Source organism: Delphinus delphis, chromosome 9 (genome assembly GCF_949987515.2).
Source record: "Delphinus delphis chromosome 9, mDelDel1.2, whole genome shotgun sequence".
NCBI lineage: Eukaryota > Metazoa > Chordata > Mammalia > Artiodactyla > Delphinidae > Delphinus > Delphinus delphis.
This window is the reverse complement of record NC_082691.1, coordinates 44,114,915-44,259,093: the sequence shown is the minus strand read 5'-3', so window position 1 is coordinate 44,259,093 and position 144,179 is coordinate 44,114,915.

Below are 144,179 nucleotides of genomic sequence, written 5' to 3'. Positions count from 1 at the left end.
TATCTAAGCTATAATCACATATGTATTTTATGGCTCAACTTTTGTTTGGGGATTTTTGATTTGTTTGTATGAATGTATGTCTCTCAAGAGGACCATACACCAATTTATTTTTTATTTCTTTAAGGTTTTTTTACAAGACACATATAAAACAGGATTTCTCCTGTATATATTCCCAGGTCACCATGTCAGACAGCATTCATCACATCTAATTTTCATCATTTAATTCCCTCATCCTCAGTTTCAAAGGAAATTTTTGTTCTTTCCAGATTATTATGATCAAAAAATTACGGCTCATTGAACCATCTTAAATATCTACTGGTATGGAATCTAGTCTGTTAGAAACCATCACCTTATAACCAAATTTTACTCTTCAATCTAAGTAGTATTCATCATCCTATCTTGGCTATTTTTTCTCCAAGCTCAATCTCTTTCACTAAATACAGAGGGCAGATTAATCTTAACAGAAAGCTTTCAACTGTAAACTTAATAGCACTTTAAAGACTTTCAAAATGGAATTTCTTCTTTAATTAAGAAGATGTTACTTTGTACATCATAATTGAAATACATCAAAAAGTTCCTTGTTAAAGCTCAAGATATATTACAAAGCGATTCTACAGCACGGCTTCAGGGCTCTGCTAATTGGAAGAATGACAGATCAAATTCCTGAGAAAGTAATGTCAGTTGGAATGCTAGAGATGGAGCAGTTTCTTTAAATTATATACTCAAAACAATTAGGAAAACACGTCAAACCACATTGTTTTATTTTGTTAAAATGCAACACAAACTAAAATCAAACATCAACAATGTGCCGTCTGTCTTTATGAGTATTGTGTATACGAGGACATGCATATATGGAGAGAAATCTAATATTTCAAACTTAATATCACAAGTTTATGTACCTTCAAACTCACCAGTCTGGAAATTCTCTTGGAAGAAAGAATAAACTTTTAGAATCAAATCAAATCTTATCACTGAAATTCGACATGAGGGACTTATTGTAAATAACCAACGTGTTTTAGAAACTACCATTTTCATTAACGTTCTAAATTATCAGTTGTCTGATTTTTGGAGATTTCCCAATTACGAGCTGCCTTTATTTGTTGATTAAAAAGTGTTTACCAAAAGCAAAATATTTATTTCTACCTATATTTAGTAAAAGTTGTTTGTGCATATTACACACTGTTCAGGGCAAAGCTAACATATTTCTCTATTCAACTCTCTCTACCATATTCTGAAGCTACTATTTTCAATCTTCTTTTCAAATGTTTCACTGAAAACGTACCACTAGCCCCAGGTGCTCTTGGAGAACTACCTTACAGAGACCTTACCTAACTTCGCCTAAACCCTTCCACATCCTTGTATCCTCCACCTCCTACAAAACAGAAGAAACAAAGGCATGCTCCTCCTCCAAAGACAACTCCCTCTGTGGACCTTCTCCAAAATCTGCCTCTATTAATCATCACTCCCTGTCTGTTTTCAGCCATCTTTACTGTATTCAACTGCTCCCTCTCAACTGCATCTGTCTAATGGCATCTAAAACATGCTCAGTATTTTGTCCATTTAAAAAAAAAAAGGGCAGGGGCTTCCCTGGCGGCACAGTGGTTGAGGGTCCGCCTGCCGATGCAGGGGACATGGGTTCGTGCCCCGGTCCGGGAAGATCCCACATGCCGGGGAGCGGCTGGGCCCGTGAGCCATGGCCGCTGGGCCTGCGCGTCCAGGGCCTCTGCTCCGCAATAGAAGAGGCCACAACAGTGAGAGGCCCGCGTACCGCAAAAAAAAAAAAAAAAAAAAAAAAAAAAGGGCGGAGAAGAAAAAAAAAGTCTCCTTCTACCCAATGTTCCCATCCTATACATTACTACCATATTTATTTTTCTACTTCTTTATAGCTATACTTCTAAAAAGAGTTGCCTTTTTAGACAACTATTCGCTATCTTCATTTGCTTCTGTATCACTCACTCTCCAACTCATCCCAGTTTGGCTACTGCTCCCACCACAGCAAATCCAGTTGACACACATCAATCCTCGCCTTATGCTCTTGCCCTCTCAGTGGTATTTGTTACTGTTCATTTACCAACTCAATCACTCACTGCTAGTTATTAATTCCTGGAGGGCACACTATATGCCAGGCCTTAAACTAGGTATAGGGGATACTAGAGTGAATGAAAGGTACACCCACCATAGCCCATAGAGAAGAGATCCATAACAAAAAACGAAATAAGTAATACATTAGATGAAAATAAAGCAAAGGAGAGAATAAAGAGTAGCCTGGGGTGAGTCTGGGTGGGAAATGCAAATTTAAACTAAGTGGTAAGAAAAGATTTAATGTTAATGTGACAGGGAAGTGATGGAATGAAGCTGAGGGTGAACGGGAGAAGGGCTTTCCACGACAGAGAGCAGAAATTTTAATGCCTAAAGTCAGAACATGTTGAACATTCTCTCCTGCTGTCCCCCTGGCTGCACATTCCTGGTTCTTTTTTCTAACTCTCATTATTTGTCTTTTTGCTTGCAGGCTTCTTCTCCTCTACCCAGCCTTTAAATGTTGGAATGCCTTAAAAATATGCTTGGCAGGGCTTTCCTGGTGGCGCAGTGGTTGAGAGTCCGCCTGCCGATTCAGGGGATATGGGATCATGCCCTGGTCCGGGAAGATCCCACATGCCGCGGAGCGGCTGGGCCCGTGAGCCATGGCCACTGAGCCTGCACGTCCGGAGCCTGTGCTCCGCAATGGGAGAGGCCACAACAGTGAGAGCCCCGCGTATCACACACAAAAAATATATATATGCTTGGCATTCTTCTCTTTTCTTTTTCAAATTCCCCTTTTGATATTTCATATAAAATGATGATGTCAATAATCATCAACATGGATATCTCTAGCTAAAACCTATCCTTTGAGATTATAACTTTCACATCAAACTGCCAACTTGGCCTTGTGCTTTGGATGTCTCCAAGGTAACTTACAATCGATTTTCTGCAAGAAATATGGTCTTCCTTCCACTGTTCTCTAGCTTAGTGAACGACACTATCTTCCTTTAAGTTTCTCAAGCCAAAAACTTGACAGTCATCATCAATAACTGATTCCTTTATCATACCACAGCCCCATCATTCACCAAGTTCTTTCATTTGAACACACTTAACATGTCTCTATTCAATTAAATTCTCTCCATCTACATTTTCTCCTTTCTAGTCCAAGAAACCATCATCTTTTACCTGGAATACTGAAACATTCTTCAGATAATTCCCATCTTTAAAATGATCTTCATATTGCTGCAAGATTAATCATGTATTTCATCCTATTGCTTAAAACTTTCAGTAGTTCCCCATGCTCTTATGACAAAATCCAAAGTACTTAATATGGGATACAAAGCCACACAATCTGATCTCAATAACCTCTCTGACCTCATCAGTCACAATTTCCTTCTCCTTGTTCTGAATTCTTGACAAACTGACCTACTTTTAGTTCCTCAAATAGGATGTGCTCCTACACTAGGATCTTTGTACATGTGCTGCTGTTCCTCATATTGGAATTTTATTCTCAACCCCTTTGCCAACCTAATCCATTTTTATCCTTTTCACTCCATTTCAAAGCTGAATTCTTCACATTAATCATGACCCACCCATCAGAATACTTTGAAGTCTATGTTATATACTTCTGCAGACCACGTACTTTTCTTATCAAATGTCAGCACACGTTATTTTTCATGTATGTGTGCTATTGTTTGCTGAATGTCTACCTGCTTAATGTAACTGCAAATTCAATAAGGACTGGGACTGTTTTGATCTTGTTTTTTACTGCTGTGCACCTAAAACTTAACATATTGCCTATCACTGAGTACACATTCATATATTTGTTGGATAAATAAATGGATAAAAGAGTAAATGAGTAAACACATGTAAAATGTCATTTACCTTTGCCACGAGACTGTCTTTTAGCAGTGGTTGGTGGTAGCTTTTGTTTTGCCACTGTTCCTTTAGGCAAGTTATAATAACCTCATTAAATCTTAGTTCTGTCATCTATAATTTGAGGAGAATTATAGTACCTACTGCACAGGTTAAAATTAAAGTAAGTTTACCCTTGTAAAGGACATAGAGTAGCACCCTGCACATAGTAAGTGCTCAATAAATAATAGCTTTTGTTATTTTTTTATCATGCCTAAATCGCTTAAAGCAAATCTGTAACTCCAAAATTCCACTTTGATTCTTAATTAATTCAGTAGTTCATTTTTTTTAATGAAAAGCATAATTCCCCAGAGATTAGGATAATTTTTTTTTAACTGCAATCATTATACTGAACTGCCATAAGGTATAAGTTTTCCTTATAAGGTTTTAATTTCTTCATATGCATGTGGAGTGGAGAGGTCGCTCCAGTTCTTACAGTTTATCATCTCCAACAGGTTTTTTCCTTTTCTATTTTTTTTTTTTTTTTGCTGTCGGAGAAGAGATCAATTAATTAATGACTCTCCGGCAATGCAATTAGCCCTCAGTAAATGCCTGATTGAAAAATAAATGAGAGAGAGAAAAACAGGGAATATGGCACCAGTAAAGTTAACGCTGTCCCCTTGACCAGTCAAAAATCACCCTAGAAGAGCAAAGCATATAAAACAGAAATGAAAACTCTACCTTCTACAGAACTAAAATACACATGTAGTCCCAAATAACAATAGAAAAGTAAAGGATGTTAAATAAAATAAAAGCGATGTTGCATGCAGACAGATGTTCAGAAAGAAAACTGGTGGAACACTGTTCTTCAAATGTAGATGTCATATTCAGGAGCAGAAGCCAAATATTTATTTTTGAATAATAAGAAGAGAGTACTTGGAATATTGGCAGGACGTTTCCTGGATCAAGTTTGTCACAAAGAATAAGCAAAGATGAAGGCACAAAAAACCACAAGCAGCTAAATACTTCTGTATGGTTTCCAGGAAGTAGCCTCTTAGTAAGAAGAGAGAAGGATAAATATTGTGAACTATGAATGATAGCTGACAATTTCTGTTGGTAGAGGCAGCTAAATGTTAGATAGTACACCCAGAGAAATTTAAGAACTTTATTGTAAACCAGGAAGAACTGCCACCAGCATGGAAATCATCTGTGTCCACAATTTTACAATACTCTCCTTCAAAGAGCTCATCTAGTAAGAACTTGCCTTATTTCACTTAAGGCTTAAGGAAACAAGAGTTAGCATGGACTTTATACAAAAGTACTATAAGGAAAAAGAGGAGGAGGGAAGGAAGAAATTGGGCAAAAAATAGTGGCAGATTAAAAACACTCACTAGAAAAATTTGCCATGAATCAGATAAAATTGTTACAAAAATTATTCAAATGAGATCACAGACCTAAATGTAGGATGCAAAATTATAAAACTCTTAGAGTATAACTTAGGAGAAAATCTAGGTGACCTTGGGTTTGCCAGCAATTTTTTAGGTATAACATCAAAAACACAATCCATGAAAGAAAAAACTGGGAAGTTAGAGATCACTAAATTTTTTCCAGGTTTATTAAGGTGTAATTGACAAAAACAGTAAATGTTTAAGTTATACAATGTGACGATGTGATATGGGCATACGTTGTGAAATAATTGCCATAATCAAGCTAATTAACATACACATCACCTCACATAGCTACTTTTGTGTGTGTGTGGTGAGAATACTTAAGGTTGAGTCTCTTGGCAAATTTCACGCATACAATATAGTATTAGTAACTATAGTCACCATGCTACACATTAGATCCCCAGAGTTATTCATGTTTTTTACTGAAAATTTACCTTTTGACCAACAAATATCTCCTCTTTTCTCCCCCACCTTCCAGCCCCTCCCTGGAAACCACCATTTTACTCTCCGCTTCAGTGAGTTTGACTTTTTTAGAGTCCACATATAAGTGAGAGCATACAGTATTTATCTTTCTGTGTCTGGCTTATTTCACTTAGCATAATGCCAACAAGGTCCATCCACGTTGTCAAAGATGGCAGTATTGCCTTCTTTTTTATGGCTGAATAATATTCCATTGTATGTACATATACATACATAATATATATCTCACATTTCCTTTATCCACTTATTCACTGACAACCACAGTGTTAATGTGTAAGACTTTAACCAAATTACTCTTTTCCCATGAGTACAGAGATTGCCTCCTCTTCCTCAAAAATGAATTGTGCAACAAAAATTAATTATAATTAAGTATAAAAAGTGAAATTATACGGATCATATAGTTTGATAATACACAGTATTATAAATAATTTTTAAAGCCTACACCTAACCAAAATTGTATTTTCCTTGATAATTAAGACAAAACAGCATCAAATCTGAGTATTCATAAATTATTTAAAATGAAAACTCTTACTCATGAAATTTTATGTGGTAGTGGCACTGGAGAAGGAGAGACTGAGAAAGACAGAAAGAAAGACAGAGACACAGAGGAGAGCGAGAGAGACAGAGCAAAACACAAAGAGGGAGAAAAATAAACCAGGTAAATAAGCTCACAATATTAGCAAGCAATGAGCTCAAAATGTTAGCAACTGAAGAAACAAGCAATCAGAACAAGCAAATAAACAACAAGCAAAACCAGATGATGAAATGATAAAGGTAAAGAGAAAATTCACATTTAAATTTATTAATATTAAAAAATACTCTTAAAATATACGAAAGGTCAACAAATATAATTGATAAATGATTAAAGATTTCAGTGAAACATCTAAAATAAGAAAATTAGAATGGATTTTTAAAAGTAATGAGAATTTTTTAAATTATAGGACAATATAGCCCATCCTAATAACTATTATATTCTTTAAAAGAATCAAGCAATAAAAAAACTGCATATTACAGAAAGAATAAAGTGACCCACTAGACAGTTTCAAATCAATTTTCCTAAAGTAATTTCATTAATAAAAAACGATTTATAGTTTTAAGTGTGTTCTCTTATTGCAAGCAAAAATGATAAGCTGGTTCACCAAAAGTGAGAAAACATAAGTAGCACTGCCCTTTGATGTAAAACAAAGCAAGTCTCAATAAATAGCATAAAACCATTACCATTTATGCAGATTAATTCTATGTCTAAAATGAAATTATATTTGGATCATCAATAAAAATTAATAAAGAAATCACAATTATTTATAATTGTAAGGCACACATCTAAATAATTATGGGTCAAAGGAGAAATGCATTTTTCACAGAACTAGTACAAAATATTTTAAAATTTATATGGAAACAGAAAATACCCTGAATAGCCAAAGCAATCTTGAGAAAGAAAAACGGAGCTGGAGGAATGAGGCTCCCTGACTTCAGACTATGCTACAAAGCTACAGTCAGCAAAACAGCATGGTGCTGGCACAAAAACAGAAATATAGATCAATGGAACAGGACAGAAAGCCCAGGAATAAACCCATGCACCTATGCTCTATTAATCCATGACAAAGGAGGCAAGAATACAGAATGGAGAGAAGATAGTCTCTCCAATAAATGGTGCTGGGAAAACTGGGTAGCTGCATGTAAAAAAATGAAATTAGAACCTTCTCTAACATCATGCATGAAAATAAACTCAAAATAGAATAAAGATTTAAATGTAAGACCAGATACTCAAAAACTCCTAGAGGAAAACAAAGGTAGGACACTCTGACATAAATTGCAGCAATATCTTTTTGGATCCATCTCCTAGAGTAAGGGCAATAAGAAGAAAAATAAACAAATGGGACCTAATTAAACTGAAAAGCTTCTGCACACCAAAGGAAACCATCAACAAAATGAAAAGAAACCTACAGAATGGGAGAGAATATGTGCAAATGATGCAACCGAAAAGAGCTTAATCTCCAAAATATACAAACAACTCATATAACTCAATATCAAAAAAACGAACAGCCCAATTAAAATATGGACAGAACATGTAAAACGACACTTCTCCAAAGAAGACATACAGATGGCCAAAAGGCACATGAAAAGATGTTCAACATCGCTAATTATTATAGAAATGCAAACTAAAACTAAAACGAGATGTCACCTCACACCAGTCAGAATGGTCATCATCAAAAAATCTGAAAACAATAAATGCTGGAGAGGGTGTGGAGAAAAGGGAACCCTCTTACACTGTTGGTGGGAATGTAAATTGGCACAGCCACTATGGAGAACAGTAGAGAGGTTACTTAAAAAAACTAAAAATAGATTTATCATATGACCCAGCAATCCCACTCCTAGTCATATATCCAGAGAAAACTCTACTTTGAAAAAATACTTGCACTCCAATGTTCATAGCAGCAATATTTACAATAGCCAAGACATGAAAGCAAATTAAATGTCCATCGACAGATGAATGGATAAAGAAGATATATAAGAAATATTACTCAGCCATAAAAAGAAGGAAATTATGCCATTTGTAGCAACATGGATGGACCTAGAGTTTATCATACGAAGTGAAATAAGCTAGACAGAGAAAGACAAATATCACATGATACTGCTTATATGTGGAATACAAAAAAATAATTCAATTGAACTTATTTACATAACAGAAAAAGACTGAAAGACATAGAAAACAAACTTATAGTTACTAAAGGGAAAGGGGGGTGGGGGGAGGAATAAATTAGAAGGTTGGGATTAACATATACACACTACTATATATAAAATAGGTAACCAACAGGGAACTACTGTATAGCACAGGGAACTCTACTCAATATTTTAAAATAACCTGTAAGGGAAGAGAATCTGAAAAGGAATATATATATATATATATATATATATATAAAAACACTGAATATATATATCACCGAATATATATGTATCACTGAATATATATATAACTGAATGACTGTGCTATACACCTGAAACTCACATGATACTATAAATCAACCTATTCTTCAATTAAATTTTTTAATTAAAAAATATTTTAAAGTTAAAAAATATATATATATGCTTTATAAAAAAAGAAAACTTCTTTAATATTTAAACATAAATAAACACTACATATCAAAATTTGCCAAAGTAGCAGTAAGAGTTAAATTTTGAGCCTTAAAATGTGCTTACTGAAAAAAGAGGAAAAAACCTTGAAAATTAAGTTCCTTATTCAACAATTAGAAAACTAAAAATAGAATAAGAACATACCTGAAGAATACGAAATAAAGGGGTATTAGTTTATTAATGTTGAAGAATGTAATGAAGAAAAAAGAGTCAATATAAATAGCCAACAAACTAAGGGTTGAATTCTGAATGTACTGTAAAATCAGTAAGAAATGAAAGACCCAAATATTACTTGCACCAACTTGAAATTAACTGACATTTATATATCACTTCTCCCAACAATATCATATTACAGAAAGAGCCACCTAAAGGCTGGTTGGGGTGGTGAGGCCTGAGGTATCTGTGTGGCTGACAGGGTCTTGGTGCTCCGCCAGGTGTCAAGCGTGTGCCTCTGAGGTGGGAGAGGCAAGTTCAGGATATTGGTCCACCAGACACCTCCCAGCTCCACAATATGAAATGGAGAAAGCTCTCCCAGATATCTCCATCTCAACATTAAGACCCAGCTCCCCTCAACGACCAGCAAGCTACAGTGCTGGACACCCCATGTCACACAACAAGCAAGACAGGAACACAACCCTACCCATTAGCAGAGAGGCTGCTAAATTCATAATAATGTCAAAGACACCCCAAAGGACACCACTGGACGTGGTACTGCCCACCAGAAAAACAAGATCCAGACTCATCCAGCAGAACACAGGCACTAGTCCCCTCCACCCAGAAGCCTACACAACCCACTGAACCAACCATACCCACTGGGGGCAGACACCAAAAACAATGGGAACTACGAACCTGCAGCCTGTGAAAAGGAGACCCCAAACACAGTAAGTTAAGCAAAATTACAAGACAGAGAAACACACAGCAGATGAAGGAGCAAGGTAAAACTGACCAGACCAAACAAATAGAGAGGAAATAGGCAGTCTACCTGAAAAAGAATTCAGAATAATGATAGTAAAGATGATCCCAAACCTTGGAAATAGAATGGAGAAAATACAGAAAGCATTTAACAAGGACCTAGAAGAACTAAAGAGCAAACAAACAATGATGAACAACACAATAAATGAAATTTAAAATTCCCCACAGGGAATCAATACCAGAATAACAGAGGCAGGAGAATGGCTAAGTGACCTGTAAGTTAAAGTAGTGGAAATAACTATTGCAGAGCAGGATAAAGAAAAAAGAATGAAAAGAATTAAGGACAGTCTCAGAGACCTCTGGGACAACATTAAATGCACCAACATTCAAATTATAGGGGTCCCAGAAGAAAAAGAGAAAAAGGGTCTGAGAAAATATTTGAAGAGATTTTAGGTGAAAAATTCCCTAATATCGGAAATGAAATAGTTAATCAAGTCCAGGAAATGCAGAGAGTCCCATACAGGATAAATCCAAGGAGAAACACAACAATACACATATTAGTCAAACTATCAAAAATTAAATACAAAGAAAAAATACTAAAAGCAGCAAGGGAAAAACAACAAATAACATACAAGGGAATCCTCATAAGGTTAACAGCTGATCTTTCAGCAGAAACTCTGAAAGCCAAAAGTGGGTGGCAGGACATATATAAAGTGATGAAAGGGGAAACCCTAAAACCAAGATTACTCTACCCAGCAAGGATCTCATTCAGATTCAACGGAGAAATTAAAATCTTTACAGACAAACAAAAACTAAGAGAATTCAGCACCACCAAACCAGCTTTATAACAAACGCTAAAGGAAATTCTCTAGGTAAGAAACACAAGAGAAGAAAAAGACCTACAATAAAAAACCCCAAACAATTAAGTAAATGGCAATAGGAACATATATATCAATAATTACCTTGAATGTAAATGGATTAAAAACTCCAACCAAAAGACACAGACCGGCTGAATGAATACAAAAACAAGACCCATATATATGCTGTATACAAGAGAACCATGTCAGACCTAGGGAAACATACAGACTGAAAGTGACAGGATTGAAAAAGATATTCCATGTTAATGGAAATCAAAAGAAAGCTGGAGTAGTAATGCTTATATCAGACAAAATAGACTTTAAAGTAAAGCCTGTGACAAGAGACAAAAAGGACACTACATAATGATAAAGGGATCGATCCAAGAAGAAGATATAACAATTATAAATATTTATGCACCCAAAAGAGGAGCAGCGCAATACATAAGGCAAATGCTAGCAGCCATAAAAGGGGAAATCGACAGTAACACAATCATCGTAGGGGACTTCAACACCCCACTTTCACCAATGAACAGATCATGCAAAATGAAAATAAATAAGGAAACACAACCTTTAAAGGATACATTAAACAAGATGGACTTAACTGATATTTATAGGACATTCCATCCAAAAACAACAGAAAACACTTTCTTCTCAAGTGCGCATGGAATATTCTCCAGGATAGATCATATCTTGGGTCACAAATCAAGCCTTGGTAAATTTAAGAAAATTGAAATCATATCAAGTATCCTTTCTGACCACAATGCTAGATATCAATTACAAGAAAACAATCTGTAAAAATAGAAACACATGGAGGCTAAACATTACACTACTTAATAACCAAGAGATCACTGACGAAATCAAAGAGGAAATCCAAAAATACCTAGAAACAAATGACAATGAAAACACAATGACCCAAAACCTATGGGATGCAACAAAAGCAGTTCTACGGGGGAAGTTTATAGCAATACAATCCTACCTCAAGAAACAAGAAACATCTCAAATAAACCACCTAACCTTACACTGAAAGCAAGTAGAGAAAGAAGAACAAAAAAACCCCAAAGTTAGCAGAAGGAAAGAAATCATAAAGATCATATCAGAAATAAATGAAAAAGAAATGAAGGAAATGATAGCAAAGATCAATAAAACTAAAGAAGGTTTTTTGAGAAGATAAACAAACTTGATAAACCATTAGCCAGACTCATCAAGCAAAAAAGTGAGAAGACTCAAATCAATAGAATTAGAAGTGAAAAAGGAGAAGTAACAACTAACACTGGAGAATTACAAAGGATCATGAGAGATTAATACAAGCAACTATATGCCAATAAAATGGACAACCTGGCAGATATGGTCAAATTCTTAGAAATGCACAACCTTCAGAGACTTAACCAGGAAGAAACAGAAAATATAAAGAGAAGAATCACAAGCACTGAAATTGAGACTGTGATTAAAAATCTTCCAACAAACAAAAGCCCAGGACCAGATGGCTTCACAGGCAAATTCTATCAAACTTTTACAAAAGAGCTAACACCTATCCTTCTCAAACTCTTCCAAAATATAGCAGAGGGAGAGAAACCCCCAAACTCATTCTATGAGACCACCATCACCCTGATACCAAAACCAGACAGATGTCACAAAGAAAGAAAACTACAGGCCACTATCACTGATGAACACAGAGGCAAAATTCCTGAACAAAACACTAGCAAACAGAATCCAACAGCACACTAAAAGGATCATGCAACATGATCAAGTGGGGTATAACCCAGGAATGCAAGAATTCTTTAGTATATGCATATCAATCAATGTGATACACCATATTGACAAATTGAAGGATAAAAACCATGTGATTATCTCAAAAGATGCAGAAAAACTTTCAACAAAATTAAACACCCATTTATGATAAAAACCCTCCAGAAAGTGGGTAGAAAGGGAACTTATCTCAACATAATAAAGGCCATATATGACAAACCCACAGCCAACATTGTTCTCAAAGGTGAAAAACTGAAACCATTTCACTAAGATCAGGAACAAGACAAGGTGGCCCACTCTCACCATTATTACTCAACATAGTTTTGGAAGTTTTAGCCACAGCAATCAGAGAAGAAAACGAAATAAAAGGAATCCAAATTGGAAAAGAAGTAAAGCTGTCACTGTTGCAGATGACATGACACTATACATAGAGAATCCTAAAGACTCTACCAGAAAACTACTAGAGGTAATCAATGAATTTGGTAAAGTAGGAGGATAAAAATTAATGCACAGAAATCTCTTGCATTCCTATACACTAATGAATGAAAATGTGAAATAGAAATTAAGGAAACACTCCCATTTACCACTGCAACAAAAAGAATAAAATACCTAGGAATAATCCTACCTAAGGAGACAAAAGACCTATATGCAAAAAATTGTAAAGCATGGATGAAAGAAATTAAAGATGATGCAAACAGATGGAGAGATATGCCATGTTCTTGGATTGGAAGAATCAACATTGTGAAAATGACCGTACTGCCCCAAGCAATCTACAGATTCAGTGAAATCCCTATAAAACTATCAATGCCATTTTTCACAGAACTAGAACAAAAACTTTCACAATTTGTATGGAAACACAAAAGACGCCAAATAGCCAAAGCAATGTTGTGAAAGAAAAATGGAGCTGTGGCAATCAGCCTCCTTAATTTCAGCCTATAAAACAAAGTTACAGTAATCAAGACAGTATGGTACTGGCCCAAAAACAGAAATATAGATCAATGGAACAGGATAGAAAGCCCAGAGAGAAACCCACGCACATATGGTCACCTTATTTTAGATAAAGGAGGCAAGAGTATACAATGGAGAAAAGACAGCCTCTTCAATAAGTGGTGCTGGGAAAACTGGACAGCTACATGTAAAAGAATGAAATTAGAACATGCCCTAACACCATATACAAAAATAAACTCAAAATGTTTTAAAAACCTAAATGTAAGGCCAGACACTATAAAACTCTTAGAGGAAATATAGGCAGAACACTCTATAACATAAATCACAGCGAGATCCTTTTTGACCCATCTCCTAGAGAAATGGAAATAAAAACAAAAATAAACAAATGGGACCTAATGAAACTTAAAAGCTTTTGCACAGCAAAGGAAACTATAAACAAGACCAAAAGACAACCCTCAGAATGGGAGAAAATATTTGCAAATGAAGCAACTGACAAAGGATTAATCTCCAAAATATACAAGCAGTTCATGCAGCTCAATATCAAAAAAGCAAACAACCCAATCCAAAAATGGGCAGAATATCTAAACAGACATTTCTCCAAAGAAGATATACAGACTGCCAACAAACACATGAAAGAATGTTCAACATCATTAACCATTAGAGAAATGCAAATCAAAACTACAATGAGATATCATCTCACACCGGTCAGAATGGCCATCATCAAAAAATCTACAAACAATAAATGCTGGAGAGGGTGTGGAGAAAAAGGAACTCTCTTGCACTGTTGGTGGGAATGCAAATTGATACAGCCACACTGGAGAACAGTATGGAGGTTCCTTACAAAACTAAAAACAGAAATACCATATGACCCAGCAATCCCAATACTGGGCATATACCCTGAGAAAACCATAATTCAAAAAGAGTCATGTACCAAAATGTTCATTGCAGCTCTATTTACAATAGCCCAGAGATGGAAACAACCTAAGTGCCCATCATCGGATAAATGGATAAAGAAGATGTGGCACATATATACAATGGAATATTACTCAGCCATAAAAAGAAACGAAATTGAGCTATTTGTAATGAGGTGGATAGATCTAGAGTCTGTCATACAGAGTGAAGTAAGTCACAAAGAGAAAGACAAATACCATATGCTAACACATATATATGGAATTTAAGAAAAAAAAATGTCATGAAGAAACCAGGGGTAAGACAGGAATAAAGACACAGACCTACTGGAGAACGGACTTGAGTATATGGGGCGCGGGAAGGGTGAGCTGTGACAAAGTGAGAAAGAGGCATGGATATATATACACTATCAAACGTAAGGTAGATAGCTAGTGGGAAGCAGCCACATAGCACAGGGATATCAGCTTGGTGCTTTGTGACCGCCTGGAGGGGTGGGATATGGAGGGTGGGAGGGTGGGAGATGCAAGAGGGAAGAGATATGGGAACATATGTATATGTATAACTGATTCACTTTGTTATAAAGCAGAAACTAACACACCATTGTAAAGCAATTATACCCCAATAAAGATGTTAAAAAAAATCTACAAACAATAAATGCTGGTAAGGGTGTTGAGAAAAAGAAACTCTCTTGCACTGTTGGTGGGAATGCAAATTGATACAGCCACACTGGAGAACAGTATGGAGGTTCCTTAAAAAACTAAAATTAGAACTACCATATGACCCAGCAATCCCACTACTGGGCATATACCCTGAGGAAACCATAATTCAAAAAGCATCATGTACCACAATGCTCATTGCAGCTCTATTTACAATAGCCAGGACATGGAAGCAACCTAAGTGTCCATCAACAGATGAATGGATAAAGAAGATGTGGCACATATATCCAATAGGATATTACTCAGCCATAAAAAAGAAACTAAATTGAGTTATTCGGAGTGAGTTGGATGGACCAAGAGTCTGTCATACAGAGTGAAGTAAGTCAGAAAGAGAAAAACAAATACCATATGCTAACACATACATATATAGAATCTAAAAAAAAAAAAAAGTTCTGAAGAACTTAGGGGCAGGACAGGAATAAAGACGCAGATGTCGAGAATGGACTAGAGGATACACGGAGTGGGAAGTGTAAGCTGGGACGAAGTGGGAGAGTGGCATGGACATACATATACTACCAAATGTAAAACTGATAGCTAGTGGGAAGCAGCCACATTCCACAGGGAGTACAGCTCAGTGCTTTTTGTCCACCTAGAGGGGTGGGATATGGAGGGTGGGAGGGGGATGCAAGAGGGAGGAGATATTGGGATAAATGTATACATATAGCTGATTCATTTTGTTATACAGCAGCAAGTAACACACCACTGTAAAGTTATTATACTCCAATAAAGATGTTAAAATTGTTTTTAAAAAAATCATATTATAATTTGTTTCCAAGTATATGTAGAGTTTTCATAAATTAAATCATATGCTTAGCTATAGTAAAAGCTTAAAAAGATAAACTAATTGAAATTATATAAAGTATATGCTAAAATCATAATTTAATCAAACTACCAATGAATAATAATCCCCATTCAGGAAAATTCCCAAGTACTTTTAATATATTTTGAAGTAAGTCATTCATCAAATAAGAAATCCCAATGAAACTGGAACATAGTTTGAATTGAATGAGAATGAAAAGACAACATCAATATTTGTGGAATGTAACTAAGGAAATTTGGAAAGAAATTTATTACATATATGTTAAAAAGAAGACAGATCCTAAATGAATAATTCAACTTCCTGATTAATCAACTAGAAAAAGATGGGAAAATAAACCCAAAGAGCAGAAGAGAAAATAAATATAATAGTAGAAATCAGTGATATTAGCAACACTAACAATATAAAAAATAATTAAAAGCAAATACTCGTTCTTTGAAAGTATCTCTAAAATGGATAAAACACTAGTCAGAATTACCAAGACAAAACTGCAAATATCAAAAGTGAAAAGAAGATATCACTAAGGATTCCATAGATTTTGAAAGGCTATTAAGTGAAGTAAGAAATCTGTGCCCATAAATATAACTTAAAAGAATGCAAAATTCCTTGCAAGACACAACAGATTAAAACTGAAAAAAAATTTTATACCCTAATATTCCTAAATCTATAGAAATCATTGAATTAAAGGTTATAACCTTCCCAGAAAGAAAATTTCTGACTCAGATGGCTTTCTTAGTAAACTCTACCAAAATTTAAGAAATTCTAGAGTCAACCAGAATATATAAGAGGAGGAAACAGTTCACATTTTTTAAAAAAAATTACTTTTTAAATTTACTTTTTTATTTATAGACTATGAATTACAACATGTTATACATCTGTGTTACTACCACTACAATTAGGATACAAAAAAGTTCCATCACCCCACTCCCAAAGCATTTTGTGCTGTCCCTTTGTAATCACACTCTTCCCCAACCCTGACCTCTCTGAAACAATTGCTCTGTTCATCGTTATAGTTCTGCCTTTCAGTGAATGTTTTATAAATGGAATCATAATCTATGTAACCTTTGAGAGAGACTGAGTATTTCACTCAACGTAATGGTTTTGCGATTCGTCCATGCCGTGTGCTTCAATAGTTTGTTCATTTTTATTGCTGAATAATATTCGTTTGTATGGATTTAGTAGTATTTCTTTACATGGATTTGCTATAGTGTTTTTTTTTTTTTTTTCGCGGTACACGGGCCTCTCAGTGCTGTGGCCTCTCCCGTTGAGGAGCACAGGCTCCAGACGCACAGGCTCAGCGGCCATGGCTCAGGGGCCCAGCCGCTCCGCGGCATGTGGGATCTTCCCAGACCGGGACACGAACCCGTGTCCCCTGCATCGGCAGGCAGACTCTCAACCACTGCGCCACCAGGGAAGCCCTACTATAGTTTTTTTTATCCATTAGTCCACTGAAGACACTCTGGAATTTGGGATGATTATTAAAAAAAGCTGATATAAACCTTTTTTTTTTTTTTTTTACAGGTTTTCCTGTGTATATAAGTTGTCAATTCTCAAAGGCAGGATTTCTCAAGCTTGGTGCTATTGACATTTTGGCCACATAATTCTTTGTTGGGGTTGTCCTGTGCATTGTGAGATATTTAGGAACTTCCTTGTCTTTACCCACTAGATGGCCATAGTGACCTCCTCCTTCTGCACTGGAGCAGCCAAAAATGGCTCCAGACATTAAGATGTGTTCCCTAGGTTCTGATGCTTTTTCAAGAACAGAAATTCTAAGATAAATACCCAAGAGCGAGATTGCTAGGTCATATGGTAAGTGTATTATTAACTTTATGAGAAACTGACAACTGTTTTTCATAATGACTGCCCAATTTTATATTCCCATCAGCAATGTACGAGTGATCCAGCTTCTGTGCACCCTTGCCAGCACTTGTGTTTTCACTATTTTTTATTATAGTAATTTTTAATAGTATTCAGTGTCATTTGATTGTGATTTTAATTTGCTTTTACCCAAAGCCTAATGATATTGAGCATCTTATAATGTGCTTATTTTCCATCTGTATGTCCTCTTTGGTAAAATGTCTATTCAGAGTTTTTGTTCATTTTTAAGAGGTCTTCTTTACTTTCTTGCTGTTGAATTTTGCAGGTTCTTATATTCTGGATACAAGTCATCAGATAGGTGATATATGATTTTCAGGAATTTTCTTCCATTCTGTAACTTGTCTTTTCATTTTCTTGACAGTGTCTTTTACAGAGCAAAACACTTTTTTGTCTGTGGATATATAGTCTCAAAAATTGAGAAAAATACCTTACTGAGTAACAAGCAAGTGAACAAGCAATTATGACATAGTCATTTAATTGACATCATACAGAATATTAAAGTTTTTAAAGAAATGGAAATGTCCTAGAAAAATCATGATATAATAGTAAATTTAAAGAGCTCAAGATTCAAAACTGTTTGTGTGTTTATATTAAAATATATTCAAGAAACTGAACTTAATATACTAATAATTATTGTTAATTATTTGGGTGATTTACATTTTTATTTTATTTGAGTGTTTACATTTTTTTTTGCAATAACATCCTTACTTTATTTATTTTAACATCTTTATTGGAGTATAATTGTTTTACAATGGTGTGTTTGTTTCTGCTTTATAACAAAGTGAATCAGCTATACATATACATATATCTCCATATGTCCTCCCTCTTGTGTCTCCCTCCCACCCTCACTATCCCAGCCCTTTATGTGGTCACAAAGCACCGAGCTGATCTCCCTGTGCTATGCAGCTTCTTCCCACTAGCTATCTATTTTACATTTGGTAGTATATATAAATCCATGCCACTCTCTCACTTCTTCCCAGCTCATAGTAAGTTTATTTTTAAAATTCTATATTGTGTCTGACTTTTATAGTCAGCCCAAACTTTAAACAAAAAAATTCCATGAGAATTCCACAAATTTAATTGCTATAGAGAAACTCAAGTTCACTGAATATAGGAATTCAGTCAGACTCATATTTTATTTTATTTTTAATTAATTAATTAATTAATTTTCTTGAAGTATACTTGAATTACAATGCTGTATTAGTTTCTGGTGCATAGCAAAGAGATTCAGTTATATGAATACAGCTTTTTCATATTTTTTTCCACTATAGGTTATTATAAGATAGTGAATATAGTTCTGTGAGCTATACAGTAAGACCTTGTTGTTTATCTATTTTTATGTATAGTAGTTTGTATCTGCTAATCCCACACTCCTAATTTGTTCCTCCCCCACTTTCCCCTTTGGTAACCATAACTTTGTTTTCAATGTCTGTGAGTCTATTTCTGTTTGGTAAATAAGTTCATTTGTATCATATTTTAGATTCTGTATATAAGTCATGATATTTGTCTTTCTCTGACTTACTTCACTTAGTATAATAATTTCTAGGGCCATCCATTTTGCTGCAAATGGCATTATTTCATTCTTTTTTATGGCTAAGTAATATTCCACTGTATATATATACCATATCTTCTTTATCCATTCATCTGTTGATGGACATTTCAGTTGCTTCCATGTCTGGCTATTGTAAATAGTGCTGCCATGAACATTGGGGTGCACGTTTCTTTCAGATTTAGAGTTTTCTCTGGATATATGCCCAGGAGTGGGATTGCTGGATCATATGGTAATTCTATTTTTAGTTTTTTAAGGACCCTCATACTGTTCTCCATAGCTAAACCAATTTACATTCCCACCAACAGTTTAGGAGAAACGTTTTCTCTCGCTGGATGTAGCTCATCTCCTACTACATAAAAAGACTACTTTATAACCTGTGCAACATAGAATAAACCTTTGGAATCACCTATTCTAATGACCGTGTGATGTACAGTCTAATGACTCTTTGCCTCCTTTGATGGAAAACTCTCTCACTGTCCTCTCAAAGTCAGAACAAATTAAAAGAAAACATAAGAAGATTGGAGGGAATAATTGGTGAATATGCAATGTTGCTATTGCCCTCTATAACAAAAGGGAAGCTACTTAATTCAAATTTGTCATAGTGCTATTAAACTATGGTGCATGCATTATTCTTCAAAACAACAAAAGCTCCTTGTAATCAGGATAGAGTTGAGAGAATATGGATAAATTATAAACATGAGAATTTTTTTTAATATGGTAGACTTGGCAAGGTTTTCCATGCATTCCATCACTAGATATTGTCATGCATATCAAAAAAGTTTTTTCCTTTTTTTAGGTATCTGTTTATTCTTTTCTAATTAATTCATACTTAGAGCATCTGATTGATTACAGGAGACAAATTTCTAATTAATTCAGCCTGCTCATAGAGACAAGTATTTTCAATTTCTAAAAAAGAAAAGAAACATTACTGATAGTTTTCTCAGCAATCAAGGTGGACCCAGTGCCATCATTTTACCACTACATGAAATTGCCCTCTTCAGGATCATTGATGACCTCAGTGTTGCTAAATCCAATGTAAGTTTCATCAGCCACAATCTTATTTGACTTTTCAATGGTGTTTTATACCATATCTTCCTTTTTGAATATTCTTTCTCCTTGGTTTTAATGGACACTATCTTGCTATATTTTCCTCTTACCTTGCTGCATGTTCTTTCCCTGGATATTTTAGAGCTCCTTTTTTTTTTTTTTTTTTAATCACAAGTGGACTTTCTCATGTGTCAGCAGTTACTGGCCAGTCATATGGGATCTGGCTGGTCTCAGATGACCTCAGGTGAAGTAGGTCAAGTTGATTCTACTTGTCTCTTACACCCTTCCACCAGGCTAGTTCAGACTTATTGTAGTAGTGCCAGCAAGAATCCAAGAGAAGAAGTACAAACATGTTTTTAAGCATCTGCTTTTGTCAGGTCTTCCATTATTCCAAAGCCAAGTCACTTTGCCAAACCCAATGTGAGAGGGTACTCTATAAGTCATTAACTAGACTCTAATGCAATCTATTGACCCAATTCAACATGTCAAACTCACAGTTTATTGTCTACTGCCTACCTTCCCCTCCAATCTTAGCCTCCTCTATTATTCTCCACTTGGCTCACTTTCACCTAGTTGGTCATGCCATTTCTGACTTTTCTGTCTGTCCCAACTACCTGCATTCAATATATCACACATTTCTATTGATTCTACCTTATAATCATCTATTGAATTTGTCAAGTTTCTTCCATCTACACTGCCACTAATGTAAGTGAAATATGCCACTACCATATTTTACTTCAATTACTGTAGCAGTTTTCTAACTGGCCACTTTATCCTCAGACTAACCCCTGAAATCCAGAAACCATTAGAAAACACAGATCTTTCTGAAATGTAAATATGATCAGGAGACAAAACAGCTTTAAATAAGCAGTTTCTCATTGCCCTTAGCATAAACTTAACTTCTTAATTTGACCTATAAGAACTTTCATGATCTGGTGCTTACATTTCCAGTTTTGTTTCTAGTGACTCTTATTCTCAAGTTCTTTGATCCAGTTATAATGAATTACTTCTAGTTGCCTGGATATAACACACACTTATTTGCATTTTGGCTAAAATGCACTTTTACATGACTGTTGAGAAAAAAGAACTTTAGTTGTATTCTGCATGTAGAGCCAAGAAGTTAACCTAGGATTTGAAATTTTCTCAACACACACAAGAAAGAAAATAATTTTACATACAGATAACTAATGATGTTCCAGTATTAACTGCCACACAAAACTTAACCCCAAATTAGTGGCATAATGGGGGGAGGGACAGATTGGGAGTTCGGGATTGACATGTACACACTGCTATATTTAAAACAGATAACCAACAAGGACCTACTGTATAGCACAGGGGACTCTGCTCAATACTCTGTAATAACCTAAATGGGAAAAGAATATGAAAAAGAATAGATACATGTATACGTATAACTGAATCTCTTTGCTGTACACCGGAAACTAACACAACATTGTTAATCAACTCTACTCCAATATGCTTAAAATAAAATTTAAAAAAGACAAAAAAATTAGTGGCATAAAATAATTATAATTTATTATGCTAAAAAATTCCTTGGGTCAGGTATTTGGACAGGGTACAGCAGAGATGGCGTATTTCTGCTCTGATACTTCAGATAAGAAGATTCAAATGCATGGGGGTCATGCAAATGGCTGGAAACTAGAACAACTTAGAGGCTTCTTCATGTATCTCATCTGGGACTTGAGCTCAAATGGCATGAGGGCTGGATTTAGCCGGTTCTGTCGATAAGGGCACTTCCTTATGGATTCTCAATATGGTGTAGGCTTCTCACCCCATGGTAACTGAGTTTTAAGAGGGAGCATCCTAAAGAGAGTTTCCAGAGAGCAAGTATTCCAAAAGAACCCAGCAGAAGCACATGGCCTTTTCTGACCAAACCCCAGAAGTTCTGAAGTATCGTTTCCACGGTATTACATTGTTCTAAGAAATCACAAGCCCACACAGATTCAAAGGGAGGAGTATAGACTCCAAGTCTTATTGAGAGGGAGGTCTAAAAATGTGTCATAGTTAAACAAACTGCAACAGTTTGTTTATTAAAGTTCATAAAATAAAAACTGGATTTCTTGCCATACACCACCAAAAAATAAAAGAAAGGAAAAAAAGAAAAAGAAAAATGCCCGTTAAAATTTTATTTATTTGCTGAGTTCTTGCTTACTATAGGTCAAGGACCTTATATGCCAGTTATTCCTCCTCTGTCAAAGTCTCAGCTTTGTATTACTTTTCAGGAAGCCAACCATCATCATCACCCTTTAAGTCTAGGGAAGGTATCCTTTCTCTGTGTTCCCTTTACCATCCTGTTCTGTCCTCATTATTTAAAATTAATAGTACTTCCCTGTTCCTCTCTAGGCCCTAAGTTCTGCAGTGACAGTTCAATTCCTTTAACTAGTAGTTATACAGATCCTTCTATCTGTAGAAGAACCAGGATTAAAAATCAGGTCTTGGTGGTGTTTCTGTCTTAATTTATGGCTTTCTATAGCTAAAGATCAATAAACATGTTGAGTCTTGACTTTATAGTCTCTTATATCACTTATAAAAATATTTGTTTTGCAAACTAGTATACCAAATGTAACACAGTGTTTTGTTTTGTTTAATTGTGCTGTCTTGACTAAGTTTTGAAGTCCTGGCTAGAGACTGTTCAGTCTCTCTTCTTGACATGGAATATTATTCAGCCTTAAAAAGGAAAGAAACTCTGCCATTTACAACTACATGGATGAATCTGTGGGACATTATGCTAAGTGAAATAAGCCAGACACAGAAAAACAAATCCTGTAGGATCTCAAATATATGTGAAATCTAAAAAAGGCAGACTCATAGAATCAGAGAGTAGAAGTAGTGGTAGCCAGAGTTTGGGAGGTAGGAAAAATAGAGGAGATGTTGGTCAAAGGGTACTAACTCAGTTACACAACGAATAAGTTTTCAGGGTCTAGTGGATAGCATGGTGATTATAGTTAATAATACTATATTGTATATTTGAAATTTGCTAAGAGAATAGGTCTTAAGTGTTCTTACCATACACACCCATACAAACTAACTAAAAAAAGTATCTGTTTTTACTTGGGAGCTAACTAACAGATAGATACATATAAGCAGAAAAACATATTATTGTTCCAAAATAAAACATTTATTGGGTACCATTTATGTAACAGTTATAATCAGAGGTACTAGAGAGCATGGCCCTGACACCTACAGTTTACAGATGATCTGAAATCCCTGCTTAAATATATTTGATCCAAGCTTTGGTCACCTTATAAGTACTCTCCTCATCCACAAGCAAAGAAACTATCATGAGAACCATAAAAATGTTACTACCACTGGATGACCAAGAGAAACTGTTAGGAAAAGAAAGGTGAAACTCCAGTGACCAAAACAACATGTTCATGATGCAGGACATCTATAATTCCACTTTCTAATCTCCAGTATACTAAACTGTACTTATTTCTCCAGCTTGAAAATATTGTTTGTTCTCACTTGTACTTTAAAAAAATGGTCCATTTAAATCTATTCCTTCTTCCTAAAGCAGTGAAATATTAAATCTGGAGAGGTGATTTTAAAAAGGCTGAAAACCATTGTTTTAGAAAATTAGCAGGGAGTGTCTGTTCCTCTCAAGCATATGTAGGATCCAGAGTGAGCCTCCCCCAAATGTGCCACTTTTGCCTGAGGATTGTTTTGAACTAAAGGCAATTAAGACCTTGAGAATCCAAGAGAAACTACTGCTCCTCCCTTAAATATCAAGAAGAATTTAAATTGGAGATTTTTCCCAGAAAAGAGTTATTGCCGGAGATAAATTTTATCTAAGAGGCCCCATCTATACTGCTGGGCAAACACCTAATTACTAAACATCTCCTCTTCTTCCTATTGTCCTATGAATGATCCTCCTGTCTTCAGAATTCCCAGGGCCCCATTCCATGCCTTAGCTCAGGATGGCATATATACCTTATTTTGCCTTTTTATCTCGGTATAAAAAGGCAAAATGCATGTGGGCTTCCCATACACATGAAATTAAATTTGATTTTCTCCTGTTACTCTGTCTCAAGTCAATTTAATTCTTAGACCAGCCAGAAGAACCTAGAATGATAGAGGAAAGGTTTCTTCCTCACTGACACATACATGTTAAATATAATTTGTATTTTAAAAATGACTTTTGCTCCATCATTATGTATTATCAATTTTTCTATGATTAGCATTTGATTCACTCAATCTAGTATGAATTTATAGTATTTTCTCATAAATGATATATAAATCAATATATAACAAGGTAGTCACAAAACAAAAGGAAGAAAGAAAGGAAGAAAGGAAGAAGGAAGAAAGGAAGAAAGGAAGAAAGAAAGAAAGGAAGGAAGGAAGGAAGAAAGAAAGAAAGAAGAAAGAAAGAAAAGGAAAAGAATATGGGAGTGCTCATCTTTCCTGTTGATAAACAGAATATTTAAAATACTCCAGATGGTATTCAGTTGCAGTCATCCATTATGTCATAGCACATTACGTTAAAAGATTATGACAATTTTTTTAAGTAAGCAGAGAAACATACATAGAAATGAAGAACTTGGAGAAAAAAATGGATTTAAATCTTTTGGGGGGGAAGTCATACAGAAAGGAGAAAAAAGCACACTGCTTTCACCATTGATTTTAAGCAGCTGCTGCCTGAGTGATTAGAGCACAGCCATTCCTTGAGCTGCAGATGAAAATTTCCATATGCAAACTGAGTGGTTGCAAATACTTTCATTACTTTTACGGCTATTTTGTAACCTCAAGCTCATATTTTCTGATTGTCTGCACTATGGCTTTAGCCAAATGTCTGGGTTTTACTGGAGGTAAAGTTCAGAAACAAAGAGGTCAAGGATTTACTGAGTGACTTAATAAAAACAAGCACAGCTCCAGAGCGCCCTTCCTTACACAGGGCTCAAGACTACTTCAAAGAAACAGGAAGGTGGGTGAAGGTCTGCACCCACATGCCAATTAGGTCTCACTTAAAATAACTCTACCTATTAATATCTTGAAAATGTCCCAAATTGTGATGCTAATAAATTCCTAATTTGGTTTAATAATGTCCTCAGAAATACAAAGATGCTTTATTTGAAAGACAGAGTCCTATAAACTTGATGAAAGAATGGAAATCAACTCAAGAAGACATAAGAAAAACTGAGTCTTTCTCTACACTCACTTTCATCCACTATTTCTTGCACTCATTCATTCATTCATTTATTCAGCAAACATTATTTGGGGGGAAACTTGAAGCATGGTGGGCACTCATTATTAGCTATTGAACCGATAAATTAGTGAAAGGTAAATGCTTCAATGACATATATTTACCTCTAGGTTGTTATTTCTTAGGCTTCATGGAAGCCGTTTCTTAAACAAAAATTATCCTGTTAAATAAATCTACATAAAAATCTAGGTTTTGATAAGGATAAATTAATGATGACTATTTGCCTTAGGAAAACAATTAATTGTACAAAATGATTCACTACAGGAATCATTTAAGTGGTGGGCTGCTATTCTATGCAAAATAATAATTCATATAAAATGAAAAATAATTTTTCTTTGTGGCAGAATTTCCCTAGCCTTTTCCTCAGAAGGCCTATTCCATTAATATTTAACTTCAGGTGAGCAAGAAATTTTACTTAAGACAACTGTTTGAATAACTGATCTTAAAAGGGTCTATCTTCTGAGGTCTTTGCTTTGCATGATGAGATGTATATAATTGCAGGCAGAGCAGGATTACTTAAACCAATAGAAGAGATTAAAGAGGCTTTGGGAGATAATATAGAGGATGAAGACAGTAAAGTGGGGAGAAAATAATGAAAGAGAACTAAATGCCTACAATGGGGATTTAATGCAATGAATTATGAGGCAAGTTGTTACTTCTCAGTCTTGTTTGTGAGAGGTTGGAAATTCTGGGAGATACAACTAAGATCTTAGCGTGCCCTCATAGTGTATACAGATGAGAGCAGACTGCTCCCAAAAGAACTCAATGTAAAATGCACACATAAACCATAGTTTATGCTCTGATCAGTTCATCAAATGTTATTAAACACCTACTAATGGCAGACATAGGGAGGTTCTACAAATACACAAATAGAAGAATCTCTGCCTTTGTAGAAACGACAAGCATAAACAAAATCATGAACTAACCAAGTTTTGACAGTACGCAAATGTACATACAAAGTTCTAGAAAAGTGTCTTTTTTAGAAGCAGCTCAGACTTTCTGAGGAGATAAGTAAAAAATCATAGAAGAGGTAACAAGTTCAGCCTCAGGAAAAGAATTGTAGAACTGACAAATTAAGGAAACAAAAAATAGAGAAATGGATAAGGTTCATGTAGGAAGGTTCTAAGAAGTGAAAGAGACAAACAGGAAAGAATGAAGGGATGAAAGGCTCCACAGAGTTGGAGAATGACAAGTGGTTATGCAAGCGTGAAGCACAGGATGCAAGCATCCAAATGTGACATGAGATCAAGTCAAACAGAAATAGAGTAATGAAGGTTTTATGTAGTGTGTGCTACAAAATTTTAACTTCAATTCTTCATGAAAAAGCATGATCATAGAATAAAATGAGGTCTGGGTAATGGGCTAAAACCTATGACCACATGAAGGGGAGAGTCTTGACAAATGTTCCCGCTCCAATGAATGAGGGAGAAAAGAAGTGTCTGATTCTCCCGCATTCACAACTCAGAGATTCCTATTAAAATTAAGCTGCTTTCTTGTAATTAGAAGAGTTGCTTCCTATTCATCACACATGTACCTGCTCAGAACTTCGCATATATGTATCGTCATACACATCCATAGCACGATAGCCTGTAAAGGAACAAAGTATGGCAGTTCACAGTATAGAGGACTGTGTACTGCTGGATAGGAAGTGACTCTAAGGTACCTGAATGAAGCTTTGGAAAATTATTTAGTTTGCTTATTTTTATCTTCACGGACCTAATTTAGGATGTTTATTTTTAGATGCTTTTTACTGTCATCTTAATGATCAGGCACTGTAGAAAGAAAAAATTACTCTGACACTTGTTAAAACAGTAATGACAACATTACTCAAGACTATCGCAATAGAGGAGAGAGATCAGGCTCAACTTTGAATACAAAGATATGTGGAAATTTATAGCCAAGGAGCAGAGTAAAATTACTAAGAATAGACATCAAAGGTGGGGGATTCTTACTAAGTGAACTGTCAGAATTCTGGCTAAAGAGAGGCCAGGACTTCTATATCACAGGTGGGGCATGAGGAATTTAATCAAATATTAGAGTGATCAGACCTCAGTGGTGGGGGAATTCTCTATAAACTGACCTAGCCAGATTCTTGCTAAAATGGGGCCATATATGTCTGACAAAGACAGGATGACACAGAAAGTCAAGGTCAAGGTCTATTCAAAAAGAGGCCTCAGAAGAGCCTAACTAAAGTTTGGTCAAGGTCAAGCTGGATTGGGGTGAGCTATAGCAAGCTTTGCTCTGTCTGTTATGCAGATCTGGATAAGACACTCCAGATAAAATGAGATGAAATTCAAAACTCTGCTAAATTGCACACAGCCACTAGGGAGTGAAAAGCTTCTGTACATAACACATCTTTGATCTCATGTGTGTACTATTTGTGATCAAGCAAAGAAGACATCAGACATTTCAACCTTTATGCCAAAACTATATAAATATTTTTTATCCTTTTCTTCTATATAAGGTTTTTTTCCTGCTTCTTTTTGTTTCTAAAGCATATTTTCTAGCTAATATTAAACAATGCTTTATACAAAAAGATAAAAATTCTTCTTAGGTAGCTGTAATTGCCTGTTAAGTTTCTGGAGGAAAGCTCACCTTTAGTTTCCACTCAAATTCAACTTATTAATACTTTCATGCTACACGGAATATACTTTTTTGCTTGGGTCCATAGACCACTTTTAAAGAATAAAAATTAATAAATTCTAAAAGTAGAAAATTATCAGAGTGTATTCATTTATAACACAGTTTTAAACAAAACCCACCAAAAAAGCACAGAGCAGTGACAAAGTCCATATGCATGTTTTTAGATATGCTTTGTACATTCCTCCATTCTCTGCAAAAATTTTAATTTTTTAACTTTATCTGGGTATCTTTTCCAAATTAGCACTTTAGATGTCTTTAAAAGCAATCCCACCAAGGGGAAGAAAGTGGGGGGGGGGATGAATTGGGAGACTAGGATTGACATATATACACTAATATGTGTAAGATGGATAACTAATAAGAACCTGCTGTATTAAAAATAAAATAAAAGGGCTTCCCTGGTGGCACAGTGGTTGAGAGTCTGCCTGCCGGTGCGGGGGGCGCGGGTTCGAGCCCTGGTCTGGGAGGATCCCGCGTGCCGCGGAGCAACTGGGCCCGTGAGTCACAGTTGCTGGGCCTGCGCGTCTGGAGCCTGTGCTCCGCAACAAGAGAGGCCGCGATAGTGAGTGCCCTGTGCATCGCGATGAAGACTGGCCCCTGCTTGCCGCAACTGGAGAGAGCCCTCGCGCAGAGACGAGGACCCAACACAGCCATAAATAAATAAATAAATAAATAAATAAATAAATAAATACTAACCACTCACCACCTTAAAGTATACAATTCAGTGTTTTTTGAAAAAATTTAAAAAATAATAAAATAAAATAATTTTTTTTAAAAAAGCAATCCCAAATAATTAACAGAAAACACAATCAGAGGCATAGGGACTTTGTGGTCACTCTCACAAACATAAAAACAGTCTTTTAAGTAAATACTATTTAAGTATTTTTTAGTATTTAAGTAAATACTAACTTGCAAAAAAATTTTTTAATGCAATGAAAGATGATTTTAATATACTGGAACAAAAATCTTAAATAATCAATAAACATCAAACATGGCCAAGTTGTTTTATATTTTGCATGCTAGAGTTAAGGGAAAATGAATAATAAACTAAGCAGCCAGCTAAATAATTTAAATAACTATAATAATCCAAAGGAAGCGATGAGGAAGTATATAATGAACATAAAAGCACACAGACTTGTCAGACTTCCCTGCAATGTCTTCACATTACATCAAACAGAAGGTGTCACCTTCTTGGCATTATATATCAAAGTAACCAAATTCTGGACAAAATCCTGACAAAGTGCTTATAACATTCATTGAAAAGATGAAACACCTGTTTTTTGAAATACATTCTCTTTCCTTAGCTCCAATGATATAATGTTCTCCTCATTTTTCTCCACATCTTATCATATTTTCTTTGGTTTTAAACATTGGAGTTCCGCATGTACATGTACTAGGCCATTTCCAGACTCAGTATTCAGTTCATAGAAAATATCCTTTAAGTCATGCTTTAATATATTTCTAAAATCCTATGAATTGCTAATGCATTCTTCAGTGAGACCTCTTGTATGTGCCAACACCATATTCCAGTCTGCTCAATGACTCCACAAGCACATCATGAAAGCTTGTTAAACCAATGAGTCCAAAATTGAATTCATCTATTTCCCAATAGCTGCTTGAATATGGTTCCTTATCTCAATTAGCGGACAGTTGTTCCTATTCAAAATATTCATTGGACCAAATGTCCTGCAAGGCCTTATCTCTGTAGAGTTCACCATAATGCCATCCAGTTTCACAAAGGATCCCACACCACGCTGGCCACCTTCCTCTCATTCAACCTCATTGGAAAATTCAACATCAAAGCATTTGGTTTCACCTCCTGAATGTATTTTAAATTTATCCAATTCTCTTCATTTCTTCCACCAATTTAGACCAAGTCACTATTATCTTTCACCTGAACTCTTCCATACCTTTCTGACTGACCTGTCTCTTTCAGTTTTCTTCTTCTTCCAAATAATTCTTCATGCCACATACCAGAGTGAGATCAGCCTCCTCTAAGACTCTCACGTTACTTTAAGGGAAATACCAAAATTCTTAACTTGGCCTGTATGGCTCTGTGTGGTCCATTTACTGCCACTCTCTACTATTTTGTCTTAAACTGTGTGCCCATACTATCTGTTGTAGCTACATTAGCCTTTAATCAGTGCTTAAACAACCCACATAGCTTCCATTGCACGGCCATTGACTCAGTTAGGTTTTCTCCAAATTCTTGTCTAGGAGTTTTACAGTTTTGGGTTTACATTTAGGTCTATGATCCATTTTGAGTTAGTTTTTGTAAAATGCTAATTTTACCAAAGGAATAGAGAAAAAGAACTTCACAATAAATGATGTGGCAAAAAAATGAACTGAATATTAATAAAGAGAAAATAGACCTATTAAACACACAGAAAGATATTCAATATAATAAATAAAAACTTTACAAAAAAACATATAACATTTTTTACCTATGAAATTATTATAATGTCAGAAAAATCAGAAAACCCCATGTTGATGGACGTATGATGAAAGGAGCACTCTGTTACTACTATTTGGAAAGTCAGTTTTCAGTACAATGGAGAAAAGAGAACCTCTTCAATAAGTGGTGCTGGGAAAACTGGACAGCTACCTGTAAAAGAATGAAATTAGAACACTCCCTAACACCATATACAAAAATAAACTCAAAATGGATTAAAGACCTAAATGTAAGGCCAGACACTATGAAACTCTTAGAGGAAAACATAGGCAGAACACTCTATGACATAAATCACAGCAAGATCCTTTTTGACCCACCTCCTAGAGAAACAGAAATAAAACAAAAAAAAAACAAATGGGACCTAATGAAACTTCAAAGCTTTGGCACAGCAAAGGAAACCATAAACAAGACGAAAAGACAACCCTCAGAATGGGAGAAAAAATTTGCACATGAGGCAACTGCCAAACGATTAATCTCCAAAATTCACAAGCAGCTCATGTAGCTCAATATCAAAAAAACAAACAACCCAATGCAAAAATGGGCAGAAGATCTAAATGGAAATTTCTCCAAAGAAGATATACAGATTGCCAACAAACACATGAAAGGATGCTCAACATCACTAATCATTAGAGAAATACGCATCAAAACTACAATGAGGTATCACCTCACATCAGTCAGAATGGCCATCATCAAAAAATCTACAAACAATAAATGCTGGAGAGGGTGTGGAGAAAAGGGAACTCTCTTGCACTGTTGGTGGGAATGCAAATTGATACAACCACTATGGAGAACAGTATGGAGGTTCCTTATAAAACTAAAATCAGAACTACCATACGACCCAGCAATCCCACTACTGGGCATATACCCTGAGAAAACCATAATTCAAAAAGAGTCATGTGCCGCAATGTTCATTGCAGCTCTATTTAAAATAGCCAGGAGATGGAAGCAACCTAAGTGTCCATCGACAGATGAATGGATAAAGAAGACGTGGCACATATATACAAAGGAATATTACTCAGCCATAAAAAGAAACGAAATTGAGTTACTTGTAGTGAGGTGGATGGACCTAGAGTCTGTCATACAGAGTGAAGTTAAGTCAGAAAGAGAAAAACAAATATCGTATGCTAACACATATATATGGAATCTAAAAAAAAAAAAAAAAAAAAAAAAATGGTTCCGAAGAACCTAGGGGCAGGACAGGAATAAAGATGCAGACGTAGAGAATGAACTTGAGGACACGGGGAGTGGGAAGGGTAAGCTGGGACGAAGTGAGAGAGTGGAATGGACATATATACCCTACCAAATGTAAAATAGATATCTAATGGGAAGCAGCCGCATGGCACAGGGAGATCAGCTCAGTGCTTTGTGTCCACCTAGAGGGGTGGGATAGGGAGGGTTGGAGGGAAGAGTTATGGGGATATATGTATATGTATAGCTAATTCACTTTGTTATAAAGCAGAAACTAACACACCATTGTAAAGCAATTATACTCCAATAAAGATGTTAAAAAAAAAATCTTAAAATATACACTCCCATTCATTCAACAATTCCAGTTCTGGAAATCCCTCCTGAATGATTCTATATACTGAAATAGATAAATGCTTGAATTTATTTTTCAAAGCGGTATTTAAAATACAGAATTTGGAAACAACTTAGATACTCAATAATAGGGAACTGACTTATTAAATTATCACATATTCTAACAGGGAAGTGACAAGTTATGACATAGTCATATAATAAATACATATTTTAAAATAAATAAAAATTTAGTCCTTATTTTCAAGTAATAAATAGGAGAAATTCCTACATTTAATCTAAATGCAAAAGCAGAATGAAAAATTATTAAATCATATGATTGCTTCTATTTAAGCCATCATCACTAAATCCACCACCCATATGAACATCTTTATGCCATACATTCTTTTTTTTTTTTTTCTTTTTGCCGTACACGGGCCTCTCACTGCTGTGGCCTCTCCCGTTGCGGAGCACAGGCTCCGGACGCGCAGGATCAGCGGCCACAGCTCACGGGCCCAGCCGCTCCGCGGCATGTGGGATCTTCCCGGACCGGGGCACGAACCCGTGTCCCCTGCATTGGCAGGCGGACTCTCAACCACTGCGCCACCAGGGAAGCCCCATACATTCTTTAAGTATAACAAAACTGCTAGTGTTTGCATTGGATTCAATAATTAGATGTGGTTTTATTTTTATTTATACAAATTCCAGAAAAGGGAGAGGCATTTCCTCTCTTTCTCATGGAAAACAGTATATTCTGGATCATCATGTACTTGAATTTAGTAAGTGGCAAGTATTTCTAAGATTCTATCCAAAAAAGTCTTTCAGTTTGTAAAAATATAAAAGGACATCACTTTAGTTTGTATCAGTTAGAAAGTGGTCTCACATGAGAAAATAATTTTAATTTCAACTTAGTAATGAAAGATCTAGGACCATTTATCATAATTTATAGATAATAATATTAACAGCTAAAATGTGTTGAGACAATTGTGTTACGTTCCTTACATGCATTTCTTCATTGAATCTGCATACAACCACAAGAGATAAAATACTATTATAATCCCCCTATTATTAGTGAGGTCACTGAGTCACAGAGAAATTAGGTAATGTATACAGGTCACAAAAATGGCTATTGAAATAAACACCCATGACACATTGAAAGCTTCAGTTTTCAGAACTAATATGTCTCTAAACATTTTAGTTTATATTTCTTCATAAATGATGTACTAACAATTATCAACATCCCCTTTGAACAGATGAATATTCTTCGATGTATTTCTGCACTGAGTGCCAAAACTGGGACTGCAAACAGATTTCCTGACTCCTGGTCCTGTAGTTTACTCACTAGGCTCTGATGAGCTGGATAAGCTCTCTTGCAAACTAAGATGAATCCTGCTACGTTGCACAGCTGGTACTCAAAAATGTCACTGTTGATTAGATATTTTTAGTCATTTAATTTTTGCTCTATAAGCTAGATTTCACTTCTTCTTCATGACTGACACATATTGTTTCTTTTTCTTCTGTCCATATTTTTCTTTAGGGGATTCATTATAAGAAACACGACATGTTATTTTTAATAATACATCATCTGCAGAAGGAAAGCAGTGAGAATAAAGGCAGAGTCTTACCCACTAAAAATATTGCTTTAGTTAACTTATCCCAAATTGAGTTAATTTTGTAAAATTTTTGCTCCAAGCTTAAAAAAAAGAAAAGCCCTAAATCTGAAGTCTAAGTAGCAATGTAGAATAAAAGCATTATAACTTAATAGATTCATATAGGAAAATGTGAAGAAAACTCTAAAACCTTACAAGGGAATATTCTGTTTTTTCAACAAATATCTGGACACTTATTATGTGCCAAAAGTCATAGCTGAGAGTTTCACTTGTGGGAATATATGATGCTTTGTGTAAGAAGCGGGCACAATTTGGATTCATATATCAATTTTATTAAAACGGAAGAAAATAGTCATTTCAATTCCATAATGCTAAACTCAATATGCATCATACTATGAAACAGGATACGTTTTATAAGTAAATATGACTAAAGAAGTTGAAATAAATTGAATAAAATTTAAATTCTCTTGATTTGAATCTCACTTTTTCATACAATGTACATTTTCAATGTACATTGTTTGGTAGGAAATAATTAATAATAACCAGTAAATTTTCAGAAAATATTTGTAACTGTCAGAAACACTACTCTCAGCTAATCATTTTCATTTTTATATATAACCTTAGTCACTTTTACGATTTAAAAGAATGCTCACTGTAAACAAGTCAAATAATATATAAACCTTTAATATGAAAACCATATCTTGATACCAGAGTAAAATCACTTTATATACTATCACATGCATATGTATGTTTATTTCCATGAATAACATATATATATGCACATAAACATTTATAGTATATGACACTGAACTAAGGATTTACATTTATTATCTAATTTAATCTTCACAATATTACAAAAACCCTGTGAGCTAGGAAACTTTGACAATATCCACAGAGTTCTCCACAATCTTTAAAAATTTAACAGAAAAAAAGGGATAACTGAGGCAATGTAACCTCATAATTTTATAATTTATTTAACAAAGTAGTGTATTCAATTTATATATATATGTGTGTATATATATATATATATATATATATATATACATATGAAGGTTTTGATAACTAAAATCTCAATTTAAAAAGGCTAGGGACTCTATAGATGAGGGTCATCCCTCAACACCCTTTAGTTCAACTCACAAATTATATGAAACACTTCAATGAACTTTATTATACTGCTGTACTGAGCAGGTAAAAATGGAAAAATGCTTATGCTTTATGAGATAAAAAGAAACTTTTGTTGCATCTTCCTAACTCTTTCAATATGATTTGTAATCCTTGATATTCATCTGATACTTCTGTCCTCAGGATAATCATAAGCAAAAAGTAAATGACAGTGCTTGTTTTAGCTGCTGAAATTTCAGTGTGAAGCAGCGGAATGATGTGGAACTAGATATCCTAACATTCCTCAATGAAACACCTGAATTTGTGTTTCCATTTATATCAGGTAAGTACCTTTTCACGGAGAGCACTGGCTCTTCCAGCTCCACCCCTACCAAGTCACCTACACCAAATTAAATATGTGTGAAGTCTTCCCTTTTAAATCGAAATGAAACCAAGCTAGATCCCATGGCTATTACTCTTTTTTTTTTTTTTAACATCTTTATTGGGGTATAATTGCTTTACAATGGTGTGTTAGTTTCTGCTTTATAACAAAGTGAATCAGTCATACATAAACATATGTTCCCATATGTCTTCCCTGTTGCGTCTCCCTCCCTCCCACCCTCCCCATCCCACCCCTCCAGGCTGTCACAAAGCACCGAGCCAATATCCCTGTGCCATGCGGCTGCTTCCCACTAGCTATCTACCTTACTGCGTTTGTTACTATGTATATGCCCATGACTCTCTCTCGCCCTGTCACAGCTCACCCTTCCCCCTCCCCATAACCTCAAGTCCGTTCTCTAAGAGGTCTGCGTCTTTATTCCTGCTTTACCCCTAGGTTCTTCATGACATTTTTTTCTTAAACTCCATATATATGTGTTAACATACAGTATTTGTCTTTCTCTTTCTGACTTACTTCACTCTGTATGACAGACTCTAGGTCTATCCACCTCATTACAAATAGCTCAATTTCGTTTCTTTTTATGGCTGAGTAATATTCCATTGTATATATGTGCCACATCTTCTTTATCCATTCATCCGATGACGGGCACTTAGGTTGTTTCCATCTCCGGGCTATTGTAAATAGAGCTGCAATGAACATTTTGGTACATGACTCTTTTTGAATTTTGGTTTTCTCAGGGTATATGCCCAGTAGTGGGATTGCTGGGTCATATGGTAGTTCTATTTGTAGTTTTTTAAGGAACCTCCATACTGTTCTCCATAGTGGCTGAACCAATTCACATTCCCACCAGCAGTGCAAGAGTGTTCCCTTTTCTCCACACCCTCTCCAGCATTTATTGTTTCTAGATTTTTTGATGATGGCCATTCTGACTGGTGTGAGATGATATCTCATTGTAGTTTTGATTTGCATTTCTCTAATGATTAATGATGTTGAGCATTCTTTCATGTGTTTGTTGGCAGTCTGTATATCTTCTTTGGAGAAATGTCTATTTAGGTCTTCTGCCCATTTTTGGATTGGGTTGTTTGTTTTCTTGTTATTGAGCTGCATGAGCTGCTTGTAAATTTTGGAGATTAATCCTTTGTCGGTTGCTTCATTTGCAAATATTTTCTCCCATTCTGAGGGTTGTCTTTTGGTCTTGTTTATGGTTTCCTTTGCTGTGCAAAAGCTTTGAAGATTCATTAGGTCCCATTTGTTTATTTTTGTTTTTATTTCCATTACTCTAGGAGGTGGGTCAGAAAGGATCTTGCTTTGATTTATGTCATAGAGTGTTCTGCCTATGTTTTCCTCTAAGAGTTTGATAGTTTCTGGCCTTACATTTAGGTCTTTAATCCATTTTGAGCTTATTTTTGTGTATGGTGTTAGGGAGTGATCTAATCTCATACTTTTACATGTACCTGTCCAGTTTTCCCAGCACCACTTATTGAAGAGGCTGTCCTTTCTCCATTGTACATTACTGCCACCTTTATCAAAGATAAGGTGTCCATATGTGCATGGGTTTATCTCTGGGCTTTCTATCCTGTTCCATTGATCTATCTTTCTGTTTTTGTGCCAGTACCATACTGTCTTGATGACTGTAGCTTTGTAGTATAGTCTGAAGTCAGGGAGCCTGATTCCTCCAGTTCCTTCTTTCGTTCTCAAGATTGCTTTGGCTATTCGGGGTCTTTTGTGTTTCCATACAAATTGTGAAATTTTTTGTTCTAGTTCTGTGAAAAATGCCAGTGGTAGTTTGATAGGGATTGCATTGAATCTATAGATTGCTTTGGGTAGTAGAGTCATTTTCACAATGTTGATTCTTCCAATCCAAGAACATGGTATATCTCTCCATCGATTTATATCATCTTTAATTTCTTTCATCAGTGTCTTATAATTTTCTGCATACAGGTCTTTTGTCTCCTTAGGTAGGTTTATTCCTAGATATTTTATTCTTTTTGTTGCAATGGTAAATGGGAGTGTTTTCTTGATTTCACTTTCAGATTTTTCATCATTAGTATATAGGAATGCCAGAGATTTCTGTGCATTAATTTTGTATCCTGCCACTTTACCAAATTCATTGATTAGCTCTAGTAGTTTTCTGGTAGCATCTTTAGAGTTCTCTATGTATAGGATCATGTCATCTGCAAACAGTGACAGCTTTACTTCTTCTTTTCCAATTTGGATTCCTTTTATTTCCTTTTCTTCTCTGATTGCTGTGGCTAAAACTTCCAAAACAATGTTGAATAATAGTGGTGAGAGTGGGCAACCTTGTCTTGTTCCTGATCTTAGTGGAAATGCTTTCAGTTTTTCACCATTGAGGATGATGTTTGCTGTGGGCTTGTCATATATGGCCTTTATTATGTTGAGGAAAGTTCCCTCTATGCCTACTTTCTGCAGGGTTTTTATCATAAATGGGTGTTGAATTTTGTCAAAAGCTTTCTCTGCATCTATTGAGATGATCATATGGTTTTTCTCCTTCAATTTGTTAATATGGTTTATCACATTGATAGATTTGCGTATATTGAAGAATCCTTGCATTCCTGGAATAAACCCCACTTGATCATGGTGTATGATCCTTTTAATGTGCTGTTGGATTCTGTTTGCTAGTATTTTGTTGAGGATTTTTGCATCTATGTTCATCAGTGATATTGGCCTGTAGTTTTCTTTCTTTGTGACATCCTTGTCTGGTTTTGCTATCAAGGTGATGGTGGCCTCGTAGAAGGAGTTAGGGAGTGGTCCTCCCTCTGCTATATTTTGGAAGAGTTTGAGAAGGATAGGTGTTAGCTCTTCTCTAAATGTTTGATAGAATTCGCCTGTGAAGCCATCTGGTCCTGGGCTTTTCTTTGTTGGAAGATTTTTAATCACAGTTTCAATTTCAGTGCTTGTGATTGGTCTGTTCATATTTTCTATTTCTTCCTGATTCAGTCTTGGCAGGTTGTGCATTTCTAAGAATTTGTCCATTTCTTCCAGATTGTCCATTTTATTGGCATAGAGTTGTTTGTAGTAATCTCTCATGATCTCTTTTATCTCTGCAGTGTCAGTTGTTACCTCTCCTTTTTCATTTCTAATTCTATTGATTTGAGTCTTCTCCCTTTTTTTCTTGATGAGTCTGGCTAGTGGTTTATCTATTTTGTTTATCTTCTCAAAGAACCAGCTTTTAGTTTTATTGATCTTTGCTATTGTTTCCTTCATTTCTTTTTCATTTATTTCTGATCTGATTTTTATGATTTATTTCCTTCTGCTAGCTTTGGGGTTTTTTTGTTCTTCTTTCTCTAATTGCTTAAGGTGCAAGGTTAGGTTGTTTATTCGAGATGTTTCCTGCTTCTTAAGGTGGGCTTGTATTGCTATAAACTTCCCCCTTAGAACTGCTTTTGCTGCATCCCACAGGTTTTGGGTCGTTGTGTCTCCATTGTCATTTGTTTCTAGGTATTTTTTGATTTCCTCTTTGATTTCTTCAGTGATCTCTTCATTATTAAGTAGTGTATTGTTTAGCCTCCATGTGTTTGTATTTTTTACAGATCTTTTCCTGTAATTGATATCTAGTCTCATGGCGTTGTGGTCAGAAAAGATACTTGATACAATTTCAATTTTCTTAAATTTACCAAGGCTTGATTTGTGACCTAAGATATGATCTATCCTGGAGAATGTTCCATGAGCACTTGAGAAAAATGTGTATTCTGTTGTTTTTGGATGGAGTGTCCTATAGATATCAATTAAGTCCATCTTGTTTAATGTATCATTTAAAGCTTGTGTTTCCTTATTTATTTTCATTTTGGATGATCTGTCCATGGGTGAAAGTGGGGTGTTAAAGTCCCCTACTATGAATGTGTTACTGTCGATTTCCCCTTTTATGGCTGTTAGTATTTGCCTTATGTATTGAGGTGCTCCTATGTTGGGTGCATAAATATTTACAATTGTTACATCTTCTTCTTGGATCGATCCCTTGATCATTATGTAGTGTCCTTCTTTGTCTCTTATAATAGTCCTTATTTTAAAGTCTATTTTGTCTGATATGAGAATTGCTACTCCAGCTTTCTTTTGGCTTCCATTTGCATGGAATATCTTTTTCCATCCCCTTACTTTCAGTCTGTATGTGTCTCTAGGTCTGAAGTGGGTCTCTTGTAGACAGCATATATAAGGGTCTTGTTTTTGTATCCATTCAGCTAATCTGTGTCTTTTGGTGGGAGCATTTAGTCCATTTACCTTTAAGGTAATTATCGATATGTATGTTCCTATTCCCATTTTCTAAATTGTTTTGGGTTCGTTATTATAGGTCTTTTCCTTCTCTTGTGTTTCTTGCCTAGAGAAGATCCTTTAGCATTTGTTGTAAAGCTGGTTTGGTGGTGCTGAACTCTCTCAGCTTTTGCTTGTCTGTAAAGGTTTTAATTTCTCCATCAAATCTGAATGAGATCCTTGCTGGGTAGAGTAGTCTTGGCTGCATGTTTTTCTCCTTCATCACTTTCAGTATGTCCTGCCACTCCCTTCTGGCTTGTAGGGTTTCTGCTGAGAGATCAGCTGTTAACCTTATGGGGATTCCCTTATGTGTTATTTGTTGTTTTTCCCTTGCTGCTTTTAATATGCTTTCTTTGTATTTAATTTTTGACAGTTTGATTAATATGTGTCTTGGCGTATTTCTCCTTGTATTTATCCTGTATGGGACTCTCTGTGCTTCCTGGACTTGATTAACTATTTCCTTTCCCATATTAGGGAAGTTTTCAACTATAATCTCTTCAAATATTTTCTCAGTCCCTTTCTTTTTCTCTTCTTCTTCTGGAACCCCTATAATTCGAATGTTGGTGCGTTTAATGTTGTCCCAGAGGTCTCTGAGACTGTCCTCAGTTCTTTTCATTCTTTTTTCTTTATTCTGCTCTGCAGTAGTTATTTCCACTATTTTATCTTCCAGGTCACTTATCCGTTCTTCTGCCTCAGTTATTCTGCTATTGATCCCATCTAGAGTACTTTTAATTTCATTTATTGTGTTGTTCATCGTTGCTTGTTTCGTCTTTAGTTCTTCTAGGTCCTTGTTAACTGATTCTTGCATTTTGTCCAATCTATTGTCCATTCTATCTCCAAGATTTCGGATCAACCTTACTATCATTACTCTGAATTCTCTTTCAGGTAGACTGCCTATTTCCTCTTCATTTGTTAGGTCTGGTGGGTTTTTATCTTGCTCCTTCATCTGCTGTGTGTTTTTCTGTCTTCTCATTTTGCTTATCTTACTGTGTTTGGGGTCTCGTTTTTGAGGGCTGCAGGTTTGTAGTTCCCGCTGTTTTTGATGTCTGTCTCCAGTGGCTAAGGTTGGTTCAGTGGGTTGTGTAGGCTTCCTGGTGGAGGGGACTAGTGCCTGTGTTGTGGTGGATGAGGCTGGATCTTGTCTCTCTAGTAGGCAGGTTCACGTCTGGTGGTGTGTTTGGGGGTGTCTGTGGCCTTATTATGATTTTAGGCAGCCTCTCTGCTAATGGGTGGGGTTGTGTTCCTGTTTTGCTAGTTGTTTGGCATAGGTTTTCCAGCACTGTGGCTTGCTGGTCGTTGAGTGAAGCTGGGTGCTGATGTTAAGATGGAGGTCTCTGGGAGATTTTCGCCGTTTGATATTATGTGGAGCTGGGAGGTCTCTTGTTGATCAGTGTCCTGAAGTTGGCTGTCCTACCTCAGAGGCAGAGCCCTGCCTCCTGGCTGGAGCACCAAAAGCTTTTCATCCACAGGCTCAGGATAAAAGGGAGAAAAAGTAGAGGGAATTAGTAGAAGTATGAGGAAAGAAAGAAGGAAAGGAGGGTAGGAAGGAAGGAAGAAAGAAAGAAAGAAGCAAAGAAGGAAAGAAGGCAAGAAGGAAAGAAAGGAGGGAGGGAGGGAGGGAGGAAGGAAGGAAGGAGGGAAAGAAGGAAAAAAGACAGAAAGAAAGAAGATACAGTAAAAATAAAATAAAGTATAATAAAGTTATTGAATTAAAAACTTCTTATTTAGAAAAAAAAAAAAAAAAGGGACGGAAAGAACCTTAGGACAAATGTTGGAAGCAAAGCTATACAGACAAAATCTTACACAGAAGCATACACATACACCCTCACTAAAAGAGGTAAATGGGGAAAAATCCTAAATCTTGCTGTCAGAGACCACCTCCTCAATTTGGGATGATTCGTTGTCTAAAGGAGGGAAGGAAGGACGGAAAGAAAGAAAGAAAGAACGAAGGTACAGTGTAATAAGGTTATTAAAATTAATTATTAAGAAAAAAAATTAAAAAAAAAACATGGACGGATAGAACCCTAGGACAAATGGTGGAAGCAAGACTATACAGACAAGATCTCACACAGAAGCATACACATACACATTCACAAAAAGAGGAAAGGGGGAAAAATCATAGATCTTGCTCCTAAAGTCCACTTCCTTAATTTGGGATGATTGGTTGTCTATTCAGGTATTCCACAGATGCAGGGTACATCAAGTTGATTGTGGAGCTTTAATCCGCTGCTTCTGAGGCTGCTGGGAGAGATTTCCCTTTCTCTTCTTTGTTCTCACAGCTCCCAGGGCTAAGCTTTGGATTTGGCCCTGCCACTGCGTGTAGATCGCTGGAGGGCGTCTGTTTTTTGCTCAGACAGGATGGGGTTAAAAGAGCAGCTGATTGGGGGCTCTGGCGCACTCAGGCCGGCGGGGACGAAGGGGCACAGAGTGCGGGGCGGGCCTGCGGTGGCAAAGGCCGGCGTGACTTTGCACCAGCCTGAGGCGCGCTGTGCGCTCTCCCGGGGATGTTGTCCCTGGGTCCCGGGAACCCGGCAGTGGCGGGCTGCACAGGCTCCGCGGAGGAGGGGTGTGGAGAGTGACCTGTGCTCGCACACAGGCCCCTCGGTGGCGGCAGCAGCAGCCTTAACGTCTCCCGCCCGCCTCTGGGGTCCGCGCTTTTAGCCGCGGCTTGCGCCCGTCTCTGGATTCCGCGCTTTCCGCCGCGGCTCGCGCCTGCCTCTGGATTCCGCGCTTTCAGCCGCGGCTCGCGCCCGTCTCTGGATTCCGCGCTTTCAGCCGCGGCTCGCGCCCGTCTCTGGGGTCCGCGCTTTCAGCCGCGGCTCGCGCCCGTCTCTGGGGTTCGCGCTTTTAGCCGCGGCTCGCGCCCGTCTCTGGAGTTCCTTTAAGCAGCGTTCTTAAACCCCTCTCCTCACGTCCCAGAAAACAAAGAGGGAAGGAAAAGTCTCCTGCCTCTTCTGCAGGTGCAGGCTTTTCCCCGGACTCCCTCCCGGCTAGCTGTGGTGCACTAACCCCTTCAGGCTATGTTCAAGCCGCCAACCCCAGTCCTCTCCCTGCGCTCCGGCCTCAGCTCGCAGCCCCGCCCGCCCCGGCGGGTGAGCAGACAAGCCTCTCGGGCTGGTGAGTCGGCACCGATCCTCTGTGCGGGAATCTCCCCGCTTTGCCCTCCGCACCCGTTGCTGTGCACTCCTCCGCAGCTTCGAAGCTCCCCCCTCCGCCTCGCGCAGTCTCCGCCCGCGAAGGGGCTTCCTAGAGTGTGGAAACTTTTCCTCCTTCACAGCTCCCTCCCACTGGTGCAGGTGCCGTCCCTATTCTTTTGTCTCTGTTTTTTCTTTTGCCCTACCCAGGTACGTGGGGAGTTTCTTGCCTTTTGGGAGGTCTGAGGTCTTCTGCCAGCCTTCAGTAGGTGTTCTGTAGGAGTTGTTCCACGTGTAGTTGTATTTCTGGTGTATCTGTGGGGAGGAAGGTGATCTCCGCGTCTTACTCTTCCGCCATCTTCCCGGAAGCCCGGCTATTACTCTTTAACTCAAGTAATTATATACTTTCATTGGCCTCTGACTAGTGCTGGACCCAGGGCAGTTCAGAGTGGAAATTAGTCTCATTAATTCCCATTTCTATGGTTTGCTCCAAAAACTGTGGGATGGCAACATTTTTCCCCCCGCTATTAACTAAAACAAATCATACAGAGACTCCAATCTATTTTGCCATTTAAATGATCTACTATTGCCAGAATAAATGGATTAGAGAAACATTAATCAATTATATTCAGCACCACCACCTAATCTTGCTACACACCCCAGACAAATGGATTCTTATTCCCTCTGGCTGGGTAGCAGAACAATCCTCAACAATTGGGACCATTGCTACTCAGTCCTGCTTTTAGTCTCATTTCACTTTGCATTGAACATTTAGTACTTAAGAATTAGGTCCTCTGAGCTACTGTTGCCAGAGAAATGTTTCATGATGTTACATAGGAAGTGTTAAGTTTGATTCATTTTATCTCACTGCATGTTATATATCGCATTGACCAGTAGAAGTATATGAACTACGTATGTAATTTTCCATTTCCTAGTAGCCGCATTAAAGAAAATAAAAGGGAAGAGGTGAAATTAATTTTAATAATTTTTATTTAACCCAGTGTATCCAAAATATTAACATTTCAACATGTAATCAATATAAAAACTGTTAATGAGATATTTATATTCATTTTTATACTGTCTTTGAAATCTGATACTTATTTTTGACTTACAGCACATCTCAATTCAGACCAGTCACATTTCAAATATTCAAAAGCCACATATGGCTAGTGGCTGTCATGTTAGACAATGTGTCTGTCTGTCTATCTATCTATCTACCTATCATCTATATCACCTTAAGTCCTCTCTAGAACAGGATAAAACAACTATTTAAAGTATAAAAAAAAAAGAAACAATAGCTAATATTTGTGTGGCAGGTAATAGTTTGCTAAATATTCTAATACATACAAATATATTTGATTTGCAAATCAGCACCATTGTTTTTTGGCTATATCATAGCAATTCCTAAGGTAGAAAGTGTGATATATGTATACAAGAGAAAATTAAAATTTATTTAGACCTAAAATTGACAGTAGTTATTTCTCCATTGAAAGATGAATTACATTATACATAATTTATATAATTAGAAGGTAAATAAGTCTTTATCCCAGCTTCACCCCTTAGAAAGACATAAAAATATAATTCCAAAAAACTACTAGAGCTCAACAATGAATTTGGTGAAGTTGCAGGACACAAAATTAATATACAGAAATTTGTTGCATTCTATACATGAACAACAAACTATCAGAGAAACTAAGGAAACAATCCCATTTAAAATCACACCAAAAAGGATAAAATATCTAGGAATAAACCTACCGAAGAAGGTAAAAGACCTGTACTTAGAAAACTATAAGATGCTGATGAAAGAAATCAAAGATGACACAAACAGATGGAAAGATATACTATGTTCTTGGATTGGAAGAATCAATATTGTCAAAAGGACTATACTATCCAATGCAAGCTACAGAGTCAATACAATCTCTATCAAAATACCAAGCAGATTTTTCACAGAACTAGAACAAATAATTTTAAAATTTGTATGGAAACACAAAATACTCTGAATAGCCAAAACAATCTTGAGAAAGAAGAACAGAAGTGGAGAAATCATGCTGCCTAACTTCAGACTATACTACAAAGCTACAGTCATCAAAGCAATATGGTACTGGCATAAAATCAGACACATAGATCAATGGAACAGAACACAGAGCACAGAAATAAACACGTGCACTTATGGTCAATTAATCTACAACAAAGGATGCAAATGTATAAAATGGGGGAAAGACAGTATCTTCAATAAGTGGTGCTGGGAAAACTGAACAGCTACATGTAAAAAAATGGAATTAGAACATTCTCTAACAACATATACAAAAATAAACTCAAAATTGATTAAAGAATTAAATGTAAGACTAGTAATCATAAACCTAACCATAAAACTCCTAGAAGAAAACAGAGAGAGTTATCCTAGAAGAACACCCTCTGACATAAATTGTAGCAGTATTTTTTTGTATCTCTCTCTTAAGCAAAGGAAATAAAGCAAAGATAAACAAATGGGACCTAACTAAACTTAAAAGCTTTTGCACAGCAAAGGAAACCATCAACAAACAAAACGACAACTTGATGAATAGGAGAAAATATCTGCAAATGATATGACCGATAAGGGGTTAATATCCAAAACATATAAACAGTTCATACAACTCAACATCAAAAAAAAAAAAAATTTAAAAATGGCAGAAGACCTGAATAGACATTTTTCCAAGGAAGACATACAGATGGCCAACTGGCACATGAGCAGATGCTCAACATCATTAATCATCAAAGAAATGCAAATTAAAACCACAGTGAGATATATCACCTCACACCTGTCAGAATGGCTAAAAAGGGAACACTCATGAACTGTTGCTGGGAATGTAAATTGGTGCAGCCACTGTGGAAAACAGTATGGAGGTTTCTCAAAAAACTAAAAATAGAATTATCATATAACCCAGCAATTCCACTCCTGGGTATATATCTGAGAAAAATGATAACACTAAATTGAGAAGATACACAAACCCTGATGTTCCTAACAGCATTATTTACAATTGCCAAGATATGGAAGCAACTAAGTGTCCATCAACAGATGAATGGAGAAAAAGGTGGTATGTATGTGTGTGTGTGTGTGTGTGTGTGTGTGTGTGTGTGTGTATAAAATAGAATACTATTCAGCCATAAAAAAGAATGAAATTTTGCCATTTGCAAAACATGAATGGAATGGACTTGGAGGGTATTATGCCAAGTGAAATAAGTTAGCAAAAGACAAATACTGCATGATAGCACTTATATGTGGAACCTAAAAAAGTAAAACCAACTAATGAAATATAACAAAAAAGAAACAAGACTCACAGATATAGAAAACAAACTAGTGGTTACCAGTAGGGGGAGGGGGAGGGGAGTAAGAGGTACAAAATACTATATATAAGATAAATAAGCTACAAGGATATAATGTAAAACACAGGAAATATAGCCAATATTTTATAATAACTATAAATGGAATATAACCTTTAAAAATTGTGCATTACTGGGCTTCACTGGTGGTGCAGTTGTTGAGAGTCCACCTGCCGATGCAGGGGACACAGGTTCGTGCCCCGATCCGGGAAGATCCCACATGCTGCGGAGCGGCTGGGCCCATGAGCCATGGCTTCTGAGCCTGTGCGTCCAGAGCCTGTGCTCCGCAACGGGAGAGGCCACAACAGTGAGAGGCCCGTGTATCGCAAAAAAAAAAAAAAAAAAAAAAAAAAAAATCGTGCACTACTATGTTGTACACCTGAAATTTACACAATATTGTACGTCAACTAAATCTCAATAAAAAATAATAATAATTACAAAAAATTACAATTCCAAGTTGATGCCTCTTTGTTTACCAAGGCATAGAAAGAAGTTCTGGATCATGCCCATAAACCCAGCTAAGTCTGTAGACTGGAGTTGGAGAGGAATGGCTTGTTCTACATCAGAATGTGTGTTGTGGTTAGTTTGCTTGATTGATGGTGGGTGTTATTGCTCAGTAGAAGGGGCAGGTGCCATAGGCATGAGCAGAGGGCAAAGCTCATTTTGGCAAAAATATCCAAGGGGATTCTCAGAACCAGACCTCTTAGTCTTCTGTTCCTTGCCTTATTAATAAAAATAACTTCTCTCACTACTTTCACAAGAACTAACAAGTCCATATTGTTTCATTTTTTAAAATTCTCAATTCTTATTAGAATATCTCTGTATATTACTTGCCACATATCTTTCTGCCTTTTTCCTCACCCATTTTTCTGGCGTTATTTTTTAATTGTTTTCTTTAGTCAAAGAGAACTCTGGTGTTAATAGGCTTCACTAATGATTGCCCACTATTACATTGTTTAAAATTATAATCTATTACATGAACTGCTGTAAGTTTTATTTGGTTTGGTTGTTGTTTTAAGTATCCAACCTCGGAGCAATTCTTCATCTAAACAAAAATAGAATATTTTCATAAAAAACAGCAATAAGTGTATAGTTGCTCAACTCCTAGGAAATAGAATATTTTCATTAAAAAAACAGCAATAAGTGTATAGGTGCTACCAGTCTCATAAAAGTCTCACTAATATGCTTACTTCATCCTTTCCTTTTATTTATTTTTAATTCTAGCTCTCTGTTATCACTGCCTTGAGCTCTGCTTTCAATATGGGAACTACAGAGATGCAATAGAGAACTACAGAGATCCAAAACAAAACAAAAAAAGTTGCCATTTGCTATTTCTACAGCCTGGGTTCCTCATTCTCATTTCCCTGTGGTTATTTAGCAACCACAAGACAGGTCTTTGAGAGCAGGCAAGGGTGGAAAGCTCTATAAAGGAACAGGTAGATTTCAGAATGATCTTGTGGGGTTTTATACCACATTAGAGCTGACCAGGATTGGAGTCTTCTCCCTGGTACCTTAGTTTTGAAGGTATGGTGGCATGTAGGATTCCACTTGGTTATTGATCGACCTCTTGAGAAACCATGCTAATTGTAGCAAAAACACAGCTGTTGGCAAAGAAACACATACTGGCTCTGTGGGATTAGGACATAATTTTAGATTAGAACCTAAAGTGGAGGCCACACTTTCCAGGGATGAAACAAAGCAACCTCTTGGGGGAAATAAAAAGAATATTAAAACTTAAGATTTAAAAAAAATCTAAAATTAAAACAAGACTGATGTATTTAATATAAAAGATGACATATTGTATATATTTAATTTATTAACAAATATAAATATATTAAGGATGCCAGTTCAAAAATGTTCAACTGATGGGTTCGTGACCCATCAAAAATCTTGGAAACCACTGGTTTTAAAGCTTATCCTTCTAACTGGATTGTGTTAATACCCACCATAAAAACTGCTGAATTTTTAGTAGTTGGGAAAATTCAAGGCCAGTCCAATGGAATAGAGAAAATGCACCCAAATTTTCGAAGAGGTGAACAAGTAAATGGAAATACTCTTTAGGACTGTCTCTAGTTTGGGATAAATGCTTCATTTAGCTATTTATTACTTTCCTATAAACATATGACTGAGCTGTCTAAATCATTAGCAATTCTTTGGCTTCACAAAATTAAGTCAAAATAAAACTTGGAGCAATATTTAAAGAAACACAAAGAGCCAGGGCTGATAATCCAGTCTCAATTAAATCAACTATTAATCTTTGACTCATTATACTTTGCTTTTTTTTCCCTGTACTTCGGAAATCTTTTCTTTCTCTCACTGCTAAGCTTTTGAAACACTCTAGACTTTTACTTTCCTCACAGTTTCCTAAAAGGCATTTTGTTTCTGATTAAAGAAGGTTCTTATAATTCCTTCTACTTCCATTATTAGATAAAAGTTATTGATGTCATAATTAAGGTGAACTGGTGTCTTCATCAATAAGCAGATCTTCTCCTGCTGTGGTGATGTTTTGCTAATCTCTTGGGTGACAATACGCTAACTACCTTTGTAAGAAATAGATTCCTTGATCTTTCTTCTTCGAGATCCAGGAACTAGAAAAGATAATTGGCTCAAATCACCCTATGTCATGAAAAACTAATATAATTTGTGATAAAATTCTAGTCCTGAAGAAGAATATTAAGCTACCAAAACACTTCTTTGTTTTTATTAAAGAAAATCACATATGTGACAATTCAATAGTATACAAAGACTTATAGTGAAACACTGGTTTGATGGTTTTTAAGTTTTATAATGTTAATGATATCATACTATGTGTACGATGTTTTCAACTAACCATTAGGTTTCTAAGATTCATCCTGGTTGACGTGTGAAGCTGTTGTTCATTCTTTCACTGATGAATAGTATTTCATTGTGTTAGAATACAACAATTTATTTGGCTATTCTTCCTGTCAATGGGTATTTTAGTGGTTTACAGGTTGTTTGTTTTGCTATTAATAGCAATGTATCATGAACATTTCTTCCTGTGTTTTTCATTCACACATGGAACCGTTTCTCTAGGCAGTGTAGTAACCTTCAAACCTTTTAGACCACAATACAGTACAGTTTACATTTTAACACAGACTGTATATATGGGCACGCATACAAATAAAACTGAAGCAAGTTTCTACAAATAAGCTTACTACTTAAAAGGCATTCTAATATCTTCTATTATATTTCCATATTATATTATATATATATAATTCTATATATTACTTTATAGTCTATTTTTGTTCTATTTAATTTAAAAATGCTTGTAAGATCACTGAAATCGAGACCCACAGTTTAAAAATATAGCACCAGGTTATATACCTGGTAGTAAAAATGCTCAGTTTTAAAATACTCACTTCTTCAATCTTATAAGATGACAACAATTATTTTCAAAATATGATTGAATCAAATCCAAATTCACCACTACCATGAAACAGTTCATACTGTTCCACATCCTGGAGACACCTGATACTATAAGACTTTTTTTTTTAAACCAGTATAGATGACATGAAATAGTATCTCATTGATATTTTTATTTTCATTCTCCTGATTAATGAGAAGTTGAACATCATTTCCTCTTTTCATCTTCTTTGAAATGCTATTTGAATTTTTAATGTGATTTCTAGTAGCTCTGCTTTATATAGTGATTTGTGAGAAGGTCTGAGACATACTTGGTACTAATTCTATCCTAATTATATACATGTTCCATGTCTTATCTCAGTTTGGGTCCATGCTTGTTCAAAATCCCCTACCTCTTCTCTGTCAAGTTGAATTCAACCTTTCTTAATATGATGCCACAGTTCTATTTCAGTTTAGAATATTAAAGAAAAAAAAAAGACTACCTGGACCCTCTCAAACTGAAAGCATTTCTCTAAAACTGTATATCAAAAGACTCCAAACTTTCTATATTTCACTTTTTTAGTTGCACCTCCTTTAAAATACTTGAACTATAAAATATCTCTGACTATTAAATTTGATGACATGATAAAATACAATTTAAATACTGATTTACCATACCATAGCACATAAAAATATGAATGAGAGCTGGTCCCCTCTAAACAAGATTTTATGATGATACAATGAAAGTATCTGTGGTCCTTTAATCACTTCATACTATATTTTAGGACATTTGTGCTGATCTCTGAAACTCACTTCCTTTCCAGGTGCAGAATAATGAACTCAAGAAGTTACACTACTGTTATTTAAACTTCCACTGAGCTGGACATAATAGAATATAATTTTCTTTCAAATCTCAATTATAAATCCCCCAGAATATCCCCAATAATCAGCTAAAGCTAAGATAAGGAAATGCTAAGAACATTTATCTCATAAATTTGAGCTTCAAAGGGTTATCTTGAACTCTTTCACTGTCACAGAAGTATCCAAGCAAAGGTCAGGCTCTCATTAAAGCTTATCTGAAGCCAGAGTTATATGTTATGGTTTATTGCCTCAAGTACCAATTAATACAGGATTAAAGAAATGAAAAATCAGTGATTCATACCTTTGCAGGCAAATCCTCATACTTCAGCATAAAGCTGAAATATTAATTGTCATTTTAGTCATGTAGTATTTTATTAGGCACTTAATTCTGTAAGTTTTATCAAAAGATATATAACATTTATTTTTAACAAAATGCAGAGGAGATTTGGGCAACATTTACTCAAAATCTAATAAAGAAAAATCTTAGAGGTATTTTCTAACCAGCAGCTTAAACGTGGACATCAATTATTAATGAGGTTGAAATGCTTAATAATAGCAGAGTAGAAAGAGGCTATAAAGTATTGTTGAAATATCACCATGATATCAAGGGTGATTATCTTCTTAGGAGGCATACAGAAAACAATAAAAAGCATAATTGCACACTACAGCATTAACGAATTTTGCCTGCAAGGCTGTTGATGGTGGGAAGAAGTGAAAGAGAGAATGATTAAAGACCAGGGGAGTTTGTAGAGAGGTGTTCTTCCCCCATTTCATTACCGTTGTTTTATGTAACCTGGACACTTTCTCACCCTTCTTGTAGATAAATGGTAAACCATTATTACTAATAATCTCCTTCAAACACTCTCAGGTGCCTTTTACATGTATACTGGTTTCATGATCAGCATTTGCTCCATATTACCAAGGACCCTGAACAAGTGCCCTCCAGCAGGTTAAACTCCTGATGCCTTTGCTCCTGGAAATCCCTAACCTCTGCATCCTCCTCTCATCATTATCTGTCACACTTGGAACTAAAAGCATACACACCATTTCTGCTTCTAGAAAATGAACACTGTCCCTCCAAATATTTAACATCATTATAGCAACTGAGTCTGCACATGAATTCAGAGGTAAAATTAAAAGAAAAATTCCCTGTGAACAGCAAGCACACAAGGTTTTAGGAAGAAAATTATCCTTGATAAATTGAGTCTCCTTGAGATGTGCATAGATAAAGATGGGTTCTCACGCTATTACAGTCATTGAAGAGGTAGCTAAACTCATAAGCCTCTGAGGCCTTTTTGTGACTGAGATACTACTGCCCATTTTTGGAAATCCAGTTTTGTAAAGACCTTTGCATTGGTACTAGCTTAAAATCTAGTGTACTTTGTCTGTTTTAATAAGGAATGTATAGTTGAAAGTTGACGTCTTCTCTCTATTGCTTTACACAAAAGAAACATTTGCCACAATAATTTGTCCATGTGTGATTGTATTGCTCAGCTGCCTCTTACTCTCAGTCTTTCCTTTTCCATCACCCTTTGCAGGCAAGCACAATGAACCCATCCTGGGCTAAAATAAGATAAATAAGGTAACCCAAAAAGTATCTAATATCTTTTCTGTAGGGATTAACAAACTCATTTCCTCAGTGTTCAGACCACATAATTTTTCTGAACACATAGGGACACACCCTAATTGTTCAGGATTTCATGGACCCGGTAAAAATCAAACATTTCATATATCTTATCAATTTACCTCTAAATTCTCTGAGGATATTAAGTCTCTCTGGTTTGAAATACAAAGGCTGATTTTTGCTGACATTTTCAAGTTGGAGATGAGTGAAACAGCACTATAGCTTAAATAGATAGCCATGGTGTAAATATAAATAATGTAAAGAACACTAAGCTTTGATCCAAAAGTCTGGAATTCAAGTTCTGCCTTTAATACTTATCAATTCTAGGTCCAATAACCTTACTTCCTTTTTTTCTCATCTACAAGACGGGAATAATAGTGTCTGCCAACATAACAGAAATGTTATTAGAATTACGTGAAGACATTTAAAAAGATTAAGAATGGTGCTCACAGTGATGATGATGATGATGATTTGTTCCACTGAATCACTGCCTGAACAGAGTACTGTGTGTTGCTGTTGTTGTTGCCATTGTTCTTTTTTTTCCACACTAATTTCTTGATGGAAAAGAAAAAATAGTTTTCAGGGCAAAGATTGGGTTTGGTTGGATTAATCTGAAAACTAAAAATGCTGCCACCAATGTCTCCTCCCACTTTGGGGTTACACTGATTTCCAGCATTCTATCCTCATTTCCTCTCCAACTTCAAATTTAGAAAATTCCTGCTTTCTAACCACAACTTTCTCTACTTCATCCTCACTCTCACTTTCATTCTCACAAAACTTATTGTTGGGCCTCTTTAAAATCTATCAATCCTTGGGTTTCTAAAATTGCTATTCCATAGTATCACTCTCTGGATTCACTGGCACCTGCATCTATTGAAAACACTACCTTACTCCCTTGACCTGCCACTACTCAGTCAGCTAGTCACATTTCCTTGTCAAACCAACTTCTGTTTTGTGTTTGTTTGGTTTTGGTTTTCTGATTCTGGTTACTGCAGGAGAAATTGCTCAGAGGTGCTGACTGACTGTTACCAATTTAGGTTTTCTAGACTTCTTTGTGTCTTTAAAGTCATCTGATAGTAATCCTTTGGGGTTTGGGTCATTTCTATCAGCCATCACATACATTCAGTACAGAATTATTCCAAACTTTTACCATTCTCTTAAGGTCTCTTTGATCAACTCCAACCCATTGCCTTGAGCAAATGATCTAGCTTCTTATTACATCATGAACATGGAGGAACCAAATAGAAATATTCTCTAATGTCTTTCCTTCCCACTCTCAATAAAGGGTCTCAGTTCTTTTCTCCTGCCTTAGAAGTAAAGAAACCAACCTCTTTGAAGTGTGGGCTTTTCAGCCACGCTCATTATAACAATCCTTTCTTCACTCTCTAGCTCCGTGGTCTGTCAAGTTTTCCTCTTCCTGTGTCTCTAACTTCTTTCTTTTTACTGGTTCCCACTTCTCAGCCAAAAATTTTGTTTAAATAAATGTTAGCGCAACCTTGCCTCCCATCAAACTACTAACTGCTTACTTTTTTTTCTTCATTAACATCCTGAGAGAGAATGTGTTATAACTGGAAATTTGGGAGTGTCTGTAGAGACTGTTTCACTTTTAATGTTGCTTCGTTACCCACCCTAGTCTCATCTTCTTCTCAGGGCTCACTTATTCTTTCCCATAGTCTCAAATACAAAATATACATACAAATAGTTTTAATCTCTTGACACTGTTTATGTCTATTACAATTTTCTTCAATTTTACCTGTTTTGCTGTAAGCATCTCAAATTCAGAATGTCCCAGAGTAAAATTTTGGATGTTCTTTCTCGACTCTACCTCTTCCATACAATTTTATTTGCCACTGCTCTTAAATTAAGCGTCCTTCTTTTTCATCTGAACCCTCTAATTGCTGAACTCCTAAAGGTGCTTCAAGATACAACTCTAATGTCACTTCTTCATTAATCAATTCATTCATCCCATTATTACATTTAGTGACTCAATTACTCAATTTTTATACCGAACTCCTGACATGGAATATGAACTGTTACTGAACACTGGAAACATTAGAATGAAGCAAATAGATACATTCCCCTGGCCTAATGGAGCTTTGCTGAAATCTACCTTGACCTTTCTTTCATGAATAAATACTTCCCACTTTAGCATTTTCATGGTGTCGCGCAGTCCCATATTATAACTTATCACATTTTAAAAATTTGCATGGTTATTTTTATGGCTTCCATATATCAGCTGGGCTCCTTGAGGACAAGAACTTGTTTTGTATAAGTGTGTCTGAATACATGTGTGGTACTGTTGCTTTTATTTTTTTTCTAGTACATGAATCTTACGGTTACTTCTTTAATGTTTGTTGTTGCCTAAGTAAAGTAAATGTGGAGTCTGAGGTGCCAACATACAGTTACGGACTCAAATGTTTAAGAGTACTTGCTCGGAAGAACTGTGTTTCCAGACATTGGTTCCCTTGTGAAAAGTTACCCTTTCTGGAATTTGATAAACCTGTTTAATAATTCTGCTTAATATATAAGGGTTGGTAGAGAGGAAAATAAACCAGTCAAATTTTTTTCTTTAACTTAAGGTTACTAAATTACAAGGTTTTGGTCAATATACTGTGGTCATCAAATTATACATCATTTGATGAACCCAATACCTTGAAAATTTCTTAACATTTTTTACTTTACTTTTGGGCATAACCTGAGGGAAAAAAATGAAACTGCATTTGATTTAACTCTAGAGTACAATTTAAAAAATTAGCTTTGGGCTGTGGAGACACAACAAACACCAAGAAATTACATCAGAACTTAATGTTAAAAAGAAAGCTCTTATTGGGGGTATAGGCGACATTGTGATTTGGAAAGAAGAGGCAGAGACAAAGACAATAAAAGACCTTATCAGTGACAGTTATTGAAAAAAAGGTGAATAAAATATACCTGTTTACTGAAAAATGTTAAGCCCATTGTAACTCAAATTTCCCATCTTTAATATGGTGGATGCAGCTCACCCAATTACCAACAGCATCTTAATATAGTGCTCAGTGATAGTAAATAATAAAATATTCATTAACTATTTTAATGATTTTAATCATTCTTCTTTGTTTTCTACTTTTTCTATGAGAAGTAAATAAAACAAAACTGTATTATAGAATATAAAATATAAATATTGTCTTCATAGAGACTTTTTTCCAATTGCTGATACCCAAATCATAATATTTTCCAATCAAAATGTAGTGAAATTCTAAATTATTAAAATCTTAAATGTTTGAATTAAATCTACCACCTCTCAATTGAATAAATATTCATGTTTTGCAATCAAATGATTGAAACAGAAAACAAACACAGGTATAACTGTATAATCTGTTTATATGATCACGATGGCATATATTTAATAGTCTATATTGGAGAAAAATGAAAAACTGAGTGATGTTAAGATAGAATGACTTATCTCATTAAAAATAATGCATTAGATTTGTGCCCTTTACTTTGTAATATTTAATCCCTCAAATCACAGTAAGCAAGACAGAACTTGAATGGTAGTAAATGTATAACCCCAGGGCAGTAGCTACTTAGAGCTTAAATAGACTGTATCATGTATGGTGAGTGGATTTGTCTTAGCTTTCCTTGTTGAATATCAAATTAGAACTTTTTTTTTTTTTTTTTACCATCTACATTAAAAAAAAAGGAGGAGAAGGAAGATAAAAGAGGAAGAAGGAGAAAGAGTGAGAAAGGGAGGAGAGGAAGAAGGCCACTTGTTCTCTTCCAAATAGTAGTTCTCCAAGAATTTACAGCCTCTTGAGTCTTATTTCTCTAATTTTCTTCACCTTTTCACATTCTAAGTCTCTTCATAGTCTCTTAAACTTATTCCAACAGTCCATATTTTTCTTAAAGCATGATACTTATAACTAAATGTAGGGGAACGAAATTTGCCATCCCAAAATGTCTCTTTGGCATCCAAATTATTTCAAGCCGAAACAATAAAGGCCTAAAAGACTCAGGAAGAAACTTTGACCTTTCCTTTAACTGCCTGAAGAATGTAGATAGAGGACCTGTTCCAGGAAGGAAGTTATAACTACAGATACTATAGTAGAACTAAGTGTGTAGACAGGGAGAAACCTAGCAAAGTCTGTTTATTAAAATTCCCCTCTGTGTCCCATTGTCTCTGTCTGGCCCAGCAAATACTTTGCCAAACATTAGCTTTTCCATATCCATGTAAATTGCTTTCCTCCCCTTTTAAGTCCTAAACCACTACTCCCAACACCCTCTTTTGTCTTTAGTTGAAGATGGCATTTAAGGTGAGAGTTTCAGCCATTTGAGTTACTCAGGTTTCCTGGATCTCTCCCATGCCTACGTGTTATTTTATTTAATTCTCTTCTGTTAATCTGTGTTATGTCAATTTAATTTTTAGACCAGCCAGAAGAACCTTGAAGGGTAGAGGAAAATTTCTTCCTCCCCAACATAAAAGATTTGACGAATCTCTTTAAACCTTTAAATGTTTACCATCTCTCTTTTTTTAATGTTGGGATTCCTCGAGTTTCTGCCCTTAGTTTCTTCTCTTCTCACAATACTTTCTTTTCCATGGAAATTGCACCCATTTCCATGATTACATTTGTGCTGATAACTCCAAAATTTATATCAGCTGTACTGATATCTCTCTTCTGCTCAAGACTTTGATTTCAGGTCCTCTGACAGTGCAAACACTGAAATTAAACTAAACACATCGTATGTCCTTTAAAGCATTTTCTCTTCCTTTGGTTCCAGTTTCTCATGATACAAAGACAGTCAACATCTTAAGCTCTTCTTACTTTGCATAGTCAAGCACAGTGGTCAATAGTTTCCATCTCTGTGCTGGATCTTTCTTATTTACTCATCTGTAATCTATTATTAGAGCCTCCTAACTAGATTCCATGCCTCCACCTCAAATTTTATACTGCTTGAATCAATCTTATAAAACTGCTTTTATAACATCACAGCCTCCTTCAAAATATCACAGCGATAAATGAAAGGCATCTTTCTATCTAAGTGACACAATTGTGCTGACAAATATCATATAAGGAAACATTCTTTTTTTTCACAAGGATTGACTAATTGTGGCTCATTATTTTATTATCCTGAGAAATAGTCTAAAATCTTCTCCTTTCAACGGGAAGGAAGAGGGCAATTTTAAAATGCAATAATGGAGTTCCTGCCACTTCTTTTTCTCCACAGGAAGAAAACCATGCCAAATCCTGCTCTCCTGAAAGTACTGTCATGAAGGGCTGGCAAATCAGAGCTCCCTCAGAAACAGAAACACAGCTGCAAGTACTGTGTTTGACCAAGTCCTTCTTTTTTTCTGTTGCTGTTTCCTACATTCATTTTCCTTCTTCTTAATAGTGGTAAATTAGCACGGGGAGGCCACATCCTGGATTTGGGGCATGTGCCTTCAGGGCTTGGAACTATGGCCTTCAGGAGTCATGCTGTGTGGGCCATTAAACAAATGGCAAAGAAAGAAGAAAACAGTCCTCCTTAGCATAAATATCCAATGATCGATGATAATCTTCTTTATTTCTGCCCAGAGTGTTTGTAAGTCTACTCAAAAAGTCAAATACTGGCTATAATACAAATCCCCAGGAAAAGATTTCATATTTCACACAATAGTTAAGTCAGTTCTTTGAAGTGTATTTTCTTCTCTCTTGTGCATAAAGACGTTGCTTGCCTGCTAACCCCAGCATTATCCTTTGCTTATTTTGACGGCTGCATTAATTTTAGCTATTAAGCCAAAATCTATCCTCTCACGCTTATTTTCTAAATAATTTAATAGACTGAATAAGTGACATGATCTAGTAATATAAAGAAAGAGAGGTATTTGTTCAGAATTCAGTGCCAGAATCTTACTGTTTTTTCCCTTTTTGGTAAATCATGGGGATTAATTTATGATGGATGGCAGCTCAATATGCATGGGACATTTTACTTCCTCCAAAAAAACACAAAAGCCTCTCCAGCAAGCAGTAGTTTATAAGGTCTGGAGGTCTGCCCGCCCCCACTGTAGTATCAGCAAAATTGTGTTCCTGTTCCCCTTCTTCTCTAATTTCCAGCACATTCAGTGGATTACATACTGTTTATGCATCATGCAGCCTCCCTGAGCCCTGTTTCTTTACAGTACTTACTCCTGCTGCTAAAAGGAAAATAGGCTCTGACAATCCTCTTTGGCTGCCAAAGCTGCTGCCTCTGAATGAGTCAAGCTGATCCTGTGATCCCTGAATCCAACAGGAGTTCAAAAGAATTCTGTGCGCCTCAAAGGGCAAAAATTGCTATTCGTTTAGGATTTACAGACAAACCAGAGCTTCGCCACGGAAGAGCTGATGCTATCCTGCCTCCTGATTCTACCGCTGCTGCTGAACCAGCTCAAACTGCAGATGAACCGGAAGGCCCCAATCTGCCTCTGACTCTGGATCTCCTCCTGCGTGACACAGTTCAGTTCAGACACAATAATGAGGCCATTGAATTTCCCTCTGCAGCTGGGAGCTGAATGTAAATGCTAAAGTTAAGTTGCTGAAATGACTGTGTCAAGGGACTTGCAAATGAATATACTGTCATTCCAACATAACCCAATTTACCCTGTTCATAGTGAATGGTTTCAGACACTTAGTTTAAAGCCCTACTAAGATGTTCTGCAAAACCATCTTTAGAACACTCTCCCAGAGGAAAACTGACAACTAAGATGACAGCCTAGAAAGGGATGGAAGAATCACAATGGTATAGTATATTTTATGACACTTTTCATAGGAGGATTTAAAGATGTTTAAAAGTGAATGATTTCACCATATTCACAAGACATAGGTAGTAAATATCCTTCAACTTAAAACATAATAATGAAATAATTATTGCAATGTTTTACTACTCTATAATTCTCTTATTAAATACAAAGGAAGAAAATGTCCCACTATGAGCAAATGATAAAAATCAGTTTTTATAAAGTTTATGTCTGTTTATTTGAACAAATGGGCACCATTCTAGGGCTAGCAACCAAAATGAATACAGTGTATTTGCTGTATTCCACTTAGAAATATCGTAAATAGATTTGAAGGCCCCATTAAAATTATTTAACATATATTCTGATACATTAAAAAAATTGTTAGAAACATATACCTTGAGCATAGTATTTATAAAATAGTTTCAACAAAATTTTTATAAGTTTCTAGGCCAAATTCTTGGTCTTATATGTTTTAATCATAGTAAAAGTATATTTGTATAAGGGTTTCATGATAGATGATATAAATATAGGTAGTTGATTATATCTTCTTCAAGGTAATATATGAGATCTAGGCTTTCTCCTTCACTCTGTGTCAACAGGGCAGCTTGAAAGCTGGGGGCTAGAATTATCTGAACACTTGTTCCCTCCCATTTATGGTGACTGATGCTGGCTATTCGCTAAGACCTTACTTAGCCTATTCTCTACTTCCTTACAGCAAAGTGGCTGGGTTCTAAGGATGAGTGTCCTGAGTCTGTGAAAATCACGTAGAAGACATATCACCTTTCATGATCTAACTTTGGAAGTAAGTCATGCAGCATAAATTTCAGCAATTCTATATGTAAAGGCACTCACAGAGGCCCAAGTTCAAAGTGAAGGTGGATTCTACCTCTTAATGGAGAATTGCAAAATTCTAGAAAAGCATGTGGTAACCAAAAAAAGTTGTTGTGGCCATTTTTGGAAAAATGCCAGTATCCAATACTATACAAATATATACCTTAAGCATAGTGATATTAAATACTAAATATACTAGATTACTGAATATTTATATTAGGTCTTTAGCTTATTTAATGATGAATTTACTCTTGCATTTTTGCATGCTATACTCTGATTTCTATTAGTGGTAACCAAAAAAAAAAAAAGGTCTCTTCAGTATATGGTGCTGGGGAAACTGGACAGCTATATGTGAAAGAATGAACTTAGAGCCTTCTCTAACATCTTATATAAAAATAAACTCAAAATGGAGTAAAGACCTAAATGTAAGGCCGGATAATATAAAACTCCTAGAGGAAAACATAGGTGAACACTCTTTGACATAAATTATAGCAATATTTTTTGGATCCATCTCTTAAAGTAATGGAAACAAAAGCAAAAATAAACAAATGAGACCTAATTAAACTTAAAAGCTTTTACACAGCAAAGGAAACAAAGCAAAACAAAAAGACAACCTACTGAATGAGAAAAAATATTTGCAAATGAAATGACTGATAAAGGGTTAATATCCAACATATATAAACAGTTCATGCAACTCAACATCAAAAAAAAAAAAGCAAACAGCCTGATTTTGAAAATGGGCAGAAGAACTGAATAGACATTTTTCCAAAGAGGAAATGCAGATGGTCAATAGGCATATGAAAAGATGTTCAATATCACTAATCATCAGGGAAATGCAAATCAAAACCACAATGAGATAAAACCTCACACCTTTCAAGGAACACAGATAGCAAATGTCGGCAAGGATGTGGAGAAAGGGAACCCTCGTACTCTGCTGGAGGAAATGTAAGTTGGTTCAGTCACTATGGAAAACAGTACTGGAGGTTTCTCAAAAAACTAAAAATATAACTACCACATGACCTAGCAATTCCACTCCTGGATATATATCTGAGAAAAACAACACTAATTTGAAAAGATACATTCACCCCTATGTTCACTGAAGCATTATTTACAAATACCAAGATATGGAAGCAACCTAACTGTCCATCAACAGATGAATGGAGAAAGCTGTGTTGTACATATACAATGGCATACTACTCAGCCACAAAAAAGCATGAAATTTTGCCATTTGCAGCACCACAGATGGACCTGGAGGGCCTATGCTAAGTGAAATAAGTCCAACAGAGAAAGACAAATACTGTGGGATATCACTTACATGTGGAGTCTAAAAAAAACAACAAAAAAAAAACCTAGTGAATATAACAAAACAAACCAGTGGTTTCAAGTATGGAGAGGTAAGGGGAGGGGCAATATAGATGTAGCAGAGTAAGAGGTACAAATTATTAGGTATAAAATAAGCTACAGGGATATACTGTACAATACAGGGAATAGAGTCAATATTTTATAATAACAATAAGTGGAATATAACCTTTAAAAATTGTGAATCACTATATTGTACACCTGGGACATATAACATTGTACAGCAAATATACTTCAGTAATAAATAACTAAATAAATAAAATTAGAGGAAGTAAAGAAGGAAGAAAGAAAGTGGGAAAGAAGTCAAGCAAGCACTCACTGGACATTCTATAACCCAGGCTGCCTTCTAGCACTTGGAGTTTTTGGCATAATTTCTAGGCCATTCAAACACTTTATTTCTCCTTTGTTTCTCTAAGGCTCGCTTTAGATCATTGTATTGCACTAACGAATGGGTAAAGAATGAGATAAAAATCATAACACAGATGTTAAAATGTATTTTGATGACTTGAGACATTTCTGATTCTGGTCATAAACAGTAATCCAGAATTTTGAATAGCAGACTTTTAATTCCTGGAGTTGGTGGTAGTGGTAGTGGGGGGGGAGTGGGAAGGAATACTGATAATGTCTATTTTTTTAATTAAGAAATTTGATTTTTTTTCCTTTGAAATAGAACCAATTACAAATTTAGAATCCACGTAATGCATATCAAGTGATCACAGCTGGCATTTCTGAAGATCAGGTGGATCTGCAAGGACCTGTGCCCTCAGCTGGCTTCTCACACAGATGGACCTGAGCAGCATTAGATCGTATAGGTATTTTCACTGTAACATCTATTTAAACATCTACTTAAAAGACTTCCAATTTTTAACTTGGTCAAATACTATTGTTTAACTTATGACACATAGGTTATTGTTTATAACATAAAGAATAGTGATGTTAGAAAACAAGTTAAAGAGAAACGTAAAATTGTAAGTTTTCTGCAAACTTATCTCAAGATAACCTCAATCAGGTTATAAATTGTGTTCTGTAGTCAAAATTCTATGGCACATCAAATTGTCTGTAATATCTCATAAACAAAGATGGATAAAGAAGTTATGATTACATCCAATTTGTTATTTTTTTAATATATAAGGTACAAGACTGTCCATATTTGCAATGTGTTATTTGAAAAGCACTTACAAAGAATTAAAACTTAAATGTGAAAATCATTTCAGAATAAAATATTAGAATTCTAAAAGTTAAGATTTTGATATCAGTATATCTTATTTTGTATAGGTATTCAAATATCAACCTATATTTAATTCCCAAATTAAACCTGAAATAAATGCAATTTTTAGCATCTATGTTTACAAGTCAGTTTTCCTTACAATCATTAAATAAATAAAGCAATTTTTATCAAAGCTGTCAAATGAGAGAAAAGTTAAAATTATCTTTATATATGTTCACTATTAAAGATGGAATTAAAATAAAATTTACATAAAATAACATGCTTACCTAGAACTATGTTGCCTGCAATTATTTCTCTTAATTTCACTATGTATCATCCATGAAAATTGCAAAATATTTTATTCAATTTTCTAAAAATTAACAGAATTATCTGCAGTGTTAAAGGGCTTCCCCCAAAAACAATATTTGGAAATTACTTGAGAACAAATAGTAAAAATCATGTGACATAAAAGGAATACTTCTGCAAATGCATTGATATGTTAATTTAGTAAATGTCTGCAAACTACATAAACAAGAAATTTTTCCTTCTCTATCTGAAATACTTGGTCCCAGCCAACACTGCCTTGGAGGAATGAGAATCCAGTGTTGCCATCAGCTTTTTTTAAGTAATGCAAAACATCCAGATAAATAGGTAAAAGTTCCTAAATGTGCACGACAAACAAACAACCACAAACTTGCTTATAAACTATCCACACAGGTACTGGTTTGAGACCTCTGCTGTAAGTTTTTAGTGGAAAGAAATAACATCTGGATATGAAACCCTGAAGCATGAGATTTGCCCACTAAATTTCTTTTCAGTCAACCATGTCTTTCATTTATAGTTAAAGCAAAATATTCATTGCACAGATATGAAAAGACAAGAATAATGCTGCAGTATCTACTATAATGTTATACAGATTATCTGACCTACACCACTGAAAAACCATGGCAAAACAAAGTATTTTGCAAGTTTTAACGCACTGTGATCTTAAAACTCTTTTCAATTTGTGTCCATTCATTTTACCTCTTATAATAATAGCTTTTGATAATCAACTGACTCACATACAGACTGTACATAATGAACTATCCCAAATAGTTTTTGTCTTAGCATTCAAAAAAGGTACTTTATATTGATTTCCTTTTTGTAATTTGAATGTGTGCACATTATGTATTTGAAGTATCATTAAAGTAGAAACAAACTTACAATGTACAGTGGCCTTAATGTAAGAAAAGAGGATATATATTTTCAATTCCTTTGTTCATTTTTTCCACTTTCCTTCTAGAAATTGTTTCTGTCAATTTTAATTTTCATTGAGTTGAGTGTGAAAGGGATGTAAGGAGACAGTTGCCTCCAATTGCCAATAGCAGTAGAAGATTAGTAAATGTTTTCAGCAGTTCCAAGTTTCATTGAGTCTGTCTTGAATGATATGGGGCCAAATAAAATATGCATTTCTGTAAAAGCAGTAAGAAACATCATGGTGCTTTAAGTTTAGGAACTGAAAACGAACTCAAAAAAAGACCCCCAAAATTGCAGGATGAAGGAGGTACAAAGGAATTGCCATAAATAGGAAGAATCTAAGACTCTACAGAGCACAAAGGTGTGAGGCCAAGAGTACCTTTTATAAAAAAAGGAAAGCTCATATAATATCGGTCCAATATCACAGTGCATTTTAATGGTTATCTTTGTAATGGCACACATTTGTGGTGCCACTATAGCAATTTCTCCAAGTTTCCTATATCTTCAGCAGTTTTGAGCAAATCATTAATATCTTCAAAGCTTCTGTTTTTGCTTTAGAGGTCATTCCATTTGGTAATTAAAAACAGAGCAAAATAGAACAATGAATTTACCAAAGAACCAAAGAGTCACAAAAATGTAATTTCTTAAGTCAACTGTAGAAATGATATGGAATGAGGTAAGAAGAACCTCTTTGAATAAAGTAATAAAGTCATGTGCCCCAAATCCAATGGAATATATACATTTTTAAAGAGAAGTCAAAAGCAGTCTGTCAACTTCTCTTAACTTCCACCGACCTTAGCACATCTTGACTTCAAATCTGTTACAGAAACTCTGGTAGTTACACACATGTTCTCTGTACAGGGACTGTCTGAACACTGTAGAAATGGATTTTGGTAATCCTATACCACAGCCCATTCATAGCAGATCTGAGGGTTTGCTGTGTTCAAGTGGCAGAATCAGACTGAGGACAAGTTAGCTAAGTATTTAGATGAAAATACATTGACCCCAATGCTAGAGATGCCTCCTGGCAGAGCTGAATGTATAATGGTCATCAATGATTTTTTTTCATCTCAGAAATAGATTAACCCACAATTTAGCTGATTCTAGACTTTCAGTGTCCACAAATGTGAAAATGTATTAGATGAAACATAATATCTCCTCTCTGAAAAGAATATCAGACTAGATAAAATACTTCAGGATGCATTGGTGGGAAAATTAGTAAAAGTGATATTTCTGCTGTACAAATGAAAATGAACCCCTGATGTTGTTTTTGATGGCCTGTAACATATATCTCTTGTAGGAAATGGTGTTTGCCATTCTATGGAAAGCCACAGCAATAGAAAATATGAACTGTATTGCTATATTCACAGGTGGGATGGCGCTTTTTAGAGAAAAACATTATTGCCATCAACAGAAAGAGTATTTTGTTCACTGACTATATGCTGGGTATTCTAATAGGATAGCAGTAAGTCCCCAAAGTAACAGAACAATGACAAAAATAGGTTGGTTGAGCAGAAATAGTTTTTACGAGAGGTCTGAGTATAGGATGACAAGTAGCCTTTTTAGTCACTCTTGTGATGTTGTTTTTAGAATGTGTGTGTATGTGTGAATGTAAATGTATGTTTGTAGGTATATATAGTGAATGTGTGTGTGTGTATATATATATATATATATATATATATACTCACTATATTGTGTATGTATGTGGTTATGTATAGTGAATATATATATACACACTCACAATATCTATATCTATCTATATATATATATGGAAAGTATGATCAATGACATTTATGATTTTACTTTTTAAGAAAGTTGTCAATATATTAAATTCTAAATAGACATAAATTGATACCAAACATATAATTTAAAAAATCTTATTCTAGTTTCCACTATAAAAAGTGGGTAAATGTGATAAAAATGATGCTTCCCAAAAATATTGACAGAAAAGTGAAATTAATTTAATTGATCTTTTATTTAAAAGGTTTTAAGTCATAAATCCTGGAAAGGCTGTTATTCAAATCAATAGCTTATGTCTAAAACAATATCAACATGGCCATGCACAATATGCACTCTTTTAAAATTTCCTTCCTCTTCTTTGAAAATAAGTGTGATATTCATATAGCAAAGGCTATAACTATTTCCTGAATATAAATGTTTGTCTATTACATGTAAAACTTCTAGAAGACTTAGCCCTTGACTGAAGCTAAATTTCAAACATTAATAGGAAGAAGCATAAAGCCAAATGTTTTCTTAGCTGCAAACAAAATTAAAATATTTTCATTTGGATTTACCATAAATTACACAAGATCTGTAAAACAAAGGTAGCTGAGGGAGCATTTTGTTTAAAACTCCAGACATATGGGAAAACATTTGAGATACTGAATAAACCCAAAATACGGCCAAGTTCATCCATCCCTGAAAGTAATTAAGATATAGTTTCAATCCCTTTATTTGAATTAATATCTTATTGAGCTTGAGCTATATATATTTCCTCTTTGCCAAAAAATTCATGAAAGTCTTCATGATGGTAAATGAAACATACATAATTGTATTTTTTCTTCCTTATTTGCCTTTCATCATAAGCAGGGGCAGCCTTGGATTCCAATTTTAAGGGCATCCAGTTGACGGTCTAGTAAGCCTTACACTACTGTCAGTCCGCTCAGTCTAGCAGAACACTGACTTTTGAATAGGGAGCCTTGAAGAAAATAATCCAATATTCTATTAGATGATGAACACTGGCAGTCAAATAAGTAGGAAGGAGTCCTTCACTCCATTTTAATGTATATTTGTGAAGAAGGAGCTTTTCTGTTCCTGTTAGAATGTTTGCCTGTGGATGTATTTAAGGGGTGAATCATAGGGGAATCTTGTATTTATGGGGAAAAGGGGAGAGAGGTAGAAAAGAGAAATCAAGGGAGGATAAATCGCATAAAAGAAATGGTTAAGTGGCATTGGAGTTTTGTTGTTTTTAATTAAAAAATTCTTGCTTGGCTCAGTAAGTCTGTCCTCACCAGTTCAGCTAGCCAACAAAGGCCAGAAAATTGAAGTTCATCACAACTCCATAAATGCTCTGACTCCTCAAATCAGACTAGCTCACAGGAATAGGTTTGCCTACCATATCCCGGGGTGTGCCTTTTTTAAAAACTGACTCTTAAGGGAATAATGTTCAGCTATTCCCTGGAATCTTCACAGTGTTTCAACTCAGACCCAGGGAATGCAGAAGGAAAGTAATCAGGTGAACACTTATCAAGGAATAAAGTGATTTAGATTTAGAAAAGGAATGGGCCAAGTTTTTCACTCCAAAAGATACAGGCTATTTATGTTATTAAAAAACACAATTCAACTGAGTAAATTTTAAAGATCTTATTGGTTTTTCTCAGCTATTCATTAATTGGGCAACATCCCATCTAGCAGATAGAAAGAAACTCCAAGGACCTATACAAAATGAAAGACTTTTATAAGCAATAGGGAGCAGGAACAAGAAAGTTATACCAGGCAAAAAAGCAGGTTGCTTTTTGCAAAGTTAGTTTCCTTTAGGGGATGGCAGAGGTCTACCAGGCAACTTACCTAACTAGAGTGATCACGCAATTTCTGACTGACCAACTTAAGATTCCATTTCTGGGAATGGCAGAAATAATAAAGTCTTTGGCGATGTGGGGCTTAGCATAAGTGATTCCATTTTGGGTCTGTTACCTTGTTTTTAACAATGTAAATGCAGATTGCAAGCATGGATGATATAATAAGCAAGGAATGAACTAAAGCTATGTTATGACAGGCATCTATAAAGTCTAACTTAAAAAGTCACGATACTTAGTTACAAAAGAAATTATGTATGCAACATTTCCTTGGAACCCAAATCTCTTTTTTCACTCTTGAAAAGCTCAGAGGATGGGTAAGGATATATAAGAGTTCAGTCTCTGGCTGTCTATTGGTCAGACTTCTAGACTCAGCTGATCTCACAGGAATGCTTTCGATTTTTGCTGGAAAAGTATAAAAAAGGTAAGTTGAATCACCACACAGCCTTCTGTATATTCTATGTATACAGATGGGGTTAAGTCTACCAAAGAACAAGATATTTCAATTATGTTAAAAAATTGGGGGAAGGAGCTTCAAGATGGTGGAGATCACCTTCCTCCCCACAGATACATCAGAAATACACCTACATGTGGAACAACTCCTACACAACACCTACTGAAACCTGGCAGAAGACCTCAGACCTCCCAAAAGGCAAGAAAGTCCCCACGTACCTGGGTAGGGCAAAAGGAAAAAGAATAAGCAGAGACAAAATAATAGGGACGAGACCTGCACCAGTGGGAGGGAGCTGTGAAGGAGGAAAGGTTTCCACACACTAGGAAGCCCCTTCGCGGGCGGAGACTGCGGGTGGCAGAGGGGGGACTTTCGGAGCCGCGGAGGAGAGCGCAGCAACAGGGGTGCGAAGGGCAAAGAAGGGAGATTCCCGCACAGAGGATTGGTGCCGACCGGCACTCACCAGCCCGAGAGGCTTGTCTGCTCACCCGCCGGGGTGGGCGGGGGCTGGGAGCTGAGGCTCGGGCTTCAGTCGGATCCCAAGGAGATGACTGGGGTTCGCTGTGTGAACACAGCCTGAAGGGGCTAGTGCACGACAGCCAGCCGGAAGGGAGTCTGGGAAAAGGCCTGGAGCTGCCGAAGAGCAAGAGACTTTTTCTTGCCTCTTTGTTTCTTGGTGCGCAAGGAGAGGGGATTAAGAGTGCTGCTAAAAGGAACTCCAGAGATGGGCGCGAGCTGCGGCTATCAGCGTGGACCCCAGAGACGGGCATGAGACACTAAGGCTGCTGCAGCCGCCACCAAGAAGCCTGTGTGCGAGCACAGGTCACTCTCCACACCTCCCCTCCTGGGAGCCTGTGCCGCCCACCACTGCCAGGGTCTCGGGATTCATGGACAACTTCCACAGGAGAACACACGGCGCACCTCAGGCTGTTGCAATGTCATGCTGCCCTCTGCCGCCGCAGGCTCGCCCCGCATCTTACCCCTCCCTCCCTCCGGCCTAAGTCAGCCATAGCCCCCGAATCAGCTGCTCCTTTAACCCCGTCCTGTCTGAGCGGGAACAGATGCCCTCAGGCAACCTACGTGCAGAGGCGGGGCCAAATCCAAAGCTGAACCCCAGGAGTTGTGCAAACAAAGAAGAGAAAGGGAAATCTCTCCCAGCAGCCTCAGGGGCAGCAGATTAAATCTACACAATCAACTTGATGTACCCTGCATCTGTGGAATACCTGAATAGACAAAGAATCATCCCAAATTGAGGAGGTGGACTTTGGGAGCAATGATAAATATACTTTTTTCCCTTTTTCTCTTTTTGTGAGTGTGTATGTGTATGCTTCTGTGTGTGATGTTGTCTGTATAGATTTGCTTTTACCATTTATCCTAGGGTTTGGCCTGTCCGTTTTTGTTTTATACTTTAAAATTTTTTTTTCTTGATAATTATTTCTTATTTTTTATCTTAATACTTTTATTTTATTTTATCTTCTTTCTTTCTTTTTTCCCTTTTACTGTGAGCCGTGCAGATGACAGGGTCTTGGTGCTCCAGCCAGGCACCATGACTGTGCCTCTTAGGTGGGAGAGCCAACCTCAGGACACTGGTCCACAAGAGACCTCCCAGCTCCATGTAATATCAAATGGCTAAAATCTCCCATAGATCTCCATCTCAACACCAAGACCCAGCTCCACTCAACACCAGCAAGCTACACTGCTGAACACCCTATGCCAAGTAACTAGCAGGACAGGAATACAACCCCATCCACTAGCAGAGAGGCTGCCTAAAATCATAATAAGGCCACAGACACCCCAGAACCCACCACCAGACGTGGACCTGCCCACCAGAAAGACAAGATCCAGCCTCATCCACCAGAACACAGGCACTAGTAACCTCCACTAGGAAGCCTACCAAACCCACTGAGCCAATTTAGCCACTGTGGACAGAAACCGAAAACAACAGGAACTAGAAACCTGCAGCCTGCAAAAAGGAGACCCCAAACACAGTACGTTAAGCAAAATAAGAAGACAGAGAAACACACAGCAGATGAAGGAGCACGGTAAAAACCCACCAGACTTAACAAATGAAGAGGAAATAGGCAGTCTACCTGAAAAGGAATTCAGAATAATGATAGTACAGATGATCCAAAATCTTGGAAACAGAATGGAGAAAATACAAGAATCGTTTAACAAGTACCTAGAACAACTAAAGAGCAAACAAACACTGATGAACAACACAATAAATGAAATAAAAATTCTCTAGACGGTATCAATTGCAGAATAACTGAGATAGAAGAACGGATAAGTGACCTGGAAGATAAAATAGTGGAAATAACTACTGAAGAACAGAATAAAGAAAAAAGAATGAAAAGAATTGAGGACAGTCTCAGAGAACTCTCGGACAACATTAAATGCACCAACATTTGAATTATAACGGTCCCAGAAGAAGAAGAGAAAAAGACAGGGATGAGAAAATATTTGAAGAGATTATAGTTGAAAACGTCCCTAATATGGGAAAAGAAATAGTTAATCAAGTACAGGAAGCACAGAGAGTCCCATACAGGATAAATCCAATGAGACACATGCCAAGACACATATTAATCAAACTATCAAAAATTAAATATAAACAAAAAATATTAAAAGCAGAAAGGGAAAAACAACAAATAACACACAAGTGAATCTCCATAAGGTTCACAGCTGATCTTTCAGTAGAAACTGCAAGCTAGAAGGAAATGGCAGGACAATTTAAAGTGATGAAGGAGAAAAACGTACCACCAAGATTACTCTACCCAGCAAGGATCTCATTCAGATTTGATGGAGAAATTAAAACCTTTACAAACAAGCAAAAGCAAAGAAAATTCAGCACCACCAAACCAGCTTTACAACAAATGCTAAAGGAACTTCTCTAGGCAGGAAACACAAGAGAAGGAAAAGACCTACAATAACTAACACAAAACAATTAAGAAAATGGTAGTAGGAATATACATATTGATAATTACCTTAAATATAAATTGATTAAATGCTCCAACCAAAAGACATAGACTGGCTGAATGGATAAAAAAACAAGACCTGTATATATGTTGCCTACAAGAGACCCACTTCAGACCTAGGGACACATACAGACTGAAAGTGAGGGGATGGAAAAAGAGATTCCATGCAAATGGAAATTGAAAGCTGGAGTAGCAATTCTCATATCAGACAAAATAGACTTTAAAATAAAAACTGTTACAAGAGACAAAAAGAACGCTACATAATGATCGAGGGATCAATCCAAGAACAAGATATAACAATTGTAAATATTTATGCACCCAACAGGGGAATGCCTCAATACATAAGGCAAATGCTGACAGCCATAAAAGGGGAAATCGATAAAACAGTAATAGTAGGGGACCTTAAAACCCCACTTTCGCCAACCTACAGATCATCCAAAATGAAAATAAATAAGGAAATACAATCTTTAAATGATACATTAAACAAGATAGACTTAATTGATGTTTATAGGACATTCCATCCAAAAACAACAGAATACACATTTTTCTCAAGTGATCATGGAACATTCTCCATGATAGATCATATCTTGGGTCACAAATCAAGACTTGGTAAATTTAAGATAATTGAAATCTTATCAAGTATCCTTCCAACCACAATGTTATGAGACTAGATATCCATTACAAGAAAAAATCTGTAAAAAATACAAACACATGGAGGGTAAACAACACACTACTTAATAACCAAGAGACCACTGAAGAAATCAAAGAGGAAATCAAAAAATACCTAGAAACAAATGACAATGAACACAGGATGACCCAAAACCTATGGGATGCAGCAAAAGCAGTTCTAAGAGGGAAGTTTATAGCAATACAATCCTACCTTAAGAAACAAGAAACATCTCAAATAAACAACCTAACCTTACACCTAAAGCAATTAGACAAAGAAGAAGAAAAAAAACCCAAAGTTAGCAGAAGGAAATAAATCCTAAAGATCAGATAAGAAATAAATGAAAAAGAAATGAAGGAAACAATAGCAAACATCAATAAAACTAAAAGCTGGTTCTTTGAGAAGATACACAAAATTGATAAACCATTAGCCAGACTCATGAAGAAAAAAAGGGAGAAGACTCAAATCAATAGAATTAGAAATGAAAAAGGAGAAGTAACCACTGACACTGCAGAAATACAAAGGATCATTAGAGATTACTACAAGTAACTCTATGCCAATAAAATGGACAACCTGGAAGAAATGGACAAATTCTTAGAAATGCACAGCCTTCCGAGACTGAACCAGGAAGAAATAGAAAATATGAACTGACCAATCACAAGCACTGAAATTGAAACTGTGATTAAAAATCTTCCAACAAACAAAAGCCCAGGACCAGATGGCTTCACAGGCAAATTCTATCAAACATTTAGAGAAGAGCTAACACCTATACTTCTCAAACTCTTCAAAAATATAGCAGAGGGAGGAACACCCCCAAACTCATTCTATGAGGCCACCATCACCCTGATACCAAAACCGGACAAAGATGTCACAAAGAAAGAAAACTACAGGCCAATATCACTGATGAACACAGATGCAAAAATCCTCAACAAAATACTAGCAAACAGAATCCAATAGCACATTAAAAGGATCATACACCATGATCAAGTGGGGTTTATGCCAGGAATGCAAGGATTCTTCAACATACGAAAATCAATCAATGTGATACACCATATTAACAAATTGTAGGAGAAAAACCATATGATCATCTCAATAAATGCAGAGAAAGCTTTTGACAAAATTCAGAACCCATTTATGATAAAAACCCTCCAGAAAGTAGGCATAGAGGGAAATTTCCTCAACATAATAAAGGCCATAGATGACAAACCCACAGCAAACATCATCCTCAATGGTGAAAAACTGAAACCATTTCCACTAAGATCAGGAACAAGACAAGGCTGCCCACTCTCACCAGTATTATTCAACATAGTTTTGGAAGTTTTAGCGACAGCAATCAGAGAAGAAAAAGAAATTAAAGGAATACAATACGAAAAGAAGAATAAAGCTATCACTACTTGCAGATGACGTGATACTATATACAGAGAATCCTAAATATGCTATGAGAAAACTACTAGAGCCAATCAATGAATTTGGTAAATTAGCAGGATACAAAATTAATGCACAGAAATCTTTTGCATTCCTATACACTAATGATGAAAAATCTGAAAGGGAAAGTAAGAAAACACTCCCATTTACTAAGGCACCCAAGAGAATAAAATATCTAGGAATAAACCTACCCAAGGAGGCAAAAGACCTGTATGCAGAAAATTATAAGACACTGATAAAAGAAATTAAAGATGATACAAATAGATGGAGAGATATACCATGTTCTGGATTGGAAGAATGAACATTGTGATAATGACTCTATTACCCAAAGCAATCTACAGATTCAATGCAATCCCTATCAAACTACCACTGGCATTTTTCACAGAACTAGAACAAAAAAATTTCACAATTTGTATGGAAACACAAAAGACCCCGAATAGCCAAAGCAATCTTGAGAAAGAAAAACAGAGCTGGAGGAATCAGCCTCCCTGACTTCAGACTATACTACAAAGCTACAGTAATCAAGACAGTACGGTACTGGCACAAAAACAAAAATATAGATCAATGGAACAGGATAGAAAGCCCAGAGATAAACCCACACACATATAGTCACCTTATCTTTGATAAAGGAGGCAAGAATATACAGTGGAGAAAAGACAGCCTCTTTAATAAGTGGTGCTGGGAAAACTGGACAGCTACATGTAAAGGAATGAAATTAGAACACTCCTTAACACCATACCCAAAAAGAAACTCAAACTTTTTTTTTTTTTTTTTTCCGGTACGCGGGCCTCTCACTGTTGTGGCCTCTCCCATTGCGGAGCACAGGCTCCGGACGCGCAGGCTCAGCGGCCAAGGCTCACGGGCCCAGCCGCTCCGCGGCATGTGGTATCCTCCCGGACCGGGGCACGAACCCGCGTCCCCTGCATCGGCAGGCGGACTCTCAACCACTGCGCCACCAGGGAAGCCCTCAAACGTTTTAAAGACCTAAATGTAAGGCCAGACACTATCAAACTCTTAGAGGAAAACATAGGCAGAACACTCTTTGACCTAAATCACAGCAAGATCCTTTTTGACCCACCTCCTAGAGAAATGGAAATAAAAACAAAAATAAACAAATGGAACCTAGTGATACTTAAAAGCTTTTGCACAGCAAAGGAAACCATAAACAAGATGAAAAGACAGCCCTCAGAACTGGAGGAAATATTTGCAAATGAAGCAACTGACAAAGGATTAATCTCCAAAATTTACAAGCAGCTCATGCAGCTCAGTAACAAAAAAACAAATAACCCAATCCAAAAATGGGCAGAAGACCTAAATAGACATTTCTCCAAAGAAGGTATACAGAATGCCAACAAATACATGAAAGAATGCTCAACATCATTAATCATTAGAGAAATGCAAATCAAAAGTACAAGGAGATGTTATTTTACACCGCTCAGAATGGCCATCATCAAAAATTCCACAAACAATAAATGCTGGAGAGGGTGTGGAGAAAAGTGAATCCTCTTGAACTGTTGGTGGGAACGAAAATTGATACAGCCACTATGGAGAACAGTATGGAGGTTCCTTAAAAAACTAAAATTAGAACTACCATACGACCCAGCAATTCCACTACTGGGCATATACCCTGAGATAACCATAATTCAAAAACAGCCATGTACCAAAATATTCATTGTAGCTCTACTTACAATAGCCAGGACATGGAAGCAACCTAAGTGTCCATCAACAGATGAATGGGTAAAGAAGATGTGGCACATATATACAATGGAATATTACTTAGGCATAAAATGAAATGAAATTGAGTTATTTGTAGTGAGGTGGAGGCACCTAGAGACTTTCGTACAGAGTGAAGTAAGTCAGAAGGAGAAAAATAAATACCGTATGTTAACACATATGTATGGAATCTAAAAATAAATGGTCATGAAGAACCTAGGGGCAAGACGGGAATAAAGACACAGACCTACTAGAGAATCGACTTGAGCATACGCGGAGGGGGAAGGGTAAGCTGGGACAAAGTGAGATAGTGGCATGGACATATATACACTATCAAATGTAACATAGATAGCTAGTGGGAAGCAGCCGCATGGCACAGGGAGATCAGCTCGGTGCCTTGTGACGCCCTAGAGGGGTGGGATAGGCAGGGTGGGAGGGTGGGAGACGCAAGAGGGAAGAGATATGGGGACATATGTATATGTATAACTGATTCACTTTGTTATAAAGCAGAAACTAACACACTATTATAAAGCAGTTTTACTCCAATAAAGATGTTTAAAAAACTCGTTTACCTATATATTTGAAATAGTAAATATCTTGTAGGCAAACAATCATCTCAAGATATACTGTTCATCACCTAGTGTTTCTATCAATAAGTTCAACGTTAGTAAGTGAAAAAGTGTTTCAAATATCTAACATATAAAAATTAGATTAGGGCTTCCCTGGTGGCGCAGTGGTTGAGAATCTGCCTGCCAATGCAGGGGATACGGGTTTGAGCCCTGGTCTGGGAAGAACCCATAGGCCGCGGAACAACTAGGCCCGTGAGCCACAACTACTGAACCTGCGCGTCTGGAGCCTGTGCGCCGCAACAAGAGAGGCCGCGACAGTGAAAGGCCCGCGCACCGTGATGAAGAGTGGCACCTGCTTGCCACAACTAGAGAAAGCCCTCGCACAGAAACGAAGACCCAACACAGCCAAAAATAAATAAATAAATTTATTTTTTAAAAAAATAGATTAGGTGAAAAAGGAATGAAACATAGTATAAGAAGGCGCATCACTTCATTTCTGTAGACTTTTACTTCCTATATTGAAAATTACAGTATTGGATTACAAACACTAAAGTCACTCCTAGATTTTCTAGACTATGTTGATATTACAGGTAAGTCCAAACCAAGGTGTCCAATACATATTGTTTTACACTTGCCAAACCATATACAGAGATTGCCATTGTCTATGTAGTGGTTAGAGTACAGGTTCAAGAGTTAGCTCAATTTAGGTTCAATAAATAAGGTTTTAATCTTATAGTATTCACAAACCTTGGAGAAATTATTTAATCTTCTGAAATTTTAGTTCCTCATCTACAAAACTGAAAAAATAATGATAGCTACCACCAAGGCTTATATTCACATGGCAACCACCTTTTCCGTCCTTTGAGTTGTAAATGGTCAAAATCACTTGTGGTTGGTTAGTACCTCTACTCTGCCTGTTGTTAAGTATTTTGAATATTAACTCTTAGAATAATCTTGGTAGTTCTTCATAAATATTTGTTCTCAATCAACTGTAGTAGCAGTAGCAGTACAGATATATTGATTTCCTCACTATTTTATATGTCGGAAGGAATAAAATATTATTTCTGTGCTTTCTTTAGCACCTTCAATTCTGAATATATTCTAGTATTCTTTACATTGAACAATTAATACAGTATGGCAAATACAATTTTAGAAATTGATTTAACATGATATTTGAAAGTTTCAAGACCTTTTTTTGCTGGATAATTACTGAACGAGTGGCGTTTTACTGTAGGAATCCTAACTCAAGATCTGGCTTAAAATGTTATTTCTTACTCTGATAAAACCTGCTGAAGTATAGACACATCTTCACTCTCCAAAGGAAAATTAGAATGGTGTTAAAATTCATTAGCACATAAGTGAAAGCTCTTTACATATATATAACAGATTAGATTAAAACTTAATTTTAATATTCTGTTTTGAACTAATACTTAAAAACTCGTTGAATTATAAGAAACTCAAAACCTATTGCTAAGAAAAAGATAAATAGTAAAATAATTTTTTATCTGTAGGAATCCTCGGAATATAGTGTCAGATCATACTGAGGGTTTCCTTCTCAACAATAGACTGTGACCAGACATACGATATCCACAACAAAGAATTTGGACAGTGAAGGTCTTGACTGGCATGGCAAAACTGGAGAGGTGGTACCATTAAACAAAAATAATGGGAACCCCTTAGGTTATACCAACTTTAACCCATGATTACAAATGTGCAACAATGGATTGATATCACTTCAATCTCCCTTCGCAATTTAATATATTCTTCTCTTTCCAGCTATTTTAGGATTTGCTGACCGGCTACTTCCAAACACAGCTAGCCAACAGGTGCAGGTTCTTATCACAAAGTGAACTCATTTGCACTCGCTTAGGGCTCTGCACAGAGTATAGTAATTGTGTCAGTAGTGCTTCTGCTTATCAAATTTACATTTCAAAGTGGCTAAATTGTTTTGAAAGTGTATCCCAGTGTGGAATCTTTTGCAATCTCAGCTTGATGTTTAAAATGCCTGGTATCTACAGGAAAAAAAAAAAAAAAAAAAAAAAAACAAAAAAAAAAAAACCATGTATTCTTGACATTCAACAAAGCACAAAGAAAAAATAAAATTGCTCCCAAATAGTGCAAGTTTACAAGTAGTTTTTTCTATAGATACAAGTGGCTTATATCACCATTAATATTCAGAATAAAATTTAGTTAAATGCTAGATGTTGAAGGAATTTAAATGCATCTACATCAGTGCATCCTTCTCATTTCACAAATGAAAATATTGCATTCCAGAGAGCTTATAACATTAGTAAAATAATATAGTTTGGAGTTGGATATGTCTCAGTTTGATCCCTGACTCTGTCACTTAAGCTGTGGGAATGCTAAGCCTCAGTTTCATGATCTGCTAAAGATTAAATAAACTAACTTAAATTATCAGTTATGATTAAACTAAGGAAGAAAATCCAGTGGGAAGGACCTGAAAGACCACAGAGAAGGTATGAAATAACAGGATGGTTATAGGCCTCACAGAAGGAGGTGGGGACATACAACATGAAATATTTTAGTATCTATAACCATATCTATCTGTCAGCCTGGTCTTTTATTGGCCATGAAAATGGTGCTGGATGTTTTTGTTTGATCTCCAGTTCATTCCTCTCCTTTCTCCACTCTTTTCTATGTCCTAGGGTGCTGGTTGGCTGGCATCAACCACATCATCATGTTCCTGCATCTTCTAGTTTCCTGTTGGGTCCTGGTAAGGACTTTATACCTTTGTTATCTCAACGCAGGGCTGGTAAACAGATAGGCTGTACTATCTGCTGTGGTTCCCCTATTCTCATACCTTTGTAAATAATCTCTTTGAGTAAATAAATCTTCCTTGAATTATCCAATTTCAAAAGTCTGTGTTTCTGGCCTGGATGCTGGCTGATACAATATTTGATCACTTAGTCCCACGGCAATTTCCTGGAAGTACAAAGTAGCTCAAATGACATGACTCCAAATTGACCCTCTGGTTTTTATTCAGACAAATTGCTATAGGATATACCCATTCTGGTTATACTATACATTTGAATTAGGTTCTTGGGGCAGCTTTCTGAAAACCTGGACTAGTTGCAGGGTCGTAGGGCCAGACATACTGGATTTCTGGAATGCAGGAACTGTGTCAATTTTGAGAGAGTCTGAAGTCTGAAAAAATTATCTGTAAGCATGAATGAAATAAATGGAACATTTATTTAGTGCTAACATGAGCTTCTTAAGAAGCTCTTAGACTCTGAAAGTCTTAGACTCTGAAAATCTCAAAATCTTTGGATTCTACTGAAAAATGCACATAGTCAGATACAGACAAAAAATAAACAGCACAGTATGCTCCCTGTCAAACTGCTCAATCTATCTTCCCCTTGGAGTTAGAAAACTAACTAATCAAATCAAATTTGATTCAAATCTAATCAAATTTACATAAAGATAAACACTGGAAAAAGTATGTTTCATCAGAATTTGAGCAAGACTCAAATCTACTAAATTAGTATATTTTCCAAAATAATGCTACATATGAAAAAGCAATGTTCCTTTTAGGTAAACAATAAATAAGGTTGTACATAGATATACACACTCTCCTTAGCATTCTTCTCACAACATAGTTCACGCTAGCAAGAATATCTTTGCCATTAGCAAAGCACTAAACAAAGTACTTTTCCCCCCAGAAACAATCGTGTGGCATAATGTCAAGAATCACTCTTTGAGTCTTCTTCTCCTCTGTTCTCCTTTTTCCCTCCCATGGACAAATCTACCTTTGCCCCTCTGAGGGAAATACAGATTTGGGGGAAAGAGGAAACTATTAGTTTAAGCATACAACCAATGATACTATTTAGTGGCTAAAACCTTGAACATCAAACAGAACAGGAAGAATGAAAAAAGATGAGTGGGAAGGATAACCTTGTTGATACACAATCCCCTTTCTCTCATGGATTAGAAACCTTTAGCTCAGAGAGTTTTAATTTCTCAAAGTCTAATGCTGAACCTTGAGTTCAACCCTAAATATAATGGAATTGATTATGCGCTATAATGCTATAATATGTTTAGTTTTTCTTATGGAGATCTTCCTCTTTATATGCTCTCAGAAGAAATCATATCTTGGACTGTTTTCCGGTAGAAGCTATGCCTTTATTCTGACACATCAAGATATCTACCCAGAATCCACAGTGACCAATAACACCCATTCAAAGGATGACTGACTCAGAAAATGAGTCCTGTTTTCAATTCATTAATAGAGCTCAGATAACTAAAATTTAAACCTCATAAAAGTGACTCTTAGGCACTGTCTTCTAAGCAACTGAACTAACCAATCACAGATTTTATGAATCTACATGTGGTCTTTCCAAACCTGGGTAAGAGCATTCGAGTTCATTCTAGGACTTTTTTTTTTTTTGCGGTATGAGGGCCTCTCACTGTTGTGGCCTCTCCTGTTGTGGAGCACAGGCTCCAGATGCACAGGCTCAGCAGCCATGGCTCACGGGCCCAGCCACTCCGTGGCATGTGGGATCCTCCTAGACCAGGGCACGAACCCGTGTCCCCTGCATCGGCAGGTGGACTGTGAACCACTGCGCCACCAGGGAAGCCCCTAGGACATTTTATATCCAAAGACCTAAATTAGTGGTAGCCAGAATCTTTGTATGCACTTGCAAATTGAACAGTTAAAAAATTGGCATCTTATATATAGATAACTGAGAATTCATAAAGAGCAAAGCAGAGATATTGAGAAAGTTTTGGTGAACAGAGATAAGTGAGTAATATGCTACATTAATTTTTAAGATTCTGCATATTAATTTCCTCAAACAATTGCACCTCTCATGCCTGCCTTAGTTTTGAACATATTTTGATAAAGCATCTTTATTTAATAATATTTGATCACTCAAAATTAAACACATTTAGCTTTTACTTTTCCTGGTAATAGAATAATGCTCACTTAAGATTTATTTTTTTCCTCAAGATAGTTTCAAAAGCCGATGGGTCTAGATTGCTGAGCACATATTTAAAAACTACAAACCAGAGGGAAATCTCCTAAATATTGCTGAATCAAGTTATTTCTCAATTTGAAACTCTACTGATCCATTCTGAGATGCTTTCGTATAACTTCAGTGGTCTAAGCAGAAATAATAGTCACCAAATCATATTCTTGATCACACAGAATCACTTAAAAACTGAAAAACCAGGTTTATTTCAGGTGATTCAAGAAAAGTGATTGCCTTTAAAATAAAAAAAATAAATAAAACGGAGTAAGAGAAACAAAAGTAACAGCATATATTTATTTTAATCTAATTAGTATAAATTACATAAACTCTTTATGGTTTCTCATTACTCGTCTACTTATCTATCGCCTTTGTCTTTCACTTTCCAGCAGTCAACCTCCAGACCTATCAAACTGCTTGTCATTTTCTAAAAATGCTATGCTATTTTTTTTTCCTGGATGCTTTTGCAGTCTTCCCCAGAATTCTTCTGTATAAAGCATCCCTCAGGACCACAATCAAGTATTTCTCATTGAAATATTTTGTGACACTTCTCAAAGTCATAAAACTCTTCATGTTGCTTTTTGTATAACTCCATCAGTATTTATTGCACTGTGTTGAGATCAGAGATTCTATTATTTGTATCTTTTAGTAGATGTGAGCTTCTTTAGCAAAAAGACTTTGTCTGGTTGATCCAACATTGACTACCATAGGCCTGGAATAGAAGTTGCATAATTGAATAAATGAGTGAATAAACAAATGAAGAAACAGGGCTACAAATTTTGGTGACTACTGTACACACTGCCATATAACAGCTGAACTCCAAAGAACGTATACATAGTGACCTAAAAAGGAAATCCCTAAGCAAATAACCTGGTCAATCAATTCAAATTCATTTAGCTGTTATCATTGCCATTATATCGCACACCAATCATTTTGGTTATTTTCATGGTCAAATCAGTTTAATCACTCATTCAGTTACTCCGTATTCCAGCCCCTACTCTGGGGTCAAGACTGGCCAGGAAACTTGGAGTTTCCTCCTGAGAGTTGAAATTACCCCTGCATAAGGCACAGATTAACCATTAAAAAAAATCTTTAGCAAGTAGGCAGAGCAGTTGCCTCTTAGCAATAAGATGTGGTGTAAAGAGTGTGGGTTTCAGAGCCAGACAGATATGGTTTCAGTTCCAGAAAACTTTACCTTCTAAATATGTGACACTGAGTAAGATATCTTAGCCCTGTGCTTATTTATTTTTATTTTTGAAAGTTGAATACTAATATCAAAATTATGAGTGGGGGTGCAGGAATGGCAGGAGGCCAGTGAGATAACAGATGAAAAATGCCTCGTTCCATATCTGACACACAGTTATTAATAAATATTAGTTTCTTACTTTTACTACCACTTTTTCTTTCTAACACTCTTCACTGATCTTTACCTCGCCTTGACAAACCTTCTGAATGCTGGTGCTATTTGATGGAGAATCACAGTTGCCACCAAAGACTTCCTTAGTGCTTAGAATGCAGCAGAAGTTGAACTAGTATAAGAGTACTGAGCATAAGAATTATTTCCCTCCCTCCCTCTCTTCCTTCTTTTCTACCTTCCTTCCTTTCTTCTTTCTCTCTTCTACTTCTTCCTCCTCCTTCTCCTGCTCTTCCTCTTTATTTCTCTCTCTCTCTATGTATCTGAGCAAATCTAAGAATTACAAAGACATTTATAGGTTAAAAGTTCATCTTTATAAAACTTTTATCAAGTAGTTGCTCTCATTTCATCTAAAGGTAGTCAATCATCTCTAATCTTTATTTCTGTACAGATTATCTTCTAGATTCATTTTTTTTCCAGGTTCATAATAAAGTGTTTAAAACTCACCACAAGCTGATTAAAATATGCTTTGTTCTCTTTTCATCAAAGATGTACTTATGCTTTGTTTTTACAAGCCTGCTGTTTTTTTATTCAACTTAGTAAAGAAAACAGTATTAGGTAATTTGTTTAATTTTATGGAAAAAAACAACCAACTGATTGATGAATCATTCACTTTAAAGCCCATTGTCTGAACATTAGGTAAGTAGATACAAATTAAATTCCACTGGAGCAGGCATGATAGGGAGGCATTTTTTAGCACTGGTAGAGATTATAGCTGCTGAGATACACTTTTAAGGTATTGGACAAGCATTTGGTGGAGAATGGTTAATAAACACTAATTAAGTCAGCTACAAAAAAAAAAAACAAACACCCTTGGGGGAAGATCAATATTATTAGGTGTTTAAACTAGCTTTTCACATTTACTGAATCTATATGCAACTGGGCAAGCTGAGATTCTTTCTTTGCTCTTCTACTTTTTCCTCCCCTTTCATTTAAACTGAAAGTTGGCTTGTAAATCACATTCCTAATCATCTCTTACTCTCTAAAGGCACTTATTTAAGTTGCCACATATATACTGTATATTGCATAAGCTTGCCTAACTCTGAGTTAACTGAGTGTGGTTGGTATGTAAAGCTGATGAATCTGCTAGGATTGAGAATGAATATTAACAAGGCAAAAAGAAAGGCTCCCACTTGCTTCTTCCAAGGTAGAGCTCCAGGGTAAAACTCCAAGGTAAAGTTGTACTTGATTGACTGTGGAAGTAAGACTAACCCTGATTTCAGGACTACTTGCCATGACCTAGAGCTAAGTAATGGTTACCTGGACAAAAGCAGAAATCACCATATACACATGATCTGAAGTGTACAGTGAATACAAGCTGCCCTCGATCAATTACTGGTTACTTAAAGTGCCCTCTATAATCATCATCATCATCAGTAGCAGCAGCAGCAACATAAATGGGACATGCTTACTATGTGGCAGCTACTAAGTGTTTACTTTCTATCCTTGTGGCCACTGTTTGAGGTCAGCACTATTATGATCTCCAATTTACAATGAGTAATCTGAAGCTCAAAGGAGTTAGGTATTTACCAAAAATGGCATAGTTACTAGATGATAAAGTTGAGATTTGAACTCAGGCAGCATGGTTCTAGAGTCCACGATCTATCCAAGACTATTTTCCATTTTGCTCAAGGTGCCAAATTTTAATCTCACTGAGGCTGCATCCAGGACTGCAGACTTGGTGGAGAGGCTGTCAACAGTGCCTTAGACCATCATCAATAGCAGGTAATGAAGCTGGTTACATCGGCAAACCAGTAAACATCTATTTTGTCAGAATAAAAGTTAGAAACACTGGAGAAAAGTAAGAAGGCCAAGTGATCAGAGAGGATACACTTGGAGGCTAGAACATCAGAACAAGAACAACATCTACCATTTTCTGAGAAACTAATATTCCAGTTTTATTCTTTTCCCACCAGTACTATCTGCAAAGGTCCTTATAGTTTTTAACAACATAGTAGCAAGACCTTATAGTTTTAAATGCTTACTGTGTGCCCAGCACTGAAAAGGGGCATTGTGTATCACTTCATTTATTTCTTGCAACCTTATAAAAGAGATATTATTTGTTTTATTTTAAAGTTGAATACAGCAAAACTTAGGAAGTTTACTACATGTTTGAAACTACAAAATTAAGAAAGGAAATCTAAAAACTACAAACTCTTACAACAAGTTATATTGTAAGCATCAGATCAGTAAAAATAGAAAGATGTATAATTTCGATTGTTGATTGGATATAGGACACATGACATAGGTCCCTTCACACACTGCTAGTGAGAGTATCGACTGGGACATCCATCCTGGAAACATCCATTCAGGAAGGCAATTAAATTGCCCATGAGTTAGCAATTTTCATTTTGGATATATATTCCTAAGATATACATAACAAAATCCCATAAGGATGTTTATTGCATCATTATTTGTGACAGTGAGGAGTCACAGGTGTCTAGCACAGGAGGATCAAATAGATAAAATGTGGTAGAAGACTAACATGAGGTGTCACGCAACAGTTAGAAGCAAATATGTGCATGTGTGCACATGCATCTGCATGGATAAATCTAAAAATACTACAGAGAATGGGATAAAATATTTTCAAATCATATATCTGATAAGGGACTTATGTCCAGAATATACATGGAAATTTATAGCTCAATAATAATAAGACAAATAATCCAGTTAAAAATGAGCTAAGGATTGAGTAATATTCTCCAAAGAAGACATATAAATGGCAATGAGCACATGGAAATATGCTCAACTTCATTAGTCAATAGGGAAATGCAAATCAAAACCACAATGGCATGCCACCTCCCACCCTCTAGAATGTATATAACAAAAAGACATGAAAGAACAAGTGTTGGTGAAAGAAGCTGAAACTCTCATACATTGTAAACTGGTGCAGCAGTGTTGGAAAACAGTTTGGCATTTCCTTAATATGTTAAACATAGAGTTACCATGGGACCCAGAAATTCTACTCCTAGGTATACACCCAACTAAAAACATATATCCATACAAAACCCAAATATTTATAGCAGCATTACTCAAAATAGCCAAAAGTAGAAACAACCAAATATCAACTGAAGGTAAATAAAAAGTGCTATAGCCATAAAATGGAATATTATTCATCTTAAAAAAAATTAAGTACTGATACACACTTCTACAACATGGATAAACCTTGAAAACAGTATTCTATGTACAGGAGCCCAGTCAAAAAAACCACACATTGTATGATCCGATTCACATGATATTCCGTACTAGGGAAATCTACAGAGAAAGAAAATAGATCACTGGTTTTGGAGGGCTGGAGGGATCAGTGCAGAGAATAGGGAGTTACAGTGAATGGATATGGGATTTCTTTTAGGGAAATGAAATGTTCTAAAATTTTTTCTGGTGATGGTTGCACAGCCCTGTGAATATATTTAAAAAACATTGACTTGTACATGTTACATGGGTGAAGTGAATAGTATGAATTATAAATAAACATTTCTTCAATACACTGTTTAAAAAAAAACACATGGTACTAAATGATGTAAATAAAATGGCAGAATGAGCAGCTCCAAGCTACCATCACTTATCAAAATATTGAAAAATAAGAAATTGTAAGAACCAAATCTGTCAGAACCCTGGGAAAGGTTTACAACAGCTAACTGAATGCTGAATCAAGAAAAAGTCAACTTTAAAATGGTAGAAAAGTTTTGTGGCTTTTTTTTCTGCCCTTGTCCCATTCCTTCCCTGATTCAGTGGCAGTCTTGAAGAAGACAGCCAGTATTTCCAGCATGGGACTCTGGTCCCTTCTTTTGATTCCAATGTCTCTGTTCTGAGCAGTTTGGAACTCATCTTGGCCAGAGAAGCAGCAGATGACTGGGCAAAAGATTAAGGTGCAAAATAGAACACCAAAGGCCTGGGAGAAAACGCCAAGGAGAGCTTCTTTGGGAAATTAAGGCATTCAGAGTTAACTTTATACACAAACCTTCACAAACCTTCAACAATGACTCCTCTCTCTTTACTCCTGGTAGATAATCTCAGCTAAATTGTTAATTATCCCCTCCATGTTTTTTACCTATCATTTGATAATGGTCCTTTCTCGTCAACATTTTAACGTAGTCAAATATTTTCCAACCCTAACAAATGTCCCTACCCATATCCAAGTATCCCTGCCTTTCAATTTATCCCACATTTTACAAGTGCAAGTTTCTTCAATGGACTACCCTAAACTGTCTCCATTTCCTCACTCCCTAACATCTCCTTAATGCAATAATTATGGTTTTCCCTTCTGGACACCCAAAATCTGTTCTTTCCAATGTGATCGCTGAACTACAAATGGCTAAATCCAACAGACAGTCCACACATACTACATTACTTAATTGTCTTAAGTATTTGCACTATTTACCAGTTCCACTTTGAAATACTCTATCCTTGGCATCTATGATACCCAAATGCTACTGGTGTTCTCAAAAACTCTTCTTGGTTTTTCTTTCCAACTCCTAAATGTCAAGGTAAACCTCACTCCTTCCCCACTATAATATAATTCCTTCTAAAAAATTAGTTCTGTTTTTAGGGGAGATACTTTATAACTACATTTACCCATTCTATCCTGTATGAAACTCAGGTTGCACAGTCCTCTCACATGAATTTAAATCAATTTTTTAAAGCAGCAGTTTTTCTCTAATTTTTTAATTGAGATAAGATTTTCCTCTAATTAAATAATTATGTTAATAAAGCATCATTTTAAGATAAATCTTACAAATTTAATATTTATGTATTAAGAATAAATTGGATTTGACTTTAAAATAAATCAGGAAGAGTTTCTTGAAACAATAATCATGGTTAGCATGTAGATTGGAGAATTGGGTAGAAAATATTTAATCTTTCTGTGGCATGTCTATTATCAAATTAAATATCTGCTCAAATCAACTGCATCTACACTAGTTTAAAAATTCTACAGGTAGATAATCAAGTCTTCCTGAAAGAATTATCCTTTTGTTTCCAGCCTTGTCTCCCATACAATTTATTAAACAAACAAACAAAAACAGCCTTGTTTTCCAACCAGGCAAATATATTATATAATTATCATCTAAATATATCTTCTCATTTTCAGCCCCATGATTTTATTTATTATATTGTTTCTTTTCTTGGAAGGACCATCTTACTCTTCTTTATCTACTTCAAGCCACTTACACTTCCAAACTTTGACAAAGTACATTCTCTTCAAGAAAAGTTTTTTACTGAGCAATCAGCCCATTGTGATCTATGTCTTCCTAGAGTCTCTTGCATGTAATAGTATAAATAATGTAATATAGAAAATGTGCTATACCCAAGCATACATGTTTTCTAACCGTTTATATTTGGAAGATGTCACCACTGTTATTATTGTCATTTTGACTATTCCCATCATAGCACCGGCCGGTTTTTTCTGTTATTTAACCTCTCATGCTTTTCAATGTTTCCCCAACTAGTTCATAGTATTTATTACCTAGGAACCATAGCTTTACATCTTCACATTGAACATAGCTACCAATATACAATATATGTTCAATGAATAATTGAAGAAATAAAAGCTGAAGAAAACAGAAGGGAGGAGGGAAAATGGAAGGCAGGAGGGAAAGGTAGAAGCAAACGAATTATGAAACATGGAACAAGTAAAATGACCCTCATTGATCACTAACCCCCAAATCATTTTATAAACACACTTTCAAAACAGCCTGAAGCTTGAGGTTGGTGAATTAATATTTGCAAAATTGCTTAAATATTATACAATGCTATACAGATGCAGGCATTGAAAACTAATCTAAATCTGAAACCAGAATAACTTCTGCTCTGAATAGTGCTGAATTGTCTTTTGAACCTGTCCCACACAACTCTGTCCCTTTGTAAATTTACTGAAAATTGTGCAATACTTGTGGGATTTAGAATGGTACAAGTGAATTCTAATGAAATTCTGTGAGGAGTCAGTCATCCTATTACTAAAAGATACTTGTCTTTTTTTCCCGAGAGACAACTTAAAAGCCTTTAACTGCAGACAAGAGATTTGCTACACAGCCAGAATGCTAAAAACTCATTTCAAATCTTCTTACCATTTTAAATATACATTTAAGAAAGTAAGCTATGACTGCTAAAGGGGTTGTTTGATTTGTAGACTACTAAAAAGTCCCCATTACATGTTCCACAATAGTTATTTTACAAATATATAAACAGGTATTTACACAGCATATGAGGTCCCTTACAAATATGCTTTTAAAATCTAGTATAAATTTGAGCAAGTCTTCTATTGCCAATCCTTCTATTGTTGTTTACCATAAAAATAAACAAACCACAGAGTTGCTATTGCTCCTTAGATTTGTTTCAAGTAATGCCATATATGTGACAAAAGAATATGAAAAAATAATTCATTTCAAGACAAGACACATTCAATTAGCTAAAAGGGGACACATTTAAATAGAAGAAAGTTGATACGTCTATGTTTTCAGACGTATGCAACATCATTTTATATTCATACATAAAGGCTTAAATTCCCTTCTATTACCTTTTGAATGCTGTCCTCAATTTGAAGTGCCTCCTTTTTGCATTTCCTGGCTGATAGCTTTTCTATTTGAAACACTATTATTTATTTATCTATTTATTTTTTGCCCATGCCGGGCGGCTTGTGGGATTTTAGTTCCCCGACCAGGCATCCAACCTAGACCCTCGGCAGTGAAAGTGCAGAGTCCTAACCACTGGACTATCAGGGAATTCCCTGAAATACTGTAATTTACTTTAGGGGACATTTAAATTTAAATATTGTAGCAAAGGTACTAATTTGGAAGTACCCTTTGCAATAATAATGCTAAAATAAGGTAGGTTAAAGAAAGTACAGATCAGAGAAAGACAAATACTATATGGTATCACTTATATGTGGAATCTAAAAAATACAACAAATTAGTGAATATAACAAAAAAGCAGACTCACAGATATAGAGAACAAACTAGTGGTTAGCACGGGGGAGAGGGAAGGAAGGAGGGGCAATATAAGGGTAGGGGATTAAGAGGTACAAACTACCAGGTATAAAAGAAGCTGCAAGGATATATTGTACAACACAGGGAATACAGCAAATATTTTTAACTATAAATGAAGCATAACCTTTAAAAATTGTGAATCACTGTATTGTACACCTGTAATGTATAATATTATACATCAACTATACTTCAAATAAAAAAACATATAAATATATGCAAATTTATAAATTAAGTATGATATGTAATCTGTAACATAGTAAATGTACATATAATGTATAAAATATAAATATGTGCAATCTTCAAAAAAAGTAATAAATCATGCTGATAGTATGTGCACTTTTTAACCAATCAATTATTTTATTTATTATTCAAGTATAACTGGCTTAATATTAGTTTTAGGTATACAACATAGGGATTTGAAGTTTTTACACATTACAAAGTGATCATCACAATAAGTCTAGTTACCATTTGTCACTACACAAAGTTATTACTATATTATTAACTACATTCCCTATAGTGTACATTACAATCCTGTGACTTATGTATTTTAAAACTAAAAGTTTGTACTTATTAATGCCCTTCACCTATTTTGCCCATCTCCACATCCCTCTCCCATCTGGCAACAACCAGTTTGTTTTCTGTATCTATGAGTTTCTATTTTGTTATGTTTGTTCATTTTTTTGTTTTTAGATTCCACATATAAGTGAAATCATATGCTATTTGTCCTTCTCTGTCTGACTTATTTCATTCAGCATAATACCCTCCAGATTCATATATATATATATATATATATATATATCACATCCTCTTTATCCATTCATCTATAGATGGACACTTAGGTTGCTTCCATATCCTGGCTATTGTAAATAATGCTGCAATGAACATTGCATTTGTTATGAAGTGGTAAAATGTCACTTTAACTCTGTGGTATTCCTCCCAAAATATGTATAACTCCAGTCTAACCACAAGATGAACATCAGACAAATAACAATAGAGGGACCTTCTATAAAAAATCTGACCAGGGGATTCCCTGGTGGCGCAGTGGTTGAGAGTCTGCCTGCCGATGCTGGGGACACAGGTTCGTGCCCTGGTCCGGGAGGATCCCGCATGCCGCGAAGCGGCTGGGCCCGTGAGCCATGGCCGCTGAGCCTGCACAGCTGGAGCCTGTGCTCCGCAATGAGAGAGACACAGCAGTGAAAGGCCCACATACTGCAAAAAAAAAAAAAAAAAAAAAAAAAAAAAAAATTCTGACCAGTACTCCACAAAATTGTCAAGGACATAAAAGATATAGAAAGTGTGAGAAACTCACACACAAGTGATGCCTAAGAAGATATAATGACTAAATATAATGTGGGATTCTGAATGGAACCCTGGAACAGTAAAAGGACACTAGGTAAAAACTAAATATTTGAATGAAGTATGGACTTAAGTTAATAACGTATTAATATTGGGATACTAATTGAAACAAATGTAACACATGTGAGATATTAATAATAGTGAAAACTGGTGTGATGTATATGGGAACTCTCTGTATTATCTTTGTAATTTTTTTGGTAATTCTAAACCTATCTAAAATAAAAAGTTTATTTACAAAAATCAAGTTTAGAAACATGTAGATCACAGGAAACTATAAAAAATAATAGAATTATTTAAAATTAAACAGAGCTTCTAGAAATGAAGACGTATATAAATTAAAGCACAATATTAATGTAAGGTATCAGCTGCATTAATAGAGGAAACTAAAGGGAGAGTTAATAAACTGGAAGATTTGTCAAAAGAAATTACAAAGAACAGCACAAAGAGACAAAAGATGAAAAAGTGAAAGAAAAGTGTTTTGATCATCACTATTAGAGCAGTTTTCTGTTTCATTAATTTGTGTTTTTCATTTTCTTCCTTCTACTTTGAGTTTAGGCTCTTGTCCTACTTTCAACTACATAAGTTAGTTCCTTAAGTCAATACACTTTGGCCTTTCTTTTATTTTAATATAAGAGTACAAAGTTACAATTTTCTTCAAAATACCACTTTTGTTGCATCCTACAAATACATATACATGCCTTTTCATTGTTATTTTTACTAATTTTAATATCCATTTTATTTCTTAATTGACAATTTATCTAGATATGTTTTTATATTCCACACAAGAGGATTTTTTAATTTATATTTTTGTTACTAATGCACCTCTTCATTATTTTGTTTACAGAGAATGTGATATAAATGATGAGGCTGAGATTTGTTTTTTTGTTAAATAAGTAGTTGTTTTTTTAAAAAGATTCTACACATGCTTGACAAAACTGAATATTCTCAAATTTGGGTTGAAGAATAATATAAATATTACTTTAAATTATCTGGATACTTAATATTTTTATAATAAAAGAAATATTTTTACATTCTAATAGATTTTTGTTTACACACAGGAGTATAATACATTTTTACACACTGATTTTATATCACTAAACCTCACTAAAACCTTATTTTTAATTCCAATTATTCATATCCAGATTCTTTGGAATTTTCTATGTATATATTAATAATACCTATGAAATATCTATGAACACTTACTTTTATTTCATCTTTCCCAATTCATATATCTTTTTTATCCTCTTCTTAGTTTACTAAGAACAGTGAATGTTGAAAAAGGAAGTGGTGATATTGAGTATCTCTGCATTGTTTATCATTTCAGAGACAAAGCTTTCTTCACATCATTATTAAGTATGGTATTTGCTCTGGTTTTCTTATACCTATCTTTTTCCATATTAAAGAAATTCCCTTCTATACTAGTTTGGGACTGCTATTATGAATCAATATTGATTTTGCATCAGGTGCTTTTTCTGCATCTATCTGTGTGATTGTGTAATTTTTTTTCTTTAATCTCTTAATGTGACAAGTACATTAATTTTCTAATATTTAACCAATCTTGCATTCCTTAGGCAAAATTGACTTGCAAAATACACATCTATTATCCTTATTATGGGCCTACCTTAATGATCCTAAGATTACTTAACTTGATCATCTGAAAAGACCCTATTTTCAACTAAAGTTTTATTCACAGGTACGAGACATTGGAATATCAGTATCTTCACAGGGGGTGAGGTGGCGAGGGTGGCAGAGGAGGGTTGGACAATTCAACCTACAACACCATGTAAAAATATTAATGTAGTGTTGTGGAATTATCTGCCTGTGATTAATTTCAATATCTCCTAAATATACACTGTTATCTATTAAAACTCAATATATTTATAAATAGTTTACATTTATTAATGTGATAATAGGCTATATACTTTAAGATAGACTTCTAAATGGAAAAACAAGAAGAAAAATAAAAAAAAACTGCAATGAGAAATGAATTACTACATTTTCATTTTGCAGAGCTGTGATATATATTGTCTTTTTTATCATTTTTACTTTGTCATTTAATTAACACATATTCATAAGAGATGTCACCCTAAATGGGATATCTCTAAATCTGGTGTAGAAAAAGGTCACACTTAATCATAGCAGATCAGATGATTCACCAAGTCTTGGTCCTGGCCATAATGTAGTATCATAAGTTTCAAACTGAATTTATATTGTGTACACATTTTTTGTAAGTCAGTTAAATGCTGTATATTTAAGGGTAACATAATTTCTAAACCTCACATGTCAGAAGCCTGAAAGTTAAGAGAAAAACCCCTCCTCACATATTCACATATACATGCAAAGTCTGAAACAATGAGCAGCTTTTATAGTCTTAGAGATTTCTAATAATTCAGATTCCAAAAAAAAATGCTATCTTTGTTAGGAGTAAGTGATACTTTCAAGAAATATGCCAGAAAGTAGTATCTTCAGGGAAATACAAGTTTCAGTCAAAATCATGATATATAATTAGTGTCATCAATAGGTTAAGGCTCTGTGGGAGTTTGTTTGCCATGAAACAAGATTTCCAGAAAGCACAATGGAAGGGTGGAACCAGAGCCAGAGAAGTCATATTCAAAATCCAGATGCATAAAAAGGTGAGAATTAAAGAATAGATTTTAACCAAAGGACCTATATTTTAAATCATAAGATAAGTCAGGTTGGGATTAGTAGGCTTAAGGTCCATGGCAATGGGGAGAGTGTTGTCTCAGGTCTCTTTTAGGACTATATATTTTATATTTTCCCTTGAAAGTGTAGACTTCTTATATTACTATGAACATTTGAGTCTAACTACATTTTCTTCATTCACTCTGAATTTTAAGAAGTACACTGATTATAACTAAAAATAATGAAGTGGTTCTCAGACATTAGTTTTCTAAAGTAGGAATGCAGACAGGCTAAGAAAGATCCTTTTATTCCTTCATACTATTTTAATGTTTCTCATTTCTCAAAGAGCACCCTCAGGCAAAGTCTTGTATCTGTTACAGAGACTCTAAAAAAGAAATCTCAGTTCCTGTAAGACATTTGCACATTTAGAAAAGAGTCTTCTCTGAATTTCATTAGTATCATCAAGAAAGAGGATGGCAGAAAAGATATAGTAATTAATGTATATTAAATGCATATTTTACTTGATTCTGTACTTAAAGATGGGAAGATTAAGCTAAACATTTCTACTTTTATTTCTCTTGCTTCATGTATGAAACGATAAGTGAATGTTATAGCTCTAATGTTTTGGTTAAAAAACTTTTTCATGCTAACGAGCCCATAGGAAATAACACTGACAAAATTTAGAACATAATTCTAACTCTTCAACTTTATCAACTACCTTATTTTACATAATTCATACCACTGTAACTTAATTATTTGAACAAAAAATGCTCTGTTTTTAACCTATGATTTTTTGTTTCCTAAAAAAAAAAAAAAATTGTGACTGCTTCTGAAGTGAATCCCTCATGTGCTTACCAATTTTTATTTGTCCACCTCTTTGCCTGTTGCCAGAGAAATGAGGACCCTGAGCAAGCCACAGCTGGGATAACCAAATGGTATGACCATCATGTATCAAGCAGGGCAGACTATTTTCACAAAGGTTGTGGGCACTTTACTTTGAAAGGAATGATTATTTCAACCTCTAAATTAGAACATAAGCTCAAACATGGGACTACCTTGAGGAGGAAGGTAGATTCTATCCTGGGTATGAAGGAAAGGCTAAAAGGTTAGGGGCCTCCACCCCTATTTCAATCACAGGTTAGTTTCTATTTGTTTCACATATTATAAAAAATACCAAAATTGGGTTGAAGTAGGGTCTTTAGATTATCTAAGTTAAATTTGAGTCATTTTATTAGCAAAAATTAATTTCATAGGAGAAAACCAGCCTTAAATAAAGTCAACTTAGGAGGCTTTGCTAGACTAAGAATGAGGAAAGAGTACAGTACAAATGTTGCTAGGGTAGGAAGTCCCATTATACCATTAAAAATATTGATAGACAATTATCAGTATAGCAGCTCTGAGAGGGTACGATGAAAAGGCTAAGATGATCTTGACCTTCTTTGCAAACAAGATGAAGGTTTTCACTTAAACACTGAAATTTCTTGTTTTGTTTTGTTTTGTTTGTTTGTTGTTTTTTTTAACATCTTTATTGGAGTACAATTGCTTTACAACGGTGTGTTAGTTTCTGCTTTATAAAAAAGTGGATCAGTTATACATATACATATGTCCCCAAATCTCTTTCCTCTTGTGTCTCCCTCCCTCCCACCCTCCCTATCCCACCCCTCTAGGTGGTCACAAAACACCAAGCTGATCTCCCTGTGCTATGCAGCTGATTCCCACCAGCTATCTATTTTACGTTTGGTACTGTATATATGTCCATGCCACTCTCTCACTTTGTACCAGCTTACCCTTCCCCCTCCCCATTTCCTCAAGTCCATTCTCTAGTAGGTCTGTGCCTTTATTCTCGTCTTGCCCCTAGGTTCTTCATGACCATTTTTTTAGATTCCATATATATGTGTTAGCATACGGTATTTAGTTTTCTCTTTCTGACTTACTTCACTCTGTATGAAAGTCTCCAGGTCCATCCACCTCACTACAAATAACTCAATTTCGTTTCTTTTTATGGCAGAGTAATATTCCATTGAATATATGTGCCATATCTTCTTTATGCATTCACCTGTTGATGGACACTTAGGTTGCGTCCATGTCCTGTCTATTGTAAATAGAGCTGCAATGAACATTGTGGTACATGACTGTTTTTGAATTACGGTTTTCTCAGGGTATATGCCCAGTAGTGGGATTGCTGGGTCGTATGGTAGTTCTATTTTTAGTTTTTTAAGGAACCTCCATACTGTTCTCCATAGTGGCTGTATCAATTTACATTCCCCCCAACAGTGCAAGAGGGTTCCCTTTTCTCCACACCCTCTCCAGCATTTATTGTTTGTGAATTTTTTGATGATGGCCATTCTGACTGGTGTGAGATGATATCTCATTGTAGTTTTGATTTGCATTTCTCTAATGATTAATGATGTTCAGCATTCTTTCATGTATTTGTTGTCAATCTGTATATTTTCTTTGGAGAAATGTGTATTTAGGTCTTCTGCCCATTTTTGGCATGGGTTGTTTGTTTTTTCGATATTGAGCTGCATGTGCTGCTTGTAAATTTTGGAGATTAATCCTTTGTCAGTTGCTTCATTAGCAAATATTTTCTCCCATTCTAAGGGTTGTCTTTTGGTCTTGTTTATGGTTTCCTTTGCTGTGCAAAAGCTTTGAAGTTTCATTAGGTCCCATTTGTTTATTTTTATATTTATTTTTATTTCCATTTCTCTAGGAGGTGGGTCAAAAAGGATCTTGCTGTGATTTATGTCATAGAGTGTTCTGCCTATGTTTTCCTCTAAGAGTTTTATAGTGTCTGGCCTTAAATTTAGGTCTTTAATCCATTTTGAGTTTATTTTTGTGTATGGTGTTAGGGAGTGTTCTAATTTCATTCTTTTACATGTAGTGTCCAGGTTTCCCAGCACCACTTATTGAAGAGGCTGTCTTTTCTCCACTGTATATTCTTGCCTCCTTTATCAAAGATAAGGTGACCATATGTGCGTGGGTTTATCTCTGGGCTTTCTATCTTTTTCCATTGATCTATATTTCTGTTTTTGTGCCAGTACCATACTGTCTTGTTTACTGTCACTTTGTAGTATAGTCTGAAATCAGGGAGCCTGATTCCTCCCGCTTGGTTTTTCTTTCTCAAGATTGCTTTGGCTATTTGGGGTCTTTTTAAACACTGAAATTTAATTCAATCAAAAAGGCTGAATTTGTGCACCATTTGCAATGTCAGAAATGCTATACATCAATCATAAATAAGAGGCAACCCCTGTTCTCAAGAATCTTTTCTGAGTTTTGATGTTGTGAGGTGTTGACTCACTCATTTTATTTTCCCCAGTGGATGTTCCAATGCAGACAATATCCAGAGTGGGACTTCCCTGGAGGTCCAGTGATTAAGACTTCGCCTTCCAATGCAGGGGGTGTGGGTTCAATCCCTGTTGGGGAGCTAAGATCCCACATGCCTCATGGCCAAAAAACCAAAAATACATGAAACAGAAGGAATATTGTAACAAATTCAATAAAGCTTTTTAAAAAATGGTCCACATCAAAAAAAAAAAAAAAAAAGAACAAAAACAAAACAATATCCAGAGTGACTTTCTAGATGTTAGAGGGGAAAAAAAATAAGAGAAACTCTACTTTTCACTATAATGGATTCACTTATATCAGACAAATATCTTGCTGAGAGAATTTAGTAAAACTTGATACTATGTAAAATAAATTGCTTTGAAGTCATGGGAGAGCTACTAAGTCACCAAAATTTGACATACCAAGATCTCTAAGAACTGGAAATGCATTCCAGTTAGCCTAGCAGTTTGGGGCAGTTTTTGCCTTGAAAGAAAAGGTAAACCCAACATACAGCCTTTCTACAATTCAGGAGAGAGAAAAATTAGAGTTGAGGGTTGAGACTCTCTAATTCTCTAGGACTTAGTGTAAATAGACAAAGTTTTAAAAGTTCTGAAACTCAGCTTGAAACTGCTCACTTTCTAATTAAATTAAGAAAATAAGTGTTTTCTCTACCAGTCAGAAACAAATGTTAACCTTCTCTGAATGAAGAAAACATTATCCAGCGATTACTATTGTTCCTAAATTATGACTATATTCAATCAAAAATTGCTAGACATACAAGTAGACAGAATCAAAAGAAAAATGATAATAACTGTTCTAGAGTTCATTCAGACATTGGAGATATAAGAAATCAGTTTTAAAATAATTGTTCTTAATAAGCTGAAGAAAAGAGATGAGAAGATAAAAAATACATCAAAAAAACTAGAATCTACAAAAATAGAGTCAAAGAGAAATCTAGAGCGAAATTACACAGCAACTAAAATTAGGAGCAGAATAGATAGATTTAACATATAATTAGATAGAGCAAGAGAGAGAATTAATAAATAAATAAGAGCAGTAGAAAATATGAGAATTGAAAAAAAAAGAATTGACAATACCAAAAAAGTATGAGGAATAATACAGATAAGACAGTACGATAGTGTGTGTATATATATATATATATATATATATATATATACTTGACCCTTATACAACACAGGTTTGAACTGCATGGGTCCACTTATACAAGAATTTTTTTTTTAATTCAATAGTAAATACTGTACTACATGATTTGAGATGGGTTGAATCCACAGATGCAAACCTCAAGTACAGAGGACTGATTCTCTCTTACGGTTTCAGGAAGAGGTTTTTTTAATTTTTTTTCAGTCTATTAAGCTTTTTACTTGTTGTTAGGGTCGAGTGGAGATTTCCAAATTCCTTACGTGAGGAACTGGAAATGGGAAGTCTGTTGGAAACTTATTTTTTCTTAAGGTAGGACATGAATTGCATGGATTAGATTATTTTCATTTTACATGCCTTAAATATTCCATTAAAATATTAAAAATAAGAATGTATGCAATAGCAGTAAGGACTTGAGAATTATAAAAGGAATTAAAATAATACCTTGTTTTAAGGTGATTTTATCAAGAAATTGCTTAGGTGGAAAGGAAATCAATTGCATGCGGCATAAAGGTTCTATTATTTCTGAGATAGTCATAAAGGGCATGTTAAAAATGTATTGAGTGGTTATAATTTTTATTTCTAGAATTTATTTTAAATTATCAAAAAGTAATAGACATGAGAAAATTTATAACTTAGGTTAACAACTGAGCAACTGTTCTGCTCTAAGATTTGCGGTATGTGGGCCTGTCACTGTTGTGGCCTCTCCCGTTGCGGAGCACAGGCTCCAGACACGCAGGCCCAGCAGCCATGGCTCACGAGCCCAGCCACTCTGCGGCATGTGGGATCCTCCCGGACCAGGGCACGAACCCACGTCCCCTGCATCACCAGGCAGACTCTCAACCACTGCGCCACCAGGGAAGTCCCTAAGAACCTTTGATTTATTTGTTTTATTTGTAGCATTACTGTTGCATCTCTTTCTAATGGACTTGCTTTAGTATTAAAAACATGTGCTGTTCAATTTGTCTTCCCCAGCAGTCCATGACTCTGTAGACTACATGATACTGGCAGTATTTTATTCCAATATACATCTTAAGCTGACTAATGCCCCCTTGACAGAACTGTAAAGTGTGAGTACACTTTCAGTCAACTTTAAGAACTACTGGAAAAATAAAACTAATCTTAATAATAATTAATTTCCTTATTAGAAAGGACCTGTATGTTCATTATAGAATAACTGAAAAATAAACTAAAAATTGAAAAAAGGTAAAGCACTTGTAAGGCTCCTACTTAGAACTAGTCAGTGCTAACATTTTGGTTTCACTTCTTTTTTCAGTACATAAGCTTTTATATGATTGCAATCTTTCTTTTTTTTTTTTTTAAGATGTTGGGGGTAGGAGTTTATTAATTAATTAATTTATTTTTGGCTGTGTTGGGTCTTCGTTTCTGTGCGAGGGCTTTCTCTAGTTGAGGCAAGCAGGGGCCACTCTTCATCGCAGTACGTGCGCCTCTCACTATCGTGGCCTCTCTTGTTGCAGAGTACAGGTTCCAGGCGTGCAGACTCAGTAGTTGTGGCTCACGGGCCTAGTTGCTCTGCGGCATGTGGGATCCTCCCAGACCAGGGCTCGAACCCCTGTCCCCTGCATTAGCAGGCAGATTCTCAACCACTGCGCCACCAGGGAAGCCCATGATTGCGATCTTTCAGTCTTTAAAGATATGGTTATCAATTTAATACTCAATAATTATAAAAGTGACATATATATTGTAGAACCAAAACACAATATAAAACACTTTGAAGAACAAAATGTAAATGCCCTTTCAGCAGATATTGCTGGCTGCCAATCCAGTACCCATTTTCCCCTACTTTTTATGATTTGGCTCAAGTTAGTGCAGGCACTTTCTCCCAACTACCTGCCTTTGATATTCTTAACTGGGCAAAATGTGGAAACTACGTTCATTCATTCATTTATTCATTCTTATTTGTTGCCAAAATTTGGAGGAATTTCTACTGAATTTCATGAAAATGAAATAGAGCCAAGAATATAATTGTTTGGCTATTAATGATTTTCTCCCTAAAAATAGAATGAGTCTACCCATATCAGAGTATTTACAAAACACTTCATTCCTCCAACAATCACTGAATCCAAAGATAATATAAATCAGAAAATAAAAAGTATATAAGTACGTGTTTACTGTGCTAAAGCTAGACTTTGAAACTTACAGAAGGACAAGGGTGATAGGAAAACCTATGTCCAGCGAGAAAAATTGATATTCTCTAACCTTTCTGCTAGCCAGATGCAATTTTAAACAAGAAGCCCTTGTTTTTAACAATCTTTCCAATTTTCCTTTGTTTTATAAAGAATAAAGCCAGATGGAAGAGAGTGAAGGCATTTTCTGATTGCTTTTTAGTTTTCCATTAAGCTTCTTAGCACAGATTAGAATTAGATATATAACAGGATATGGAGTGAATTTTTAGTGTTGTACCAGAATTATCAGTGTGGCTCAGAGCTAAAAACAATAATACTCCACAAATTATCGATTGCTGACAAGAATTGAGAACAGGCACATTTTATCACAGTTTACTAAAAGTTAAAGAAATCTTCTCACCCCCACTACAACTTTCTTTATAAGAGTGGGAGGATACTGGAGGAAAGAGTCATCAGGTTTACAGACAGAGCCATGCAGGGTGCTTCCTAAAGGATAAATTGCTTAACTTAATACCGTGTTTATGAGAAAGAGAGAGGAGGAGGCTTCGTTTCTATCTCAAAACAGCAGAGTGCAGAGAAAAGAAAATCACTTGTAGAGCAAAGAGTATAAGACTGCCTGAAATCAGGGGGATAATCATTTCAGTCCTCACCTGGATGTCTGATAGGCATGCAAACTCTACACTTGTCTGAGCAGGGTATAAGAGAATTGAAGAGAGGTAGTAGTGACAGAGAAAGGATGATGGGAGAGCTGTTCATACCCTGCAATGTGGTATATAGAAAGGAATGCATGAGTTTCTCTGAAAAAGCTAAGTGGACATCACAAAACCCTGTACTATCTTGCTGGTATTTCGTCCAAGAGTGCTGCCTGCGAATGGGAAGACTGCAGCAAGAGCAGATGTGCTGAGGGAAAGAGCCAAGTACAGCCTTGCAAGGAGTTGAGCCAGAACTGGACCTTCTAAAATAGAGAAGTATCAAGTTGAGAGACTCCACAGAATCTCCAGAGAACTCAGTGGGGTGTTCATCTGAGAACCATCCTCTGGACACCTTTCAAAAAGAGTGCATCAATATTTCATCAGAGTAAGTATAAGAAACAGTTACTCTCAATGGAGGGAGCAGTACAACTGTGACTAATCCTCATTCTTCCCCCCACATCATCGACAATGGAGAACCCAAGCTTCAAAGGGAAGGGGGAAGAACCCAAGTCTTTGCTACAGATTGAGAAATAGATGGGTTTGAAACCAAGATTATGCTTTAAATTATAAAGTACACTATGTTTTAATGACCAAAGTATCTGGAATGTTTTTAGAATCCGCTTGAGATTTCATTAAAGGACAGGAAAGAAAAATATATCAAAGCTCTGGGGAAAGTGATGATTGTAGAAAAATAACTATTTCTGATTTATATTTCACTGATTTGAAACTCCTTAAAAAGTTGGTAACAGATATGAAACAGGGACAAGACCAAGGAAAATGCCTCTCAGCATCTTTTACTATTACAACCCACAGAGCAAAAGATTAAAATAATGTACTACTTTTGCTTTAGCTTAACTAGTCTGACTACGGTCTACTTCTAACAATTTCCAATTAAAGTAGTTTGACAGTTATTTGAAAAGCTGGCAGAGAGGAAAGAAACCAAGTGAAGAAGAAAAAACGCCAGAACGCAGATGCTATACAAAAAAAAAAATCAGCCAACATGCTTTCCCATCATCCTTTGTACAGCTACCTTTCTACCCACTCGCATTTCATTAGCAATTTAGTGTTTAGCATGTTGGTTACAGTAGCTAAGTGTTAATTGGCTATTTGGCATGTTATGCCACGATGAGCCTGATTAATTAAAAAAGGAAGCACTATCCTTTGAGCAACATGACTTGGGCACTGACGTTGATGCCTCAGGTTGAGTGTATAATGAGACTTGTAGCTTCAGGCAAAGGGATGCTGCATGCTTTCAGACTCTGGCAGAGCACCGAATTAAGTATTAGCTCTGTAGTGGACCCCTGCTTATCAGCAACCTTGCTATTACTCTCCTGACCCTGATGTGCATAAGCAATATTTTCATCCTCTTCCCAAGAGATTTATCTGGCTGTTGAAGTAGAAAATGAATATTTTACAGTTCACTTGTCTGATCAATTACCTACAAGCTGCTGCAGTATTTTATAGCCAGTGGGAGAGCTGTGTAGGTGATGATAGAGAAATCTGGAGGGAATCTCTTAGCCAACTACACAAAAGGGAATAAGACTGTGAATGAGCCATCAGTAACAGTTCTTTGTTCATATGGGTCTAGCCAGAAATTACAGTGTAACCAATTAATGTACTTAAATGATAATCAGCAGAATGTGAATTCTAGAGGTAAAGAAACTTGACTGCTTGATTAGAGGATAATGAACTACCCAATGGTTCAAAGCCAACCCTTCTCAAGGCAACAGCTCCCTTAGTCCTGCCATTTTTGTCTTCAGTAACTGGATGAAAATCTTTTTCCAGTGACACTTTGGAAATTAAAAAAATAAAAGTAAGTAAAATGTGCATATCCGAAGAAATGCTGTGCTCACAGTCTTATAGAGAAGAATATTATCATTGTTGACTTTCAAGAAAACTTGTCTTTAAATGAATATCTGATTTCTATAATTTTTATAATTAAATATTATTTTATATGATATTGATTGAACAGTTTAAAATTACCTTCTCAAGAAAATTACTATCAAAAAAAGGACTTATTTCACCCCCTAAAGGAAATATTCTAAAAGACTCTCAGATGCATTAAAGTTAGCTTAATTCTTAATGTTTGGGGATTTTTTTTCTTTTTTAATATTCATAAATCATGTTACTGGAATGACATTTTTAAACATAATTTGTCTCAAGCTTCACATAAATATGTAGCTGAAATATGATGAGAAATATTAAATCATACAATGGCTGGGATCTGCCATCTATATAACAAAGTCCACTGTTCTCTTCAAAATATAAAACTGGCTTTGACAAGCAGACTGAAAGTTATGCACTGCTCAGTAAATTCTAAGAAAAATGAACCAAGATTTTACTTTGCTTAACAAACAGAAATGAGAGTAGGTTTTATTTAGATACAGTGATGATACAGCCATTTTTCAGTGACTAAATGAAAAGATGATCTTAAAGGAATAAACAAAGTGTTTTATTACATATACATTAGTTTGGAAATGTTTCATTTGTATTTGAAAAAACTACATTTTTAAATTTTCATAATGAAATTTTACTTTACCCACCAACTAAATATTTCACTAAGTGATAACTTCAAATTGAAAAATAAAGAAAATAAGGTTTATATAAGAAAGATTAAGGTATATGGAGAATTAACATCTTCTTCCTCATTCCATCACAGTTTCCTGTTTGTTTTGACTTTTTCCATCACAGTGATTGAATGACAAATCTAACCAAGGAGGAGAAATTTTAATCACTTTTTGATATATCAAAAGTGATCTTGTGTCATGTACTTAAAATTTAAGATGCATTTTTAAATGTTTTTTTTTTTTTTTTTTTTTTTTTTTTTTGCGGTATGTGGACCTCTCACTGTTGTGGCCTCTCCCGTTGCGGAGCACAGGCTCCGGACGCGCAGGCCCAGCAGCCATGGCTCACGGGCCCAGCCGCTCCGCGGCATGTGGGATCTTCCCGGACCAGGGCATGAACCCGTGTCCCCTGCATCGGCAGGCGGACTCTCAACCACTGTGCCACCAGGGAAGCCCTTTAAATGCTCTTTATCTGTAGTTGTACTAAATTTTCTTGCATTATGTAGGGCTCAGAATATGAAATTCCCTTATAATGAAATTTTAATTACTAAGATTAATCTACAACACAGATTGCCAAGTGTTTGAAAATAATATGAATTGATGAAAGATGTGTGAAAAATATACATCAAAACTATCTGAAGCCCTTGATATAAGAACCTAACTCAAAAGTATTAGAGCAACTATAACATTTATGGAGATTTTTATTTCACTATATAATATCAAAACAATTCTATCAGTTAGCTGATGTCTTTTGGTCTTATTTTTAATCTATCTACTCACTTATTTCTTTTAGCAAAAAACAAAAATAGAGTCCATCAATCTTTGCTTTACTGATTTTGTAACTAGGTCATTTTACCTCGTTAGTTTTGGCTGCCTTTTGAGTTATTTTTTTTCCTGCATATTTTAAGTCCTTCTATTTCCTCCTTTTTTATTTTGTTTTTCCTTCTCTGTTTTTTCTCTTCTCAATAACAGAATGATGATGAGATTTTCATAGAATAACTATTGCTTCTCCCATAGAAGTATGCTATGATGACATGAAGCCCTCAATCTTAGACTTTTCAAGGCTATTCTGGCATTTAATTGATAATAAAATACATCAAGAAATTAATATCTGGTAGGTTGGTTATGTTCCTTAGATTTCAAGTCACATGTTATTAGACATAGATACCTTCCTAAATTAAAATATTTCTCTTTCATTAAAGGGCTATTTGAGAGGCAAATTCATAACATGGGGGTCAAGAGTTCAGCCCTAGAGACCCAATACCTGGTACAAAACCATGGCTCTTGGCTTTATCAGCTCTGAGCCACAGCAAGATACATAACTTCTCCAACTACTGCAAGAGGATTAAGATGATAATAAGTAGTAGCTACCTTATAGATTGTTATAAGGATAAATAAATCAGCACATGAAAAACACAGAAAATTGGCACATAGTAAGTATACATGAAGATTAGCAATTAAAGAATAAGGTGAATACATTTTCAACTTCAAAAGAATGCTCTATGGTATACAATTATTATTTAAATGGGTCCCTAGTTAATGTTTCTTTCGGCAGATTGACTCTTTTCGTGATTGGCCAAGGTAGAGTGTGTGGAACTACATTGATCCTGTTGATCCTGCTGCCAAAATGGCCTTTGCCTCTGGCTTTCCCTTCATTTTGGTCTGTCTCTTCGCATGAAGTTCATAGATAACTGATAGTAGAGTCATCCAAGAAGTTTGCTTATTAAACTACACAGACTTTTGGAACTTAATCCAACATAAATAAAGAACTTCTGAAGATAAGATTCAGAAATTTATTTTAAATGAATTAAATTTAAAATAATATTTTAAATAAGAATTCAGATAATTGTTTTAGATGACACTGACCACACAGGCATAACCTCCCTTCCTTGTTTACTTTCTTTTACCTCAATATCACCTTCCTGATATGTTTGCCCTTCCATCAGATCTTGTGAGATATTGAGGCAAATTATTACTTTGTCTAGAGAGATTTATTTCTATGTGCATTACATTAATAGTGAAATAAAAATTTCTGTTTATTTAGACATAGGCAAATGTGGGGTCCTTCACCTGAGTCTCTACATGATCTCACTACGGCCAATTGCCTTATTTGTTAAAGTCCTACCCCAGGGTCCAATGGCCCAGCTGATAGAGTGTTCTTAAATGATATCCACTTATTTCAACTTCATGGAGCTGAACTTGTTCTCCAAAACGGAGCAGTAGTGATCTAGACTGTATCTAATCAACAGGACACAACATCAGAATTTAAAGATCAGATTCATAATTTTAGTTCTACTTTTAACATTGCATAGCTCTGAATAAAGCTTTGGCATTTATCCACTTAAATATAAAATAAGAAAATCCCTAATCCATGGAAAACATGTTTCTGTAGATTTCATAAAACACTTTTTGAAGAAAATAGTTTCTAGGACATTCACATCACAGATGCTTCTGAGTATTACAGCTTTATCTTTACCCTGGTGAACTAATAGTATGATTCTTTAAGTAACTCATATTGTTTCCCTTTTTGCCTTGGTTGCTAGGATGTACGGAATTACATTTTGTTCTCAATTACAATATTATTTCTAAATCTATATTTTGGGCCAAAACTCTTTATCTGACTTTTATCTTAATTTCACTCTAATGGAAAAGTACAATGCTTTCAATATACTACCGTTTTGTAAGTAAGGACGATCGAATAATAATAAATAAATGCTTAGATGATCAGAAGAAGGGAACACTATTTTTTTCCTTCTTCAAAATGGTGATGAAAAAGCTAATGAATTATTTCTAAAACAATTTCAGAAAAGAAAATACTATATAAACCCAAAATTATGTTAGATATAGGATGATGATATGAATTTTCCAGTACTTTTTGCTTACTACCAGTGAAAATTCACCTACATAAAAAGGAGACTTTATTACAAACTAGAACAATATTAAGAAATACTAATTACTTTATTACTATTTATGACTAGTGGTTTCTCACATAATTTAACTCTTTAGTATGGTTTTATAATAGCATCTTGACTTGGTTGACAAGAACATCATAGAGCTACATAAATTCAGTTTTATTTTATGTCTTTTTATAAAGCTAATTGTAGAAGCTTTTTAGAAACTAGTATCAGCAGAAGAATTGATAGTAGTGCCACCATGTGGGTAACAATTTGAAAAAAGGAAAGCTTTTTTAAAAAAATATGGTCTCTCTTTATCCAAAAAGACAAAAACGCTTTTATTTCACTTTTCTGTTAACCATTGTACGTAAGGGAAGATAACATTTTTTAAAAGTAGGCAAAGTACAGAAAGCCTTAAGGGAAGCAAAAGAGCTTTCACTAGGATGTTACAATTACTATTTTCACATATTTTCTTTGGAAGTCAGATCCCACTTTTCGTGCTCTGATGCACTTGGGCACAAAGAAAACTTGCAAAGCTAGGTGGGATTTTAAAATTATGGTTTCATTGTTCAAAAATTTCTTATTTTACAGTACAGCCCATTGTGTTATGAGGCAAACAGCATTCCTATGAAACAAAGTCCTACTAGGTCTCTACTTCACCTTATAGCTTCTAGCAACTCAATTGAGTTTTGGAGGAAGTAGAAATTTCTGCAAGTAAAAAAAAATAGGTATACACACACACACACACACACACACACACACACACACACACACACACACACACACACACACACACACACACACACACACACACACCCCTACAGACATACTATTACATGTTTGGAATATGAGCACTGCTTTCTCTAAGAGGCAGACTACTGCTATATCACTTCTCCGGACTGGCCTACTTTGAATAGAAAGAAGGCTTTCTTGCCCCCAACCCTTAGTGTTTTATACGTGAGGTGTAACTTGTGTAGAGTGCTTATTGCCTAATTTTTTTCTTTCTTATTAGGCTTCTTCTTTCCTTATCCTTTGGCTTAAGAGAGCAGGCTGGTGGCGGCTAGGGAGGGGAATCTTTTTTGTCTGTGCCGACTGGCGTCTCAAGGGTTGCTGGCTTCTTTACCTCCATGTCCAGGATATATATAAAAGAAACCTACTGTGTCATTCTTTTGGTTCTTAGGTCCTTAATCACTCTACCTTCCTCTCTGAACATGTCAGAGTGTTCTTGTGTTTGTTTTATATATAAAACCCAGGGTTTTTAGTTAAACTTAGCAGAAGGAGGGAAAAGCACATCTACTCCATCTTCCTTGAAGTGGACTCCTGGTTTTCTGCATGATTTGAGGTTACTGGCATGAAACGTCACAGAATTACTTTCTGTCTTGTACCTCTGACAGATTTTCTTTTGAGAGTCCTTCAGCAACACAATTTTCTTCTAATGGACTTTTTCACTAAAAGGAGAACATGTCATATTGGGTCAAGTAAGAGTTTTATCCTCTTCCATATTCTAAGGCTTACAATAGCTCAAAGGGGATTTGATGGTTGGCCTCCTTATGATATTACAAAAGTTAAATATACTGCCCTGCAGCAATAATTGCCCTATCATTTATTAATCCACATTCCATACATTTATGAAAACATTTACCCATCTGTTTCTGATTGGAGACATCAATATCTTTTTAATGCAATGGATTTAATAGCAGCAATTATACTACCACTACTAATAAATGACCACCTACTTTGTCCTAGATACTGTACTATGTGGAAACAAAGATGAATATTTTTTAAATTAATTTACACTCCAATGGAGGAGACAAAAGGCAAACAAGTAACTATAATGCTAGAATATACAAAATATAACTGAACAATCTCGTAAACAAATTAGGGAATTAAACTTTCACAGGTAATAAGAAATCTGGAAGTACGGCGTCTTAGGAATCCAGATCCCTTATGTATTTTTATCCCACCGTTCTTAGCATATAGTCTTGTTTCATAGTCACAGGGGTAAAGGCAAAGGACAAACAAAGGTCCTAGAAGTCTCACAAATGACTTCCACTTATATCTCATTGTCTATTCTGGGTCACCTCTAATTGTAAGGGATTCTGGGTAATGTCTTTTTTTTTTCTTAAGATGGGCACATGGCTACTACAGAAAAAGTGGAGTCCTATGAGTAGGAAAAAGCAGAGAATAAACATTGCTATAGGAGGACGTAAAGCTGGTAATGGAGATGAAGATTGAGGGAACATTACTTTCCTGACACAATACAATTTGAGTGAGGTGTAAAGTCTAACTGGGAGTTAAGGTTTCTGCTAGAGGAAATGGCATATCCAAAATTTCAAGGAGCTTTTGGAAAATAACGAGTATTCCTGAATAAAATAAACAGTAGGTGAGGAGAGAGAATATGACTACAAACATAATTACAACCTTATGCCAGAGCTTGATGGTCGTGGACTCTAGATGCCACGTTAAAGAAAGTAGACTTTATCGTATAGGGATTAGAAAGTCACTAAAAGTTTTAATAGATGACTGATATTAGATTTGCACTTTGAAAAGAGAACACTAGTGATAGATCAGAAAATGAATTAGAGAACAGAAAATGAAAAAGAGAACACTAGTGATAGATCAGAAAATGAATTAGAGACAAGCCTGAAAACCCATCAGTCCATCTTAATCTGACACTAGAATCTAAAGAAGCCCATCTTTTATCATTTCATAGAAACTGCTCTGATTATTTAAAAGCATTCTTCTGTAGCTCTGTCACACTTCCTTGAGGCAAAGAGGTCACAATTATACACGATATTCCAAGTGAGGCTTCCTACTGTTTCATATAAGGTGGGCTACTGCTTTCTGACTTGTTTCCTATAGTCTTGCTTGTGCTGCCAAGTAGTTTCCTCAGTGTCCTTGGCTCTGATTCTACAATGACCCTATTGAAATTTGCTGGATCTCTGAAAATTGTAGAGTTGATCAATGTTTTTCTCTCACTCAGTCTATACTATTTTTTTTTCCTATTTGTTTACGAGGTTGATCAGGTTGTACAGGCCAGCAGTTCATGGATCATTTTGTCCTTCATTCTATTCAGGAAAATGTAGGAAACAAAAGTTTCAAAGTTTTGATTGAGCTTCAAGTATTCTACAAATATATGATTTGCATTTTTAAAACATATAGTTGAGTATTTTAAAACTTTATAAGTAAACTACACACACACGCAAATGTCAGTATTAACATCTGCTAACACACTGACTATTGTTAACTTTATATGGCAGTTCAACTCATTTTGTATAACCCAGACACAATTTTTCTTATCATCTGTGAGCATATATTTATTTTTTAATGTAAACCGTTGAGTAAGAAGTTTGTAGTTTTGCACGCATCATTCTTTGAACTTGGCCCTGACCATGACTCCTCATAATAATTCTTTTTGCAAGCCATTATCCTTTTATGGCAGATATGAAATTGGCTTAATTAAATGCCAGGCAAACCTCAATACATATTCTTGGGAATTATAACAAGTGAACATATAATTTACATTACCCTAATAATGTTGCATTACGTATAATAAATTGTTTGGGAGCTTTTTGTACTTTTAGAATACCTAAATTTTAAGATTTTAATAAACTTAAAATTCTATCTAAATTTATGCTTATAAATGTTATTTGTTTTCAAGTGAGGTACAATAATTATCCAATTATCCTTAAAAGAAGAACTCTGTAATTCTTAAAAGAGCACTATCACCCAATAAAAGCAGGAAATTAAACTTTGATAATGACTAATGACTTGACAGGATCAAGCAGACTTAAAATCCAAGGACAATTTTAACTATACTCTCAATGACTGTTTCTTGAACCAATATCACACTGACAATAGTATGAAAACTAAAGGGGTAACCCGAAATTTTTCATAGGAATTCACTCAAAAACAAGAAAGTATAATAAGTTGTCTTGTGTGTTTTACATATATGCAGATAAATACTTCCCAAATTCTAAAAGAATTTTATGTTGTACACTTTTACATAATAATATTTTGGGCTCCGCAAAGTTACATATAATTTTAAAACATAGGATAAAGAATGTAAACATTTAGAACAGCCCCTTCTTTTTAGCATATTGTGAACCGCTTAATATTACTAAAAGTAGATAAAGTAACAGATAAGGTGAGTTAAACTCATCATATTTGAAAGAGAGGCAGATACGAATGGAAAAAAAAAAGATATTTAAATCCTGGATGGCTAACATCACAACAAATATGTGATATGGATTAACTGGGAGGAAAATACAATTAGTGCCATAGTCAGATAATCTAAAGCAGAAAGGACCCCAAGATGGATCACCCGACAAGACTGATACATATGTCCAAAGTCTTACACGCCTTTTACTTGCTACTTTTATTTCAGATTTTTTCCTCTTTTCCCACAGTCAGCCCTGCACTGACAATGGAAGAGTGGGAGACGGTGGAAAAAGATAAAAAGGCTGTTATGTCTACATTGGTCTTTCTTATGACCATGCCTCCCTTTGCACTCTCAGCTCCAATTATACTGGCCATTTTGCTATTCTTAAATGAGCCAAGTCCAGGCTACATCAAGGCCACTGCACTTACTAATTTTTTTTCCAAATTGTTTGTTTCATTCATGCATCTGTTCAAGTATCACTTTTACAAAGAGCTTATCTCCATCTGCTCCTCATATTGCTCTATCTTCATAGAAATTTGCATTATCAAAGACCATAATTAATATTTGTTAAATTGTTTATTTTTAATTATTTCCCATAAGAATGTTACTTTCATGAGGGGAGAGACTGTCTTTTTGCTTACTGCCAAATAGCCAGTGAAGTGTAGTTGGCATTTGGTAGGTTTAAATACTTGTTGACCAAGTGGATGAATATTTCAGAAATCATAGCTCTTACAAAACTTAGATTTTTTTTTTTCTTAAGAAACAGACAGAAAAAAATAAGCTGCTCTGTTCCTAAAGTTTAAAAAAATGGCTATCCCAGGCAGGAAGGAAAGAAATAAATAAGAAATGATGGGAGCGGAGAATAAGTGAAGAGAGGGATGCTGAGCCCTAACACCTGTGGTGAGTTCTGGTGAGTCAGGAAGACATCTGAGAAGGGAATGTCTATTGGGAACTGTGTCTTGGTGTGTACGATGAGATCCCCATGTGCCGATTCCTATGCCCTAGCATATCAGGTCACAGGACATGAAAAAAGAAGTGAAATATTTTAGTAGTTACTAATGGAGCTCAAACATCAAGTACTGGCTTGGTGGTTCTAATCCCTGATACTGGATAAGCTCCCTGGAACCTTGAGATACTTCTGCGGATGGGAAAAAATACTCAAATAACTGGTTAAGCTACTTCCACTCTAGTAAATGGGGACTTGTAGTACAATCGTTAGATTAAGTATTTGTTTCTTGTGCACTTGAATTTATGTGCTGAGATTCATAACTGCCACACTTACAGTTCAACTGAGTGAGAGTACATGTATTTCTGATTTCCATTTGCTTGTTTTCTACTGTACATGCAGGTGAATGTGAGGAGGATGCATTAATTTAAACACTTGACACTTAGACAACAGGGGAATTTTTTTGCTAGTGTTTGGATCAGTTTTTAACACACTATAAAGAATGTTGGCAAAAATGTAGTGACATCTGTACTGACAGTGTGAAAGCACTGAGGTCAACAACTGCCACGATGGCAAGTATGAATCTATTGCCCAAATGTGTTCAAGTCAGCACCACATGTTGCAAAGAAATTACAGAAGCCAGCATCTTTCAAAAACAGTTTTGAGAAATGTCACATAATTGTCAAATGTATTAGCTATCTTATTAAATAGGAGACTTTTCCAGAATTATCTCTCATGGTCTAGAATCAAGGAGGAGGCTTGAATATGTCACATGAGACAAACTCATTATTTTTGCTGATGAAAATAATCTCAAACACACCACCTCTCTCAAATATGTTTATACAATATGTTTGGAATGGTATGGATTTTTTTTATTTTTTAATAAGCTGAAGGGCTTACTTTAGCAATGGGAGCTTGTACTGTTAAAGTGCATAATGTTGCAGATAAAGTTTTAGTGGATGGATTCTGGATTCAACTTGACAAACAAAATAAATGTTGAGTATCTTGAGAATTTAGGAGACTATCTGAGACAAATGCCACTGACCTGATATTTAATGTAAAATATCATCATTAATTTATCATACTTTAAGATATACTTGAAAAAATTATTTTTCACCAAAAATAACGTTCCAAACTGGCTGAGGAGCCCAGTATTCTACTCATTTAAAATGTTTCAGCTATCAGAGGATACAAGCAGTTACTAGATGTTATTAAAGTTATTAGAGGTTGTGATTGATTGGACTGTGAATAAAAATCTCTCTACTATTGAGGATTCTGCTTATTTGAAATGAAAAGCATCCTGTGAATAGAACGTTAGCTGTTATTATTGCAGCTGTCTATCTCGATATATTTGGATTTTTCTCTGTTCAATTAACCAAAACAAAATTGTGAGATAAAATGGATGCTAAGACTTACATGTGCTTAACTTTTTTTCATGCAACATTTCCTAATACAAATTTTTGGTTATGTTCCAAAAACACTTCGTGATTTCCAAATATCCACATTTTTTTGGATGACTTTATTTCACATAAATGCTATAAAACTGAACTTAATATATACTATTAGTATGCCAGTATCCTTTCTGGAGCTTACAATCTCATAGGGGAGTCTCTACCACACATGTTGATACGATATTACAACTGTAGTAAGTGTTTTAAAGGAAACGTATATGTTGCTATGTGAGTCTGTGACAGTTTTTGTTTTTTTTACTTTTTTTAAGACATAAAGTCAAAGAAGGCTTGCTGTAGGAAGTCTTGCTTGAATTGAGGTCTAAGGGACTAACCGGACTACAGCAGGGAAAGCCTGTAGGGTGAAGAGCATGTGCAGAAGGTGGGTGTGACTGCAAAGCTGTGATCAATAGGTCAGGATGGGAGGCAAGAGTTGAGATGAGAATCAGCTAGGGCTCAAGCTAGGGAGCTCAGCCTTCATTCTAAGGCCAATGGGAAGTCACTGAAATCATCCCAGTAAGAAATTACTTGATCATATATGAACTTCAAAGAAGTCACTCTGGCTTTATGAGGAGAACAAATTAGAAAGAGAGAGGATGATGGAAGACAAAGGTAATAGGCTACTGCAGTATTCCAAGTGAGAGAAAATGGTAGCTTAGGCTATCAAACTTTGAGAGAAAATAGTAGATAGGATGAGTTGGTTTACTTTAAAGTAGAAAATTACAACAAATTGCCTTTGAGTATATAAGGGGTCCTTTGGGTTTGTTTGCTGTTTGGGTTTTTAACCTGATTAACAGCATGAATGGTGATGCCACTCATACATTATTCTAGGCCTCTATTTCTTCCTGTATAACATGCAGGGGTTGATTTCTAATATTGTCTCTAGATCTAACATTACATAGGGGAGTTCACCAATTAGTGAAGGACTCAGACAAAACCAGCTTACCATAATGTCCCATCAACTAAGACCATCTTTCCTTTGGTCTCTTGTCAGTGACACATTATGGCAGATCTGACTTACATGAAAGGAACTAGAATAAAATACGAGTTCTAGTTCGTGATGTAAAGGTTGAAGTTAAATTGGATTTCTACAGAGGTTATCTTCAAAAACATGAAATAAAGACTGTTTTTTACCATGCATTTTAAAGTTTCATTTTCAGCTCTTTCATGCACTGCCTTCTTCTAGACGTGTGGAATCACTCAGTGCCAGGAACACACCTGAGGCAAAAATAATCTCTAAAAGCTCCCAAACTTACTCATTTTGCTCTAGCAATACTTTGAAGAGCTTAAAGTTCTTAATCAATATTTGCTTGTGGTTTTGAGGATGATGCCATTTGCATAGTTACAATATAGACTTTATGCTGTGTGCTTTACCTGTTGAATGTGCTCATACTCAGTGGTGATGTTTGCCTTTACAGTAGTTATCATATTGATCATGGAAAATGGGAAAGTAAGCCTTGGTGCTATGCATGTTATCACCCTCCCTGCTGAAGTTTGCAGATACAGCATGAAAATAAAGCTGGACATAGTTATAATCTCTTTAATACCTTCTAAAAATGCACTTTAATTCTAATTTCTAAACTCATCTCTCTCCTTAGATGATATGTAGATATATAAAAACATCACTAACATAAACATTTGTGTCATATATTTTAATTTAGTTTTTCATTCTTTCTATTTAGCTTTCCATATCTTTAAGATTATTTTCAAAAATATTTATGGTCTCATTTCATAAATCTTTATTTACACTCTGTGTTAAATTGTACAATCCATGTTAAATAATATAAGTTCACATGAATATTCTTGCCAATTCTTTCTTGTGTGGAGAAGACCTAGCATCTACCAATCAATAAACTCCTATTTAACATGAATTTGAGTTAGAAGGTTTTCTCTCGATGATGAATTTTCTGTTTTCCTAGTTTAGAGAAGCATTTGCCGGCCCCAAAGAAATGTGGTCTATATAGCTTGTTACAGACACTTTTCTGGGCTCTTTCTTAAGAAGCAGCATTGTATAGAGGGGAAAACACTAGGAAAGGAGTCAAAGAACTTCTTTTTACTACAAGTCATGTAAGCTCCCTGAGTTTCAATTTCTTCATAAGTAAAATAGGTATAATAATATCTCCCCTGCTTACTTTATAGAATTGTTTTGAGAATGAAATGAGATAATTTAAAAGCACTATAAAAGCTGTAAAGTACTATACTTGTGAATATATATCACCATTTTTATGGGGAAGCCTTTTGTTATATAAACAAAGCATGCATATTAGTTTTATTATTACATGATTATGATAATATTGCTGATTACTGTATGTTTCCTATGGCTGACATAACAAACGACCCCAAATTTGGTGGTTTAAAACAATACAAATTGATTATCTCATAGTTCTGGAGGCTGAAATTAGCTTCCCTGGGCTGATGTCTCCATGTCACCAGTCTTGTTCCTTCTGGAAGCTCTAGGAGAGGTGTCCTTGCCTTGCCTTTTCTAGCTTCTGGAGCCCACCTGTACTCCTTGGCCCATGACCCCTCTGATGCATCACATCAACCTCTTGCTTTCATCATCATGTTGCCTCTCCTCTCCTCTAGTCAAACCTCCTGTCTCCCTCTTCTAAGGACACTTCTGATTATATTTAGGGCCCACCCTGATAATCCAGGGTAACAACATCATTTTAAGATCTTTAACTTTATCACATCTGAAAAGACCCTTTCGCCTGAAAGGTAACATTCACAGGTTCCAGGGAAAAGGATGTGGATGTATTGGGGGTCATTATTCAGCCTATGACAATTATTAAAAGATTACCATGGTAACCAAGTACCTGCAAGGATAGGATATCAGATGAATTCAGCTAATTACTGTTTATGAAAGCATTTACCTGCAGTGCACTGCCCTAGAATGGTGAGAGGCTTCTAACCTGAGGATTGAAAAATCCTTGGAATATATTCAATATAAAAATTCATTGGTCCAATAATCAATAAACACTGAAAGTATCACCACTACAACGTAGGTAATCCTGAAATGTTGTGACATGAAAATGGCCCTCATGTTAGAAAGGCTAGAGGAGTGGCTGAGCCTCTACAGGGGAGGCTAGGACCGAATGACTAGAAGCATCAAAAGCCAGGGAGGCTCTGTGCTCCCAGCCCCATTTTACAGCAGCAAGAGTATTGTCTGCTTAAGTATTGAACTTCCAAAAATGCATCTGGTTCATTAAAGGGTCTTTGAGGTAAAAATAAATAAAATTAATAATAATAATAATGCTTGCCTGGAAAAGGCTGTTCCAAAACACTGTGATTCTGTCCAGAATACCTTGACAAGGTATGAGTGAGGAATGTCTTTTTACATATAAATCATTAATGGTTCCAGCACTCCCTTAAAGGGAACAGTGCACTGATCCAGGGTTACTTTCTCCCACATATAATGATGTTAATACTTCTTTTCTATAAAAGCACTAACCAGTCAGAGAGGTTTTGGTTGTTGTTGTTTTTAACTTCACTGTTCTTTAGTAAGTGATCAATTATGATAATGGGTGTTCTTAGAATTCAAGGATAAACAGAAGTCTTGAGCAAATTACAGTTCTTTACAATTGCTGAATTCGTAAATGAATTCTCACATGTTTAGGGCTATGCTGGCAAAGCAGTATGAATTTTATTCTAAGTGGCTTAAAGTAAATTAGCATCCTTTCTCATCCCACCCACTATTCACTAGCAATTCTTAACCACAGTCCAAATTCGTTTAACATTTTGATTGAGTTATAGGTAAAATAATAACCATAAGGCAATTTTTCAATTTGTATACAATTTATGCAGTTTTTAAGTTTTAACTCAGAAGTTTATGGAATCTTAACACATGAATTAGAAAAACTGGATTAGGTTAATACAATCTGAATACTTGCCTTTTATCTATATTGGCTATATAAATGTGTGATTTTATCTAAAGGAAACAACGACAGTTGCTCATAGAATAAGAAATCTAACCTTTGCAATTTATGTTTTGGAAAAAACACGGACTTCAGACTATGTCTGATTAATAGATCTAAAGTCAAGAAACAATTTAATGTAGTGTAGAATATGCACTGTGTTATCTTTTCGCTCCTTTGTCTGTTCTCTATAAACTACACCCATATCTCTGACTTCCACCTGCTCATCACTATTGAGCCCTTTTAACATGATTTCAGCCTGAGCCCATTCCCACCCAGTGTCTACATTTCCCTGTGGATACTGATGTGGTTATCAATCATACACCTCCCAGACTTCAAAGCTGTGGATATCTTGAGTCATTTTTAACTTTTCCCTGTTCTTTATCCCAATATGCTAGTAGAAACCAAATACCCCCTTTGCCTTTTAAATATCCTTTGCTTTTTATCTTATCAATATTTCCAATTAGCTATGCTATCACCCTGGACAGAAGCCTTGTCACTACTTATTTTGACTTGTTTGGTGGCCACTGAATTTAATCTCCCAGGTTTAGCTTAACCTTTCCATCTGATTATTATACAAATTATTTTTATTGTTTTTGCTTTTTTTACTCTCTTAAAAATGCTTGCTGGTTCTTCCTCAAGTCCTTCACCACTGTTTTGAGTCCTTTCATCACTGAGCCTTATCCTACCAGTCTGACTTGATTTCCACAGCTCATGCTTCCTCAGCCACAGAAATTTTAATTTTTCACTGCTCCAAATTTGTTCCTCCGTTTATGTTCCTTTATTTTGTTGTAATGTCATCCTTTTTTCTATTAAAATTCCACAGGCATTTAGATTATTCTCTAGAGTTTTCTTTTATGTTTGAAGTATTTCACACAAGCATAAAACACCCCTCTGGCTGTCAACAGTGAAGCAGAAAGACCAGTGAGAAAGCAATGAAGCACTCTATTGCCAGAGGTGACTTGATAGTAGCCAGGCTTTCCATAGAAATTATATAGGTTATTAGATGATAACATTATGGCTAATTTTGCTGATGATAATCATCCAATTTCAGAATGCGATTTTTGTCTGAGTTTTAGAACTATATATGGAGTTCTTCACTTTCATTACTAAAAATAATTTAAATGTAATTAACAGATCTAGGCAAACACTTATTTTCACAGCATTCCCGTTATCACTTGACATATCAAGTTGGCTTTATATTTTTAACATTTTTTTGTAAATTAAACAAATTTACAAAATATGTTTGATTACAAAAACATATGTAACAAAATTGTAGTGATTTCAAGAAAGTGCTTAAAAATAAGAGTTGGGTCATCTACCATCTTCAAAATTTCAGAACCATCAATGAAAGATTATAAATGTGAGACCACTGAAACCCAGGGAGTGAGTTTTCAACTGTAATTTGTTTGACTATGGAAACTATAGGTTTTAATATTGTAAATATTCCTCCAACAATTTCCTAAAGAATTTAGGTTGACTTCTGCATGAGGACACCTTAAACAAATGTAGGAACTACTGTTATGAAATAAGCATTTTATCTCTTCTGTAACTAGTACCCTATCATTAAAGTCAGTAAAACGGAGATTGTTTTGAAGAATACAAGTAGTTTATGCTTGGAATTTACAAAATTGCTTTCAAACCGCACTTCTTCTTTCTCCAAATTAACTCCTCTGATGGACTGTTTTTCTGGCAGTCTTTTTCTGCTTCCTCAAGCTATAATTAGTCATTGAAGATTGTCTCAGTGCATGCCTGGAAGACATTGTAAACGCCAGTCATAATTCTTTCTTCTTGTTAAGAAAAGTCCCTCTCTGAATGATATAATCTGAGGAACCTAATGACCGAAAGAGATTTTGGGACATCATGACCACTATTCCTCTTTACTAGTCTGTAACAGTAGCATACGTACAAAATTATTGGTGCTCTATCCTTTTAAAGATACCAGTAAAGAAGAAGCAAAACTAGTAAAGTCAGAACAAAAAAACTTGCCTAATTTGCACATTTTGTTGGAACAGAAAAAAATTACCCTGATTTTAATAAGTATTTTTTGTCTGCATGCAGTGATAAAACTAATAAACTATAAAGATTGAAAAAATCAAAGCCAGTCATTCATAATGTATTTGCAGTTACACTGCAGCTCATTTCTAGTTTCAGGCTAAAGCAACATTTAAATGCTAGATATTTGATATTTGCAATTTTGAGAGGAAATGCTGAATCGGTTTAAAATAACTTCAAAGATGTAGATATTCATGTGAGAATTAATTGGCATGAAGAAGAAGGAAAACTGCTGAAATGATTTACATTTACCTCTCCATGAAATCTCCTGGGTTTCACACTAAACATTATCCAATGCTTAGTTGTAACTTTAGGCATTTTTTCATTAATCACAACTAAAACACAGAAGTTCTGACAATAACAAATATGGAATGTATCCTACTTTCTCTGTGTAGTTGTGATGGAGAAAGCAATATAAAGTAAACTCAACAAGTCACAACATAAAGAGCACAAATCAGTGAGCCCAGAAGTAGGACAACTTTCTTCACCAGTCCAAACTCACAGAATCAGATTTTCCATGTCCCGGTCTGGGAAACAGACTTTACAAAAGCTGAATGCTTAAGTTTTTGCTCTCAAACATAATAACCTTTGGTCTGTAATTGCTAAGTGTTCCACAGTTGCTAATTCTTGTTGAGTCTCTCGCAACCAGACATAATGGGAACTAATTTAGGTGTAATATATGCAACTTATCGTCTGCTAGAAGTTAAAATTTTCGTTTGATTTTGTACCTTCACCCTGGTGTGTAGCAGAGTACTTTGTAATAAACTAGTACTAAATAAAAATAAAGTGATAACAAACAAAAATTCTGGTCTACCCAAATGATCTTTCTAAAATTTTCAAACTGATCTTAATCTTTCTCTTTTAACAAACCACCAATGTATAATGCATAGTATTTTATGTTTTAAAGAAAGTGAACTAAACTGAATAATCAGGAGATGCACCCCTAAGCCTGCACAGCTAGTAGAACAATAAAAGGAGACCTTTAGTAAAAATGACATAGAAAATGTAGGGGATAAACTACACATACATGGCAACTGACTAGAATTAAGCAGATACATAAAACAAATAAATTATGTCTTATGAATTAAAAAATGAATACAAGAATAAAAATGCAATTAGAACTTTAGAAGATGAAATGGAAGCAGTGTTTCACAATATAAAGTAAAAATAAAACAAATTTTAAATCAAGAATAAAAACAGAGAATTTCAGAGTAGATCCAGGAGACAAAATATTCAATTAAAGAAGTATCAGAGAGAGAAAAATAAATTTACGGAGGAAAACAGTAATTGAAGAAAAATCAATTGAAAAAATGCTTTAGTTTGGATTGAAAGGGAGTACTGAGCACCAGAAAGGATTCCTTCCTTCCTTTAGTCTTTCAATAGATATTTATTCAGCAAATATTTATTTAGCATACTATATGCCAGGCACTGTTGTAAGTAGTAAGGATATAACTGGGAGTACAGATTATTAGCAGGGGAAGACAAGGAATAAATAAGTTAATAATTAGTATATTATGGAAAGACAGTGCATAGCAAGGGTTTAGAGAGGTCTGGAGGGGTGATGTTTTTCTTCTATACCTTTATTTTCTTTCCCACTTCATCTGACTTGTACATAGAGTGACGGATAAATATTTCCCTTAAGCAGGACAAAAAAAAAACTTTACAGAAATAAAAGGAGACCTGAATTATCTACTGAAAGGTCCTATCATGTTTCTAGAAAAACTGACTTGCAATGATCATTGCATGTCCTTGTATTTCTTTGTTTCTTTCTAGCTATGAGAGCTTTATCTTCTGTAGATTCTGCTTTACAGAGGTGGTTGTCATGCTTCACAGGAGATAGATGATAGATAGATAGATAGGTAATAGACAGATACATAACTGTAATATACACATAAATGACATGTCTTTATTGTAAATTATGGCGTTTAGCATTTAAAAAGTCCTCATTTATAGGCTTAATAATTTTTGGATCAAATTTTACTTGCCTGATTCCAAGATCAAAATCTGTAATCTGTTACTTCTATTTGTGTGGTATACTTTGTATTCTTTTTTTTTTTTTTTTTTTTTTTTTACACATTCTGAATCATTTGCTTTACTGGTGTCTTTTGTACATAGCATAGCATTGTGTTTTGCTTTTTGAGCCAAACTGAAAATTGTTTTATTTTATGAGGTGAACTAAGCCCATACATATTTACTGATAAGGCTGTGATGTCTGGTCTCAACTCTGATATATTATTTTATGTTCAATTACTATGTGTATTAGGTGATATTTGCTTTCTGTACTTGGATGATTCTCTTTTCTTCCTGATAGTTAAAATTTATTTTGATATTTGAAAGGTTTGTATTTTTGTTCTAGTGGTCACCTTCCTACTTATACCTTTTTAAAAATGCCCTTAATTCCCTGACATCTTTTACTACCTGTTTTGTCAGTGTTTAATGTTATCTTTGACTTCTACCTATTGCCTATGCTACATTCCACTTTCCATAGCCCTTCTCCTCCCTCCTTTTATTTGCATTATATCCACTTTGTCAGAACATAAAATGTACATATTCTTCCCCATACTATTTATTTTTCTCTCTTATGCCCAGCTTTGAGTCCTAGTTCTACGACACTGTCACCAGCAGTCCTTTTGCCAGTTTCCCTACTCATGTCATAGTTTGATGAAGTTCATTCTCTAGTGGATTGCTGAATAAGAGCTCAGGGTTAAAGAATTTTCTGAGTTTTTATATGACTAAAATAAGATTTCTATAGCCTTGGCATTTGAAGGACAGCTTAGCCAAATATAGCCCTTTTGGTTCACAATTTCTTCCCTTGAGCTTTTCCTTGCTTTGCATGCTGCTTTTGCCAGAATTATGCCAGTTTAATTCTTTTACCTTGGTATGTTATTTGATCTCATTTTTCTGAAACTTTGAAGATTACTTTTATCTTTAAGCTCTAATCATTTTACCAGGATATGCCACAGAGTTTATCATTTCAGTACTTCCATTTAAAAAATTGTATTTTGGGGAGGGGAAGATGGCGGAAGAGTAAGACACGGGATCACCTTCCTCCCCACAGATACACCAGAAATACATCTACACGTGAAACAACTCCTACAGAACACCTACTGAACGCTGGCAGAAGACCTTAGACTTCCCAAAAGGCAAGAAACCCCCCACGTACCTGGGTAGGGCAAAAGAAAAACCAGAGACAAGAGAAGAGGGACTGAACCTGTACCAGTGGGACGGAGCTGTGAAGGAGGAAAGGTTTCCACATACTAGGAAGCCCCTTGGCGGGCGGAGACTGCTGGTGGCATAGAAGGGAGCTTCAGAGCCCCAGAGGAGAGCACAGCAACAGGGGTGCGGAGGGCAAAGCGGAGACATTCCCGCACAGAGGATCGGTGCCAACTGGCACTCACCAGCCCTAGAGGCTTGTCTGCTCACCCGCCAGGGCGGGCGGGGCTGAGAGCTGACGCTTGGGCTTTGGTCGGAGCGCAGGGAGAGAGGACTGGGGTTGGCTGCGTGAACACAGCCTGAAGGGGTTAGTGCACCACGGCTAGCCGGGAGGGAGTCCGGGAAAAGGTCTAGAGACGCCGAAGAGGCGAGAGCCTTTTTCTTCCCTCTGTTTCCTGGTGCGTGAGGAGGGGGAATTAAGAACGCTGCTTAAAGGAACTCCAGAGATGGGCGCGAGCCGCGGCTAAATGCGCGGACCCCAGAGACGGGCATGAGACGCTAAGGCTGCTGCTGCCGCTACCAAGGGGCCTGTGTGCGAGCACAGGTCACTACCCACACCCCTCTTCCAGGGAGCCTGTGCAGCCCACCACTGCCAGGTTCCTGAGATCCAGGGACAACTTCCCCAGAACGCACGGCGCGCCTCAGGCTGGTGCAACATCACGCCGGCCTCTGCAGCTGCAGGCTCGCCCTGCACTCTGCGCCCCTTCCTCCCCGCAGCCTGAGTGAGCCAGAGCCCCAGAATCAGCAGCTCCTTTAACCCCATCCTGTCTGAGCAAAAAACAGACGCCCTCCAGCGACCTACACGCAGAGGCGGGGCCAAATCCAAAGCTGAGCCCCTGGGAGCTGTGAGAACAAAGAAGAGAGAGAGAAATCTCTCCCAGCAGCCTCAGAAGCAGCGGATTAAAGCTCCACAATCAACTTGATGTACCCTGCAACTGTGGAACACATGAATAGACAACGAATCATCCCAAATTGAGGACGTGGACTTTGAGAGCAAGATTTATGATTTCTTCCCCTTTTCCTCTTTCTGTGAGTGTGTATGTGTATGCTTCTGTGTGAGATTTTGTCTGTATAGCTTTGCTTCCACCATTTGTCCAGGGATCTATCCGTCCGTTTTTGTTTTTTTTTTAAATTTTTTTTCTTAATAATTAATTTTAATTTTAATAACTTTATTTTATTTTACTTTATCTTCTTTCCTTCCTTCCTTCCTTCCTTCCTTCCTTCCTTCCTTCCTTCCTTCCCTCCTTTAGACAATGAATCATCCCAAATTGAAAAGGTGGTCTATGAGAGCAAGATTTATAACTTTTGCCCCTTTTCCTCTTTTTGTGAGTGTGTATGTGTATGCTTCTGTGTGAGATTTTGTCTGTATAGCTCTGCTTCCACCACTTGTCCTAAGGTTCTATCCGTCCGTTTTTTTTTTAAATTTTTTTCTTAATAAATGTTTTAATTTAATAACTTTATTATATTTTACTTTATTTTATTTTACTTTATCTTCTTTCTTTCTTTCATTTTTCCTTCCTTCCCTCCTTCCTTTCTTCCTTCCTCCCACTGTCCCTCCCTCCCTCGCTCCTTTCTTTCCTTCTTTCCTTCCTTTCTTCTTTCTTCCTTCCTTCCTTCCTTTCTTCCCTCCTTTCTTTTTTTTTTCTTTCTTTCTACTTCTACTAATTCTTTCTCTCTACTTTTTCTCCCTTTTATTCTGAGCCATGTGGATGAAAGGCTCTTGGTGCTGCAGCCAGGAGTCAGTGCTCTGCCTCTGAGGTGGGAGAGACAACTTCAGGACACTGGTCAACAAGAGACCTCCCAGCTCCACGTAATATCAAATGGCGAAAATCTCCCAGGGATCTCCATGTCAACACCAGCACCCAGCTTCACTCAACGATCAGCAAGTTACAGTGCTGGACACCCTATGTGAAACAACTAGCAAAACAGGAACACAACCCCACCCATTAGCAGAGAGGCTGCCTAAAATCATAATAAGGCCACAGACACCCCAAAAAACACCACCAGACGTGGACCTGCCCACCAGAGAGACAAGATCCAGCCTCATCCACCAGAACACAGGCACTAGTCCCCTCGACCAGGAAGCCTACACAACCCATTGAAACAACCTTAGCCACTGGGGACAGACATCAAACACAATGGGAACTACGAACCTGTAGCCTGCAAAAAGAAGACCCCAAACACAGTAAGATAAGCAAAATGAGAAGACAGAAAAACACACAGCAGTTGAAGGAGCAGATAAAAACACACCAGACCTAAGAAATGAAGAGGAAATAGGCAGTCTACCTGAAAAAGAATTCAGAATAATGACAGTAAAGATGATCCAAAATCTTGGAAATACAATAGACAAAATGAAAGAAACATTTAACAAGGACCTAGAAGAACTAATGATGAAACAAACAAGGATGAACAACACAATAAATGAAATAAAAAATACTCTAGATGGGATCAATAGCAGAATAACTGAGGCAGAAGAACGGATAAGTGACCTGGAAGATAAAATAGTGGAAATAACTACTGCAGAGCAGAATAAAGAAAAAAGAATGAAAAGAACTGAGGACAGTCTCAGAGACCTCTGGGACAACATTAAACGCACCAACATTCGAATTATAGGGGTTCCAGAAGAAGAAGAGAAAAAGAAAGGGACTGAGAAAATATTTGAAGAGATTATAGTTGAAAACTTCCCTAATATGGGAAAGGAAATAGTTAATCAAGTCCAGGAAGCACAGAGAGTCCCATACAGCATAAATCCAAGGAGAAATATGCCAAGGCACATATTAATCAAACTGTCAAAAATTAAAAACAAAGAAAGCATATTAAAAGCAGCAAGGGAAAAACAACAAATAACACACAAGTGAATCCCCATAAGGTTAACAGCTGATCTCTCAGCAGAAACTCTGCAAGCCAGAAGGGAGTGGCAGGACATATTTAAAGTGATGAAGGAGAAAAACTAAAACCAAGATTATGCTACCCAGCAAGGATCCCATTCAGACTTGATGGAGAAATTAAAACCTTTACAGACAAGCAAAAGCTGAGAGGTTTTAGCACAACCAAACGAGCTTTACAACACATGCTAAAGGAACTTCTCTAGGCAAGAAACAAAAGAGAAGGAAAAGACCTACAATAACGAACCCAAAACAATTTAGAAAATGGGAATAGGAACATACATATCGATAATTACCTTAAAGGTAAATGGACTAAATGCTCCCACCAAAATATACAGATTGGCTGAATGGATACAAAAACAAGACCCATATATATGCTGTCTACAAGAGACCCACTTCAGACCTAGAGACACATACAGACTGAAAGTAGGAGGATGGAAAAAGATATTCCATGCAAATGGAAACCAAAAGTAAGCTGGAGCAGCAATTCTCATATCAGGCAAAATAGACTTTAAAATAAAGACTATTAGAAGAGACAAAGAAGGACACTACCTAATGATCAAGGGATCGATCCAAGAAGAAGATATAACAATTGTAAATATTTATGCACCCAATATAGGAGCACCTCAATATATAAGGCAAACACTAACAGCCATAAAAGGGAAAATCGACAGAAACACATTCATAGTAGGGGACTTTAACACCCACTTTCACCAAGGGACAGATCATCCAAAATGAAAATAAATAAGGAAACACAAGCTTTGAATGATACATTAAACAAGATGGACTTAATTGATATTTATAGGACACTCCATCCAAAAACAACAGAATACACATTTTTCTCAAGTGCTCATGGAACATTCTCCAGGTTAGATCATATCTTGGGTCACAAATCAAGCCTTGGTAAAATTAAGAAAATTGAAATTGTATCAAGTATCTTTTCCCACCACAACGCCATGAGACTAGATATCAATTACAGGAAAAGATCTGTAAAAAATACAAACACATGGAGGCTAAACAATACACTACTTAATAACAAAGTGATCACTGAAGAAATCAAAGAGGAAATAAAAACATACCTAGAAACAAATGACAGTGGAGACACAACGACCCAAAACCTATGGGATGCAGCAAAAGCAGTTCTAAGAGGGAAGTTTATAGCAATACAAGCCCACCTTAAGAAACAGGAAACATCTCGAATAAACAACCTAACCTTTCACCTAAAGCAATTAGAGAAAGAAGAACAAAAAAAACCCCAAAGTGAGCAGAAGGAAATAAATCATAAAAATCAGATCAGAAATAACTGAAAAAGAAATGAAGGAAACAATAGCAAAGATCAATAAACCTAAAAGCTGGTTCTTTGAGAAGATAAACAAAATAGATAAACCATTAGCCAGACTCATGAAGAAAAAAAGGGAGAAGACTCAAATCGATAGAATTAGAAATGAAAAAGGAGAAGTAACAACTGACACTGCAGAAATACAAAAGATCATGAGAGATTACTACAAGCAACTCTATGCCAATGAAATGGGCAACCTGGAAGAAATGGACAAATTCTTAGAAATGCACAACCTGCCAAGACTGAACCAGGAAGAAATAGAAAACATGAACAGACCAATCATAAGCACTGAAATTGAAACTATGATTAAAAATCTTCCAACAAACAAAAGCCCAGGACCAGATGGCTTCACAGGCAAACTCTATCAAACATTTAGAGAAGAGCTAACATCTTTCCTTCTCAAACTCTTCCAAAATATAGCAGAGGGAGGAACACTCCCAAATTCATTCTACGAGAACACCCAGGACCAAATGGCTTCACAGGCGAATTCTATCAAACATTTAGAGAAGAGCTAACATCTTTCCTTCTCAAACTCTTCCAAAATATAGCAGAGGGAGGAACACTCCCAAATTCATTCTACGAGAACACCATCACCTTGATACCAAAACTAGACAAGGATGTCACAAAGAATGAAAACTACAGGCCAATATCACTGATGAACATAGATGCAAAAATCCTGAAAAAAATACAAGCAAACAGAATCCAACAGCCCATTAAAAGGATCATACACCATGATCACGTGGGGTTTATTCCAGGAATGCAAGGACTCTTCAATATATGCAAATCAAACAATGTGATAAACCATATTAACAAATTGAAGGAGAAAAACCATATGATCATCTCAATAGATGCAGAGAAAGCTTTTGACAAAATTCAACACCCATTTATGATAAAAACCCTGCAGAAAGTAGGCACAGAGGGAACTTTCCTCAACATAATAAAGGCCATATATGACAAACCCACAGCGAACATCATCCTCAATGGTGAAAAACTGAAAGCATTTCCACTAAGATCAGGAACAAGACAATGTTGCTCACTCTCACCACTCTTAATCAATATAGTTTTGGAAGTTTTAGCCACAACAATCAGACAAGAAAAAGAAATAAAAGGAATCTAAATCCTAAAAGAAGAAGTAAAGCTGTCACTGGTTGCAGGTGACATGATCCTATACATAGAGAATCCTAAAGATGCTACCAGAAAACTACTAGAGCTAATCAATGAATTTGGTAAAGTAGCAGGATACAAAATTAATGCACAGAAATCTCTTGCATTCCTATACACTAATGATGAAAAATCTGAAACTGAAATCAAGAAAACACTCCCATTTACCAATGCAACAAAAAGAATAAAATATCTAGGAATAAACCTACCTAAGGAGACAAAAGACCTGTATGCAGAAAATTATAAGACACTGATGAAAGAAATTAAAGATGATACAAATAGATGGAGAGATATACCATGTTCTTGGATTGCAAGAATCAACATTGTGAAAATGACTCTACTACCCACAGCAATCTACAGATTCAACGCAATCCCTATCAAACTACCACTGGCATTATTCACAGAACTAGAACAAAAAATTTCACAATTTGTATGGAAACACAAAAGACCCCGAATAGCCAAAGCAATCTTGAGAACAAAAAACGGAGATGGAGGAATGAGGCTCCCTGACTTCAGACTATACTACAAAGCCACAGTAATCAAGACAGTATGGTACTGGCACAGAAACAGAAAGATAGATCAATGGAACAGGATAGAAAGCCCAGAGATAAACCCATGCACATATGGACACCTTATCTTTGATAAAGGAGGCAAGAATATACAGTGGAGAAAAGACAGCCTCTTCAATAAGTGGTGCTGGGAAAACTGGACAGTTACATGTAAAAGTAAGAGATTAGAATACACCATAACACCATACACAAAAATAAGCTCAAAATGGATTAAAGACCTAAATGTAAGGCCAGACACTATCAAACTCGTAGAGGAAAACATAGGCAGAACACTCTAGGACCTAAATCACAGCAAGATCCTTTTTGCCCCACCTCCTAGAGAAATGGAAATAAAAACAAAAATAAATAAATGGGACCTAATGAAACTTCAAAGCTTTTGCACAGCAAAGGAAACCATAAACAAGACCAAAAGACAACCCTCAGAATGGGAGAAAATATTTGCAAATGAAGCAACTAACAAAGGATTAATGTCCAAAATTTACAAGGAGCTCATGTAGCTCAATAACAAAAAAACAAATGACCCAATCCAAAAATGGGCAGAAGAACTAAATAGACATTTCTCCAAAGAAGATATACAGACTGCCAACAAACACATGAAAGAATGCTCAACATCATTAATCATTAGAGAAATGCAAATCAAAACTACAATGAGATATCATCTCACACCAGTCAGAATGGCCATCATCAAAAAATCTACAAACAATAAATGCTGGAGAGGGTGTGGAGAAAAGGGAACACTCTTGCACTGCTGGTGGGAATGTGAACTGGTTCAGCCCTATGGAGAACAGTATGGAGGTTCCTTAAAAATCTACAAGTAGAGCTACCATATGACCCAGCAATCCCACTACTGGGCATATACCCTGAGAAAACCATAATTCAAAAAGAGTCATGTACCACAATGTTCATTGCAGCTCTATTTACAGTAGCCAGGATATGGAAGCAACCTAAGTGTCTATCATTGGATGAATGGATAAAGAAGATGTGGCATATATATATAATGGAATATTACTCAGCCATAAAAAGAAACGAAATTGAGCTATTTCTAGTGAGGTGAATAGACCTAGAGTCTGTCATACAGAGTGAAGTAAGTCAGAAAGAGAAAGACAAATACCGTAGGCTAACACATATATATGGAATTTAAGAAAAAAAAAGTCATGAAGAACCTAGGGGTAAGACAGGAATAAAGACACAGATCTACTGGAGAACGGACTTGAGTATATGGGGCGCGGGAAGGGTGAGCTGTGACAAAGCGAGAGAGAGGCATGGACATATATACACTACCAAACGTAAGGTAGATAGCTAGTGCGAAGCAGCCGCATAGCACAGGGATATCCGATCGGTGCTTTGTGACCGCCTGGAGGGGTGGGATAGGGAGGGAGGGTGGGAGGGAGGGAGGGAGACGCAAGAGGGAAGAGATATGGGAACATATGTATATGTATAACTAATTCACTTTGTTATAAAGCAGAAACTAACGCACCACTGTAAAGCAATTATACCCCAATAAAGATGTTTAAAAAAATGGTATTTTGTAGGTATATTCATACGGTGAATAGTACTTTTTATACAGAGCTATTCTTGTAAGCAATGCTTGTGTTAGCAAAAGACTGGAAACAACATAAATGACAACCAATACTTGACTGATTAGATAAATTATTGTACATTCATAGAGTGGAATAATCTATAGTTATTTTAAAAAGTGACAGTCTTTCACATTCTGAGGCAAAACTGTATCCATGATTTATTCTATTCACCCTAACCAATCTGACTTCTATTCCCATAGCTCTACTGAAACTGCTCCTGTCAAAGCCACCAAAGGTTTTCATGTTGCCAAAACTAATGGATCCTATTCTGTCTTTCTCTTACCCTACCTATAAATGGTTTATCTCTCCATTAGCTACTGTTGCTTTCTTGAACACTTTTCTCCTTGAGATTTTGTGATATATGCTGGGGTTTTTTTCCCACATCTTATCATTCCTCCTCTCTTTCTCCACTCAGCTTGTAAATGTTGAAGTAGCTTAGGGATCAGTTCTTCTTCCTTTAATTTTCCCTACAAGCACTCTCCCCAGGGATCAGAGTCATCAAACAAGATTAAAAGCTCAATTAGAACTTGTCACTCTCAAACCCAGAATTCTCCTTTAATGTTTAATTACATTTATTATAAAATCCAAATACCTTACATGACCTATAAGATGCAAATGCTTTAGGGTCTACCTATTCCTCCATCATTGTCATCTCTATTTCACCCCACCCCTATCCGCAATGATCCAGTAACATTGCCTTTCGACATTTTATAGGACATATCATATACTTCTTAACATCTGGAATTTATACTTGTTATTACCTGTTCCTGAGATCTCTTTCCATGGCTTCTCTGTAGCACTTTTTTTTTTTAATACAGCAGGTTCTTATTAGCTATCTATTTTATACATATTAGTGTATACATGTCAATCCCAATCTCCCAATTCATCCCACCCCCACCCCCACCCCGCCACCGCTTCCCACCTTGGTGTCCATATGTTTGTTCTCTACATCTGTGTCTCTATTTCTGCCTTGCAAATTGGTTCATCTGTACCATTTTTCTAGGTTCCACATATATGCGTTAATATACGATATTTGTTTTTCTCTTTATGACTTACTTCACTCTGTAAGACAGTCCCTACGTCCATCCACATCTCTACAAATGATCCAATTCCGTACCTTTTTATGGCTGAGTGATATTCCATTGTATATATGTAGCACATCTTCTTTACCCATTTGTCTGTCGATGGGCATTTAGGTTGCTTCCATTACCTGGCTATTGTAAATAGTGCTGCAAAGAACATTGGGGTGCATGTGTCTTTTTGAATTATGGTTTTCTCTGAGTATATGTACACCCTGTAGCACTTTTTTATACTTCAAAACTGAGCTTAAATATCATGTTGTGAGAAAATACTTCCTCTCCACACCATCTAAAATATTGTTTTAGCCTCTGATGTGGGAGATGTATACATCATGGGAAGGAAAAAATTGATGATCCACCGAGATACAGGAAGAAAGTATTAAGTTGTCCATTTATACTTGTTTTTGTTACATACTTTCAACTATCTGTGATATATGCTTTATAAAATTTATAATGATGAAATAATTACTATACACATATACATACATATATAAATTTAAACAAATATTCTTCTATAAAAGTGTACAAAAAATTTTTAATTAATATGTGTACTTGATGATATATGCTTAAAGACCACTATTCTTGCATTACTCTGTTTATAGCCTTTGTGACTTGATTATGAGCTATAATTATTTTCTATGTATTTATCTATTTTTTGTTTTCCAAATAGATCATAATTGTCACATTCACTACTGTATCTTCAATACCTAGTATTATTTGAGTGATTAAATGAATGAACTACAATATACGTAACTTAATCTACTGGTATAATTTAGTATGTATAACATCAAATATAAAAAAATATTATGTAATTTTATACATAATTTTTATATTAGGAAAAAACTTTAAAATTATTATGAGTTTTAATACAAAATTTACAATGCCTCTTAGATAAAATAAAACTAATCTTTTACTCAGAAACCTAACAGAAACTCTGAATAGGTGGAAAGTGATACTGTTTTCCTAGCTCATACACCTTAAAAATGCTAGTGTCTTTTGCTTATGAAAATGTAAATTTTGAGCAATTCCCATTAGAATCCTAATTTCCCCAAAAACTGGACTAAATAATTCCAAATATTATTGGAATGATAATATTTAAAACTGCTAAATAGTTTTAGAAAGTAAAAAATTAGTAGTAGAAAGTGCTTTTATAATGGATATTAATACTACAATCAGGAAAAAGAGAAAGTTCCTGAAAGGACTCAACATCACCCCTGGCACAGACTCCTAAAGCCCTTGAAATTTCCTGAGCATAAGAGCAATAGGGAAGAGGTGGCGAAGATGGCAGAATAGGAAGACCCTGAGCTCACCTCCTCTCACAGGCACACCAAAATTACAATTATTTGCAGAGCAACTATTGATGCGACAGACTGGAAGAGTAACAGAAAAGATCTTCCTACGACTATAGATAAAAGGAACAACCACAATGAGATGGGTAGGAGGGGTAGAGACACAGTATAGCCAAGACCCACACCCTTCAGTTTGGTCAATCTACAAATGGAAGGATAATTACAATTGCAGAGGTTATATAACCAGTATAATATGATATTAGGTAAATGACTAGATAAGAGAAAGCTCAATTCAGGTTCATACTTAGTTCATTAAAAGTTCCAGTATATCTGCCCATTTAGATTAGTCCCAAATGAAAAGAAATCATTTAATAGTACCATGGAATGGAAACTGACTATTGCACATACTACTGCATGCTAAATATAAGCATACATTTCTCCATCATTGTGATTTGAAAATGGTAACAGTTTGGTTTTCAAAGGGTTTTCAAATTTAATAAGGATCAAGAAATTAAATATTAATATCTTCTAAAAATTTTTGAACAAATGAGTTTCAACTGGTAAAGATTCAGGATACAGAAGGATGGTATCAAAATTTCTGGACAGTTCTAGGTACAAATATTTCAACAGCATATTTATTATTATATTTTCATATTTGAAAATGGAAATAAACTATTGCTTTTAGAAAACAAACTACAGAAATTAAAACTTAACAAAATCCTCTTTGCTGATGGGAATATATTGAAGGTGGTCAATTTCTTGTCAGTGAAATAAGAGAGCTTGCAATCCAACCCAAGCAAAGTCAAGGAGAAATATGATATATATCACAAGATGATTTAGGATAAATTTCTCTGACAAATAAATAATTTACTCATAATGGGAAAGAAAGTGTTGAGTTTTTAAACATCTTACTCATTTTTCCTAATATTAGCCTATGATTAATACATATTAAACTGTACTGAAGATTTCAAGGCAGAGACAAGAGAGGTGTTACATACACAGCCCATAGAAAGGCTAAATTTTTGAAAAATCTTACCTAACAAAGATCAAATTTCTCCAAAGTCCCTCCTGACCATTCTGTAATCATGGTGTGTGTGTGTGTGTGTATGTGTGTGTGTGTGTGTGTGTGTGTGTGTGTGTGTATGTGTGTGTGTTTCCCAAATATATCTAAATGCATATAATTTTTAAAACTCATATTTCTCTCCAACCCTTAACAAGTTTTCTTATGTATCATCCAGTCTCAATGGTTTGTCTCAGTCTCTCTCATTGATTCTGCTCCCCCCAACCCCATTAACTTCTAATTTTATGCAGAGTAATTTACTCCACTTTAACCTCTAATTCCAAACTTGCACATACAAATCATAAAATTGGTCAGATTAAACAGGCCTTCAAATTGTTAGGACACATCCTCTTAAGAGTATGGAGTGGTGTTCTAAAATATGCACTTGTTCTCTCTTCTCTCTCTCTTTCTCTCTTTCCCTTGAGCCAGTTTCCTGGAAATGCAACTTGTGGAGTCACACAGGGCTCTGTGCACGGCAGGGTCCCATACTTGGTTAAGGCTCTCCTGTAATCTTTTTGAAATTTTTAATAACTTTTGAACAAGGGGTCCTGCATTTTTTTTTTTTTTTTGCACTGGGCTCTTCAAATTGTGTAGTCTGTTTTGATCTCTCTGATGTTTCTCTCTGTCTCTGCCTCTGTCTCTCTCTTTCTCTATCTCTCTGTCTCTCTATCTCTCACACACACACACTCAAGATTAAAAACTCATAGGTGTAAGCCTGTAAAACTGAAACAACAGTGTTACATAAAGAGAAATGGACACATTATAAAGAATAGTTTTTTATGGGAAGGTAATGAAATGTATATTCATATTTAATCATGTTGTTTCATATCCCGGAAAAGCTTGGTATTTGAAATATGAGGTTTTAAAAAGAACAACAAAACCAGAAATGTTTAGCAAAACCAGAAATATTAACATGTCAATTTTATACATATAACAGTGCCAAACTGTATCAATCCTTAAGATTTTTGTGAGAAATTCCAAGAGGTATTAATTAATAAATGTTTAGAGAGTTTGAGTTCCTTTACTAAATGATAGATTAGTATTAATTTTATGTCAGGAATCCAGAAATGATTTGTTCTTCCTCCATCACTTGTAATTCCATATGATCAAGTCTCATGTGAACTAACTGTGTGGAATTGAAAATAACACTACAAAGTGTACAAACCTTAGAGAGTCTGAGTTATCTTTTATTGTGCTTGATTATCAGCTAGTCTTTCATTTTCATATTGTTGCTAAGTGCTTTTCCATCTAATTGCACAGGGATTGATTTGTTTAGCAACCTCTGTTTAGAATCAGGCTTTGTTCTTTCCACTGTGGGCACCAGTCCGGCATTGTTTTTCTGCTCCCATTGTTTCATAGAGCACATTTCAACACAAACATTTTGTGATTCAATTATCCTCCCCTCATCCCTCCTGTATATAAGTGATATTAACCTTTGGCTCTAAATATATGCTTCTAAGAGCTGCTTTGGAATATTCATTGAAAAAGACAGGAAAAAAACCCCAAACATCTATGTTGCTACACCTTAACATAAAATAGTCATACTCAATTAAATGACAACAGTAATCAAAATGGAAATAGAGAATATATGCATTTTAGAAGCACCAGGATAACTCTAGTTGACATCTCATCATATTTCATAAATTCATATCACAATTTTTTCAAAGTAATTGTGAAAAATTATTCACACAATATAGTTACATGCATTTAAGCTGTGAATTATCTCATCCCAAGAAATGTAAAGCACAGGATCTAACTAAGTAGAGTGACAATTATGTCATTTTAAGAATAATATACAATGTAGGATTAAAAAAAAGCTTTTAATCATATTTCCTTAAGGTTTTTATTCCTTTTAGAAACTTTTATGTACTAAGGCTCTCATAGCACGAAAACCAAAAAGAGAAACTAAATCTACTGAAAAAATTTAAAGAAAATTAAAAAAAAAATTTGGATGGATAGATCTAATCCATAGCCTAAATATATTTATTCATGAATAAGATAAATAAATGGTAAAGGGAAAATAAAATATTTGTTCCACTTCTTAATGTTAAGTTATATAAGTGCCACTTGAAATTCTCATCTTGAAAAATATTATAATAATTTTTAAACAAGAACATTTTGGAGAAGTACCCAGGTGAAATAGAAAAAAGTCTAATAGGTTAGAACAAATCAACTTTTTAATGTATGGTATTCTACCTGGGTACCTGCTACAAACTGGGCAGCCCATTTTTCCCTTAGGGCTTTTGTTGACTAAAAAAAAAAAAAAAAACATGGGGTATGGATCCTGGAATTTATGGCTATCTCAGTGGAGACAATTACTAGAGCTCAGGGCTGTCAGAACAGTAAAAATTTGAGGGATTGAGAACTCTAGAGTAAAAGAGAACTTTAGAGGAGTGGGCATGGCATTCTGCCAAAAATTTCTCCTTGAGACATTAGTTGAGTGATAAAATTCAAAGAACAAAATTCTAAGAAAACAAGCAGAGAACAGCTGCTGAGACATTAAAATTTTAAGCAGATATTCCATCAGTTTTGAGGTGCTGGGGAGATGAAAACTGGAGTTTAGGACCACTACAGAAGAGGGCCTTTAAAAAAACCACAGACTTTCAGCTGAGACTCTTAAAGGGGCAACACCTATGGAGCAGAAGCAAACCAGAAGTATATCATTCTCCACAGAAACAAGGTGATGTGCACATAGTTTACTGGCCTACAAGAGGAAAGATAACATCACTCAGAGCCCCAACACTTTTCTATTCACAAGTTCTGGGATTCAGCCAAAAATTACCAGACCTATTGGAAAACAGGACCAAATGACTGAGAAACTGAGGGGTAAAAAAGCAAAAGTTGACCAACAGAAGTTCCAGATTGCTGAGTTACTGGGAATAAATTTTAAAATAACTATGTTTAATATGTTCCAAATATAAATACAAAGATGAAATATTTTCACCAGAAAATTGGAATTTAATTTTAAAATCAAGTAGAAATCAGGTACCTTACAAAAAACTGAAATTAAGACATAGACGGATTTAACACAGTAGGAGAGAGAAAATATATACCTATAGAACTGTATAAAAATACATGTAGAAAGTATATAGTTGAAGCAAGAAGAAGAGATGGAGAAAATAAGAGATACATGGAACATGATGAAAAAGTCTCACATATCTGTAACTGAATTCCAAAAAGAAGAGAGAAAGAGAAATATAAGAAGTATAAGAAGAAATACTGGCTGAGAATTTCTCAAAACTGATGAAAAACATCAAGCTATTGGAGGCATTCAGGAAGCTCTAGGAATCACACGTGGCTACATACAATATAACACCTAGGTCCATCATATAAAACTGCTAAAAACTAAAACAAAAAGAAAATCTTTAAAACATGCAAATAAAAAAGGCACATTGGTTTCAAAAGAGCAATAGTAAGACTGAAAGATAACTTCTGAAACAAAATAATGGGAGACAGAGGCATTTACAGTGCTGAAAGAAAATAACTGAATCTATACTTAGGACAAAATATTCTTCAAAAATGAAAGATAAATAAAGGTTTTTCTGAAAAACAAAAACTTAGAGAAGTTGAGGCCATAGCACTTGTCCTAAAAGAAATACCAAACTTAATTCTTCAGACAGAAAGAAAATAATCCTTGATTAAATTATAATCATGCTACAGTACAGGAGGAATAAAAAGCACTGGAAAGGGGAAATATTAGATTATATCAAAAGCAAATATTGAATGCTAATACAATAATAGTAATATATATGTAGTTCAAAATATATGTTGAATTAATATTCATGATATTAATAATATAAAAGGTGGGAGGGGAATTTTTAAAGTACTTGCATTGATCAGAAAATTTAAAATTAATAAAGACATATTCTAATCAGTGAAGGACACATATTGCAATATATAGAGTAAGCATTTAAGGCATTAAAAGAATAAGAAATAACATATTATTTAAAAAACTAAACAATGAAAAATGGAATAAAGAGCAGATGGGGCACAGAAAATAAAGGTTAAGATTATATAAACCCAAATATGTAAGTAACTATTATATAGTAAATACTCTAATTGATAGACAAAGAGAGATTATTAGACTGGATAAATATACAACTATTTCTGCTTAAAGGAATATAATATATATAAATATATTAAAATATATACTATTTAAAAATAAGAAGAGGTACAGAAAAAATGAAAACACAGGATATTAAAAGATGTCCGAAAATAGCTATAATCAGACAGGGCAGACTATAAGAAAAACTATCACAAATATAAAAAAGGAGAACTTCATAATAATGAAGAGACCATTAACATCACTACATTTTTATGCACCTGAAATAATATCCTCAAAATATAAAACAAGGGCTTCCCTGGTGGCGCAGTGGTTGAGAGTCTGCCTGCCAATGCAGGGGACATGGGTTCGTGCCCCGGTCTGGGAAGATCCCACATGCCGTGGAGCGGCTTGGCCTGTGAGCCATGGCCGCTGGGCCTGCGCGTCCAGAGCCTGTGCTCTGCAACGGGAGAGGCCACAACAGTGAGAGGCCCGCGTACCACAAAAAAAAACAACAACAAAATCTAAATTTCTGAAATAAAAGTGAAATTCACACATCCATATAAATAACACAAATCTTTAATATATTTCTTTCAACAACTTACATAAGCAGAAAAAACCAAACACACAAAAAACCTAGACCTGATATCTATAGAAAACCGTACCTAGCAACTGCATATGACCATTCTTTTCAAGTGCATACGTAACATTTACCAAAATTGATCATATGTTAGGCCATAAAGCAGTGCTCAGTAAAGTTAAAAGGACTGACAGTATAATAGGATATTCTGTGACCATGGTGGAATTAATCAAGAAATCAGTATTAAAAGTAACTAAGAAACTTGAATATTTGACAACTGAAACATAGAGTTTCACATAATCAGTGAAACAAAGGAGAAATCACAATAGCAATTAGAAGAATTTTCAACTGAATAATACTGAATATTTGACATATAAAACTTGTGAGATGTAGTCAAACCTATACTTAGAAAGTACAAAATTGTGCCCTAAATACATATATTGAAAAAAAAACCTGAAAATATATGATTTTAGCATAAATCTTAAGAAGAAGCAAAAAGAAGAGCAAATTAAGCTCCAAAAATGTAGAAAAAGGAAAATAAAGAAACAGAGAAATTGAGAAAAATCAAAACAGCCAAAATAATAATAATATTGGAAAAGCCCTTGCAAGACATGCACAAAGAAAGACAGACAGAGAGACAGGGAAAGAAAGGAGGAGTAGGAGGAAAGGAGGAACTTTCCTTAGGTAGTTTCTTCAAAGGTATGTGCTGAACAGTATCCAGCTGCATGTGCCAGTAGGATTCTCCTCATCACTCCAGAATTCTCTCTTCGTGTAGCTCTCTCCTATCTGATAATATTTTCTGAAAATTCTACCTGCTTTAGTCTCCATGGACTCTCAGTTCATTTTCTCAATTCCAGAAATCCTTGTCTGGAAACTCTTTCAAGGAGAAATCATAGGGTCTCACTTCATTAATTCCCTGTCTCCCTAAAATCATTGCCTTTCATTGTCTAATGTACAGTATCATAAATACTATTATTTCTCTTATAATTTTCCTTTTCTTGGTTGTTTGGGGGAGGGGGTGTAAATCCACTCCCTGTAATTCCACTTGGCTGTAAGTAAAAGTATTAAAAATTATTTTAAAGCAATTGTAGTTATTTTAAAAGGAAAAATATCAAAATACATTAACTTCTAGTACCTAACATAATCAAAATGATGTTTAACATTCAGTGGGAAAAAAAGTCTTTCAAGATACATAGAAAAAAATTAATCCACTGCTACCTTCTGGAGAAATTATGCTTTCTATCAAGGCAGCTGTGGAAACCATTTGTGTGTCTACTCAAGATTTTCACAGTTATGTAATATCTTATTTATACAATGCACAGTTATGTAATATCTGGCTAATCCCCTGATCCTTTTTTTTTTTTTTTTTTTTTTTGCGGTACGTGGGCCTCTCACTGCCGTAGCCTCTCCAGTTGCAGAGCACAGGCTCCGGATGCGCAGGCCCAGCGGCCATGGCCCACGGGCCCAGCCGCTCCGCGGCATGTGGGATCCTCCCGGACCGGGGCACAAACCCACGCCCCCTGCATCGGCAGGCGGACCCCCAACCACTGCGCCACCAGGGAAGCCCTCCCCTGATCCTTTTGAAGGTATATCTGTGTAATTAGCGACTGAGCCTGGAAGGTACTCTTGTGTGATGAGCCACCCACTAGGCACAAGAAATGATATGCTTTCCTGTGGACATACAGGTGACAATGCCCATTATAGATATGTCAGAATCTGTAAAAGAAAATGCCCACTCTTCACTGATCCGTATCATAGGAAAGTCCAAACATATTTGCTTGGAATAATTCCTATTTGCTGATCTGATACGCGGTAGTTACGGGACCATTATCTTCCTTTTGATAGACTCATATTTGATTATAGTGATTCTATTTGTTAAAGTTTGGATTCTTGAGACTTCTCCAAAAATAGGATCACTATTTTTCCTTTTAGGCTATTCTTAGTTTAAAGGATTGTATAGTTATGAGAAAGATATTCAAATTAAATTGTTTCCTACTCTGTGATAGAACATCAATTTATCCAGCTGTCTTCCTCCAAAAAGTGGTGATGGCCCTATCCTTCTCAAATTGTTCCAAAATATAGCAGACGGAGGAACACTCCTAAACTCATTCTATGAGGGCACCATCACCCTGATACCAAAACCAGACAAAGATGTCACAAAGAAAGAAAACTACTGGCCAATATCACTGATGAACATAGATGCAAAAATCCTCAACAAAATACAAGCAAACAGAATCCAACAGCACATTAAACGGAGCATACACCATGATCAAGTGCTGTTTATCACAGGAATGCAAGGATTCTTCAATATACACAAATCAATCAATGTGATATACCATATTAACAAATTGAAGGAGAAAAACAATATTATCATCTCAATAGAAGCAGAGAGAGCTTTTCACAAAATTCAACAACGATTTGTGATAAAAACCCTGCAGAAGGTAGGCATAGAATGAACTTTCCTCAACATAATAAAGGTCATATATGATAAACCCACAGCCAACATCGTCCTCAATGGTGAAAAACTGAAACCATTTCCACTAAGATCAGGAACAAGACAAGGGTGCCCACTCTCACCACTATTATTCAACATAGTTTTGGAAGTTCTAGCCACAGAAATCAGAGAAGAAAAAGAAATAAAAGGAATCCAAATCGGAAATGAAGAAGTAAACCTGTCACTGTTTGCAGATGACATGATACTCTACATAGAGAATCCTAAAGATGCTATCCGAAAACTACTAGAGCTAATCAATGAATTTGGTAAAGTAGCAGGATACAAAATTAATGCACAGAAATCTCTGGCATTCCTATACACTAATGATGAAAAATCTGAAAGTGAAATTAAGAAAACACTTCCATTTACCATTGCAACCAAAAGAATAAAATATCTAGGAATAAACCTACCTAAGGAGACAAAAGACCTGTATGCAGAAAATTATAAGACACTGATGAAAGAAATTAAAGATTATACAAATAGATGGAGAGATATACCATGTTCTTGGATTGCAAGAATCAACATTGTGAAAATGACTCTACTACCCAAAGCAATGTACAGATTCAATGCAATCCCTATCAAACTATCACTGGCATTTTTCACAGAACTAGAACAAAAATTTCACAATTTGTATGGAAACACAAAAGACCCCAAATAGTCAAAGCAATCTTGAGAACGAAAAATGGAGCTGAAGGAATCAGGCTCCCTGACTATAGACTATACTACAAAGCTACAGTAATCAAGACAGTATGGTACTGGCACAAAAACAGAAATATAGATAAATGGAATAGGATAGAAAGCCCAGAGATAAACCCACACATATATGGTCACCTTATCTTTGATAAAGGAGGCAAGAATATACAGTGGAGAAAAGACAGCCTCTTCAACAAGTGGTGCTGGGCAAACTGGACAGGTACATGTAAAAGTATGAAATTAGAACACACCCTAACACCATACACAAAAATAAACTCAAAATGGATTAAAGACCTAAATGTAATGCCAGACACTATCAAACTCTTAGAGGAAAACATAGGCAGAACCCTCTACGACCTAACTCACAACAAGATCCTTTTTGACCCACCTCCTAGATTAATGGAAATAAAAACAAAAATAAACAAATGGGACCTAATGAAACTTCAAAGCTTTTGTACAGCAAAGGAAACCATAAACAAGACTAAAGACAACCCTCAGAATGGGAGAAAATATTTGCAAATGAAGCAACTGACAAAGGATTAATCTCCAAGATTTACAAGCAGCTCATGCAGCTCAATATCGAAAAAACAAACGACCCAATCCAAAAATGGGCAGAAGACCTAAATAGACATTTCTCCAAAGAAGATATACAGACTGCGAACAAACACATGAAAGAATGCTCAACATCATTAATCATTAGAGAAACGCAAATCAAAACTACAGTGATATATCATCTCACACTGGTCAGAATGGCCATCATCAAAAAATCTACAAACAATAAATGCTGGAGAGGGTGTGGAGAAAAGCGAACCCTCTTGCACTGTTGGTGGGAATGTGAATTGGTTAAGCCACTATGGAGAACAGTATGGAAGTTCCTTAAAAAACTACAAATAGAACTACCATACGACCCAGCAATCCCACTACTGGGCATATACCCTGAGAAAACCATAATTCAAAAAGAGTCATGTACCAAAATATTCATTGCAGCTCTATTTACAATAGCAGGACATGGAAGCAACCTAAGTGTCTATCATTGGATGAATGGATAAAGAAGATGTGGCACATATATGCAATGGAATATTACTTAGCCATAAAAAGAAACAAAATTGAGATATCTGTAGTGAGGTGGATGGACGTAGAGTTTGTCATACAGAGTGAAGTAAGTCAGAAAGAGAAAAACAAATACCGTATGTTAACACATATATATGGAATCTAAAAAAAAAAAAGGTCACGAAGAATCTAGTGCTAAGATGGGAATAAAGACACAGACCTACCTGAGAATGGACTTGAGGATATGGGGAGGGGCATGGGTAAGCTGTGACGAAGTGAGAGAGTGGCATGGACATATATACACTACCAAATGTAAAATAGATAGCTGGTGGGAAGCAGCTGCATAGCACAGGGAGATTAGCTCAGTGGTTTGTGACCACCTAGCGGGGTGGGATAGGGAGGGTGGGAGGGAGGGAGATGTTATGGAAACATATGTATATGTATACTGATTCACTTTAAAGTTGAAACTAACATACCATTGTAAAGCAATTATACTCCAATAAAGATGTTAAAAATAAAAATTAAAAAAAAATGGTGATGGCAATGCAGACCAGTTTTACCAGAGTTGAGATAACTAAGAAGAGAAAATATAAAGAAACTAGATTCATAAGTAAAACATCAAAATTAAGAGGCAGATATGATAAATTGACATTCATGAAAAATAAAACAATTAATGGATACTCCAAATTCCTTTTGAGTTTTTTTGGTTAAAAATCAATATAAATTTTATTATTTCACCTATCTTTCCTTCTATAGAACTATTTTAACAAATATAATTTATTCTTTATTTAATGATTAGATTAGATTAGCTTCTCCAAAAAGCAGCCCTTGAGACAAGGATTTCAGTGTTAGTACTTCATCTGAGAGATGATTCCAAGAATTACTGGTGGGAGAATGGAAAATTGAGACAGAAAAAGAAAGTCAGTTTAGGGTGTGTAATTGAGCAGATGTATACTGTAAGCAACTGAGGTTTGATTCTTCTGGAGACTTTTAAAAATTGGTAATAGGACTTAAAGTTCTAAGAGTATTTAAGAATCCTGAGGGACCACTGTAACATTTGCTACAATGATTGAGGATATTTTAATATTATTCAGTTTCTTTGTACTTAATAATAGCAATTATTCAATAAATCAGTTGATTTAGAAACTTAAGAAAGGTTAATTTTCTACTGAACACAGACTGTACTTTGAAAGTTCCTGTATTTTTAGGAATGTATGTGTTAGTGAATGGGAGTTGCATGAATGCATTTCGTATTGTTTTGTTTTCCGATAAAGAGTGTGTCATAGAAAAAGAAAGTGGCAAAAACTGTTATTTCAGGGTTCTGATCATTCAACTTTTAAGAGTACTTTGACTCTATTATACTTGCTGTCCTAAACTTTTATCCAAAAACTGCCAAGTGAAAACTGCTTTTTCATTTCCAATAATTTGCGAATGACCGTTGTCTCTTATATAACGTTCCACAAGAAAATATTTTAGCATATGGCCAGGAAAGTAACATATCCCTTTGGTAATTAATACATGTATTCCTTTCCATTATATTGCTTTAATTTGTGTCCTGACTTCCAGAATGCTCAGAGTTGAATTTTATTTTTCGATAATAGCAACTATGTTAATCCTAGTGGTTGCAAGTTTATTTCCTCCTTTCCTTCCTATTGCCTCAATTATTTTAAAAGAAACTTAAAATGCTATAAATACTTTAACACAGAGATATTCCAATGTTTAGGTAGAGCATTTTGTAATTTATGATAGAGAAAAATGTTTCTAAGCCAAATACTCTTCTCTATAACAGGAAAAAAGACATTTCCTACAAGTGAGCTCTTCTCAGTCTTCTATACCTGAGAGTACTGCCATAATGGGTCTTTGGCAACCTTCCATTCAGCCTAGGACTAGAGGTTAAAGATAGAGATGGTAAGCTCAAAGGAGCAGAAGCCAGCAGTGGATGAACACCCTTTGCAGACTTATTCTTTATGTAACTTACAGAAAATTTACCCTATGACCTGATAATCTACATTTTTTTTCAACGAGTACATAGTTGGGAGAAAATATTAGCAATACTTTCTCACAGCAATCTTAGAGGAATTTTTTTTCCTGATTCTTGGTGGCTACCACGTTGGTGAAATGAGTAGTTGTGTACCTTTTTCACAAGCCATTATGGCAATATTACTCAAAGCCAGGACACAGACACAAGAGAAGCCTTCCAAGCCACTCACTAAGCAATGGGTGAAGTCAAGATTCGAGGCTAGGATTAGTGATTTCCAACTGAGAGACAAAAATAGGATACAAGAGAATGAAAACACTGCATACCTCAGATTGGTCAGGGACACTGGCTGCTTGATGCAGGTGGTCCAGACAAAGAGAGAAACATAGGGAGACCCTCCACCATAGCCCTCCTAGTGCCCTTAATTACAGTTAGCTTCATATAAGAGTTTTTCACATATGAGTTGTCTCCTCTCTCACTAGACTGTGAACCCCTCCTGGGCAGGTGCCACATCTTACTCATCTGAATAACACCCATTATACATTTTGTCTTAAATATAGTAACTAGGTCCCCTGAGTGCTTAACTCAATTGTGATAAAGCAAAGATCAGGAAAATCAGCCTTCACAGATGTAAGAGAAATACTGCCATTCAAATCACAGCTGTTTACATGACTTCAATAAAACATGCTTACTTCTTCTAAAAGAAATGATAAGAAATGACTGTTAAGCTGTTACTGTAATTATTTCACCAGGAAATTGATAACCCAAAAGAGCCTGTTTGTAACTGCTAAGGAATTCTGTGTATCAAATTAAGTTGTTTTTTAATGAGATCATTACTGGAGGCATATATATGACTGTCAGCTTTAAAAAAGAATACTGGAAGAACTTAGACTACATATTCACCATCTTTTCCCACCCAAACGTTTAAGAGTCACAAATACTCTGATCTGTACTATCTCTATCATACTTAATATTTCTCTTCGATAGTAGAGCTTTCACTACATAAGCCTGAAGTGAAAACATTATAGATCATCTACCACCAAGAACTCTATCAGGTTTTTCCAAATGTTTTGAAGAATCAATTATGAAATAATAGGGAATTTAAAGAATTACATAATGAATAGTATAGGCTAAAATACAATGAATTACTTCATATTGTTGATAATTTCATCATATTCCTTGCTAAATAAGAAGCAGGGGTTTTGTCTGAATGGCTGTATGTCACAATAAATATCACATCCCTGGTACATGTTTCTTCAGTTGTAGAATAAGTGAGGTAGACAGGAATGACATTTTAAAATGCTTTTAAGACTGATATTCCAAACTTTAAATTTATCACACTGACATGAAGAGTTAAATTTCAGTGTAATGGTACGTACTTGTTTTTGAAGATGTTGAAATGACTTGGTTCCGAAGAAAAACAAAAACAAAAAACAAAAAAGGTAACAAGCTTAGAAAATATACAAACTTTAAACTAGGGAAAAGGATCTAAAATTATTTTTTAAATGTGCAGAAGTATATTTTCACCCGATGAATTTGATTTTCCAGTTTTACAATCAGTCAATAATAATGTTGTTTAAGATTCAGCTTATTGACGAAAAGATATTTAAAGCTGAAATAAACTTAAGAATGATATTTAAAATAGTAACATAAATACAAGAAGGTCCCTCTTCATGTCCCAGCTTAATCCCACCAAGTGTTCTAAACCCCACCTTCCACTCTGACTTCAAGGAATTGGTCTATGAGTCATTCCTTTTCTCTATCTTCATTCTCTTCCTTTCTACTGAATTATTTCCCTCTTGACTATCATTGTGACCAAGCCTCTCCTATTTTAGAACCCCTTCCATAAACCCTACAAAAATGAACTTGTACCATGCCCTCATAAAAAAATGAA